This window comes from Eleutherodactylus coqui, chromosome 5 (assembly GCF_035609145.1).
Source record: "Eleutherodactylus coqui strain aEleCoq1 chromosome 5, aEleCoq1.hap1, whole genome shotgun sequence".
Classification (NCBI taxonomy): Eukaryota; Metazoa; Chordata; class Amphibia; order Anura; family Eleutherodactylidae; genus Eleutherodactylus; species Eleutherodactylus coqui.
In genome coordinates, this window is record NC_089841.1 from 195,989,258 (window position 1) to 196,112,806 (window position 123,549).

The following is a 123,549-nucleotide window of genomic DNA, read 5'->3' on the forward strand; positions in this document are numbered from 1 at the left end:
TTGCATAAACTATTAAGTAGCTACTCAGCTACTTAAGAGCAATTCAGTGTGCAAATGAAACCTTAGCTGAAAGCAGTTAATAGCCGGAGGACTCTTATCTGCTTTCAGTTCCATTGTTCTCCATGGGAAACAATGCTATCAGCACTACCCATGGAGAACTGCTGATAAGGCTAAACGCCGATTTTTAGGTTGGCCTGAGTTTAACGATCAGCTAGCAGTGCACGGAAAATGCACGATGGATGAGTGTTCAGACGCAACGATGATCTCTCAAATGATCGCTTTTTAGCGATTTTTGAGTGATCGTCGCTCAGTGTAAATGGGCCTTTATCCTTTTCATCCACTTTTAAGGAAGTTATCTAGAATATACTTATTCTAATCTCTGAACACATGTTTTTTTTTAATATAGAACATATTTGCTTTTCATTATGTAGCGTTTACACAGCTTGACTGATGATCATTGTATGTATCCGGTGTAGTGAATGCAGCCATACGTTACAAACCGCTCCCGTTTCTACAAAGGACAAAAGATATTCGACGTACAACTTTTATAACATTTTAAAGTTTTATTATTTTAGCTTTATTTTAAATTATATTATTTTTTGCATCTTTCAGGTTCAGTCAAAGGCAAAATACTGCTACAAAAATAGGAGTGGAGTGCATGCTCTGAAAAGGGGGCATAAAGCATGAGGCAACAGGGGAACAAGGCAATTAAAGGAGATAAATAGGCGATATATTAAAGCAAGGGTTCAGGCAATATGGCAGGACATACAGAAGTCAATAAAAGGCATGGAGAGTTGGGGAAGCACAGAAAAAGGATCTGAAAAAAGGAGAGATACAGGCAGGGGGCGCATATCCATGGTGGGTTGATTTTGAGGCTGTTGAAGGAATGAGTTTAGGTACAAAATTCTGCTGCAATGGAAAACAAATGCTGCAAATATACTGAATGGGATCATCACATTCCTTGAAAGCATACTCAATGGGAAGAGAAAGAAATGAAGAAAACAGTACAGAAGAAAAGAACAGAATGGATAGAAGAGTTTCAACAGTCATAGTCTTTTTTTGATAGGGATTGATGGAACTACTAATATTAAAGCTGGCTACACCATCGAAGGATTTCGTTGACCAATTTGCTCAGTGTACGCCAAATACGTGGCTGTGTGCCATGTGGGATTTCAACTTGTATGATCAAAATCTGATTTCTCTAAGAAGGATAAAAAAAATTGTCAAGTTGACGGCCACGCTGACAAGTGTGAATGGGCACTGATCATCCAGGTGACAAATTTTTTGTACTCTACCCCTAAAACTGGATCTCTGCAACTGGCTTTAAAAGTTGTGTGACCTTTTTGACAGAGACAGTTGATCTGGGTTAAAAGGTCCGATGTGTTGCCAGCAAAAGAGAGAAATGGAGAAGTTGTAACAGTACGAAACAAAGGCGAAGGATGAGAGTCAAGAGAAAGGAAGAGAGAGAAGCCCTTTTCATGTAAACATTAGGGGTAGAGAGGTAGAGAAGGAGAGACAGATAGGAGAGACTTTGTGTGAGAGTGTCATAAAAGAACACTTTTTCATCTCATGTTAGAAAATACGAGATGAGGAATGCGAGCGAAACATCAAGAAACAGCACGACAGCCACCACAAGAGGGTCAGCATCCTGCAGAAGAGGAAGATTAATATCAGAGAGCGAGAAACATGAAGAGCAAAGTGTACACAGATGGAAAAACAGCAGAAAGAGAACACAAGAACAAATCTTAGATCCGTAAGGAAATCTCACCATTTGCATACGAGGTTTTGGGGGGGGCTCATGTGTCCCCCCTGTATCCCCTGGTTCTTCCATGCATTCTATGCTGGGTGAAGGGTTATTTAGTTCTTTTTCAGGAATGGATTCAATTGTTTCTTGTTCCACTGGGTGATCAACAACATGTGCAGGCGTTCCCACCTGAGAAGGAGAATCTTCTTCCTGGATGGGGGGGCATGGAGTCCCGTCTCTGAGATGACTGCATAACAGACCTGGGGGGGTGTCAGGATGGCTGGGAGGCAAGCTTGGTTCCGGAGTTTGGTCAGACAAAGGTGTTCCGTCATTACACATTTCGGTGGAACACTGTCTAAGCCAAGGCGTATCACCTTCAACACTGTGCTCCTCCTCATCCTGTACACATTGCGAGCCTGAAAAGACATTGACATGTTCTGTATAATGAAAGCTAATCAAATATTGGCCAACTAGATATATATGAAACAGTGGCACATGAGCCAAGAGGCTCTTGTCTGGTGGTTTGGGTCTCTTGGTACCAGTGATCACCACATTTAACTACATCTGCATCCTTCACCCTCCACTAGTGCTTCAGGTATCTTCCCAATATGAAGAATATTCAACTTTCAAAAAGTATCTACAAGATGTTGTAATACTATTGCAAAGATACTTATTACAATTAGTACAAATAAAACAGAGCAGTTAGAAAATAAAGTTCAGACATATGATTGGATATCTTTAATTACCACTAATTTCTTAATGTTAATTAAAACAAAAAGCGTTTGGTACGGTGTTAGCCAGTAAAGCAAAGTGTGATTGTTCTCAGTGAGAAAAACCAAGTCATCTTGTAGATATGATACCTTTTAATGGCTAACAATGTTATAGCTTTCAGACCTTACAGGGTCCTTCCTCAGAAGATAAGGTTTGAAAGCTTGCTGTAACATCATGCATTTTTGTTAGTCATTAAAAGGTATCATGTCTACAAGATTACTTGGTTTCTCTTACTGAGAACAATCACATCTTAATGTTAATATTAATACATGTTCAATATTTGCTCAGATGAATTATTTGGACTGCAACGTTTACGCACCTTGATTTCTAAACCTGAGCAACAGCAACTGGTCCAAAGTTTCCTAGCTAGTGTGTCCAGATATTTTGTGTGCATGCAAATGTATTTCATGTATTATGTGCTCACTTGGTGTCTCCAGCAGCTCCTCCAGGTCATGAGAGAGAATTCGAGCAGTACGAGATGCTTCGAGTGCCTGTTGTGCAGCTACAGAAGCAGAATCAGCTTGAAGATGGGCATCAGCAGCACTGACATGCAAAAAGAGACATAAAGAGACCTCAGAAGGGCAGATTAAAAAAGGTTTAAAATCTCCATTCACTTTCTATGAGGCTGAGAGATAGCCAAGTATAGCACTATGCTACATATTTGATTAGTCCACAGACAGCAAATGGTGCAGGTCTGCACATGTGTGAGCACTGCCTCATTGACACAGAGGACTCGGGACCTCTGTTCCTGTGATTGTTGGAGTTTCAACAGTTGTACTCCCAGCAATCATAAATTTATGGGCCAGCTCCTTTAATTATAGATAAAGGGGTTGTCTGGGATTTTCAACATTGTAGCTAAAGGCTCATTTACACGCAAGGACACTCTTTCAAAGGATTGAAATGTTGACAGTTTTAGCGATCATTTTACACAAATTACTAATGAGCACTAATGCGCATTAGCACTTTATCAGCTTCATTTGCATGCAAATGAACCTCCAGAGCTGCTTACAGAACTCAGTAGGTGGTCTGAGCTCAGCAATCAGTTCCTTTGTTCTTGCACAAGCTGTCAGGGGCTGTCAGTATGAATACAATGTAATCAACCGCTCCCGTGGAGAACACAGCGTGTGGTCTCTGTTATCTACTCTCTGGCTGAAGGATGAATTTTAAGCTCACCTTAAATCACCCTTCAGTTGAAGAGTAAACAATGGGAACATTTACATGCAGCGATTATTACTTATATGCCATCGTTTTTACGAATTTTGAGCGATAATCGTTGCGTGTAAAGGGACCTTAAGTGTTGCCAATGGGATAAAATAAAAAATACCTAATATTCCCCCATTCAACCCTCTCTGGTGACCCTCGCTGCTCCTCTAGCAATTACATCACATACATTGTTCATGTGACAAGTACAAATGAAGTGACGCTTGCATATATAACATGTTACATAGCTTGAGGCCAGTGATTTGCTGCAGTAGTCACGTAAATAATGTACATAATGTCATCCTTACAGGAATGGTGGTGTCAGCCAGAGCAGCGACTTGGGTCTCTTGGCACCAGTGATCACCACGTTTAACTGTATGTACATCCTCCCCCCTCCACCCACTAGTACTCCAGGTATCGTCCCGATATGAAGAATATCCAACTTTTATAATGTATCCACCAGAGGTTGTAATACTATTGCTATTTCTTTTACCTTATCGCATTCCCTGCTCTTTGCCACACTTTTGACAATTACATGACAACTCCTTTAATATTCAAGATCTCATTAACTAGAAAACAATATTATGGTCATGAAGATATTATGAAGACCTATCCTTGAAAATCCTGTGGATAGGTTATCAAAAGCTGACTGCTGGGTTTGTGTTCTAAAGTATGGAGTTGCCAGAAGCAGACAGCTCTGTACATTACACAGTGGCTCAGCGTGGTATTGCATAGATAGTCTCATTGAAATGAATATGACTCAGCCTCCAGTACCACACCTGGCCACTGCACAACGTACGGAGCTGTCTGCTTCTGGCAACAAAGTTGTTCTGTTCATCAGAACACCAACCCAGTAATCAGCTGATTGGTGGACTTCCTGGACAGTTGACCCCTGCAGATCAGCTACTCATGACCTATGCAGAGGAATGTGGCCTAAGTGGGACAACCCCTGTAATACCTAATGTATGAATGGCATAGTACACAAAGAGAGTAATCCTGCTATGTTAATGGCCTGGCGCACCACAAATATTCTCTTGGCAGCTACTACCTCCGTAGGTGTGCATAGAAGCTGTAGACACAAAGCAGTGGGACCTTTATAATAAATACTATTTGTAAATTAAAGGGGTTTTCTGAGTTCCCCCTAACAATGCTGACAGTTGGGGAACACATTCTATATATAAAAAAATAAAACAAAATACTCACCTCCCATTGTGCGCTGCTCCCCCAACGCCGCTCGCCACTGCTCCAGTCTCCTATTTACAAGCGATGCAGCGGTCATGCAGGTAGTTTATCCACATGACCACTGCGGTCAATAGAAGACTAGAGAGGGATGTCATCGGTGATGTCCCGTAAACTTGCTAAAGGCAGATTAGAAGCCCACATGACAAGCTTACAGAACGTCACCAGGCTTTCAATCTGGGTGACTTCAACTGTCAGATGCTGTGGCACCAAAGTGGCGGTCCAGCGCCACAGTCAGTATATTGATTTTATAAAGTTTTGGGGAAAGTGAGCCCAAAACTATATTAAATCAATTATTCGGAAAACCTCTTTAAATTCTCTTAACTTTCTTTGACATACAAAGAAGGAGTAAAATATGGAAATATGTACTGAACTATGCAGAACCTTGTTCATCTGGACCTCTTCTGAGGGACCACCTATTGGCCTGTTTACACTGGGCAATTATCTTCATTTGTTTTAAAACCATTGTAATGATAAAGATAGTGTTTATCCTTCATCAAAATTGATTGTATATCGGTATATGTTGCATGTAACGGTAATTATATTTATAATGTATTTGCCCGTCTAGTGCATGGCACTCTTGAGGGCCTTTGTTGGCCAACCATCATGCTGCCTGCTGGGTAGAGGGATCTTGCCCATAATCACTGTTCTAAAGGAAAATGTCATCAGTTTATCAAACCACTGATTGTTTGGCGGTTATTTGATTATACTATGAAGTTAATGTGGCTAGCAGTACTTAAAGGGGTTCTTTAGGCTTATAACTTGGTTGTTTACCTAGATACAGTGGTTCATCTGTACGATCAACTGCGCTTGGTACTGCAGCTCATCCAACTAAAGTATGGACATGCCATTTTTATCTAAGTAAACAATAAAGGGGATGAGGCCTTTGTACTGCTGAGAAGGAAGCGAACAATGAATGATAATTCGTTTATCGTTCATTTCATGCAAGCATGAAAATCATCGTTGCCTCATTCACTAGTCGTTCGGTTTAAACACCGATCGTCCAGTTGTTCTCATTTACCGGTATAGCAAACCTAACAATCTTGAATAAAACAAAAACTTATATCTTTGGGTTTAAACTGACTGCCCGAGCGATCGAGGTTACATATTGTGCTCAGGTGCTACGTGTAAAAGTACCCTAAGGCCCAATAACCACGACCGGATTGGATTTGCGGAATCCGCACGTGTCAACCACGCGGAAGATACGCAATTCAAAGTGCTCATAGGAAAGCATTGTCATCCGAAACTGAATTTAAGCATGCAGATTAGAGATGAGCAAGCATACTCACTCAGGCAAAGTAGTGCCTTATTCGAGTACCTGCCCACTCGTCTCTAAAGATTCAGCTGCCGGCGCGGGAGAGCGGTGAGTTGCGGGAGTGAGTAGGCGGGAGCAGGGGGGGGGGGGGGGGAGAGAGTGAAAGAGAGATCTCCCCCCCCCCGTTCCTCCCCGCTCTCCCCCACCGCTCTCCCGCGCCGGCAGCCAAATCTTTAGAGACGAGCAGGCACATACTCGAATAAGGCACTACTCAATTGAGTAGTTTGCCTTAGCGAGTATGCTTGCTCATCTCTAATGCAGATCTGATTTGCGGACCATTTGGTGTTGAAAACAAATCTCAGCATGCTCCATTTTTGAAGGCTAAAATCAATTAGGGAGGTGGGGTTGTGGATTTTTTTCCGCATGGATGATCCGCGTACATCTGCGTGGAAAAACCATTACATCCATGATCTCCCGCAAATGGTTTCCACAGGTCTACCGCTACAGCATGCGGGATCCGATCTGCCTGTGGACATATAGAGTCTAGTTCAAGATCAACCACCCTAAATTGTCTTAAACCTATTTAGATTAAAAGTAGCGAATTCATCTTTATTTTATTTGTATTAATTCCCATTTGTCTTTAAATGTTAATTAATTTCTACAGTAATTTCTTCTCCTTCAATATGTCAAGTGCAGGATGGTTAAGTTAGTGATTTCTTCCATGGCTGTAACTGCGTTAACTGTATACTGTCGATAAAATGCAAATACAAGAAAAAGAGCAGATAATACCATAATGCTTACAAATGTAATTTATGCTTCTCTGCAATTTGCTCCTGGCTAAATGTAAACTAAAAAGGGAGAACAATATCCTCTCAGCCTCTTGGAAGCCTGCCAGCAGCACTTGGACAAGCAAGTTATCCTTGTAAGATATATAAATCATTGAAGATATGGTAATGAGGTGTGATAATATATGTTTAATAACATAGTACGTTCAAAAAGCTGGAAATAACATGGCCTGGTGAATACTCACAAAGGAATACAGTAAAAGAACATATTTGCCAAACCTACTTGCTACAACTAGTCTTAAACCTGAAATCTCTAGCCCTCCCACTATGCTACTAGGCTTCTCAAGACTAAATAATTAAGTAGTATACAGATGCTGGGGTCACGCTTTCATGACCAGTTTAAATGCCCGATCCATAAGAGGCGCACTCTAATGACTTGAATCTCTGCATCTGGTTATGCCAAGGTACAGATTGATGTCTGCTCTACATTTATTATATGTTAGCAAACAGATGTGACATTTATAGATGATAGTTTCAAAATGTAAGTACATGACTGAGGTATGTACAACTCCAAAAAACAACCGTATACTTGTGCTACGAGGACATATAAGCTCTAGTTTTTCTGTTATCAGCCCGAAGGCTGAAGCATATTACGTATTGTTCTGTTAATTACATAAGCATCTACTAAATAAAATGTAGCTATTGTGTACTAATTTTACCTTTATTAACTCCCCTTGGTATAAATGTAGTGGACTAAAAGAAGTTTTTTTTTCTCTAACAAAAGTAGATATAGTCTGCTGAGTGATGTATCTAATCTTCTCCTGTGTGATACAGTCTGATGAGCTATGTAACTAATCTTCTCCTGTGTGATACAGTCTGCTGAGCTATGTATCTCATCTTCTCCTGTGTGATACAGTCTGCTGAGCTATGTATCTCATCTTCTCCTGTGTGATACAGTCTGCGAGCTGTAGCTGATATACACTGTGTAACCAGATATCATGACCCGTGGAGGCCAGAGTACCCTTATGCTGTGGCCATACCACTTCCCAAATGTATCTAATCTTCTCCTGTGTGATACAGTCTGATGAGCTATGTAACTAATCTTCTCCTATGTGATACAGTCTGCTGAGCTATGTATCTCATCTTCTCCTGTGTGATACAGTCTGCGAGCTGTAGCTGATATACACTGTGTAACCAGATACCATGACCCGTGGAGGCCAGAGTACCCTTATGCTGTGGCCATACCACTTCCCAAATGTATCTAATCTTCTCCTGTGTGATACAGTCTGATGAGCTATGTAACTAATCTTCTCCTGTGTGATACAGTCTGCTGAGCTATGTATCTCATCTTCTCCTGTGTGATACAGTCTGCGAGCTGTAGCTGATATACACTGTGTAACCAGATACCATGACCCGTGGAGGCCAGAGTACCCTTATGCTGTGGCCATACCACTTCCCAAATAACAACAAACAGACTCTTTTGGACAAAGCAGCCAATTTATTAATATACTAAAACACAACATATTTTAAAACACATACCAGGGGGAGTCCTTGGAGCCACAAAACCTGGTGCTACACATCTTCCAACCGGGAACACTGCCGCCAACTGTACCGACAGGCTCAGGGGCATCACAAGCTGGCCTTGGGTGGCTACTACTACTGTGACTTACGGCCGGAGAGGGTACTGCCCCCCGCCACTAGCCAAGTCACACCACACCAGACACCAGCAAATTACACAAGGAGAGAGTCTTAACAGGTGAGACCGTGCCCACCCAACTCCCCCCAAACCAATTTCAACTGACTCCAAGGACCTCCCACCCGCCAACCGCTGCCATGACAATAAATACTCACTTCCATGTTACACTATTGAGCAAGAGGAAGGGACATTCTCCGTTGTTCCTTTCTTCAAAGATGGCCCTCACTCTCCTCCCCCCCCTTTTTATATCCCCACACCTCCTTCTTGCCCAGCCAATCCCGGTTTTTCACTCTAGCTGCTCCCAGACTACCTAGCCCCCCATGTCACACATTGCTTCCTCTTAAAGGGGCCCTGCACACCTTTGCTACAGCCCCATCCTAGAACGCAGCGCCTGAAATTCACCCACTAAGCCCCTCCCTCTCCCTTCTCCTCACCTTGTCTCCCTCCCACCTTTCTGTGCAAAACTTGCTAAGTGAAAGTAAAAACATGCTTCCTGGTTAGAGATGAGCGAACGTACTCGTTTCGGGTGTTTTTGCACTCGAGCACCGCTTTTTCCGAGTAACTGACTACTCAGACGAAAAGATTCGGGGGCACAGGGGGTGCACGGGGGGTTGCAGTGGCGAACAGGGGGGAGCTCTCTCTCTCCCCACTCCCCTCTGCAACCCCCGGCGCACCCCAAATCTTTTCGTCCGAGTAGTCAGTTACTCGGAAAACGCGGTGCTCGAGTGCAAAAACACCTGAAAAGAGTTTGTTCGCTCATCTCTATTCCTGGTCTTTGTTAATGTCACAGATAACAGTCAACCAATAGTGTTAACATCTAGTGAGACAGCCTACTTCGTATATAATTCTGTGTAACCCTTCTGTATGGGGTACAGAGATTTGGACGTCATAATGTCACTCTGTTCTCTGTTGACCCTAATAAAGATTCATTTCCTACGTACCCGGGTGTCTTATAGGATGTCACATTGTACATCATAATTACAAGGGTTGTGTAAGATTAGGAATTAGGTATTTTTCCCCAGAAACAATGCCATTCCTGGCGGTGAGCTGTGGTTGGTATTAAAATTAATGGAATTGAGTTGCAATACCAAAGATAGCCTATGAACAAGAGTGGCGCTGCCTCTGGAAGCCGTTTGCTAATCTCACACAACTCTTTTAAAGGAACCAAAGCTAACAATTTGGGTGGATGTCTTTCACCACTGAGGAAAATTTCTTGTAATAAACCTTCACTCCCAGTTAGATTTTATTTATGGTCTATAAGTTTCTCTCAGCACTGAAACTCTTATAGTGATTCCATACTGGGTACAAGTACGGAAATCTCCAAGGAAGATCAGCGCAATGCTTTCCTCATGGCCTATAAACTGCCACTGGCTTGTGTAAGCTGAAAGAAGAAATAGAAGAAATTGTATGAATGTCTAGATTTCCCAATGCCCTTTGGTAGAGTTTTACTGGAGATGGGATCTTATAGTGTGAACATCATACACATCTGATTGGAGTGCTAGAAATGAAAGCCCATTAATAAACCTCAGGGCAGACAACATACCCCCTGTAAACCTCAAATACACTCATTATAAAGAAAAATTCCCACTAGAAGACGTTGTCGGAATAGAATTAAACTTTCTCTGTGTGATTGTAATGTTGATACGAGGGGGTGCTGATAAGTCTTTGGCTGTCTTCTTTTTTTGTTTCTGTGGTAACAAATGTTACATCACATGAAAGCCCTATGTGTCTAATATATGTTTTCAAAATTTTGTGTTTGTAGCTTATGGCAACAGTGATCTCGGCACGCGGGAAAACAAAATGGCGGAGTCTAAGGCGATATTCACAGCAAATAAGAGCAGAGGAGTGATAAAATTTTTGCTTCTGCAAGGAAAGTCCGCGAAGGATATTCATGGTGATATGTCGCAGACATTGGGAGATCAATGTCCTTCATATTCTACAGTTAAGAACTGGGTAGCCAAATTTAAAATGGGCCACTTCAGCACCAATGATGAGGAACGTCCTGGACGACCGAGAGAGGTTGTTGTTCTGGAGATCGTTGATGCTGTGCACAACCTCATACTGGAGAATCGGCCAATTTCAGCTAAAGGAATAGCACAGCAGACATCATGGGGATTTCTCGTGAACGTGTTTGTGTCATTATCCATGAAGATTTGAACATGAAGAAGCTATCTGCAAAGTGGGTCCCCAAATGTTTGACAACAGATCAGAAAAGCATGCGAGTGAAAACTTCTCGGCCCATTTGTCAGTGTTTCCGGACTGATAAGAACTTCCTGGATCGACTGGTCACTATGGATGAGACCTGGATTTATTTGTATGTCCCTGAAACCAAGGAGCAGTCAGAAGAGTGGAGGCACAGTGGTTCTCCTCGCCCAAAGAAGTTCAGGGTGCAAAAATCAGCCACTAAGGTGATGGCGTCTGTGTTCTGGGATAAGGAGGGCATGCTGCTAGTGGACTACCTTCAAAATGGTTTCACCATCAATGCAAGGTATTACATTGAACTTTTGGACCAATTGAAGGCAGCTCTGAAGGCCAAAAGGTGCGGCAAGCTATCCACTGCTCACACTGCACAAGCGACCACGGCAAAACTGGTGGAGCTAGGCTTCCTGCTGGTTGACCACCCACCTTATTCACCAGATCTAGCTCCCTCCGACTATCATCTGTTTCCAAACTTGAAGAAACACCTCAAGGATACCAAATTTCACACCATTTCTGATGCCATGGCTGCTACGGATGACTGGTTTGAGGCACAACCGAAATCCTTCTTTTTGCAAGGCTTAGAATACCGATGTAAGAAGTGTGTTGACATCAGTGGAGAGTATGTGAAATAAATGTAAAGTTTCATCTTCCTATCTCGTTTCTAAAGCCAAAGACTTATCAGCAACCCCTCGTATAAGTGATTACGATATCAGAGCAAAAGGATAATTTATTGTGGAAAACTTACCACTTGAAGGAAGGCTCTAGTACCCTGTTGTACCACCTCTGTCTTGGATACAAATGTGATACGGGCGGGCATGGGGGTTCTAGTACACTGTTGTACTGCCTCTAGCTTTGATACATGATGTGATACAGGCGGGCACAGAGGTTCTAGTATCCTGTTGTACCACCTCTAACTTGCATACAAGATGTGATGCGACGGGCATTGAGGCTCTAGTACCCAGTTGTATCACCTCTAGCTTGGATACAAGATGTTATACAGGTGGATATAGAGGCTCTAGTACCATGTTGTATCACCCCTAGCTTAGAGACAAGATGTGATACGACGGGCATGGAGGCTGAAGTGCTCCCTTGTACAGCCTCTAGCTTGGATACAAGATGTGATACGGGCGGGCATGGAGGCTTTAGTATCCTGTTGTACTTCCTGTAGCTTGGATAGGAGATGTGATAGGGGCATGGAGGAAAAGAGGTTCCATATGGTATCCTGTGACATATTGGTCCACATTTGCTGTAACTGAGCCTCTAGATCATGCAAACTTGTAAACTGTTGAAGTTGGTGTCCCACATGGTCCCATACATGTTCGATTGGTGATAAATCTGGCGACCAGGCAGGCCATGGAAATGTTGTACTGTTGTGCAGACATTCTTGTGACACGCTTGCTGTATGAGGTGGAGCATTATCCTGCTGGAAAATGCCTGTTGGAAGCCGCCATGAGAGGAACACATGTGGCTGTAGGATGTCCTGAACATATTGCTGAGCTGTCATTGTCCCTCCTACGACTAGTAGGGATGACTGACTGTCGTATGCGATGCCCCCCCCCCCCCCCCCCCGACCATCACACCAGCAGTGGGGGACAGTGTACCATTCCACAGCAAAGGCAGGATTGAGGAGCTCACCCTGAAGTCTCCAGACATGAACATGGCCGTGTCCTTCAGCCAGGTGCCGGGAAATGGTTCTGACAGATACAGGGGCCTGTAACGATGGTACCACCTGTCTCTGGATGAATTATTATGGCTACATCTGTAATTCTGCAGGCCAACAGATCAAATTATATTCCCAGCAACCTCTTTAATTTCCAATATGTCTCTTTAGGGATCTGGACTTCTGACATAATGACCACTGACATCCTATCCTGGCTCTCCTTTAACAGGAACGCTTCCTTCTCCACCTATCTTCCATTTTTTGCTATCCGTTTTTTTTCCCCTTTACCTTGTTTTTATGACTGAGACACAGGGTGCTCCACCAGGATGTATCCTAGACTGGACTTGTTACTTTCCTTCTCTGTGATTGTTACTTATGGTTATAGTATTGCAGGACATCCATCAGTCTACATTTACTGTTAATGTAGAAACATTAGTTAGAAGCCATTTTTATAAATGTAAGTGTTCCAAATTAATTTCTAGTTTAACCCCTTCCCGACAGTGTAGGCAACATTTTCAATATTTAATTCCCACATGACTTTAAAGATATTTCCTGACGACATAGCCATATGAGGTCTTTTTCTTGGAGGGACAGTTGTACATAAATGTACCATTTAACATTCAAAAACTTTGTAAAGTTTTTGTGGAGTGGATTGGAAAAAATCCACAATTGTGCCACAGTTTTTTTGTTTTGTCTCATTTTTATGGCATTCACTGTGAGGCATAATAATAACATTTTATTCCTATTTGAATTATTTTTTAAGTTAAAAAACTTATTTTTATATTGCTTTGTGTCGCCATAACGTTTTTACTGTTCTATCGATGGAGCTGAGTGAGAACTTTTTTTTTTACGGCGCAAACTGTAGTTTTTATTGGTACGATTTTAAGGTACAAACAACTTTTTGATCGCTTTTTATTCCCTGTTTTGGGAGCTGAGGTGACCAAAACCAGCAATTTTTGCTTTATTATTTATTTTCTTTTTACACCATTCACCATGAGGGATACATAACACGATACTTCAAAAGTTTAAACTTGAACAGATGCTGCAATACCAATTCTATTTTTTTTTACTTTTTAATGTTTATTTTTTTTTGTTTAAACATTTTATACATTTTTACGCTTTTTTACCTTATTTACATTTTACGCTACTCTTTACGTTTGTTCTGTTCCCACAGGGGAACTTTATCATGCAATCACTTGATATTGCAGTGTATTGTTCAGTCAGCCGTATCCTATTACATCCGGCCTCTAATTGGGTATAATAGTTGGAATAAGATGGCAGCCTTGGGGTAAATTGGTATGACCCCAGAGGCCATAGTAACCCAACAACATCCTGTAGTCGCTTTTGACCTTCTATGAGGTTAAACTGCGATATGAGTTATCTCAGATCCTGGCCACTGGAGGTGGATATCTGTTGTATGGCTTTATATCTGGAAAAAAACCCCGCCTCGCATCTGTGGAGAAATAACACGTTCCCGAGCGCAATATTGGGCCGAGTTTCATGGCCTGATATCGCGCTAGCCCGTGTGAAATTAGCCTTCTACATAAATGGCGGAGGTTGGGAGGCCATTGAATAATGTGTAGAATTCTCTATTGACAGCAGATCAGTAATTTATCTCCAAGGAAGTCATTGTTTGGACTTTCACCTGCATCTGACCATACAGTTCTCTCCTCTCCAACATTATCATTGATCTTAAATTTTCCTTTGCTGCAAAGCACTTAGAGCATCAACAATAAATGATCTCTGCAATTTTGCCTGCACAGCCATTACCGTATTTTTCGGACTGTAAGACGCACCCCGGATTTAGACATCAGAAAACAGGAAAACATATTTCATACTGATTTATATGTCCTTGGGGGTCTAACAAAGTGGAAGGGCTACCATCATTAACTTTAGTGTTCTAGTATGGAAAAGGGGGTTAACAGTGAACAGTCAGCTCCTATTAAACCTAGTATGTCCATTCAAACAATGGAGCAAGCACATAAGTTCACATCATACACATACACCGCGCTGCTGACCGCACACTGTACATGAGCTGACACACACAGCTCTGCTGCATACATGCACATACAGCTCTGCTAAATACATGCACATACACAGCTCTGCTACATACACACATCTGGGATGGCATGTTAAACACTGATTTTATTATCACTAAATCCGCACATACACGTGTAGTATTACATGACCTTCCTGGTCACACGGTCATGACATCATCCATGGTCCTGCTGCTACTGCAAGACCTTGGATCTCTGCTATTGTCTGTCCTTGTACTTACAGAGGACTATCTGCAACCCTGGGAAGATATGCGAGTGATCTACAGCGTTATCTGCTGGATGAGACTGATCGGTCAGGGAGAGTAGCAGCGCTCTGTATGGCTGCAGAGTTCTCCTCTGTATCAGTGCACGGTCGGATCATTAACTCCTTAGTGATGGCCAATATGCCTTTTTTACTGACTTCACTAATGGGCTTTAAACTTGCACATACATCTTTTTAAGGCAGTGGCTTGGCTCACTACTGACAGCCAGGCTCCTGCTCTAACTGCCAGGAGCAGAAAAACCTCAGATTCTGGCAGTTTTAACCCCTTACATACCACGAGCAATAGCAACTGCAGTACGTAAGCAGATGACAGGAGGAAGGGGCTCCATCTGTCACCCATTGGCACCCTGCAGTGTGATTGCACGGTACCAATAGGTTCCCACACCAGCCAGAAGTCTGACAAAGGCCTCCATGTCTGCCATGTAACTCAGCCTATTAGACCCTCCCTCCCACAGAGTCTAATAGGCTGATGTCATAGGCTTAGTAAAATGCACTACATAAGTAATGCAGTGTACTACGCTAGCGATTGAAAAATCACATATTGAAGTCCCCTAAGGGACTAAAAAAAAAGTGTAAAAAAAGTTCAATAAAGTTTCAGTTAAAGAAAAAAATCCAAAACATGCCTTTTTCCCCACAAAAGAACATTTTAAATGGATAAAATACCCACAAATGTATTTAAAAAGGAACACATAATAGGTATTACTGCATTCATAATGTCCCAAAAATGTAATAAAAGTTCTGTAACACATTCTATGCAACCTAGAGGGGTGATATTACAAAATACAGTACACCCCCCAAACAAAACAAGCCCTCATACGGCTATGTCAATGAGTTATGGCTCTTGAAATGCAACATTAAAAATCGCTTGGTTCTTAAGGCAAAAAATAGGCTGGTCCCTAAGAAGTTAAGGAAGCTGTCAGGGGTCTCTGGGTCTCTCAGACACCCCTTCCTCTGGACGCTAATTCGCAAACACTTTTCAGAAAGATTTTGTCTTGCTCAAAACTGTGTTTTAAAGTCAGAAAAATAGAGTAATTATTATAGCCCAGGAGGCTTGAGAGCAAAACAGATGAAAAAGTTAAAAACATACATACAAGTATTAGCCATTCTATAAATATTTGAGATCAAGCCATATGTGACTTATGAGCCTATCACCATCCACCTTACTAGCAGAGTCTGTTTCTGACTTTCAAGGCAACATTTTCTATACATTGAAGATAATGGGGCATATTTATTATGCTTTTTGTGCCACAATTCTGACATCAAAAAGTCACAATTTTTGTGCAAGTTTTGATGTAGTTACAATTTGCCAAAATTTTGACATTTTGAGGTTTTACACCGATTTCCAACACTTTTTAAAAGGTGGGGCCTAGTGTTAAGAGGATGTCTCCTATGCATACAGTACTAATTTCCATGCAGTGAAAAACTGTCCTGTCCGATACATATCACACACCATATTGATTTTCAGATTTCTTTCTTCTCTCTTCTTCTATGTTGTTCTAGCAATTAGTAATAAGTTGTCCATGAACAAGTCAATGCTGTGGCCGGTGGGAACGGTGGGAGCCGGAACCTGTTAGTGACCTGGATGTTGCTCTAGCTCTAGCTCTTACATTGGGGTTGAGTGGTCACTCAGACTGTTCTGCCTTTGTAGAGACGAGAGAGTAGAACAGCAAGCAGACAGGTGGCTGTGCCCCATAACTTCACATTACAGCGTATGAGCCATACCATAAAGGGAAACATGGACGAAGTGAAGGTCTGCCTGTCCTCTGTTCTGCTATCCTCTCGACTCTACAAGAAGATGGTAGAACATTCTGTAAAGATGAGTGGTTTCGAAGCTGAAAGAGTTGGCTCTTTTGGATGACCTGAGCTAATTAATACCAATCCCATGATGCATCAGTACAACATCACTTGAACAGCAAGAGCCAGTACCATCCCTGCCTGCTGGGAGGACAGTGTAATTATAATTACCTGTTAAATTAACCTAAATAAGCTAAGGCAATCACTACACAGAGAGGATGAAATATGATCGCCTTTATTATAACTGTGCCAGAAGGCTCTAATCATTATCAGTAAGGCCTCATATCACCGGGCGTATGGGTAAAACGCTGCAGGTGTCCCGCAGCATTTTACCGATGTTTGTGATGCCGGCTCTGCCAGAAAAGACCACGTATAGGCGGCAAGTGTACAACGCATGGCCGCGTATCTCACGCATGTAGCAATCGATTTCTTGTGCGTATCCGTACGCAGTCCATTTACTTTTTGATTGATTTCAGTACCGATGTGGTTCACCTTTGGGGTGCAGGGTAGCCCGCCGGATTTAAATATAGCATCACTAATAGGTTGCTAGCCTGCATGGTGCACTACATATACCAGAAGGCCTGATACCCTGTAGTTACTACTCTGTGCACCTTCTTTTCCTATACTGTGGATTACCGTAGGCGCTTGCCGTCGGTCATGCGCAGTACAGATTTTAAAAAAACAACTGTATCTCCTGAGCTGGCGCTAGGCGATGACGTGGGTACCCGTAGCCTATCCGCAATGCCGATTGCAGATGAGCTGAGGGTCGGACGGCCTCCACTGACTCCAATGGAGGACATCCGCAGCAAAATAGAGCATGCTGCGATTTTTCCATTTACACAAGTTAGACCAAAAGAGAGTCATTTTGGTCTCCTTTGGGCTGGAATACCTCGGGATACCTTTTTATTGTATGGAATGGTGTAATAGACTTTGCTATGTCATAGAAAGGATCTTCTAAACATAAAGAATGGAATCTTAACGGTTAGACAGAGGGGGGCACTCTCTCCGTCAGTCCCTTGGCGGCCCTGCAACCTGATTGCTATGTTCTGCTACTGTAGTTATGTTATCAAGTTGAGTCTAATGCTGTATTTATGAGCTGGCTTTTGGGCTGTATTTATGTTATGAGCTTGGTTCTGGTACTGTATTTATGTACCAAGGTTGGTTTGTTCTTTATTTATGCTAAGAGCGTGGGCTGTATTTATGTTATGAACTTAGTTCATGTGCTGTATTTATCTACTGAGCTTGGTTTTGGTACTGTATTTATGTATTAAACTTGGTTCTGGTACAATATTTATTCATCAAGCTGTTCTGCTGTCACTAAGCTACTATCTTGCTGCTTTCTGCAGAAGTAGAATACAAGCAGACTGCTCATCAGTGAAATATATATATAATTTCTTTGTTATGATGGGACGAGGCACTAAAAAAAATTCTGCACGGGGTGCCATATAGCTCAAGGTTAGCCCTGGTGGTGATTCTGCCATGAAGGGCAAGTGACCGCTGAAGCCTGTGACTGGCTGAGCAGTTACGTGTACAATGAACAGCACATGACCACCTTAGCTTCCTTCATAATCTGGGTGGTGGGGACCGAGGCTCCTGCAAAGGGTGGGTGGAGGGGGTGTACAAACAAGGTGAACATGGTTTATTTTTCTATGTTTAGCCTTTCCGTGTCTATCTAATTTTATTCCATTTTGGAAAAAACCCTTTAAAGGCTATTGATACCTTTACTGAAAAAAAAGTACATTTTACATAGGTTATTGGTTCCGTTGGGTTTAAAAAACTTGTGCTAAGTTTCATTAGGCGATCTTCACTCCTTTATGTATTCCCAGATGCCCTGATATGTAGTTTGCAATCTGTGCTTAGTTTCTGACTTCTCTCATGTGGGCTTGCCTCTCCCACAAATACATGTTGGATATAAGGTCTATATGTGCAGGATGTTGCTGCCGTCACTAGCTCTCATGTATCTGCACCGCTTCATTTCTGTTTCTACAGCTCATGAGGGATCTCTTCTCCCTTGTGCTGACACTGGTGATAAGGAGTGTGTGATTTCCGGCTTCCTCCCTGAATCTTCTCCTCTAATCATATATTCACACCTCCTGGCTCTCCTCTGTTCCAGTGAAATAGCTCCCTTCCCTACGTCAGGTCTGTGCAATCAGGTTAGTTATGGGATGTCACAGGCTGCTGCAGCCAACCACAGACAACAGTGCTCGAATGCTGAGGTCTGTGATTGGCTGCAGAAGCCTGTGTCGTACCATACACAGACCGACTGCAACCTCTAAATAGAAAGTCATAGGGGAGACCAGATGATGAGGCAACTAAGCTACAGAGAGAGGAGAGTATACAATCTTTCATTATTTGTAGGCATGGAGAGGAGCAGGAATTTACAAAAAAAATTAACTTGGACAACGCCTTTAAAAAAAGTCTTTGTGCTGTCGCATTTAAAGACCCATGGCATTTATAGTCATCCATCAACTGAGCTGTTTCGGGGCTTATTTTCTATTGGTATCATTTTGTGGCTCATATGAACTTTTCCTTCATTTTTTTTTCTTGTAAATTGGGATACACAAAATTAGTATTTTTGACATTGTTTTTGAATTTTTTTTCACAGCATTAGCCATGCCAGTTAAATACCATGTTAACTTTTTAGACTGAATTGTTCCAAATCCGTCAATACCAGATTTTTTTTAAATAATGAGAGAAGGGAGGGTGTTGAATTAAAAAAAAATATAAAAAAAAAATATATATATATATTTTTTTAACTTTATTTAACTTTAAATTTTAGTTCCATTAAAAGGCGTGAACTTCATTAGGAAATATTTTTCTTTCATGTTTGCATTGTAGTACAGCAGACTATTAGAACCTTCCTGCAGCAGGGGCTAATAGGCCTCTATAGATGTTAGACCGGATGCCATAAATAGACCACTGGCTGCCATAGCAAGGCATCGGCACCCCGCAATCACATTAGGGGCAATGAGTGACAGATAGAGCCTTCTCCACTTGTCAACCACTTAGATGCTGCAGTCAGAATGTACCTCTGCATCCAAAATGTTAGACAGCAAGGAGATTCCGATGCAGAGCCATAAAAAAGTACATGTATTGGAATGAAGGGTGTTAGTGATCGCCATAAAAAGGCATATTGGCAGTCACTAACAGGTTAAATGGGAACATTCATTGTTTACTTCTAGTTGTAAAAAAATGTTCTGGTCATCTGATGGACACATATGGCTCATAACAAGACGCAGCTCTAATAACTGGACTGTAAGGCCGGATTCACACAAACGATAAAATCGCACAAGATTTGTGTGTTGCAAGACGCACAAATATGAGCCCAATTCTTTTGAATGGGGTCCTACATATAAGTGATGTTTTCCCACATGGCACAGCGATGCAAGAAACAAATCGCAGCATGTTCTGTCTTTCTGCATGCTCTCACATTGCAGCGCCCATTGCTTTTTAAGGGGCTGGCGGCAGCATCGCACTATGTGAAAAGTGCATGGATGCGAGGTCTCCCATGGAAAACAATAGGAGAAAGTCCATGCACCCTGCTGCGGCCGCGAGCCCATGTTCCCATGAAAAGGCCTCACATCCCTGACGATTTCACATGGATGGCGAGCGCAATATGGGGGGCGGGATTCACGGCCCCATATTGCACTCGCCTGTGTGAAGTTAGCCTGAGGGTATGTCTACATGGCAGAATTCACCTTGGAATTGTCAGTGGGAATTCTTCTTTTAAAAACGGTGTCAAAATCCTTTTTGGAATGGATGCGCGTGGATTTAGCCCTTTCAATGGGCAAAATCTGCGTGCAGAATTGTGATGTGGAAAATTGTGTTTCGGCCAGTTTCCACATCAAGAAGGGGCATGTCACTTCTTGACACAGAAACGCTCGTTTACACGTCAGAATTCCACATATAGATTTTGCCCATTTACAGGGCAAAATCTGGAAATGGTATGCAAAATTAACAACACAATCTGTGTGATTTCTGTGCCAAAATCCACACCAATGTTGCAGATTTTGATGTACCTTTCAGCACAGAAATTATCACGGATTTTCAGCTGCAGCAAATCTGCCCCAATTCCACAACATGTGAACGTACCCCATCTGTGATCAGCCTTGCACTTGTGTGTCCACCACATGACCAGGATGGGTTGTCATCCACTGGAAGCAAACAATGAAGCTTCCTATTGAGTAACTGTATCACGAGGAATTGATACAGAAAAGATATTGGAAAATTGTAATAACGTTTCATTATGCAAATAATAGCTTCAACTGGAATCGACCTATAACCTCATAATGACTGCTTGGGCTATATTTTGGCATCTAGTAGTCTAGTATTGTTATCTGCAATAGCATTTTATGAGGTTGCTGCAGAACCACGACTGCATTAATGGGCACGTGTCAGGTGTCTGGCTGTGAGAGACACCTGGTCACCCATTTGAAGAGAGAGAAGCTATTTCTAAAGCTGGCAGAACACATACTATAGTATGGTAATGCTCAAATGACCAACGGTTATTTCCCTTAGGTTATCTCACTACACAAGAAAGAATTTGGCTGTTTACGTCCAATATGTCCAATCCTGGTATGCCCCCACATTTGGCATCTGAGCCAGTTGAGAGCCCCGCAGACACACATTTTCGGCAGGATCCTCCAACGTTATTGTAACATGTATGGGTAGTGTTTGTCACATTATCACATTATGCAAAACGCTCAATGATCCCTCCGTACACAATAGTGATGGCAGTGCAGCTTCCTGTACTGGGCCGATCCTGGTGACTGATCATGTGACCTCTCAAATTCGATCCCTAAATCAGACCACCAGTAGCATGGCTGCTTTCTCCTGTCACTGAGGCTACTTTCTAGCTTTAGTTCCAAAAGAGAAGATGTAGCATAAATGACAAGATAATTATATCATATTGAAAAAACTCATGTTGATTGAGTAACAAATGACAAATTCATGTTACTGTCTCATAATTAAAGGGGTTATCCATGCAAAATTTTTGGAAAACTGCTCACTGTGATGGAAAAATATAAAAGACCTGCACTTGGTCTCCCATTCCCATGACGCTCAGTCCGCCACTGTCTCTATTTCCTGCTGCAGCAGTGATGACATCACTGCCAACAGGGACATGTGACAGCTATAGCCAACCAACGGCTCACTTTGGCTAGTGATTAACTGCAGCGGTCACATGTCCCGTTGTCAGGATAGCATTGCCACTACAGAAGGAAATAGAGAGAAGTGGGGGACCGAGTACCATTAGGACAGGCACAGTGGTGGATTGACTTCTTTTATATTTTTCGGCCACAGTGAGCAGTTTTCCAAAACAATATGTGACCAAGTAACCCCTTCAAGGCCAAAAAAGCTTCAAGCATCAAAGAAGTATTCCCATGTCAGTCAATCGGTGCCCCTCTGTATGTGGCAGTTGGGGTGGCCAATTGTAGGAAACAGCCGAGTGGGCTGTGTTATGCTGTTTCCATAGCTTGCATTCACTTCTATGGGAGTTATAGAAAGAGTGTAGAGCAGACCGTTTGGTTGTTTCCATACTCCCGACCAGCCATTACATGCAGTAGGAGCTAGGGCAGCTAAGTTCTTGAGATAAGTCTGAGTCTCCCACTGGGCCTCCCACAGGAGGCACCCACATCTATCAGTCTACTCTGGATGTGCCATAAAAGTCTGAGATGGAAACACCCCTTTAAGGGTTTAAATTAGCTGCAATCCTGCTTGCAATCACTAAAAATTGCTTCAATAACATTGTGTCAGGAAATTGCTACTTATGCAATGCCAAGTATGATTTATTTTGAAAGGAAAGGCAAGATTGGCTTTACTTTTTTACTTTTAAAAAGTTGAGCCTTGTTCATGTGTGGAATACATGGTCAATTGTGCCTTGGCAAAATGCCATTAAAGGATTGAAAAAAGTTAATTACTATAATAGAATTAAACGTTATTGTTTGGAATTACTGTTTTGTATGAGTAATCTCTTCTCGTTACACTTACCTGGCTATTGCCATCTCTTGCTTCTGTCTTGCTGTAACCTCTGCTCTTCTTGCAGCCTCTACTGCTCTCTCCACCTTCTCCCTCCCTTTTCCTCTTCGTAGTGGAAACAAGCTCTTGACTTTTCCACTGGCCAACATATTCATTTTGTACTTTCCTTCCTCGCGTGACCCATCAGGATATATGGTTCTACCATACCCATGCCGTCGATTCCGCAACCATTCTCCTTCATAGCAAAGGCCGTTGGACCTTCGGCTTACTCCATATCCACTGCGGCGGTCACCCTTCCATTCACCAGCGTAAGTCTCTGTTTCCCATGCAGCAATTGGCAACTCAGACTCTGTTTCAGCTACACTAGCACTTGATCCATCCTGACTGGCACTAGACCCCAAGGATCCTCCAGCCCCCCGTGTCTCACTTCTCAAAGAACTACGTTGGTTGTCACGGCCACCTGAAGGTGCTTTGGTGTCTGATCCACGATGAAGTCGGAAACCACTGAGTATGAGTGAACGTGTGAAAAAAAAGCCTCTTTTTTTGGGCTTACCACTTCCTCCAGGCCCAGGGCCATCTGATCCAACCCCTCGAACTTTCAAAACAAAACCCCCACGTGATCCAGAGGCTGGGCTTCCTGGCAGGAGTTCTGGATTGGCATGAGAATGGGGACCAGGGGACTGTGGCAAAGAATTAAGGGTTGGTGTTCGAGGCGAACGTAGGAGTGCAGCTTGATGATATGGGACACTCTGACGTACTCCATATCCATGACGTTTACCTGCCTGCCACTGTCCTTGATATGTACCTGCAGTGAAGGAAAGCAATGATAGGTAGACAGAATTAAACAGTGTGAATATACGTGAAAAGATCAACTTACTAGTAGACTTATCAAAATATGACCAATGTCATGGGTTCAATTTTTAAAAGGAGATAATATTTTTCTTTAGCATGTACTTTGTCATATGTTTCAGACGAGAAAATCCCATTAAAATATAAATGATTGCAGTCTTACCTCCATCTGAATATGTCTCCACACCATATCCATCCTGCTGTCCATCTGTCCACAGACCTTCATATCTTGCTCCAGAGAGGCTCTCTCTCACTCCAAGCCTTCCTTTTAATCCATGTGTCCACTCGCCTCGATACAGCCATCGCCCTTTGTGCTCTTCGCCTAGGCCATTTCTTTTGCCTTGGTCCCAGTATCCACGATATGTGTTACCACTGGGCCATGTATAAACTCCCAAAGATTCAAATCCATTACTCCAAAGGCCACTATATTCTCCTTGCCTTGTAGGGCCCTTGCATACCCCATATCCATGTGCCCGACCCTCATGCCAGTCTCCAACATAACATCCACCATCTGAAAATCCAAATGTTCCTCCGCTGAACATGCAAGAGCCGGTTTCACATCGATCTCGTCCGACCCCCAGTTTGCCTCTTAATTACCTGCTCCACATTCTATGCATAATTAGTTTCTCTGTACCCATTGGCATTCACACGTTGATAAACAAACAGCTGGGTTCAAATACACTCTCAGTCTAGTCAAAGTATCTCTTCTCTACAGAGATTCACCTTTCTCTTCCAAGGTGTTTCGATGAAAGCAAGTTTGTGTAGTTTTCAACTTCTTTTATCACCTGCACCTATACCTGTCTGCGCATCATCCAGGTAGAAGCTCTCCGTTTTGTGTGCTCTCTAATGGTCGGTGACTGTCAATCTCCGTGCATGTGGCTACTAAAATACCTGAAAAAGAGAATATGACATTTACACCAAATACTATACACAATTCGGTGAGTTAACACTCTGTTGTCAAAGTCATGAGAACAGGAAGTCACATTTTCCAAGCTGTAATAAAAAAAAGATAATAATAGTCTTTGTTTGTATAGCGCCAACTTATTCCGCACCGCTGAAGGTGGTGATTGAAACTGTTTATCTACTGATATTCTACTATTTCATACGATTGTACGCTTCACTAGATGTGTAAATTATTAATCAGGTGTAGTAAAAATGAAAAAAAAATATTATATATATATATATATATATATATATATATATACATACACACTGGCAGAACTTATCAGGCTTAGATTTTGGTAAACCTGACAAATGGAGCAACTTAGACAACATATGAATATGATTGTACAACAAGTCAGAGGGTACAGTAAAAGATATATATATATATATATATGTGTGTGTGTGTATATAAATATATATGTACCTATATATAGATATATATCTATGTATATATATAGATATATATCTATATAATGTGTTATGTTAGAGCACACAATAGAAAACCTCAAACGAGGGGCATAAATATTGTCAAAAACGTATCTGTGCACATGCCAACCTAAAAACCCTGGACTTAATGTTGCTAGGCCAATCACATGCATATGTATACAGAAGACATCTAGAAATACTATCTAAAATAGACACTAAATAGCCATTTTCAAGCGACATGTAACAACATATAGACTCGTATTGACTAAAGCTGTTGTGCAAGTGCATACACAGACAAGGAATGATCAAAAGGGGGTGCCCACTGATCATTCGTATGAAATACCCGCTGACAATGTGGTGATATGGGCACATATAGAGTACAGCATGGAGTGCAAGCACAATCATACACCTACATCCCACCTTTACATTGGAATCGGCTCACTCACACGTAGCTCTTCACTCACCTCTCAGTGCTTATAGATGCAGGTTTGAGACGGCTGGAGGGGGTGGAGGATGGAAAGGAGGAGGAGAGCTGAATGTGGAGGGGCTTCTGTCAGGGTGGAGATGTGCACAGAGGGTTAGTGGTGGCCAGGGGGGAGGTGTGCTGGAAGTTTGGAACATTTATGATATCCGGGTGCTGGTAAAGATGAGCAGTGGGCGAAGGAGAGATGCTGGGGTGGGTGGAAGAAGGATGGATGCAGGAGGGGGCAATGGGGTCAGTCGAGGCGACTGGTGATGAACCGGTGCCCATCGGCCAGGGGCAGCTTGTCTTTGTATGGTGTAATGTTACATATATGATTTGCATGTTACATATATGACACCCCTGTGCATAACAGAAATGTATGAAGAGCACTGAGGAAGGTGGGACTGCAGGTTTAGGGGGGGCTTTATTTCTGAAGCTGCATGATGTGCCATTATTTACCGATGTATATACACATGCACTGTAGTGTATACATCTCTGCTCATTCGCACACAGCCTTCTTTTTCTCCTTAGCAACATCTTGCAGCCCATGACTACGGTCTCCATGGTAGCAGGAAGGAGAGAGAGAGGCGGTCCCATGGAAACTGTTGCCATGGAAAAGAGGGCTGCAGCATCCCCTGCTATCTTGTTACATACACACTGACAGACATAAACATGGATATAGCTAAACAGGCTCATAAATTATAATCAGGCCTGCCATGTTTTCCGGGATGCACTCGTATTTTGCTATGAGTAGTTATTCACCTGTGAATGATGCCGATGGTGTAGAGACATTTTACAGAAGGCTGAGGTGTTGGGTTTTCAGACGTCTTCATTTCTTCACGTGCAGATTTTACAGGTCGGCGTTCTATTGCCTTTTGCAAGAAATAAAAAAAAAAAGAACCTTGCACTGTCATATTACCTATTAAATATACAAATATCCCGGGGACAATTGTATTCAAATTGTTTAAAGGGGATTTCCATTTTTAGATATTTATGGCGTATCCATACAACATGCCATAAACGTCTGATTGCTGCAGGTTCCTCCTCTGGGACCCAATCCTATCTCCAACATTGTCCAGCCGGAGGCTACTGCATCCGGGCGGTGAGTGAATGGCGATATAGCCACACGTGCTGTTCTTACTGTTCCCCTATAGAAGAGTCACTTGACTCCGACATGAATTTAGAGAGCCGCACATACCATGGCCACCTCTTCTTTCACTCTCTTGCCGAAGATGGTGGCCAGTTGCTGACTCACCAAGCAGGATGTGGGCTAGCCGGGTGAGGTTGAGTGGGCATAGGGTTTCACTGGAAAGGCCAGGCAACTGGCAAAGAGAGCCTTGCGTGGTGCAGAGTGTTAAGGCAGCAGAGATGCAGTCCTAAGCTCTCGCTTATGACCTGAAGGTTGTAAATTCAGTCCCCGCTGGTTCAGGTAGCCGACTCAAGGTTGGCTCAGCCTTCTATCCTTTTGAGGTTGGCAAAATGGGTACTCAGCTTGGTGGGGGGTAAAAAAATTTTTAAACGCTGTGGAATAAATTGGCGCTATACAAATAACAAGATATATTTTATTTATTCTTTGCTGGTAGCAGGAACTAAAACACGACAGCTACTACAGTAAGGCAACAATTTTTATCATAAAGAGCCGTCTAGCCCAACTTTACAGAGGTACTATGAGTGCTGAAATAACTGTGCAACAATCATATGACTTGGCTTTATCAACCAAGTTGATAAATGTGGGATTACAAGTCAATAATCTTTAGCCCAGTGTCGTGTACCTCTGTGACTTGTAGCATCATAGTAGAGGACATTTTTGTGGCAGAAGCAATCATACTGATTACTAATACTTATAACAGGAGTGGACTGGACTGGAAGCTAGAGGGGCATTTACCAGATTTTACAGGGGAGGGACTGTGGACTGCAGGGGGTACAGGAGGGCACTATTATTTTGTTGAGGCATAGGGAGTGTAATTTCTTTTTTGGAGGCATGAAGTGGGCATTATTACTTTGTGGAAATCACAAAGGAGAATTGCTACTATGTGGTGAATAACATGGTATTATTACTATGTGGGACCACAAAGGAGGGTACTCTTACTATAGGACACAAAAGGAGGCATTATGAAATAATTGTTACTGTGCAAGACACAGGGGACGTTATTACTATTGGAGGCGCTAAAATGCGTATTAGGGTAGATGACAGAATGAGGAGATTGTACAGAGAGAAATTATGTTAGAAAAAGAAATCTTCATGGTGGTCTGGATCCAGATAGAGAAAAGGCAAAGCGGACAACTCCAATCACAGAAGACGTCACTATAGTCATTGGAGGCATCTGCACTGCAATCACATTTCTTTATGTGGAACTGGTATCTATTATTTGGAGTCTGCAATAATTTAGAGTAGTAGAGCCCAGCAACTGTATCTGAGCCTTGCATATTACAAAAGTGGACTTATGCCATCTCCAATATATGTAATTAATTTTTTTCTATGGGCATTGCCTATTTTTATTCAGATACACAGTGCGGGGCATACTTTTATTCAGGGGGCACTGTAGGAGACACTTATTTTTAGGGGCACAGGGTGGAGATGTGCTGCAAAAGTTAGGATTAGGGTGCAGTAGGAGCGTGGCTTGCGCATGGATGGGTGAGCAGCTTCTTCTAGAGCAGTGTTCCCCAACTCCAGTACTGAGGGACCACCAACAGGTCATGTTTTCAGGATTCCCTCAGTGTTGCACAGGTGATGTAATTATTGTCAAAGCCTCAGACATTGCCACAGGTGTTCTTACCATAGGAAATCCTGAAAACATGACCTGTTGGTGGTCCCTGAGGACTGGAGTTGGGGACCCCTGATGTAGAGGCTCCCCACCACTACCAACCGAATCATAAGGATTAGGCACTCACCGGCAGCTGTGAAGATCCCCTGCTAACTACAATGGGGAAGAAGAAGCCTCAGGAGGGACCCGGAGCACCAGTGGGGAAGGAGAATAGCCAGATCGGCCACTATTTCGGGAGCCAAGTGGCCAGTATCCAAGATGGCGGCGGTATGTGGGCGTTCTGCATCCCGGCAGCCCCATGGTGAAGAGGAGCGCAGCGGAGCAGGCAGGAGCACAGCGGGAGACACAGGAGAGCGTCAGGAGCAGGGTAAGACACCTTGCATTTCACCAGCCAGCAGTGAAGGCAGACAGTCCCCCCTCTCCAGCGCTGCAGGGATGCAGGGGGCTAGTGAAACCCCACAAGCGGAAGCTCCCTCAGTGTCCTTAGCCAACAAAGAGAGGGAGAGGCCTCCACCCCTCCAGCCCCCCATGACTACAAGAGACTGGCAGCACCCTGTAAGAGAAAGCATCCTCAGGAGCCTCAGCCCCCAGTGTCAGGAGACAGCCTCCTACTTCCAGGGCAGCAGACCTCCATGAATCCTGTAGTCCCTCACAAAATAAAGCACTCACATCACTCTCAGCTCACAGTGCCAGGGGAATACTGCCCCCCCCTCCTGTGATGCAAGCCTACTTGGGACTTGTGGTTCCACACAGGGGAAACCATTATCAGTGTCCCCAGTGAAAAGAGAAGGTCTCCCTCCTCCAGCACTGCAGGCACATCTGGGACTTGTAGTTCTCCACAACAGTGAACGCACTCTGAGCAAAGCATTTCCCCAGCATAGAACCCAGGGTCATCCAGGATTGATAACATGCAACAGGAGTCAGACTGGGACTGGAAACAACACCTAAAAACCCTCCATACTACATCTGAAATCACCCTACTATTTCAGCAATTTGAGGAAAAACAACTGGAAACGTTATCGTCCCTTCAAACAGAGGTCCATCAAATGGGGCACAAAGTCAACGAGCTGGAGGAAACACAGGAAGAAACATACTCCATGCTGGCCGCACATGAGCAAGCGATAAAAGCCCAGGCCGCTCAAATCACAGATATAATGGCCCATCTAGAAGACCTGGAGAATAGGCATCGCAGGAACAACCTGTGCATAAGGGGTATACCCGAGGATATGGGGAACAGTCAGTTGGAAACATGGGCACAGAACTTTTCTCTTCTTTACTACAAAGACCCACAGACCAACTGCTTGATATCGGCCGCATACATAGAGCGTTGGGTCCGAGATCCACAGATCCTAAACGACCGTGAGATATAATTTGCAGAATTCACTTTTTCAAAGACAAAGAAGCAATTCTGAAGTGGGCTCGTACTTGTAAAGACTTATCACATGATGGATCCACGCTCCTGATATTACAGATTTAGCTAGAACCACGCTCCAACAATGCAAGGCCCTAAAACCTGTTTTGGACATCCTGTGAGAACGAGATATCCCTTACTGTTGGGGCTTTCCTTTTCAACTCACAGCCACGAGAAAAGGAAAAACAGCCTCTTTCCAAACCTTGAGCGATCTCCTAAAATTCTTGGGAACTCTAAATCTGCTCTCAACTTCATTACCGGATTGGCCGGTGCCACTGTCACTGTCCAGCAGACCACCAAGAGAGCAGTGGAAATCAATTCCTCCAAAGCCTCAAAGGAACGCAAGATGTCACAGAGATAACCAAAACTAGGAGGACACTAAAAGTAATCCTGACAGTACTACGTCACAACATATGCCAGCTGAGAACTTTGCGCCCTGTCAGGTGCCCTGGATGTGACCACAGCACAATGAGCTTGAAACTTGGAGACACTTTAAGGTTCCTTAGCATGCCACCGGTGCTGCTAGGAGGAGAAAAACAATGACTCCATGCAATATTTGGGGGTGGGGTTGTAGGTGGGTGAGGTACAGGGGATGGGAAAGATTTTAGGGCATGTTTTTTGTCCTGTTATGTTGTGCTCTGCTCTCCTCCTCCCTTACTCCATCCCCCCTTCCTCTTCAGATCAATGGTATAAACGGGTTAGTGGTGGGGTGTCGTCCAGGGATGATAGGGGTGCGGAGAATTCTCATATCCATAAAGGGTAGTTCAAAGCTGGCTTTAGTATACAATACTTGAGATGGGACGAAGTACTGAGAAAGAGATATATGTCATCTAATTAGCCAGAGTTTTTTCCAAATGTTTAACAAGGTTCTGGAAGAACTCCAATTGGCCGGTCGGAGTGAGCAGAGACTTATTCCTGCCGTGCGCCTCTTTGCCCCCCGAGGGATGGACGACTATTCTGGCCGTCTCCATGCTGATTGTCGACTAGTAATTTCCCAATTGACTCTGGACTGGTTTCCAGAGAACATTTCTCTGTTCACACATTTCACTTAGGGCTCTTTCACACAGGCGTATTTTTCATCAGTATTTTGTGAGCCAAAACCAGAAATGAAGAGAGAGTATAATGGAAAGATTTGCGTTTCTTACGTATTTTGGACCCACTCCTGGTTTTGGCTCACAAAATAGTGATGAAAAATATGCCCAGGTGAATAAGGCCTTACTCTTATTTTCTTTCTTTCTCTCTCCTTGGGCTCGGTGGGCAGGGTTGTCCTTGCCACACCAATTACATGATGGAGCTAACGTTCTGCACCTTTAAATGTCAGTGGCCTAAACAAACCCTCAAAGAGAGGGCAAATTCTGTCCCATCTGAACAGGAAGGACATCATGATAGCTCTTCTGCAAGAGACACATTTTTCACCAGCCAGCACCCCAAGATGCACAACACGCCATTATACCACGTGGCACCATAGTGCTCACAAGGATGAAAAAATTAGGAGGGGGAGGTCTCAATCGCGATCCATAGGTAGCTTCCTCATCATCTACTAGGACCGTCGTCAGACCCTGAAGGCAGATATATATTTATCAAAATCTCAGTTGGATACCAAGTATTGACGATTGCTAATATGTATTATCCTAATCAGTGACAGGTCCAGTCTGGACTGAGAACCCTTGATTTACTAGCCCAATTCACAGCCGGATCAAGAATAATCCTGGGTGGAGATTTCAGCTTGTGCTTTGATCCCCCTATGGACACATCTACGGGTAGGTCTGGTGTTTCCTTTGCAGCATTGAGCAGATTAAAGAGGGTTCTGGCTTCTATGAAGCTGATAGATCTCTGGAGGACCTTACACCCAGGGACCAGAGACAATAGTCACTACTCAGTAGCACCTAATAGCTACGGCAGATTGGACTATTTGTGGGTCTCACACACACTCCTAGACTCATTCCCAACAAGCTTAATAGGTAACATAGTATGGTCAGACCGTGCTCCGGTCTACGTATCTTTTAGGGTTTTTTCAGGAGCACGAGGGGGGAGAAACACATGGCGATTACATGATAATATCCTAAACAATGCACTATGCCTAAAGGGCTATTTACACTGGACGATTATCACTAAAACGTCGCTCATCGACGATCGTTTTAGCGATAATCAGTGCGTATAAAAGGCACAGGGCACTGGCATTTCTGGTTCTTTGGGCTCTTGTCCATGGGGGAGTGCTGATAGCATTGCTTTCCCCGTGGAGAACAAAGGATCTGAGAGCAGCTAATAGCCTCGGGCTATTAGCATGTACTCAGTGAAGGCTTCATTTACATACATAATTGGCATTTAAGTAGCTGAGAAGATACTTGAATACCAATTATTTTTTAAGCAAAACAATCGCTCAAAGCTGTCGCTCAAACTGTCGTTTTAGCGATCATTGAGGGATTATCTGCTCATGTAAATGGGCTTTTAGAGATATTTGCTCCACTATAGAAAACTTTGAAGACGACCACGAAATAGATAGTACTGCAGCACCGAAAAAATAGGAGGCCCTAAAATGTGTAGTGTGGGGAGTGTGCATATCTCATGGCACGAGACTTAAAAAAGAGCGTTTTTTGAATTTAGAGAAGAAACTAGAGAAAATGGGAGCCTTGGAAACCTCAAACAAAAAGACACCCTCAGACAGACTACTGGCAAATATTTGAGAGTTGTGTAGCCAGGTGCTGGCCATCTTAGGTCAGGCAACCCTTTGCCACAGGGACAGAACGAGGAGGGGATATTATGAATATGGCGATAAATGTGGTAAATGACTTGCCAGGGCTATAAATCCCAAGACTGTAGAATCACATATATCTGCCATCAACTCACCCAACAGAGGACTACTACATTTTATGAGGGAAATTCTGGACAGATTTCAGACGTGCTATCAAGGCCTATACAACATCAAAAGCGAGATAAATGACAGTTAACCTAGTGAAGATGTAACGTTGCAATCCTACCTAAATAAAAACATCCCCTCCTATCCCAACCAAAGAGGCACAGACACTAGAGACAGACTTTACAGACCAGAAGGTAGCGGCAGTAATTAAGGAGCTGAAAATAGGGAAGAGTCCAGGGCCCAATGGGTTCACCCTGCGGTTTTATAGACTATGCGGAGACCTGTTGGGCCCCATCCTAACAAAAGCGTTTAATGCCATATCGAAAAACTGCCCCTTCCTGTCACAAGCCCTACAAGCCATCATCACGGTCCTGCCCAAGCCAGAGAAGGACCTTTAGGGCTCCCACACACTTGTGTTTGCGTTTTTTCAATGCGATTGTCAATGGGACTTTCTAATGTTAAAAACGCAATGCAATGCACCAAAACGCAAGTCGCACTGCGTTGCGCTTTCAACATTAGAAAGCCCCATTGACAATCGCGTTGACAAAAACGCAAACGCAAGTGTGTGGGAGCCCTTAGAGTGCAGTAACTATCGCCTCATTTCACTTATTAACTTGGATTCCAAAACCTTTTCTAAAATGATAGCCACTTGACTGCAGCCTCTTATACCATCTTTAACCCATAAGGAGCAGGTGGAGTTCGTACCGGGCTGGGAAGCCAGAGAACTCACTTCATCATTTTTAGGGCACAGAAATCCAGCAACCCCCTTAGCTTACTAACAGTTGATGCCAAAAAAGCATTTGACAGGGTCCACTGGGGCTTCCTGGAGGCAACGTTACAGAAAATGTTAGGGCTGGCCAGGGGAGATGGACAGGGGATCCCTACTCCAGCCCTCTCCCGTGTCCCTACCTACTTGCCCCCCTGGGCTAGGCCCCAGGGTGACAACTGGGCGACGGTCCCTGTGCTGCACTAGTGACACCACTGGAGGGACGTACCTCTTGAGGAGTGACTTGTGGAAAACCCTATGGATTCTCCACGTGTCTGGCAGTGCCAGCTTGTACTCCAGAGGATTAATCACTCTGGTGATTGGGAAAGGGCCCACAAATCGGGAAGCCAGCTTCAATGAAGGCACTTTTAGCTTCAGATTCTTGGAGGTCAAGTATACCCGCTGTCCCACAGAAAAGGGTTCAGAAATAGTACGCGTACCTCTACTCCTCCTTAACCTCGCACCCCTGGACTGCTCCAAGTTGCCACGCACCTTCTATAACACCTTCCACAGGTCCTGAACCCAAGCGTCTGCAGAAGGATTTTTAGAGGAGGAGAGCAAAGACACCACGAAACTGGGATTAAAACCAAAATTACAGAAGGAAGGAGACATGCCCGACGCCGAATGTGTATAGTTATTGATGGCAAATTCAGCCAACACTAAATAATTGACCCAGAGGCTCTGACAATCACTAACGTACATTCTGAGGTACTGAACCAGTTCCTGGTTCATACGTTCCGTCTGCCCATTTGACTCCAGGTGGAACGCAGAATATGGTGGCTAACTCAGGAGCGGACGGAAGCTTCTTAAGAGCAGTAAAATGCGTCATCATGGAGAATCTGTCGACGACCACCAAAGTGACCAAGCACCCCTGGGACGCAGGCAAGTCGGTAATAAAATCCATGGACAGATGGGTCCATGGCCTCTCTGGTATGGGAAGAGGATGAAGTGGACCCTCTGGCTGTCTCCGTACACTCTTTCCTCGGGCACAACTTGTGAATTCCCTGACGTCCCAAGACATTTGTGGCGACCAATACAAATGACCACACAGCTCCAGGGTGCCTCAGACTCTTGGACGACCTGCTAAGATCGTCGAATGAACCTCCTCCAATATGAGGAGGTGCAAGGCATGGGGAACAAATAACCTCCCCTCAGGAGCGGATAGCTGAGCTGCCAGGATTACGGCAGAGGTGTCGGGCGTAAGGGCAGCTACCACCACTCCAGGGCCCAGCTAACTCTCCAGCTGAGGCTCCTCTACCTCGGTACCCCAAAATTACGTGACAAAGCTTCAGCTTTGACATTCTTGGACCTAGGCACATATGTGACTACAAAATTAAAGTGCTAAAAAAACAATGCCCATCTACCCGACGAGCGCTCAAGCGCTTGGCGGACTCTGCATAAACCAAATTCTTATGGTCCGTGAGGACCGTAATAGTATGATGGGCGACCTCTAAGAAATGTCTCCATTCATCAAAGCCCCATTTTATGGCCAATAGTTCCCTGTTGCCAATATCATAGTTGCGTTCTGCCTGATTAAACTTCCTGGAAAAGAACGCACAGGGTTGGAGACCCGGTCGGCCGGGAGATTCCTGCGAGAGGAGTGCCCCCACACCATGCTCGGAGACATCCACTTCAACGATTAATGGGTGATCTAGATCCGGGTGGGCCAAAACCAGTGCTGTGGAAAAGGCCCTCTTGAGAAGTGTAAAGGCCTTCACAGTCTCCTGCGACCAGGAATCAACCCTAGCCCCCTTCTTGGTCAGATCAATCAAGGGCTTGGCCACCACCGAAAAGTTCCTAATGAATTTCTGATAAAAGTTTGCGAACCTCAAAAAGCGTTGTAACGCCTTTAAGTTGGCAAGTTGCACCCATTCGGTGATGGCCTTGACCTTGTCCGGTGTCCATCCGGATGGTTAATGGAGAAATTACATATCCAAGTCAGGAGAAAAGCTGAAGTCAAGCACAAGAGTCAGGTCAATAAATGTGGGTGTAAGCTGAACAATACAGAACCAAACACTGGCAATCAGAGTCTGGGCCAGCCAGGTATATATATACAGAAACCCTGCCCAGCGGGGCAGGGAGAAGTCACATGATGCCCAGGGGGAATCATGAAGCCGACTCCTCCCGGCGGCGCGTACCAACCTGAGCACCGCGCAGCCGACCAGTGGACAGGCGCGCCCGCGCACAACGGGGGGGCATGCCACCAGCTGCCGTGACCAACCACCAGAGTAGGAGAACCCTGGACAGAGCCACCAGCCTGGGCCCCCACAGCATCAGGATGAGCAGCCCACAACAACTGGACACCGGCTCCCCCAGTGGTAACCCCATATCTTATAAAAGGCCTGGGAAGTGGAGAGTGGATTATGGCTCATTATAAGAAGCCAACGGCTAGGGTGAGGGTTAATGGATCTCTTTCACAACCCTTTCACATAGGAAACAGGACCAGACAGGGGTGTCCATTGTCTACCACACTCTACATACTCATCATGCAAATGCCATAAGGAGCAACCCCAACATCAAAGATTACTGGACGGGCTCCTCAACACAGCAACTAGCTTTGTTTTCCGATGACCTGCTAATTTACATGACCCACCCCAGAATTGCACTCCCCAATATTATTAAAGAATTTGAAAGGATGAGCAATTTTAAAGTCAATACACATAAAACTGAAATTCTTAATATTATGGTCCCATTAGAGGAACTGTCCCATTTAAGTAACTCCTTTCCCTTCAGATGGCGCACTGACAAAGTAAAATATCTGGGAATAGTATTATCTCCAAACCCAGATCAACTCTTTGAGCTTAAAGGGGTTGTCCCGCGATGACAAGTTAAGTTAAACACTTCTGTATGGCCATATACATGCACTTTGTAATATACATCGTGCATGAAATATGTGCCATACAGAAGTTATATACTCACCTTCCCTGCGCTGGCATCCCCGTCTCCATGGTGCCATCTAATTTCAGCGTCTAATCGCCCGATTAGACGCGCTTGCGCAGAAGGGTCTTCTCCCTTCTGGTCGGTCCAGGCACGAGCGGCGTTCTGGTTCCGCCCCCTTCTACGCGTCATCGTGTAGCTCTGCCCCGTCACGTGTGCCGATTCCAGCCAATCAGGAGGCTGGAATCGGCAATGGACTGCACAGAGCTCACGGTGCACCATGGGAGAAGACCCGCGGTGCATCGTGGGTGAAGATCCCGGCGGCCATCTTGGAGGAAAAGAAGGAAGAAGTTGCAGAGAGGGGATTCGGGTAAGTAAATTTTTTTTTTTAATTTCAACACATCCCTTTGGTTTGTCCTGCGCTGAACGGGGGACCTATGCAAAAAAAAACAAAAAACATTTCGGCGCGGGACAACCCTTTTAATTATAAACTGTCTTAAGGACCAAGCGATTTTTAATGTTGCATTTCAAGAGCCGTAACTGATTGACATAGCCATATGAGGGCTTGTTTTGTTTGGGGGTTGAGCTGTATTTTGTAATATCACCACTCTAGGTTGCATAGAATGTGTTACAGAACTTTTATTACATTTTTGGGTCATTATGAATGCAGTAATACCTATTATGTGTTGCTGTTTAAATACATTTTGGGGTATTTTATCCATTTAAAATGTTCTTTTGCGGGGGAAAAAGGCATGTCTTGGATTTTTTTCTTTAACTGAAACTTTATTGAACTTTTTTTACACTATTTTGTAGTCCCTTATGGGACTTCAATATGTGATTTTTCGATTGCTATCGTAGTACACTGCATTACTTATGTAGTGCATTTTACTAAGCCTATGACATCAGCCTATTAGACTCTGTGGGAGGGAAGGTCTAGTAAAATTTTTTTTTTAAGTTTCAACACATCCCTTGGGTTTGTCCTGTGCTGAACGGGGGGCCTATGCAAAAAAAAAAAACAAAAACGTTTCGGCGCGGGACAACCCCTTTAATTATAAACTGGCGCTCGCCAAATTAGAGAGAGAGATTTACAACTTTGGAGGTCCCTAACGATGTTATGGCTTGGTTGGATCAACGTCTTAAAAATGGATTCCCTTCCTAGACTTTTATACCTATTCCAGACTCTCCCCATTAAGCTTCCCAGGGACTTCATGCTCTGTATCAGACAGATAACGTTGAAATTTGTCTAGGCTGTGATTGAAATTTAGAACCCTAACTAGAATGAAAGAAACTGGTGGAGTTGGTCTACCCGACTTTGACCTCTACTATAAGGCAGAGATACGCAAGTGTGTCCTGGATCTCCTACATAATAGAAGTACTAAATTGTGGGTGGCTATGGAGCAGGACTCTGTCAGGGAAGGCGCTGGGTCTGTTCTGGATACCTAGGGGAGAAAATAGGAAGGGACTGAGCAAACTTCATCCACATAGGAAGGCAGCAAGCAAATAGGATCCCTCATCCAGAAGTCATGAAAAAAGTCGGGTTAAAAGTAACCTCCCCTCTTTTATTAAATAAAAACTGGTATCGTACATTAGCGACGTTTCGGCCAAGATCACTATGGCCTTTGTCAAGCTGCTTGCTATTTGCTTGCTGCCTTCCTATGTGGATGAAGTTTGCTTTGGACAGGTGGATTTGGTGTCCGGGTCCAGATTGAGGCTTGCAAGGTGAATACCTGTATTGAAAGGTACTATCAATTCCGTGGTGCTGCTGTGATCTTCATATCACAATAGGAAGGGACTGAGACTTCCACCCCTTCTGACAGTAATCCTGGATATTTGGGACGGTTTTGTGAGAAAGAGAGGTCTGGTGTCATGCCCAGGACAGCTCACACTTATGGGAAACCCCGGATTACCATTCCAACAGATGAAAGTTTCTTAGTGGCTAGGCTGGGGGTTTTAACACCACGTATCTGGGACTTAATGGAGAACAGGAATATTAAAACGTTGCCGGACATTCTGGGACCAGGGTTGTCGGTAGCCAGAGAGTGGTTCAAGTATTTGCAGATCTGTCACTATGCCTAATCCTTGGGCACAATGACAATACTAAACAAGCCTTTGACAAGGTTTGAGGAGTTGTGTGTGGCCACGGATCCGCCAAAGGTGGAGATCTTTATCATATTGCATTCTGCTAGTGGGGGAAACAAAAGACAAAGCAGTGGTGTTCAAGGCACACTGGGAAAGAGGCCCTAATCCTGAAACACAAACTGTCCATCTCCAGCAAACTTCAAGAAATGAATTATAGGTTGGTTTCTCAGTGGTATAAAACACCACCCAAACTAGCCAGCATATATCCCCAGCTATCAGACAGATGCTGAAGGTGTCTAGTGAAAGGAGGGAATTTTCTTCACTTGTGGTGAATGTTTTATTCCATCTTTTAAAATAAAATAGGCAGCGACGTTTCGACCATACAATGGTCTTTATCAAGCATACATCCCCAATAAACTTACCCCATAAATAATAAAATCAATGCCTTTATGACCAATCAAATGTTCAGGTATCACTCCTCCCCTTCATCATTATGCACACACTCATCACAAATATATAATAATGAGCTTCTTAATCCAACAAAGTGATTAGTTGATAGAAATGTAGTTCGATTAGGAATAAATTGACTCCTCACAAGACAATCTCCCAAATTTGGTGATTTACGGTAAGTTATTGATGATCTTTGGTAATATTTTCCTTAAATCATTATCAACCCTAAGAATATTCCAATATTTGTTCAACATTCGTCTCATCTCAGACCATCCTGTGTTGTATTGTGTAATAACTCTTACACTATGATTTTCTTTGGGGTGTGGTTTTGATCTCAATAAACACTGACGTCTGGTGTTTTTGGCGCGAAAATAACCTTTTCTAATAGATTTCTGATCGTACTCTCTCTCCCGAAACCTATTACTCATCTCCATGGCTCTCAGTTCAAATGTGGGTTCATCTAAAGAGATATGCCTTAGCCGGAGAAATTGACTAACCAGAATATTCCTTTTAAGTTGGTCTGGGTGGGATGAGTTGGCATGAAAAATGGAATTCACTGCCGTTGGTTTTCTGAAGATATCAGGTTTGATGAACCCCCTTTCATCCATAAAAAAGAACATCCAGAAATGTGATATTCTGTCTTCAATATCTATACGTCAATTTAATATTGAGATAGTTGTCATTAAGAGTAGTCATGAATGCATCAAGGTCACTGACTGACCCCTGCCAAATAAACAAAATGTCATCAATGTATCGACTTTCACTGACAGAGGTGTAGGGTCGTCAAAAAAAATGCCTCTCTCCCACAGCCGCAGGAACAGGTTAGCGTACGAGGGTGCACAAGGCGCCCCCATAGCTGTGCCCTGAAGCTGTAGGAAAAAGGCATCACCAAATAAAAAGAAATTGTGGGCTAGAATAAATTCCAATAATTTGAGAATGAACTCACCATAAACTTTGTCTACTCCAGACCACTCCAAAAAGAATCCCACAGCCCGTAAGCCTAGATCGTGTTTAATTGACGTATAGAAAAATTCTACATCACAAACAACGAGCAGCATGTCATCATCTAGTTGGAGATCATCCATTTTCTTCAAAATGTCAGTAGTATCTTTCAAAAAAGAGAGCAACGATTCAACTATTGGTTTTAAGGTATATTCAACTAATCTTCCTCTGGGTTCACAGATATTGTTTATACGTGAAATACCTGAATCATCCAGGAGGATTCGTAGTATCTTTATGTATTTCTGGTAAGAGATACAACACTGATATTCTTGGATTGTCCAACATCAAGCAATCAGCTTCTTTTTGTGTGACAGTGTCCTGCCGCACGGCAATACAGATGATATTTTCCAATTCCTTCCTAAATGTAGATAGGGGATTAAAGGTGAGTCGTCTGTATTTATCCCTTTCTCCTAGTTGCCTTTTAGCTTCCCTTTCATACATTGCTGAAGGCCAAATAACTACATTTCCACCTTTATCTGAGCTCTTAATAACCACATATTTCATTTTTTTTCAGCTCTTTTAGTGACCGTCTATGTGATGGACAGAGGTTATCCAATCCCATAGTTTTGGGTATTTTTTCAAAATCTTGACTCACTAGTTTAACAAAAAGATCAATATTGGGATAAGTGGAAGTATGGGGAAATTTTTTTGATTTGCTCAGTAATTGCTTAGGTAACTTACCCCGGGGATCAGGTGGTTGTTCACCCAATAAGGCCATAAGATCATTGAGGGCTTGCACCTCTAACATAGACGTGTTTGAGACAGTTGTGCCTTCTGAGAATATCTTTTTAAAACACAAGTTTCCTAGCAAAGAAGTGTAGATCTTTTATAGCTGTAAAAATGACAAAGGAAGCAACAGGTGAGAAAGAGAGACCTAGTTCTAATACATCTAATTGATCTCTTGTAAATGTATGTGAGGACAGATTGATTACCTTAAATGGTGGTTCTCTGTCCTTCCCCCAGTCCTTGGCTGACATCGATCTACTGTGATTAGATGGTCTGTTGCTGTACTTCCATCTGAAGACCCGATCTTCATGGAAATCAGACAGATCCCTTTGGTATTTTTTAGACTTCAGATTGCTGACTTGTTTTTCCCAGATTTTAACTGTCTCTGTAATTTCTACCCTCCATTTGGCAATATCGGCTGTTGGCAACATACCAACTAATTCGTCATCAAGTTCTTTTATTTGTTGCTCCTGGGATACCAAGGTTACCTCATTATGTGTAATAATTAATTTCATCAAATCTCTGGAGCATTGGGTGCAGATATGTTCCCACTTATTCGTGAAATTGAGATCATCCCTCCCAAATGAAGGAAAATTCTGTACTCTTAAACCCCTTGGTATCAAATTCTTTTGGAGATAATTTTCCAATGTCAGTTTGTTCCACTGTGCTTTTAATCGTTTATGGATCAATTGTTTCAATTCAGTTTTGCAGCCTCTCATATCTCTCTGCTCACCACCATCGCCAGAACTTTTTGGGTTGTACACTTCTGAATTACTCCTTCTTTCGGAGACATCTAGAGGGTGTGTTCTTTGGAGTCATGTGATACATCAGGTGCTCCATGTTACGTTGTTTAGGAGACTATTTAAACACGATCAGTCATTGTTCACCATACCCCCTTGAGGAAGCAGATGTGAAACGAGCATTGGGGCTCAGGATACAGGTCTTGACTAGGATGTGGTAACAGCTTTGTATTTCTATTTTGTGTCATCTAACAGTCTTAATTTATTACCTTGTTTGTCTGGCTTGTATTATATATGACTCAGTAGATCCACTATTGTATTTATTGCTATCCTATTTATACCATGAACATATTTTTATTCTATTGTTAAGTCCTATTCCTGCAATCCAGATACTCATTTTTCCCCATTATACATGTTTTTAACTACTATCTTGTCTTGTAATAAAGTTTATCCATTTTAATTATTCTAAGCTCTATGTGTGGATCCATTTTGTGTTCTCATGATAATACAGTGGAGTGCTTTTGCATTGTTTAGCAATTGTGCCTAATTCTTTGGTCAAATTATAAAAAAGTGTTGTCACCGTCCAAAAACTTATGGACCGACAATGTATGTGTGCTGTTCCTGTTACAACAGCGACTTTTCTAATCTACAAGTCTCCGCTGACAACCTGCGCCCTTGTCCCACCACTCCTTACCTCTCATCAGTTTTTAAAGAGGACCTGTCACCTCTCCTGGTTTAGCAAAAATGTACATTCCCAACCATACAATTCTGGAGCATTTTTTCTTGGAACTCTGCGTTATGCCCTTCCTCAGTTATTTCATCTGGAAATTAATGAGTAAATTGTCAGCTGGCTGTTACCAGTTGGGGGTGTCCCAGCACCTTCTCATTGGCCAGTCAGTGCTGACAGTATCCAACAATGTAGGGACACATCCTTTTTGTCAAAGAAATTGGGAACACCCAGTTGTCAATTTAGTCATAAATGTCTAAGAGAAAAAGCATAACACAAAGTTCTAACAAAAAATGCTTCAGAATTGTTATTTTATGAGGAATACAAGTACTTACTAAAACAGACATGTCAGGAGAGGTGAAAGACCCTCTATAACTTATCCCACATTATTGGTACTTTTCACTCCTATATGCAATGAACACAGTTCACATGTATGTACACAGCACTATTCTGGTTCCAACAAGTTATCCCCCAATCTTCAGCACTCTCCTTGAAATAAATGGAGTGCAGTGCACCTGCCCGATCTGCGATTCCTTCCTTCAGAGACTTGTGGGGCGCCTGTTCTTATGAATGGTGGAGATTCCAGTGGTCGGATCCCCATCGATCAGCTAGTTATTCTCTATCCCATGGATGGGGGATAACTTGTTGGAATAGGAATAACCCTTTAACTGCAGAAATGATTTGGCTCTTTTGGGTAAAGTGGGCATGCGCAAAGGACTCAGTCACCTGCCTATATAGAATGCAAACTGGAAGTTTTTTTTTTTCCCGTTAATATGTACAGGCTCCAAGATTGGGCTTAAATATATGCAAACTTTACACCCTCGAATTCAGTAAGGTTTACATATGAAGTATATGTTCTGATGGATATACCAAAAAAATGTGGTTGTTAGTAATAAGCAAACACACTTTACAGGGGTCATCCACCTTGGCCTATCCCTTTTTTATTAGGAGAATCCCCTAACAGTAAGCTGATCTAAGGTGACCTGTCTCTAGGACTCCAAGTATCAGCTTTAATCTGTGGGGAAACCAGGAAGCAAGTGTTTAGCTCTCCAGCAGCATCCCTACAGGTGGAAATGAGCATTACACAGTTTTCATCATAATCACTGAACTCTGTACAATGTACAAAAGTCCTGAATCTTCTAAAGTGGCAAATGGCCATTGTAGCTGCTCTATAAGAAACTACATTAAAGCCCCATTTACACACAACGATTATCGCTCAAAATTCATTCAAACGATGGCTTTTGAGCGATAATTGTTGCGTGTAAACGCGTTTATCTTTCACTCTTCGACTGAATGATAATTTTTAGCTGAGCATAAAATCCATCATTCAGCTGTAGAGAGATAGCAGGGACCACAAGCTGTGTTCTCCAGGGGATTAGTTGATTACATTGTATTCATTGTATTCAGCCAACAGTCCATTTGAGAACAAAAGAGCTGAATGCAGAGCTCAGACCACCTGCTCTGTTCTGCAAGCATCTTTAGGAGGCTCATTTACATGCAAATGAAGCTGATAAAGTGCTAATGGGCATTAGTGCCCATTAGTACTTTATGCAAAATGATCGCTGAAACTGTCAATCTTTCAAGTGTTTGAAAGATTGTATTTGCATGTAAATGAGTCTTTACTCAGTACCACCTAATTAAGTATTCGACTATGAGTATTCAAAAGGAGGCAGACCTTTCACCATACTCTAATTATACAAAAAAGGGGAAATACTTTACAAAATTTGGTGCAGATTTGATTTCCTGAAGTGTTTCACACATTCCCTGTCAACATCCAAAGGACAATAAGGACACGTGAGTGGTGCGACAGGAACACTACTGTCATCTTATTACTTTATTTCATGACCTCCCCGCTAAGCATGTTGTATCCTCCTTTTACAGTATGGTACAATCTTACATCCATGATACATTCACATTATTTCCTAAACAGAAATATACCATTCTGCAAATATATTCATCATTTTTCTTTGTGGCAGTATTCAGCTTGATCTACATATGACGTTTATAGATGAGATTGTGCCCCTCCTGCAACCACTAGAGTTTCCCCGGTGATATATGAAGCGTCAGGAGAGCAGAGGAAAGACACGGCTCCGGCACACTCTTCAGGTTCTCCAATTCTGAAGGAAAAAAAAGCAGGAGTGTATCACTTCTAAACATACACTGTATATACAAGACATGTTAGTGACTGTCATTTGGCTTAACCCCTTAGTGACCAAGCCTGTTTGCGCCTTAATGACCAGGCCAAATTTTGGAAATCTGACATGTGTACTTTAACATAGAATAGCTCCGTAAAGGTTTTGCATATCCAAGTGATTCTGACTTTGTTTTTTCGCCACATGTTGTACTTCATTTAGGTGGTGAAAATAGTCCGATATAATTTGTGTATATTTATTAAAAGCGCCAATATTGGAAACATTTTGAAAAAATTATCGTTTTTTCACATTTTCAATTGTAATATATCAAATATGTGCAAACATACTGTACAAACTTTTGCTAAGATATATATTTCCATTTATTTACTTTATTCTGAATGCACATTTGAAAAACTTATGTTTTTTTAACCATTTAGGAGATGTACAAATTTAACATTACTTTTCAGCATTTTGAGGAACACTTTATTTTCCTGCACCAAGCCAAGATAGCAAAGGCTCGTAAGTGTCAGAATAATAGATACCCTCACAAATGACCCTATTTTAAAAACTACACCCCTTAATGTATTCACTGAGGGGTGTCATGATTATTTTGACCCCACAGTTTTTTTTCAGGAATGAATTCAATTTAGAGGAGAAAAAGTAAAATTTCATATTTTTGCAAATATGTCATTTTAAAGACATATTTTTTCTATAGTTTACATGAAAATGAGGATTTACACCCCAAAATGGGTCCCCCTGTTTGTCCTGTGTTCAAAAATATGGCCCTAATCTTATTTCTGAGTGCACAACGGGGCCCAAAATGAAAGGAGTAGTTAGTGTCTTTCAGAACAGAAATTTTGCTTGAAGGCGTTTTAGGCCCCATAGCACACATGTAGAGTTCTTGAGCGCCCAAAACCATAGAAAACCCCCACAAATGACCCCATTTTGAAAACTAGACCCCATAACAAATTTATCTAGGGGTTTACTGTCCATTTTGACCACACAGTTTGTGAATAAATTCAAGCAAAGCAAAAGGAAAAAATTGTGATTTTCGTTTTTTTGTCAATTCTGTCATTTTAAAAACAGCTTTTTTTGTACAGCACACATATGAATGAAGACTTACACCCCGAATGGATACCCCTGTTTGTCCTGTGCTCAGAAACATACCCATTGTGGCCCTAATCTTCTGTCTGGATGCACAATGGGGCCCAAAATGTAAGGAGTAATCGGTGGCTTTCAGAACATAGATTTTGCTTGAAGACCTTTTAGGCCCCATAGCACACTTGTAGAGTTCTTGAGCGCCCAAAACAATAGAAAACCCCCACAAATGACCCCATTTTGAAAACTAGACCCCTTAACGAATTTATCTACTGGTGTACTACCTATTTTGATGCCACAGTTTTTGAGTGAATTCAAGTAAAAGCAAAAGGAAAAAAATTGTGATTTTCTTTTTTTGGCAATTCTGTCACTTTAAAAACAGCTTTTTTTGTACAGCACACATGTGAATGAAGACTTGCACCCTAAAATGGATACCCCTGTTTGTGCTGCTTTCAGAAATATACCCATTGTGGCCCTAATCTTATGTCTGGATGCACAACAGGGCCCAAAATGAAAGGAGCAGTCGGTGGCTTTTAGAACATAAATTTTGCTTGAAGGCCTTTTATGCCCTATACCACACTTGTAGAGTTCTTGAGCGACCAAAACAATAGAAAACCCCCACAAATGACCTCATTTTGAAAACTAGACCCCTTAACGCGTTCATCTAGGGGTGTACTGTGTATTTTGACCCCACGGTATTTGAATGAATCTAAGCAAAGCAGAAGGAAAAAATTACTATTTTCAATTTTTTTTGGCAATTTTTTTCAATTTAAAAACAGATTTTTTGTACAGCGTACATTGGAATGAATACGTTCACCCCAAAATGAATACCCCTGTTTGTCCTGAGTTCAGAAACATACTCATTGTGGCCCTAATCTACTTACAGGACACATGGCTAGGCCTATAATGAAAGGAACAACTTTTGGATTTCAGGGTACAACTGAATAAATTCCAGGTCCCATCGCCCACTTATAGAGCCATTGAGCTGCCAAAACGATAAGGAACCCCCCTCAAATGACTCCATTTTGAAAACTAGACCCCTTAACAAATTAATCTAGGGTTATATTGCGTATTTTTTCCCCACAGTATTTGAGTGAATCTAAGCAAAGCAGAAGGAAAAAATTACGATTTTCTATTTTTTTGGCAATTTTTTTCAATTTAAAAACCTTTTGTTTTTTTGTACAGCGTATATGGAATGAAGACATTCACCCCAAAATGGATACCCCCGTTTGTCCTGAGTTCAAAAACATATCCATTGTGGCCCTAATCTACTTACAGGGCCCATGGCAAGGCCTATAATGGAGGGAACACCCGTTGGATTGCAGGGCACAACTGAATAAATTCAAGGTCCTATTGCTCATTTGTACAGAATAAAAATTGACTCCCTAAAAATATTCCCCCCCCCCCCCCCCACCCTCCACGCCCTTTTCGGCATTCCCAAAATCTTAGATAAAAGTAATAATGTGAACTGTGTGGTATTTCCGAAGACAGGGGAAATTACGGAGGCTGGTTGGAATGGGCACATAGGGCAATAAAACCGGCATCGCCCCTCCTCTCATGCATTTTGGGGGTCATTTCTTGACCTCAGTGGCAGTTATGGGGTGTAAAAAGTGGCATTCCGTGAGTCTTCGTAAGCTTGCGGAGGTGCGGCGGTCTCGTACAGAAGGTGCTCCTGGAACTGCAGGAAGGCAAGCGTTCCCGGGGCTTCTTGTAAAATATGTATTACAGATAGCGGTCTGAATAATGCCGGGCTCACGCAGCCGTAGGCGGAATCGGCTTGCGGAGGCCCGCAGCAAATCCCAGCTGTGAGCCCGGCTGTGACCCTGCGTACGGCCACGTAATGTACTGCGCATAACTGCCTACTCACACAGGCGGTCATAAGCAGTACTTTTTTTTTGTTTGCATTTCCCGCACTGTCACTTAGCGATGACACGGGTACCCGCAGCCCGTATACAATGTAGTTGCGTATGGGCAGCGGGTATATCCACGACCATGGAGCACAATGGGCTGGTCGCCTGAGAGCGAGGAGATTTTAAGTTTCCTGGGCTCCCCGACTCCTGCGCATGTGTTTGGCATTTTGCCGGCGGTCGCATGTGCAGAATCCGGCAAGGTTCACGAAAGAGGATCGCGTCGGGGTTCAAATACGGAGGCCTCCGGTAAAAAGTTTCATCTCCTCTCACTGATCGCATCAGTGAGGGGAGATTAAACTTCAATTTAAAAAAAAAAACTTTTACGTGACCGCCATTATCCATTGTATAACGGCGAACACGTGACCAAGCACCGCTCACCGCGGCCCCCCATGAAAGCTCCAGGCTCCTGGCTAAGTTTTGTAGCCAGGAGGAGGGGGAATTTAAATTATCCTGGCAATCCACAGCTTTTGGCGACGAGCGTGTGCGCAGAAACTGGGGTAAGGTCTGTGGATAAATCCGGGGGCCTTATGTACGTACTTCATCCTCCCTCACGGATATGATCCGTGAGGGGAGATAAAACGTAAGCTTTTTAAACTTTTTTTTAAACCTTTTAAAACTTTTATTTTCTCTTTTATTTTTTTTACTTTTTTACACTTTACATGATCACTGTTATCCATTGAATAACAGTGATCATGTGCCCAGTGAAATCTCCCTGCTCCTGGCTACACAGGGCAGCCAGGAGCAGAGGGATTTTGAATTACCCGGGGCTCGAGCCCCTTTGTGCACGCACCCGATGTCAATCATCGGGTGCGCATGCGCAGATGGGGACTTCGGGTCCCGGAACACCGGGGACATCGGCGGATCTGAGGTGAGTATTTTCACCTCCTCTCATGTATCAGATCCATGAGGGGAGGTGAAACCTGTACTTTTTTAAAACGTTTTCAAACTTTTTCGTGAGCGCGGCTATCTATTGCATAGCGGCGATTATGGGGCCGGGGACTGCTCATCGCGGTCTCCGGTAACATCTCCTGGTTCCTGCCTACCTACAGGAGCCGGGAGCCAGGAGATTTTGAATTTGCCGGGGTCTCCCGGGCTTCTGTGCATGCGCGTGACATCATCCGTCTGGCGCGCATGCACAGAAGAGCAGCGGCGGGTCTGGGAGGACTCCGTCACCACAGAAGACCCCAGAGAAGGCGGGTGAGTAATTTCAGCTTCCCTGATGGGGCAGCTGAATCTTTAACTTTTTATAAACTTTTTTTCACTTTATTGCGATCGGTGCTATCCATTGCATAGCGCCGATTGCAATGCCGGGTGGGGGGGGGGGGGCGCAGTTTGGGATGACAGCTCCATGCTGTCGGCTACCTGCGGGCACCGACAGCATGGAGCTGTCACGTCCAGTGCCCACGTGGCTTTATTCTCTGCAGGACACATGTTTTTATGTTCTCAGAGAATAAAGCCCACTTGGACAGGACGTAAAAAGGCAAGGAGCTGGTCACTAAGGGGTTAAAGGGATTATCGAAGAAGTGACAAAACATTAGTGTGGCAGCGATGGGGCATTTAAGATGTGACTATTGTGTATTTGCTACTTCTACTTTTTTTTTTTTAACTCTTAGATAACTCATTTGAACATGTACAGCACACAAGTCAGACAAAAGCTACAGGCCACATCTAGCCTGCCACCTCATTTCATGTGGCCCACCGGCTATGTAGTAACTGTACGCACAGGGGAGAGGTCAGCAGTTAGTCTCAACAGCGCCCGCTACCACTACTGGGGCCACTCTGGGAGAGGTCGCTACAACTACTGGGGCCACTCTGGGAGAGGTCGCTAACACTACTGGGGCCACTCTGGGAGAGGTCGCTAACACTACTGGGGCCACTCTGGGAGAGGTCACTAACACTACTGGGGCCACTCTGGGGGAGGTTGCTACCTCTACTGGGGCCACTCTGGGGGAGGTCGCTACCACTACTGGGGCCACTCTGGGGGAGGTCGCTACCACTACTGGGGCCACTCTGGGGGAGGTCGCTACCATTACTGGGGCCACTCTGGGGGAGGTCGCTACCACTACTGGGGCCACTCTGGGGGAGGTCGCTACCACTACTGGGGCCACTCTGGGGGAGGTCGCTACCACTACTGGGGCCACTCTGGGGGAGGTCGCTACCACTACTGGGGCCACTCTGGGGGAGGTCGCTACCACTACTGGGGCCACTTTGGGTGAGGTAACTACCACTACTGGGGCCACTCTGGGGGAGGTAACTACCACTACTGGGGCCACTCTGGGGGAGGTAACTACCACTACTGGGGCCACTCTGGGGGAGGTCGCTACCGCTACTGGGGCCACTCTGGGGGAGGTCGCTACCGCTACTGGGGCCACTCTGGGGGAGGTCGCTACCGCTACTGGGGCCACTCTGGGGGAGGTCGCTACGGCTACTGGGGCCACTCTGGGGGAGGTTGCTACCGCTACTGGGGCAACTCTGGGGGAGGTCTCTACCGCTACTGGGGCCACTCTGGGGGAGGTCGCTACCGCTACTGGGGCCACTCTGGGGGAGGTCGCTACCGCTACTGGGGCCACTCTGGGGGAGGTCGCTACCGCTACTGGGGCCACTCTGGGGGAGGTCGCTAACGCTACTGGGGCCACTCTGGGGGAGGTCGCTACCGCTATTGGGGCCACTCTGGGAGAGGTCGCTACCACTACTGGGGCCACTCTGGGGGAGGTCGCTACCACTACTGGGGCCACTCTGGGGGAGGTCGCTACGGCTACTGGGACCACTCTGGGGGAGGTCGCTACCACTACTGGGCCCACCGTGAGAGAGGTCATTACCACTGCTGGGGCTACTATGGTGGGGAGGGGTCACTATTACTATTGGGGCCAAGAGAGCTAAACACTTCCTGCCTGGTTTCTCCACACCTTACAGCTGATACTTGGAGTCCTAGAGGGAAGGTCACCTACGATCAGCTTACTGTTGGGGCATTCTTCAAAAAAAGGGATAGGCTAAGGTATGTGTTTGCTTATCACTAACAATCACATTTTTTAGTATATTCATCAGAGCATATACTTCATATCCACTCGATTCATTTCAATGTGAGCACTTGGTAATCTTCAGTGCTTACATTGAAATGAATGGAGTGCAGTGCACCTGTCCAGCCTGTGCTTCATTCGAGAGTAATAGTGGACCCCCGCCATAGTGGCCCTAGTAGTAATAGATCCCCCTTCCCTAGCCATAGTGGTCCCAATAGTAATAGTGACATCTCTTTGTAATAGTCCTACATGTATTATAAGTAGTACAGCATATCAGACTGTTACCTCTGTACTTTAATCCTTACCTGCTAATGCCAAGTTGGCGTTTTACTTGGTCCAAAATTGATTCATTCTCCCAAATCTGCAGTAATTGAAAAAGAGAAGAGTCATCATGCTGAAGCTCTAACACAGCAGCTCCTATGCTGGCCATGCATATAAAATATCTGTTGATTTAACAGTTTGAACCACCGACTTCCCCATAATTTTGTAGGCTCGGATGGACCGGAAGTGACGTCAGACGCCAGTAGCAGCGCGCCGAGGCAGAGGCACGAGCGGGGGGTCTGAGGGAGACAACGGACCAGCGGAGGAGCCGATACCGGCGCCCGAAGGTGACAGGAGCCGGCAGGAGGAGTGCAGAAGCGGAGCGGAGCGGAGCAGCAGCGGGTCTCGGAGCAGCAGCAGGAGGGCAGAGTGACAGGTGGAGTGAGCGGCCGCCGGAGCAGAAGCAGGTGCAGGTGCGGGGGCAGCAATCAGAGACCGGCAGTAGCGGAGGGGACCAGAACGAAGCAACTGAGACAGGAGGGCAGAGTGTGCTGATAAGTATCTACCTCTACCTCTGTGTGTGTTTGTGAGCTGTGTGTCTTCTGTGTATCTGGTTAGTTGTGTCTTCTGTGTATCTGGTTAGTTGTGTCTTCTGTGTGTGTGTGTGTCTGGGGGTCTAAGTGTTTGTGAGAGGGGGAAAAAAAAAAAAAAAAAAAAAATTTTGTGAGCGCGTGTCAGCGGGTAAGCGTTTGCGCGAGAGCGGCAGCGAGTGAGCGGTTGCAGCAGCGTGTGAGCAGTTGAGTGGTCGCAGCAGCGGGTGAGTGGTCGCAGCAGCGGGTGCAGCGGTGAGGGGTTGCAGCAGCGGGTCAGGGGTTGCGGCAGCGGGTCAGGGGTTGCGGCAGCGGGTCAGCGGTTGCGGCAGCGGGTCAGCGGTTGCGGCAGCGGGTCAGCGGTTGCGGCAGCGGGTCAGCGGTTGCGGCAGCGGTTGAAGCAGCGGGTGAGCGGTTGCAGCAGCGGGTCAGCGGGTCAGCGGTTGAGCGGTTGCAGCAGCGCGTGAGCGGAGTGTGAACAAGTCTATCTTCACTACTTCCACAAGTAAATTGTAGATCCCCATTAGGATGAGCTCCATGCCTGGCAATGTCATCCAGTGTGCTACTTGTGCAATGTATGCGGTCCTTGATCAGCCGATCGAGGACGCATACTGTTGTGCAAGATGTGTGCACGTCGAACATTTAGAAGCCCAAATTCTGGATCTAAATGGGCAACTGGCAACACTGAGAGCCATTGACATCATGGAAAGGAGTTTGGTGCTCACTGAGCAGGCACTCGCTGGGGTAGAGGCGGGGGCGGACGGTAGTACGGAAGTGCAGGGGGAGCAGGCAGTCAGCTGGGTGACAGAAAGAAGGAGGGATAGAGGGAAGAGAACCAGGGAGGCTAGTCCTGAACTGGCACAACCCAACAAGTTTGCACGATTGGCAGATGAGGGGGATGCCATTACAGAGCCAGCACCGCTGCAGCACGACACGCCCTCTGAACGCCAGGGGGATGACTGCTCCAGTGAGACGGGGACGGGGAGCGCAGGGCAGGCTAGACAGGTTCTAGTGGTGGGGGACTCAATTATTAGGGGGACAGAGAGGGCAATCTGCCATAAAGACCGGGATCGTCGAACGGTGTGTTGTCCTCCTGGCGCTCGAGTTCGACACATCGCGGATCGGATTGACAGATTACTGGGAGGGGCTGGTGAGGATCCAGCAGTCATGGTGCACGTTGGCACCAATGAACAAGTTAGAGGTCAATGGAGGGCCCTCAAAAATGATTTCAGGGACTTAAGGTCCAAGCTCAGGGCAAGGACCTCCAGGGTAGTTTTCTCGGAAATACTACCTGTACCTAAAGCCACACTAGAAAGGCAGCAGGACCTTAGGGAGGTAAACAAGTGGCTCCGGAGTTGGTGTAAGAAGGAGGGATTTGGGTTCCTGGAGAACTGGGCTGACTTTGCGGTCGGCTACAGGCTCTACCGTAGGGACGGGCTGCATCTAAATGGGGAGGGTGCAGCTGTGCTGGGGGAAAAGATGGCTAGAAGGCTGGAGGAGTGTTTAAACTAGGGACTGGGGGGGAGGGCAAAATGAGAAATAGTGGGGTAGCCAGTGTAATTAGCGATCTGGGTCCAAGCAAAGGGAATGGGGGACGAGCAGGGGGTGGGGTTAGTACAGTTAGAACTGATAGATCAGCCATAAGTACGAATAGCAACAAAACAAATTTAAAAAACAAAAAAAATGATATAAATTGTATGATCACGAATGCACGAAGTCTGATCGGTAAAGTGGGCGAGCTTGAAGCAAGAATGACTGATGAAAGTTATGACATAGTCGGAATTACTGAAACATGGCTTGATGATAAGTGCGATTGGGCGGTGAATTTGCAGGGGTACAATCTCTTCAGAAGAGACCGAAGGAACCAGAAAGGGGGAGGGGTATGTCTGTACGTCAAATCGAACTTGAAGCCGAGGCTACGGGAGGATATAGGGGTAGGAGACGAACAGGTGGAATCTCTGTGGGTAGAAATACAGGGAGGAAAAAATAACAAAATCCTGATAGGGGTCTTCTATCGACCACCAAAAGCAACAGAAGAAACTGAAGACCTACTACTAAGGCAGATAGAAGAGGTGTCAAAACGAAACGAAGTAATTATCATGGGGGACTTTAATTACCCAGATATAACATGGGAGAACGAAACCTGCAAATCTCACAGGGGTGATAAGTTCTTGAGAGTAATTAAAGACAATTACCTGAACCAACTTGTGCAGGAACCAACAAGAGGGAGGGCCATTCTGGACCTAGTACTAACTAACAAACCGGAACGTATAAGGGGGGTGCAGGTTGAGGGGCACTTGGGGAACAGCGACCACAATATAATCAACTTCCAGCTGTCAATCAATAGGAAGCCTTATCAGGGAGAGACAAAGAAACTAAATTTTAGTAAAGCAAAATTTGATGAGCTTAGAACTACTATCGGTAACATTAATTGGGACAACATCCTCAAAAATATCAGTACGGAGGACAAATGGGAAAAGTTCAAAAGGATCCTAATCACCTCATGTGAGCAGTTCATTCCCTTTAAAAATAAAAGAAACTCAACTAAAAGGAAACCAATGTGGCTCGACAAGACTGTACGAGGGGCAATAAACGAAAAGAAGAAAGCGTTCAAACTACTAAAGCAAGAAGGCAGCGAAGAAGCGCTAAAATCATACAGGGAAAAAAACAAAATATGCAAAGATACGATCAAAACTGCCAAGGAGGAAGCAGAAAGACGGATCGCAAAAGAGAGCAGAAACAACCCGAAGCTATTTTTCAACTACATAAACAGCAAAAGGATTTGCAGGGAGAGCGCTGGCCCTTTAAAAAACAATGCAGGAGAAATCATTGATGATGACGAAGGGAAAGCAAATCTACTAAACAGCTTCTTCTCAAGTGTGTTCACCAAAGAAAAGGAAATGCCACACGAGATGCAGGGGAATAAAACGAACCCCTTACAAAATATCTCATACCTAACGCAGGAGGAGGTGCGGAAGCGTCTAAAGAAAACTAAAATTGATAAATCACCGGGCCCAGATGGATTACACCCAAGGATACTAAAGGAACTAAGTGACGAGATAGCTAGGCCGCTATACCTAATATTTCTAGACACTATCAAGACCGGAGTAGTACCATTGGACTGGCGCATTGCCAACGTGGTTCCAATTTACAAAAAAGGGAGCAAAAGTGAGCCTGGTAACTACAGGCCAGTAAGTCTCACTTCAGTAACGGGAAAAATTTTCGAGGGGATTCTGAGAGACGCCATCGATGAGTACCTCAAGGAGATTAAGGGAATAACTCCTCACCAGCATGGATTCATGAAGGGTCGCTCATGTCAGACAAATCTGATCAGTTTCTACGATGAAGTAAGCTCTAAGCTGGACCAGGGAGAATCTATTGATCTTGTATATCTGGACTTCTCTAAAGCCTTTGACACCGTGCCACATAATAGGCTAATATACAAAATGAGGCAGCTCGGACTGGGCGAAAACGTGTGTAAGTGGGTAAAAAATTGGCTCAACGATAGAAAGCAGAGGGTGGTAATAAATGGTTCGTACTCTGATTGGACCACAGTCGCTAGTGGGGTGCCACAGGGTTCAGTATTAGGCCCCACTCTGTTCAACATATTTATTAATGACCTGATAGAGGGGCTGCACAGCAAAATATCAATATTTGCAGATGACACAAAATTATACAATATAATTAATGCAACGGAGGACAATGTGCGGCTACAAACGGACTTGGATAAGATGGGGGCTTGGGCAGAAAAATGGCAAATGAAGTTCAATGTTGAAAAATGTAAGACTATGCACATGGGCAGGAGGAACGGATGTCACAAATATTCACTTAATGGGGTACCGCTGGGGAAAAGTGATATGGAAAAGGATCTAGGGGTATTAGTGGATAATAGACTAAACTGGAGTAACCAATGCCAGTCAGCTGCTGCAAAGGCAAATAAAGTCTTGGGGTGCATTAAAAGAGGTATAGGGGCGAAGGACGAGAACATTATCCTTCCATTATATAAGGCACTTGTCAGGCCTCACATGGAATACTGCGTACAATTCTGGACACCGGTGCTCAGGAAAGATGTCACAGTGCTTGAAGGGGTTCAAAGAAGGGCAACTAAACTAATACATGGAATGACGGGACTGGAATACCCACAGAGGCTATCCAAATTGGGACTATTTACTCTAGAAAAAAGAAGGTTAAGAGGCGACCAAATAACCATGTATAAGTACATGAGGGGACAACACATGGATCTCTCCCGCGATCTGTTTACACCCAGGACCACGACGGTAACAAGAGGACATCTGCTACGATTAGAGGAAAGTAGGTTTCATCACCAACATAGAAAGGGGTTCTTTACTGTAAGAGCACTTAGACTGTGGAACTCTCTACCGGAGGAAGTGGTGATGGCAAAATCGATAGAGGAGTTTAAAAGGGGACTTGATGTCTTTCTGGAGAAGAAGTATATTACAGGATATAAATATTAGGTTAAGGGTCAATCCTGGTATACAGGCAGGTAGGAACTATTAGGGGTTGATCCAGGGAACAGTCTGATTGCCATTAGGGATTCGGGAAGGAATTTTTCCCCCAAAAGGGCTAATTGGCTTCTGGCCTTGGGGTTTTTTGCCTTCCTCTGGATCAACACAGTAGGATAGACAGGCTGGACTAGATGGACAATGTCTTCATTCGGCCTTACATACTATGTTACTATGTATGTTACTATGAACTGGCCAAACAAGCATGTATACTGCACATTCAGGGATTCACTGACCCATGTATACCTATGTGTTTGGCCAGTCTTTTGGTTAGTTGACTTTAGAGGATATGAGTGCAATTACGAACTGTAGAACCAGTAAGAGGAAAAATAAAGATAGGAGTGGTATGTAGTTTCTCCCACAGCAATAGGACACACGTTTGTTAAAGGGGCACAAACTTTTCAAACGTATTTTGCTCATCATTTCTGTAATATACTTGCATTAAACATGTTGTTGCTTTACCACTGTAAATCTCATTTGAAGTGACTGCCACTAGGAGGTCTCCCTTCAAGGCCTCTATGCCATTCACTTTATGTCTTAAAGAAAAGAAGGAACATGGACACAAGAATTTTTCCATAGCAACAGGGGAGACACCATTTTCACAGGCAGCTCCCATGCACTTAGAGGCTACAGGTGACAGATCTGCAGACAATATTTATGATCTCCACAATTTCTGCCTCTTATACTTTTACAGGGTGTGTGCACACATTACACACACACACAGTGCAAGGGAAGGGCAAGGAAATCAGGACAAGGAACTACTGGCAGAATGCTAGGCTTGCTATACACCCCCTTCCTGAAAGCGGATGGCAAACAGCTGAACAGAGAAATGAGGAAGACCAATTGAAAATCATAACTTACTGAAATGAAACAGACTGCAAAGAGCAGCAAATGAGAGTGTGAGGAGACTGGGTGTATTTTAGTAAACTTGCTTTTCAATATAATCATAAAAAATTTGTGATGGGCACATCATCAGGCTGAGGTAGTAGGAAAGAGAAATTGGAATAACCCCCCCCCCCCCCCCCGTTGAATAATATCACCAATATCTTACACTGTGAAGTGTTTTTTGGCTAATCTTCTTTATTTTTCTCTAAGCAGGAAAACAAGATGGAACAAAGTTTTCCAAAGAACCGAAGCAAAACATCATATATTAATACAGCCTAATCTTTGGATTTTTCAGGCAAAATTGGTGCTCATTCACTGTCTGGAACCCAATAGATTTGTAAATATTTTTTGCTTAAAACATAGCTTTTAATAAGATTACATTAAATCTAAAATTTATACATATAGCACTATTCCAAAATAATTAACATACACACACTTAAGTATAGCCAAATTCCCTTGACCTCTCTGTACTCCTATAGGGCTGTAGATATAGATTAGTCTGGATTCACTACCAGATACCTGGTTCTTTTTAACCATACATGGTATCCATGGTTTATGACTTTTAATAATGGTCTACTAGCCCCAGTAATTCACTTTCAAATAATCGGTCAAGGGATAAAAAAAAAAAAAGAAAAAAAAAAAAAAAAAAAAAAAAAAAAAAAAAAAGAAAAATTATCCCTTGACCGATTATTTGAAAGTGAATTACTGGGGCTAGTAGACCATTATTAAAAGTCATAAACCATGGATACCATGTATGGTTAAAAAGAACCAGGTATCTGGTAGTGAATCCAGACTAATCTATATCTACAGCCCTATAGGAGTACAGAGAGGTCAAGGGAATTTGGCTATACTTAAGTGTGTGTATGTTAATTATTTTGGAATAGTGCTATATGTATAAATTTTAGATTTAATGTAATCTTATTAAAAGCTATGTTTTAAGCAAAAAATATTTACAAATCTATTGGGTTCCAGACAGTGAATTTTTCAGTGATAGTTGGGACCTACTGTCTCAGTGATTAAAATTGGTGCTCATGAATCACCGTAAAATCTTGGCATTAGTACATTCTCTAAGAGAAGCAAGGTTATGGTTGGAATTGTGATGATCACAAAATGTCCGAGCCGCTAGCCACGTCTCCATGTAGTCATAGCCAAAAGTAACCATTCTCACAATTGCATTTACAGAGTATGCAACCCATATATCATAATCATACTTACAAGTGCACTAAACCTGGTGCGGATGAGGCCTGGAGCAAGGCAGTTCACTCGGATGTTCAGAGATCTTAATTCTGGAGCAAGGACTTTGGTTAGGCCTAACAATGCGGTTTTACTGACACCATAAGGACCCAGACGCTGAGAGGGAAATAAAGGCATAAAATTGAGCAAAAGAGCAAGAAAAACCTCTAGGCTGGACACACTAGCCCCCAAAGGTTTAAATCAAAAGTATCACTATATGCCCTACTTCTAGAAATAAATATATCCTTGAGGTCGTCGTATTATATTTTGGATTTGTTTTGTGTTGAATACTGTTTTTATGATGTTGTCTCACACCCTTATTTGTATTTTAGGTCTTGTGGCTCAGATGTGTTACCGTCCATTCTGCCTCATCTACGAGCCGTAACATTTACGATACAGCAAATATTCAGTCAACCATCTATGGATTGATCCAGATGAATTCAATAGAGATTTGTTGCATAGAACTGAGTTATTGTCATTTGGTTTATTGTCATTGACGCCTATATCAATTTTGATTGATTATCTCTTTTGGTGTCAAAGTGCACATCCCCCTTTGGGTATCTTGGGTTATAATTTGCTTTGAATGATGTATATGATCCCTTTAGGTACAATATTTCTGTACATAAAAGGTAATATTACCCAATACATATCCCTATTTGTTAAAACACAATATCAATATACATTATACATAGACACCCCCTATAGATGCTATGCGATAGATATCTTTAAAACATCACTTTTAGCGTTAAAAAGGAATCTGTTGGTTAAAATTGAAATTGGTTAATGTGGATTGTAAATAGGATGATGTCTATACAATGATTTACATTTTCTTGGAGAATACTTCCATTTTTGGTAATGCTATGGATCATATAATCCTTTATTTACGATTACCGCAGTGACCGCTATGTCTGTACTGCTATTCACAGACTCACTATACAAGGGCTAATGGACAAGGATGCAGGAGCTGTACGCTCCATAGATCCAGAGAAAAGGGGCTGACTGCTGTTGCCGTACGTCATCTCTGTCTCCATAGCGATGCTTACATGTAGTAGTTGAGTTATCGCGGTGTCTATGGTAACTACCGCGCATGCGCTGTTTGGAAATCTGACACCGGTTGTATGGAATATTGCGATGTCCACTGCAAGGCCCGCTCATGCGCAGAACGAATATATGGACGCCGGAGCTTCTAATATGGTGAAGGCACATGAATGGAACACATCTGACCCGGGAAGTTTTACCTATATATCACCATGCTACCCAATTATGACTTTAGGGGGACATGGCTAGCCACTGATGAAGTAGGATGTGCTTGTCCTCTGCTCCCAACCGACCTGTCGCAAACAGAGACAATTCAGCCGCTGTGGTCCCAAGCTGTACCTGTCATGGGACAGAGGAAAACTTCTGAAGTCCAACAGCAGCATTAGAGACCCTCCGCACCTGAATTAGAGTGCTTCCTCCCCTCTCGGGTTGGATCGCAGATTCAGAGAGGAGCATCCAAGATGGCGCCGCGTCTTTCAGCGCGTGGAGCCGTGGGAGAACAGGAGGCTGCAGTACACTGCACCAAAGAGCGTTCCTCCCTGCACGTGCCCGCGGGTGCTGAGAAGGAGACAGACCAGCCTAGGAAGGTGTCCGGGAGCTTGGGCTCCCTAAAGGTAGCGGGGTGCTGCAGCGAGAGATGGCAACATGATGGAGGGGGGGAAGCCGCCATACACGAGGTGGGGAGGTGGTTCTCCTACCCCCAGCAGAAGTTACTGGAACACCAGTGGACTTAATTCCCCTGATAAGAGTCCCTCTGGGGCCAGGGGAATCCCCTGACTGTACATCTGAAGCCCTCAGCCAGAAGCTCATGGGCAGACTCACTGGCCCTCATTCACCCCATGCTACCTGGGGAAATTCAGAGGAGGAGAATTGGCATTATGAAAGCTGACAAGCAAAGGGATGCGGAGCATTTAAGCGGCTCCCACAAAGACCCCACCCCACCCTGGGGCCCTCACAGTCCCCTGACATCATTCCCGCCGGAATACTGCTCCCAGCAAAAAGGGGGATTCCACTAAGAGAGCACTAAAGCAGGCTGCAGATTTGGGGGAGATCAACACCCTAAGGTCACAGCCCATGCCACGCTTTAGCCCATCAGAGGGCCAACGGAGGCCCCTATCCCACTGATGATGAATGGGACTGGAGGGCTCACTTAAAAGCCATCCCCACGAAAACAGAGATGAATTCTCCTCTATAGAAATTAGACGCTGCTCATAAGCATGACATTGCTGTTCTTCAAAGAGATGTTAGGCATGTTGGGCAAGGGGTAGTAGATGTGGAGGAGACCCAAAACACGATCCAGAACACTTTAGAGGAGCATGCGCAATTGCTGGAAACTCAAGTTCATCAGATTGCTGAACTGACTACTCATATTGACGATATTGAAAATAGTCATAGACGAAACAATCTCCGTATAAGAGGACTTTTAGAGGTGGTGGGCAACAGTCAATTAGAGAACTGGGTTACTGATTTTTTCAATCACCTCCAGTGCAGACCCCCGGATAGTGCCCTGGAACTGGACAGAGTGCACCACGCATTAGGCCCGAAACCAACTGACCCATCCAAACCCAGGTATGTTCTAGGTCGTGTCCATTTTTATAGAGAGAAAGACCAAATCTTGCAAAAGACGCGTGTAGCTGGGAATTTAGTCTTTTGGAGACATACGGTGTCTGTATATCCAGACCTTTCTAAACGTTCTCTCCAGCTGCGACGGGCCCTGAAGCCTCTGCTAAATGTTCTGCTAGACAGAGACATTCTGTATATATGTGGTTTCCCTCTCCAATTGCAAGCTAGAAAAGGAGGAAAGACAGCAATCTTTCGAAATCTAGGTCATTTGCCTAAGTTCTTGGGGAATCTGGAGCTGCCGCAAATTGCGATTCTGGATTGGCCCAAAATTGGAGGTGTACTAATTACTCTGCCTAGAATGGAGTTGGCAGGTGGTGGAGAGAGGCGGCTGAGGAGCAAGGAGTAACGTCACGAGAGAGCGTGACAACGGCTGATCCTAGGAACTCATCATTTTCGGAGTTTATGGGTGTCATGGATAGGTGATGCTCTGAGGCTGAGACTGAGTCTCTCTACATTCAGGATTGTGTCGTCTTAATATGTTTCTTATGTTGCTTATTTATCTTCTTCCCTCACTAAGGTGGGTGGTTCTGATGGTCCTGCGGCAGACTTGAATTTTGTCTTCAGATGTGAATTTCCTCTCCTTCTTTCTCTTTGTCGCCCCCCACCCCACCCCATTTTTTTTTCTTTTTCCATCCTATTTTCTCCTTGCAAGAATTGTGACAGTGGTGAAATCGGGGGGTTGACCTCTGTTTCTTGTCTCCTCTTCGCCCATATAGGATAGGCAGCCTTGAGTTGCACTAAAAGATAATGTGCAACGGGCTAACAAGTTTCGCCTGTCAAGGTTTTTTAAATTTGAATATGTTGTTGTTCTTTTTTACCCACCCCTCTCCCTTTTTCCTTATACACTCTGTCCCTCCTCCTGCCCTATCCAACTTAGACCCTTGCTCAGAAATGTAATATGGCTTCTCTCCAATTTCTACCATGTCTATTCTGATGATTTGCACTTATAACACCCAGGAGCTCAATATCCCATCTAAAAGAGGTCAAATGATTTACCATCTGCAAAAGAAGGGGATGAAGGTGCTCCTATTCCAAGAGACGCCTTTCAGGGCTGGTGAAATACCAAAGTGTTCCACTAACTTTTTCCCCATGTGGTTTCATAGTTCGGACCCCACTCATAAGGCGGGAGGTGTGTCTATTGCTTTTAACAGATCTTTGCAGATCCAGCCCCTCGTGTGCTATGCGACCCAGAGGGACAATTCATATTCATTAAGGTTGAAGTGTTAAGTAAAGTGATTGCATTTGCTAATCTCTATTTTCTGAACCAGGGACAGACCTCCTTTGGAATCACTACTTTAAGGGAATTGGCGATGTTCGCAGACGGCTCAGCCATTGAATTGGGGAGCGACTTCAATCAGGCGATCAATCCGGAACAGGACTCTTTCTCAGGTAGGACCTCTGTCTCCTGGGTGGAAACACGCTCTCTCCTGAGAGAACTGGGGAAGTTACAATTAGTGGATTTGTGGCGTGTCCTGCATCTGGGCGTTAGGGATTATACATTCCACTCATCAGCACACAATAGCGACGGCAGATCAGATTATCTCTGGGTCTCCCATATGCTTCTAGATTTCCAGCCGTCCCGCTCGATAGGACCCTTTATTTGGTCAGATCACACTCTGGTCTATGCGGTATTTGCGGGTTTCCAAGGTGACATCCGCACAAAAGTATGGAGGTTAAATGATAATTTATTAAGGGATCCCCTTTGCATCCAAGATATAAAAGCAACCATAGCCAATTAGATCATCAAAAGGATGAAACACAGGCCCAGCTTAAATGGGAGGCCTTGAAATGTGTCCTGAGAGGAATGCTGATCTCCCATGGAGCTAGACTGAAAAAAGATCATTCAAAAGAATTGGGTAAACTGTTGTTGTCTCTTCATGATCAAGAGATGGCAAACAAGAGAACTCCGAGTAATGCTTTACGGGCAGATATCTCGTCCCTTCACCAACGGATTGTGTCAATTTTAGACCAGAGGACGTTGGCATATGGGGACAGGATCCGTAGGGAAGCTTTCGAGCCGGGAGATAAGTGCGGTCTCTCGTTGGCTCGTTCTCTTCATCCTAGAGCGCCGCAGACATTTGTACCAAAAATACACAAAGCGAGGGGGGACCAGCTTTCTCCAACTGGGATATCTTGGAGGAATTTCGCCTCTATTATGACAAGCTTTATAATATAGGAAGGGAGCCTATGATGAGTGAAGCCAGCAGAGAGGAAAAGGAACCGTACTTAAGAGAGAGTTTCTCAAGGAAGTCCCTTCCCGCCTCAGGCTCTCCAGACACATACCGTAGTTATCCTGAAGCTGGGGAAAGATCCGTACTCCTGTACAAAGTACAGACCAATCTCCTTGATTAATACAGACATAAAGATGTTCGCCAAGATCATAGCTAATTAACTCAGCAAGTTCATTCCTAATTTGATTCATAGAGAGCAGGTGGGTTTTGTCCCTGGAAGGGAAGCTAGGGACAGTACCATTAAGGCTATCTCTCTGATATACATAGCTAAAGCGGGGTATAAGCCGCTCTGCCTGCTCGCAGTTGACGCAGAAAAAGCATTCGACAGGGTCAGGTGAAGGTTTTTGGAGGGGACCCTTCAGCAATTAAGATTAGGGTGGAGGATGAGGGAGTGGGTGATGGCATTGTATAATTGCCCCTCAGCTAGAATTAGGGTGAATGGTGCCCTTTCAGATGCTATGGTGATCCGTAATGGCAACCGTCAGGGCTGTCCTCTCTCGCCTCTGCTCTACGTCCTATCAATGGAATCCCTAGCCAACGCTATTAGGAAAAACGCTTCAGTTAGGGGCTTAACAGAAGGCTCCTCTGAACATAAAATGGAGTTGTTTGTGGAAGACCCCCTCCTGTTCTTGGCGAATCTCAGAGTGGGACTGCCGGTCAAGATTAAAGAATTTATGAGATATGGGCGAGTGAGCAATTTCAAAGTCAACCTCCAAAAATACAAAATTTTAAATGTGGCTCTTCCCCAGAATGAAGCTCAAGAGCTTTCAGAATTGTTCCCCTTTAAATGGAGATCCTCATCTATTAGATACCTAGGGGTGCAACTACCCTCTGACCCCGCCCAGATCCTTGAATTAAATTTCCGGCCTTTTCTGTCCAACCTTAAAACAGGTTTGGAAAGATGGAGCCCTCTTTATGTGTCATGGACGAGCAGAGTTAACGCAGTCAAAATGGACTCTTTATCGAAATTCCTGTAGTTATGTCAGACTTTGCCCGTCCTTCTCGTCCGGCGCTATTTCTTGAGTGTCCGATCCCTGATCAGTTATTTTGTGTGGCGGGGGCGTAGGCCTCGCCTAGGCTATACGCTACTCATGCGCCCTAAGGAGGAGGGGGGACTGGGGCTTGCAATCTTTGTACTCACACTACTCCAGGGCAGGGGTTCCAAGATATGGGTAGAAATGGAACATGGGTCGGAGCCTGCGATGGTTCAGGGAGCCCCCTGGATCCAGAGGCAGTTCTTGAGGGAAATTCCTGCCCTCTCGCCACTCTTGTCGGGAGTCCTTAGAATATGGGGAATATTCGCTCCGAAGATGGGCCTGATATCTGTTCCAGGCCCATTGACTCTGCTGGTGGCCAACCCTCAGTTTTTAGCTTCTAGAGGTAGATCTACTGTTTTGTCCCTTCCTAGTACCCCGATCTCACAATTAGAGATTTGGTCACCTAATCGATGGTAAAGCCCTTGAGGGATCTTTACAGGGATTCTAGACTTCCCTTGGGTGCTTGGCTGAGCTATTTTCACGTGAGGGGTTATGTGGAATTCCTGACACCCAGAGGCTGCCACACTTTGCCACTAGTGCACTTCGAAGCTTTGTTGAGCACGGGATCTCGTTAATATACGAATTGCTGTTGGCCCGCGAGGCGCAGGACAACCTCCCCGATTATACGGGGCAATAGGAGCGGGAATTGGGAAGTGACTATGCCGAATCAGATTGGAGGAGGGCTTTCCTCTTGTGCAAGAAGAGCACTAAATTTGGTAGACTACAGGAACAGAATTTTACGATTTTATCGTGCTGGTATAGGACACCGTTGAGGTTGCATCAAATCGATGCACAGATCTTCCCTATGTGTTGGCGATGTCAAGACAGTCCAGGGACAATGCTGCATATATGGTGGGAGTGCCCAACAGTTAGAGATCTCTGGAGCAGTGTGGAGCTTCTCTATAACAATATGACCAGGTCGGCGGTGTCCATAACAGCTAAAATGGCCCTCTTATTGATGTTACCTGGGGCTATAGTCAAGATCAAATCGGAGTTACTGCGACTAGTTATATTGGCAGTAAGGATGTCTGTCCCTGGTCTGTGGCGCTCCACTTCCTCCCAATAAGGATTATCTGGACAGAGAAACTTGATACGCTTATGAGATATTAGGTGGGGGAGGGGGGGGGGAGGTTGTTGGAGGAGGTGGAGAGGAACAGATCTTACGAACTTTGGAGGCCGTTGATTGCTATGAGAGCCACAGCTTCCTTTAAAATTTGGTTGGAAACAGGTAGATTGGACTCGTAAGGGTCCTTAGACTCAATCTCTCCTTCCCAGTTTTGATTCTATTGACATGCAGTATATTCCCTTTCAATCATAATTTTACTTTGCAGTCACATTAGGTTGTTACGCTTTGACTGAAGATTATTGGCAGATTAATCTTATGCATTGCTGTTGTCTATTTGAAAATTTTTAATAAACATGATTGAACACAATTATGATTTTAATGTCATTTTATTGTATTTGTTGCACCTGTTAGTTCGGTGGGCTGTCTTGGATTGAGCGTTTGTCGTTTTAATGTAATTGGTATCTGGCCATATTCACACAGGTGACATTTTCTGATGTTGACAAAGACCCTGCGCGCTCGAAACGTAGCATTTTAATTATTTTTGGCATGGAAGAATAAAACTAGTCATTCTTTTTGCACTGATTTATGCTTCTTTCTTCTAACCTTTAGCCTGGTGGCAGCTTTTGTGGTATTTTTTGAACCTAAAGACAGTAGTGGATTCAAAGAAAAGGGGGGAAGACTAAAGGAAGGATTCTTTTATGTCTCATGTCTGGCGTTTTGAAATATAAAAAGCATCAAAAATTGCATGCGAGAATTCAGAAGCAGTAATTGTTAAAATAATATTTACTTACTGGAGTAGTGGAAAAAGCTTCTATAGATGAGACAATCAAAATACTACCACCGCTGTGAAAACAGAAAGAACACAGTCCTGCGGGTGAGCAATAGTGATGAAATGTAGAAGGCAATTATTGACGCAGTACAAAAATATAAGTCATCCATAATGCTACTTGTTGAATAGTAGAGGTTAAACCTTCACTATGAAATTTAGAGGGGTAACTTAAAGAGCCTGGATCAATGTGGGAAGGGAGGGACTTGTTATTTGTATAGCCCCTGCCGGCTGACATTGCTATTTCTATACCCCCTATCGTTAGGCCTCTGCTGGGATTAATACTAGAGATGAGCGAACATACTCGTCCGAGCTTGATACTTGTTCGAGTATTAGCGTGTTCGAGATGCTCGTTACTCGTAACGAGTACCACGCGATGTTCGAGTTACTTTCACTTTCCTCTCTGAGACGTTAGCGCGCTTTTCTGGCCAATTGAAAGACAGGGAAGGCATTACAACTTCCCCCTGCGACGTTCAAGCCCTATACCACCCCCCTGCAGTGAGTGGCTGGGGAGATCAGGTGTCACCCGAGTATAAAAATCGGCCCCTCCCGCGGCTCGCCTCAGATGCGTTGTGAGACTTAGCTGAGGGAAAGTGCTGCTGCCGGTGCTGCTGTAGGGAGAGTGTTAGGAGTTAGTGCAGGCTTCAAGAACCCAAACAGTCCTTCTTAGGGCCACATCTAACCGTGTGCAGTACTGTGGAGGCTGCTGTTAGCAGTGTTGCACTTTTTTTTTTTTTTTGCTATATCGGCCGTGCAGAGCATTGCGCCCTGCAGTAATAGTCCAGGGACAGAAGTGGTGGTTAGGCAGGGAGAGTGTTAGGAGTTAGTGTAGGCTTCAAGAACCCCAACGGTCCTTCTTAGGGCCACATCTAACCATGTGCAGTACTGTGGAGGCTGCTGTTAGCAGTGTTGCACTTTTTTTTTATTTTTGCTATATCGGCCGTGCAGAGCATTGCGCCCTGCAGTAATACTACAGGAACAGAATGGTGTAGGCAGGGCCAGAAGACATCTTATAGATTGAATATACGCAGTGGTCCTTTTGAAAAAAAGATTTGAAAAAAATCTATTTGGCCTGCCTGTCACTGTGCTCAGTGTTGTGGGTCCGTGTCTGCTGGGGGTAAAATTTCTCCAAATAAATATGCAGCCAGCTAAGTGTTACAGCAGGCGTGCGCCAAATAATTTCCTGGCTCTGAAATCACCGCTCTGTTGCACTTAATAACAGTGCAACACTGCAGTTCCGTCACACAGATCAGGGACAGAATTGTGTAGGCAGGGCCAGAAAACATCTTATAGATTGAATATACGCAGTGGTCCTTTGGAAAAAAATATTTGAAAAAAATCTATTTGGCCTGCCTGTCACTGTGCTCAGTGTTCTGGGTCCGTGTCTGCTGGGGGTAAAATTTCTCCAAATAAATACGCAGCCAGCTAAGTGTTACAGCAGGCTTGCGCCAAATTATTTCCTGGCTCTGAAATCACCGCTCTGTTGCACTTAATAACAGTGCAACACTGCAGTTCCGTCACACAGATCAGGGACAGAATTGTGTAGGCAGGGCCAGAAGACATATATAGATTGAATATACGCAGTGGTCCTTCCTTTTGCAAAAAAAGATTTGAAAAAAATCTATTTGGCCTGCCTGTCACTCTGCTCAGTGTTCTGGGTCCGTGTCTGCTGGGGGTAAAATTGCTCCAAATAAATACGCAGCCAGCTAAGTGTTAAAGCAGGCTTGCGCCAAATTATTTCCTGGCGTTCCGTAAGCGAACTGAGCCTCAAACCACAGGCCAATAAGCGGCACATTTAATTACAGTGTTGTGTTTCTGCATTCCTGGTAATACAGCATGCTGAGGGGTAGGGGTAGGCCTAGAGGACGTGGGTGCGGCCGAGGACGCGGAGGCCCTAGTCCGGGTGTGGGCACAGGCCGAGCTTCTGATGCAGGTGTATCGCAGCCGACTGCTGCGGCATTAGGAGAGAGGCACGTTTCTGGCGTCCCCAAATTCATCTCACAATTAATGGGTCCACGCGGTAGACCTTTATTAGAAAATGAGCAGTGTGAGCAGGTCCTGTCGTGGATGGCAGAAAGTGCTTCCAGCAACCTATCGTCCAGCCAGAGTTCTGCGCTGTCCACTGCTGCAACTCAGAATCCTCTGGCTGCTGCTCCTCCTTCCTCCCAGCCTCCTCACTCCATGAAAATGAGACATTCTGAGGAGCGGGCAGACTCCCAGGAACTGTTCTCGGGCCCCTGCTCAGATTGGGCAGCAGTGGTTCCTCTCTCACCAGAGGAGTTTATCGTCACTGATGCCCAACCATTGGAAAGTTCCCGGGGTCCGGGGGATGAGGATGGGGACTTCCGGCAACTGTCTCAAGACCTTTCAGTGGGTGAGGAGGCCGATGACGATGAGACACAGTTGTCTATCAGTGAGGTAGTAGTAAGGGCATTAAGTCCGAGGGAGGAGCACACCGAGGATTCTGAGGAAGAGCAGCAGGAGGACGATGAGGTGACTGACCCCACCTGGTTTGCTACGCCTACTGAGGACAGGTCTTCAGAGGGGGAGGCAAGGGCAGCAGCAGGGCAGGTTGCAAGAGGCAGTGCGGTGGCCAGGGATAGAGGCAGGGCCAGACCGAATAATCCACCAACTGTTTCCCAAAGCGCCCCCTCGCGCCATGCCACCCTGCAGAGGCCGAGGTGCCCAAAGGTCTGGCAGTTTTTCACTGAGAGTGCAGACGACCGACGAACAGTGGTGTGCAACCTTTGTCGTGCCAAGATCAGCCGGGGAGCCACCACCAGCAGCCTCACCACCACCAGCATGCGCAGGCATATGATGGCCAAGCACCCCACAAGGTGGGAAGAAGGCCGTTCACCGCCTCCGGTTTGCACCGCTGCCTCTCCCCCTGTGCCCCAACCTGCCACTGAGATCCAACCCCGCTCTGAGGACACAGGCACTACCGTCTCCTGGCCTGCACCCACACCCTCACCTCCGCTGTCCTCGGCCCCATCCAGCAATGTCTCTCAGCGCAGCGTCCAGCCGTCACTAGCGCAAGTGTTTGAGCGCAAGCGCAACTACGCCGCCACGCACCCGCACGCTCAAGCGTTAAACGTGCACATAGCCAAATTTATCAGCCTGGAGATGCTGCCGTATAGGGTTGTGGAAACGGAGTCCTTCAAAAGCATGATGGGGGCGGCGGCCCTGCGCTACTCAGTTCCCAGTCGCCACTACTTTTCCCGATGTGCCGTCCCAGCCCTGCACGACCACGTCTCCCGCAACATTGTACGCGCCCTTACCAACGCGGTTACTGCCAAGGTCCACTTAACAACGGACACGTGGACAAGCACAGGCGGGCAGGGCCACTATATCTCCCTGACGGCACATTGGGTGAATTTAGTGGAGGCTGGGACAGAGTCAGAGCCTGGGACCGCTCACGTCCTACCCACCCCCAGAATTGCGGGCCCCAGCTCGGTGGTGGTATCTGCGGCGGTGTATGCTTCCTCCACTAAACCCCACTCCTCCTCCTCCTCCTCCAACGCAACCTCTGTCTCGCAATCAAGATGTGTCAGCAGCAGCACGTCGGCAGCAGTCAGTGTCGCGCGTCGTGGCAGCACAGCGGTGGGCAAGCGTTAGCAGGCCGTGCTGAAACTACTCAACTTAGGAGATAGGAGGCACACGGCCCACGAACTGCTGCAGGGTCTGACAGAGCAGACCGACCGCTGGCTTGCGCCGCTGAGCCTCCAACCGGGCATGGTCGTGTATGACAACGGCCGTAACCTGGTGGCGGCTCTGCAGCTCGGCAGCCTCACGCACGTGCCATGCCTAGCCCACGACTTTAATTTGGTGGTTCAGCGCTTTCTGAAAAGCTACCCACGCTTGTCAGACCTGCTCGTAAAGGTGCACCGGCTCTGCGCACATTTCCGCAAGTCCCACACGGACGCTGCCACCCTGCGCACCCTGCAACATCGGTTTAATCTGCCAGTGCACCGACTGCTGTGCGACGTGCCCACACGGTGGAACTCTACGCTCCACATGTTGGCCAGGCTCTATGAGCAGCGTAGAGCTATAGTGGAATACCAACTCCAACATGGGCGGCGCAGTGGGAGTCAGCCTCCTCAATTATTTTCAGAAGAGTGGGCCTGGTTTGCAGACATCTGCCAGGTCCTTCGAAACTTTGAGGAGTCTACCCAGGTGGTGAGCGGCGATGCTGCAATCATTAGCGTCACCATTCCTCTGCTATGCCTCTTGAGAAGTTCCCTGCAATGCATAAAGGCAGACGCTTTGCGCTCGGAAACAGAGCCGGGGGAAGACAGTATGTCGCTGGATAGTCAGAGCACCTCCTGTCTATATCTCAGCGCATTGAGGAGGAGGAGGAGCATGAGGAGGATGAGGAGGAGGGGGAAGAGACAGCTTGGCCCACTGCTGAGGGTACCCATGCTGCTTGCCTGTCATCCTTTCAGCGTGTATGGCCTGAGGAGGAGGAGGAGGATCCTGAAAGTGATCTTCCTAGTGAAGACAGCCATGTGTTGCGTACAGGTACCCTGGCACACATGGCTGACTTCATGTTAGGATGCCTTTCTCGTGACCCTCGCGTTACACGCATTCTGTCCACTACGGATTACTGGGTGTACACACTGCTCGACCCACGGTATAAGGAGAACCTTTCCACTCTCATTCCCGAAGAGGAAAGGGGTTCGAGAGTGTTGCTATACCACAGGACCCTGGCGGACAAGCTGATGGTAAAATTCCCCTCCGACAGCGCTAGTGGCAGAAGGCGCAGTTCCGAGGGCCAGGTAGCAGGGGAGGTGCGGAGATCGAGCAGCATGTACAGCACAGGCAGTGCAACAGTCTTTAAGGGCCTGGACAGCTTTATGGCTCCCCAGCAAGACTGTGTCACCGCTCCCCAGTCAAGGCTGAGTCGGCGGGAGCACTGTAAAAGGATGGTGAGGGAGTACGTAGCCGATCGCACGACCGTCCTCCGTGACGGCTCTGCCACCTACAACTACTGGGTGTCGAAGCTGGACACGTGGCCTGAACTAGCGCTGTATGCCCTGGAGGTGCTTGCTTGTCCTGCGGCTTGCGTCTTGTCGGAGAGGGTGTTTAGTGCGGCTGGGGGAATCATCACAGATAAGCGTACCCGCCTGTCAACCGACAGTGCCGACAGGCTAACACTCATCAAGATGAACAAAGCCTGGATTTCCCCAGACTTCTCTTCTCCACCAGCGGACAGCAGCGATACGTAAGCAATACGTAGGCTGCACCCGCGGATGGAAGCATCGTTCTCTCTCACCATCCAAAACGGGGACATTTCTGCTTCATCAATCTGTGTATAATATTCCTCCTCCTCCTCCTGCTCCTCCTCCTGAAACCTCACGTAATCACGCAGAACGGGCAATTTTTCTTAGGGCCACAAGGCTCACTCATATAATTTTTCTACAAAATTTTTATACGTTTCAATGCTCTGAAAAGCGTTGGAACTTTAACTTGAACCAATTTTTCGTTAAACTGGGCTGCCTCCAGGCCTAGTTACCACTTAAGCCACATTAACCAAAGCGATTAATGGGTTTCACCTGCCCTCTTGGTTGGCCGTAGCCAATTTTTCTGATGTACATTAGTACTGTTGATACAGCAATTTTTGTGGGCCCTCGCCTACAGTGTAATCAAAGGAATTTTTAGCCCACCTGCATTATAGCTGACGCTACATCCGTAGTGTTGGGCAATGCAATGGGATATTTTTATGTACCGCCGGTTGGTTCCAGGGAGCCACCCATGCTGTGGGTGCACAGGGAGTTGTAGCTACATGTGTCCACTTCTAAAGAACCCCAGTCTGACTGGGGCACGCAGTGTGGGCCGAAGCCCACCAGCATTAAACATGACATTACTACCTCAGCTGTGTTGGGAAATGCAATGGGATATTTTTATGTACTGCCGGTGGCTTCCTGGCACCCACCCATGCTGTGGGTCCACAGGGAGTTGTAACTACATGTGTCCACTTCTAAAGAACCCCAGTCTGACTGGGGCATGCAGTGTGGGCCGAAGCCAACCTGCATTAAACATGACATTACTACCTCAGCTGTGTTGGGCAATGCAATGGGATATTTTTATGTACCGCCGGTGGGTTCCAGGGAGCCACCCATGCTGTGGGTGCACAGGGAGTTGTAACTACATGTGTCCACTTCTAAAGAACCCCAGTCTGACTGGGGCATGCAGTGTGGGCCGAAGCCCATCTGTATTAAACATGACATTACTACCTCAGCTGTGTTGGGCAATGCAATGGGATATATTTATGTACCGCCGGTGGCTTCCTGGCACCCACCCATGCTGTGGGTCCACAGGGAGTTGTAACTACATGTGTCCACTTCTAAAGAACCCCAGTCTGACTGGGGCATGCAGTGTGGGCCGAAGCCCACCTGCATTAAACATGACATTACTACCTCAGCTGTGTTGGGCAATGCAATGGGATATTTTTATGTACTGCCGGTGGCTTCCTGGCACCCACCCATGCTGTGGGTCCACAGGGAGTTGTAACTACATGTGTCCACTTCTAAAGAACCCCAGTCTGACTGCGGCTTGCAGTGTGGGCCGAAGCCCACCTGCATTAAGCACGACATTACTACCTCAGCTGTGATGGGCAATGCAATGGGATATTTTTATGTACCGCCGGTGGCTTCCTGGCACCCACCCATGCTGTGAGTCCACAGGGAGTTGTAAATGCATCTGTTTCCACTTCTAAAGATCCCCAGTCTGACTGGGGCATGCAGACACCTTGACAGAATGAATAGTGTGTGGCACATAGGTTCCCTATTGCTATGCCCACGTGTGCAGCTCCAGATGGAGGTGGCACAGGATTGGATTTCTCAGTGCTTCTGTACAGCATTGTGGGCTATCGCCCCGCCCCTTTTAAAGAGGGTCGCTGCCTAGCCGTGCCAACCCTCTGCAGTGTGTGCCTGCTTTTCCTGTGGCAGACGCACTTAGAAATAGACATGAGGGTGGCGTGGCATGAGGGCAGCTGAAGGCTGGGCTGGGACAGTTTGGTGTGCGCTGTGGACACTGGGTCGTGGGGGGGGGGGGGGATTGGGCAGCATGTAACCCAGGAGAAGTGGCAGCGGAGTGTCATGCAGGCAGTGATTGTGCTTTGTTGGAGGTAGTGTGGTGCTTAGCTAAGGTATGCATTGCTAATGAGGGCTTTTTAGATGTTAAAGTTGTTGGGGGGGGGGGCCCACTCTTGCTGCTATTGTGGCTTAATAGTGGGACCTGGGAACTTCATATGCAGCCCAACATGTAGCCCCTCGCCTGCCCTATCCGTTTCTGTGTCGTTCCCATCACTTTCTTGAATTGCCCCAATTTTTACAAATGAAAACCTTAGTGAGCATCGGCGATATACAAAAATGCTCGAGTCGCCCATTGACTTCAATGGGATTCGTTACTCGAAACGAACCGTGGAGCATCGCGAAAAATTCGTCTCGAGTAACGAGCACCTGAGCATTTTGGTGCTCGCTCATCTCTAATTAATACCGATTTTGTAAATATCAAACTGAAGATATACAGTGAAATATATGTTATACACGTCTATAGATTGTGAACTGTACACATAGTTTGTAGTTTCTTATTCACTTCAGTAATATTAAGTCGTAGTACAACAAATATAGATTGTGCTAAACAGATCACACTAGTAAAGAAAAGCCCACTTCATACCCCCAATCCTCACCCTCTTTCCTGCATTTTGGGCACCACAAGCTTCACCAACAGGAATGTTGCTTTAACATTAACGTCCAGAATCTGAGAAAAGAATAGTGAGCAGAGTGACTATGTAAGTGATATATCACTAAAGACCAGTGCAACTACTGTTAACGGAAGGGACCTGCTACGTACACGGGCTCTCTTAGACTTCTATCCCAGAGACCCTACTGGGCAAACATTACTGGAAACGAAAGACTCATACACAGTATGCCTTTGGAATAATGTTTCTCCTGGGAGTAGCCAGGCCTTGCCTGCCACCCGGCTCCCAAGGCTAGTCGGGCCTCGCTTGCCGCCCAGTGATGATCATGCTGACAGTAGGCCATACGCCTTCTCTCTCCTCTCAGGCATTAGTTTCAAGGCAAGCTTTTCCCTGGGATTGACAGATCTCCCCAGCCTGGGTCACCTTACTTATCCCCCTAGGTTAGGTCCACCCACCTTTTTTTTACCTTTACCATCTCCAGCTCCTTGACACTCCCCTTCACATTCCTCCCCTTGCCCAACACAAAGGTCGGTGATCCTATTTACTCTTTCTACCTTCACCGCAACCCTCTCTTTCCATTCCCCATGTGCTCGCAAGTGCCACCCCTTATGGCTCCTCATGCCTACTTAACCATCCCTCATCATTCTTAAGATTTATCGGATTATTGCTTTATTTGCTGTATTCGTGTTATTACACTGGATAGGAAGGGGAGTCTAGCTGCCGTATTTAGGATAAATGAATGTGATCAAAGTAAACTTTGATTGTGGGGACTGTGGACAGGTGTCAGCTGTTACCCCCAGCACGCACGGAGTATGGAGCAGGCTTGGGTCATGAGCCCGCACCATACCTACCTCAGTGTCCAATGACAGGAGACTGTGGACTCTACTATAATGTAGGAAGGCAAGACAGCTCAAATTTTTTATATTCTATAATTTTTATGGTAGATGACCGCTATATAAAGATCTGTCTGTGACCCTTAGCTGTAGAATGATTTTCCCATTCCAATATGGATTCACATTGAAACACCACAGGGTCATGTATCTAACTTCCATACAGGGAAACTGATTGGGAAAGGGCCGGTGTCTAATAAAGTGGCCATTCAATATATACAGAATATTTAATAAAAATTTATCTTTGGCATTTGCCAACTCATAATTTCAGACATTCTCTGGTTTGGAATGACCTTGGTAGTATGCTGACCTTACGTATATGAATTCATTGCATGCTCTTCTTCTAGATTGAAAGATTAACCTTTCGATATCAAGTCTGTTTGTGCCTAAAGGTCTATTTACACAGGACGACTGCCAGGTAAACGATCCCCGACACTCGTCCATGTGTGTCCATGCTGTCACAAGGGAGCTTTTAGAGCTATCTCTAAAGTGACCAGCAGGGGTGCAGGGCAGTGCAGGAGATTTCTCTCCTCTTGCCCCCCATGCCCCTCTCTATTGAGATAACTCAGCGGCCGTTCACTACTGAACGGCTGCTATTTTCAGTGAATGATGAGCGATAAGCTCATCGGCCATCGTTTATGCTGCTGTGTTATCTCAATGGAGAGGGGCAGGGGAATGAGAGGAGAGAAATCTCCTGCACTGCCGGGCCCCCTGCTGGCTGCTCCGTGAGCGAGCTAGCACCAGTAGCTCCCGTGTGACAGCACGGGAGCGAGGACACACAGGGACGAGTGTTGGGCATCGTTTGGCCGACAGTCGTCCCGTGTAAAAGGACCTTTAGGTTCAATGCACACGGGCGTATTTGCACTGCAGGATCCGGAGTGGCCCTTCACCTCCAAATCCTGCAGCAAATACTGCCCCTAGACAGGCTATGCAAACTGCTTTTCCCATGCCCATGAGTGGAAATCAACTGCGATTTTTCACTCGCGGGTGGAAAATCGCAGCACTTCCTATTCTAGTGCAGACCTTACATGGATTGCTTCTATTGCAGTCAATGAAAGATGTCCGCCCCGTTGAGATTCCAAAATGTCAATTTCAAAATCACTGCGGACCTGCGTCATTCTCTGCACTGCCCTCATATCCGCAGCACAGAGAAGAAGACATCACACAGGTACGGGGGTGATCACTGCCGGGGCACAGCGATTAATTCAGCTTTGAGATCTCGCAGTCTAGACCTCGCTGTGTGAATTCGGCCTTAATGACCAGGCCAAACTTTGGAAATCTGGCATGTGTCACTTTAACAGAAAATAACTCTGTGATGGTTTCGCATATCCAAGTAATTCTAACATTGTATGTACGTCACATATTGTATTTTATTTAGGTGGTAAAAGTAGACCTATACGATTTGCGAGTATTTATTAAAAACTCCAAAATTTAGCAACATTTTGTAAAATGTTCTTTCTTCATTTTTTCAGCTGCAGCACCTCAAATATGTACATACATACTGTACTAGTTATGTATCAGACATATATTTCCACTTGTTTATTTTGGAAGCACATAGAAAAATTTGGCACATTCCTGAGCAATTTAGGAGACTCACTAATTTAACACCAATTTTTAGAATTCTGACGTATATGGCTTTTCATTTTCATTTATACTTAATTTAGATTTTTTTAAATTTATTTACATGGTATTATAATTAAATGAAATTCATTGATGGAATAAATCAAAAAATTTAACACACGTAGCAGAGTTGGCGTAGATTTTCCAATTCAAATTCCACATTACATTACTGGTGCCGAGTTTGATGTGGATCCATAACAGACTTCACCCCCTGCATTTGAAAGGGTGAAATTAGCTGCGGATCCTTGTCAAAATCTACACAAATAGTGGGATTTTGATGCAGATTTTGGTGCATGGCTGCCCTAAAATCCACAGCGCAATATATGCTACAGATTTTGGTGTGGATTTGCACCAGAATGAAAGTATCCTTATAAATGTAATTTAGTTCTGGATAAATTATTAAAAACCAGTACTATTCTACACAATCATCTGTACTAATTAAATAGAACAGATGATTGTAGTGGTAGGGGTGAATTAGGGGTTAATGCCTGGCGATTTACACACTAGCAATCCTTATCCATCCTCTGATCTCCAACTGACAGGAGGGAAAGCTACCGATATAACTACAATAAAGTTTGGCACTAAATTAAACTTTCCCGCTCAGCGTTGTGATTGGTTGTCACTAGAGATGAGCGAGCACCCAAATGTTTGGGTGCTCGTTACTCGAGTCGAACTTTCCGTGATGCTCGAGGGTTCGTTTCGAGTAATGAACCCCATTGAAGTCAATGGGCGACTCGAGCATTTTTGTATATCGCCGATGCTCGCTAAGGTTTTCATTTGTGAAAACCTGGGAAATTCAAGAAAGTGATGGGAACGACACAGAAACGGATAGGGCAGGCGAGGGGCTACATGTTGGGCTGCATCTCAAGTTCATAGGTCCCATTATTAAGCCACAATAGTGGCAAGAGTGAGACCCCCCCCTCCCCCGCACTGTCAGCATAAAGATCGTTCTCCTCTGCCACAGCTGTAACAGCTGTGGCAGAGAAGAACGATGTTACCCCATTGAATTTACTGGAGCCGGCAATACAGCCGGCTCCATTAAAAGCAATGGGCTGCCGGCGATCGCGGGATGAATTGTCGGGAAGGGCTTAAATATATAAGCCCTTTCCTGCAATTCATCCAGAAATGTGAAAAAATAAAAAAAAAATATACTCACCTTGTCCCGGCAGAACGATGTTAGCCCATTGAATTCAATGGAACCGGCAATACAGCCGGCTCCATTGAAAGCAATGGGCTGCCGGCGATCGCGGGATGAATTGTCGGGAAGGGGTTAAATATATAAGCCCTTCCTGCAATTCATCCAGAAATGTATAAAAATAAAAAATATATATATACTCACCTGGTCCCGGCAGATGGAGTTCAGCGCGGTAAGCGGCAGTCCTCCTGAACTGCTCTGAACAGCTGTGAGTAGTATTCAGCAGCGGGGATTTAAAATGCCCGCCTGCTGAATGAGCTGCCTCTAATTGGTCACAGCCTGACCAATCAGAGGCAGATTCCACTCACACACCCATTCATGAATTTATGAATGGAGGAGTGACTGCTGCCTCTCATCTGATTGGTCCCGCTGAGCCAATCAGAGGCAGCAGTCACACATCCATTCATAAATTCATGAATGGGTGTGTGAGTGGAATCTGCCTCTGATTGGTCAGGCTGTGACCAATTAGAGGCAGCTCATTCAGCAGGCGGGGATTTTAAATCCCCGGCTGCTGAATACTACTCACAGCTGTTCAGAGCAGTTCAGGAGGACTGCCGCTGGCCGCGCTGAACTCCGTCTGCCAGGACCAGGTGAGTATATATATATTTTTTTTTACACATTTCTGGATGAATTGCAGGGAAGGGCTTATATATTTAACCCCTTCCCGACAATTCATCCCGCGATCGCCGCCAGCCCATTGCTTTTAATGGAGCCGGCTGTATTGCCGGCTCCATTGAATTCAATGGGCTAACATCGTTTTGCCAGGACAAGGTGAGTATATATATATATTTTTTTTACACATTTCTGGATGAATTGCAGGGAAGGGCTTATATATTTAACCCCTTCCCGACAATTCATCCCGCGCTTGCCGGCAGGCCATTGCTTGCAATGGAGCCGGCTGTATTGCCGGCTCCATTGAATTCAATGGTCAGTGCTTGTTTAATCGAGACGAGTACCGCGTGGTGCTCGTCTCGAGTAACGAGCATCTCGAGCACCCTAATACTCGAACGAGCATCAAGCTCGGACGAGTATGCTCGCTCATCTCTAGTTGTCACTGATGACGTCATCCTGACCTGAATCATTCAAGACCCGATCATAGCACCCAAACAGGATGTTTGTAACAGCCTGTTCGGGTATTTTATCTGCTGTTAAGGGGCTGCGATCGCCTGTAGACAGCAGAACATAAACTTACGTTGCTGCTGCACAGAGTCCAAACAGCAGCATTATCAATTTATAGTGGTGGTGGAGGGGTGGGGGATGGGGGGTGGGGGGGTTCATGAAGGGGTTAAACATGAGCAATGCTTTAATTTTTTTCAAGCATTATCAAAGTTAATTGGCAATCTTGAATATGTATCTCAGAACTAGAAGAGCTTTTGTAAAATCTCCCAAAAGTAGTAGCATGTGCCAACTAAAATAAATGAAAACGCCTGCCATTTTTCTAAAGTAGCACCACCCTAGTGACTATGTCTGGTATTGCAGCTCAGCCTAAGGGCTTTTACCCACTAGCGTCTTTTTAGCGCTGCAATATCGCAGTGGTTTTTTTACTGCAATTGTCAATGGGACTTTTTAATAGTAAAATCGCAAGCTTGTGCTTCTGCGATTTTTGTGCTTTACGATTTTAACATTAGAAAGTCCCATTGACATTTGCAGTAAAAAAAAAACGCAGCGATATCGCAGCGTTAAAAAAACACTAGTGGATAAAAGCCCTAATTCAAGTACTTTTTCAAGTATTTATCCCCTAAGGAAACATCAAGTTTGTAGAAGTGCCATGATTCTATCACAACAAAATGTCACCGTGTAGCCAGAGCCTAAAGGCCCATTTACACGCATCGATTATCGCTCAAAATTCGTTCAATAGATGGCATATGAGCGATAATCGTTGCGTGTAAACGCGCTATCGTTTACTCCTCGGCTGAATGAGAATTTTAGGACAAGCTTAAAATCCATCGTTCAGCCGGAGAGAGATAACAGGGACCGTACACTGTGTTCTGCACGGGAATCAGAGATTACATTGTATTCTGCCGACAGCCCATGCAAGAACAAAGGGGCTGTGTGCAGAGCTCAGACCACATGCTGTGCTTTGCAAACAGCTCCCGGAGGCCCTTTTACATGCAAATGAAGCTAATAAAGCGCTTATGAACATTAGTGTCCATTAACACTTTATGCAAAATGTCAGTCATTCAATCGTTTGAAAGATTGTCCTTGCGTGTAAATGGGCCTTAAGTACTGGATAACTTATTGGGACTCTGGTCAGCACTGCAACAACTGTGGGGTATTTTTCCATTCCACAGAATAGGAAAAGTATCCAGCAATTTCCAAGGACTTTGCACTGACCTCCAGACAATGACTGTATATAACACTGACCAGCGAGGAATACATTGTGTATACTGATGAGGCATTACAAGCAGTGATGGCATTGTAATACATGAAGTGCTTTTTTAACCAGTCTTACCTTTTCCCACACCTCCTCTGTAGAGTCCAATACGTTCCCCACAAAGGGGTTAACAGCAGCATTAGAAACAAGGATATCAACTCCCCCAAATTTCTGTATAGCCTGGAAAATGGATGCATGAAAAGAGTTTACTGTGTAATAAACATGAGCTGGAGGTTACATCTGATAGCAAATATATTAATACTCTATTAATGGGTTAAAGGTGTTGTCTCATGAGAGACAACCGATTTCAAAAGATGGTGGAATGATCAGCTAATCACCACAGGCCATGCTCCAGGCGCTCGAGACAAAACTCATTTACCAGGGCAGGTGGATGTCCGGCAGGCATTTACTGCAGAGTAATGTGTCCATTCTAGAGATGAGCGAGCACCAAAATGCTCGGGTGCTCGTTACTCGGGACGAAATTTTCGCGATGCTCGGGTGTTCGTTTCGAATAACGAACCCCATTGAAGTCAATGGGCGACCCGAGCATTTTTGTATTTCGCCGATGCTCGCTAAGGTTTCCATGTGTGAAAATCTGGGCAATTCAAGAAAGTGATGGGAACGACACAGCAACGGATAGGGCAGGCGAGGGGCTACATGTTGGGCTGCATCTCAAGTTCACAGGTCCCACTATTAAGCCATAATACCGGCAAGAGTGCCCCCCCCCCTCCCAACAACTTTTACTTCTGAAAAGCCCTCATTAGCATGGCATACCTTAGCTAAGCACCACACTACCTCCAACAAAGCACAATCACTGCCTGCATGACACTCTGCTGCCACTTCTCCTGGGTTACATGCTGCCCAACCCCCCTCCCCCCTGCACGACGCAGTGTCCACAGCGCACACCAAACTGTCCCTGCGCAGCCTTCAGCTGCCCTCATGCCACACCACCCTCATGTCTATTTATAAGTGCGTCTGCCATGAGGAGGAACTGCAGGCACACACTGCAGAGGGTTGGCACGGCTAGGCAGCGACCCTCTTTAAAAGTGGTGGGGCGATAGCCCACAATGCTGTACAGAAGCAATGAGAAATATAATCCTGTGCCACCGCCATCAGGAGCTGCACACGTGGGCATAGCAATGGGGAACCTATGTGCCACACACTATTCATTCTGTCAAGGTGTCTGCATGCCCCAGTCAGACTGGTAATATGTACCTTAACAGTAACCACGTTGGTGGTAATGTGGTGGTGACTGCGGACCTAGTAGCGCGGTTGTATTTTGTTGGTTTTCGGAATGTGGCCAGGATTAAGTTGGCCGTGGCGGGGGATGTTTTTGAGGCACTACGTGTCCTCTCCACGTGTCCGTGGTTATATGCACCTTAACAGTAACCGCGTTGGTGGTAATGTGGTGGTGACTGTGGACCTAGTAGCGCGGTTTTATTTTGTTGGTTTTCGGAATGTGGCCAGGATTAAGTGGGCCGTGGCGGGGGGATGTTGGGGGGGCTCTCTTGTTGTGTCGGTAAAGGTGAAATTCTTGGACTGCCACCAGACGAACCAATGCAAAGGCATTTGCCAAGAATGTTTTCATTGTTGGAGGAGGAGGGGGATGTTTTTGAGGCACTACGTGTCCTCTCCACGTGTCCGTGGTTATATGCACCTTAACAGTAACCGCGTTGGTGGTAATGTGGTGGTGACTGCGGACCTAGTAGCGCGGTTTTATTTTGTTGGTTTTCGGAATGTGGCCAGGATTAAGTGGGCTGTGGCGGGGGATGTTTTTGAGGCACTACGTGTCCTCTCCACGTGTCCGTGGTTATATGCACCTTAACAGTAACCGCTTTGGTGGTAATGTGGTGGTGACTGCGGACCTAGTAGCGCGGGTTTATTTTGTTGGTTTTCGGAATGTGGCCAGGATTAAGTGGGCCGTGGCGGGGGATGTTTTTGAGGCACTACGTGTCCTCTCCACGTGTCCGTGGTTATATGCACCTTAACAGTAACCGCGTTGGTGGGAAATGGCCTCGCCGCCATCATGTCTTTGGGAAGCCTCTGTTTCCACACCCCAGAGACATACCATTAGCAGCGGTATAGGCAGAGCCCATAATTCGTAACATTTCAGCCGTTGCATTAGGACAGGCCCCACTAACATATCACCAGCAGCATTATAGGGGGAGCACAGTATTAGTTCCATTTCAGTAATAGTAGCACTCAAGACAGGCCCCAGTAACAATTCCGAAGCAGCAGTATAGTGGGAGCGCAGTCTTCGTTCCATTTCAGTAATAGTAGCACTCAAGACAGGCACCAGTAACAATTCCGAAGCAGCAGTATAGTGGGAGCGCAGTCTTCGTTCCATTTCAGTAATAGTAGCACTCAAGACAGGCCCCAGTAACAATTCCGAAGCAGCAGTATAGGAGGAGCATAGTCTAAGTTCCATTTAAGTAATAGTAGCAGCCTACACAGGCCCCAGGAACAATTCCGAAGCAGCAGTATAGTGGGAGCGCAGTCTTAGTTCCATTTCAGTAGCTGCAGTATAGCCAAAGCCCAAGTTACATTTATGTAGCTAAAGTGTAGGCCAACCCCACACACCTTTCTGTACCATGAGTGTAGGTGAAGAACATAGAAATTGCTTTGATTACACTGTAGGTGAGGGCCCAAAAAAATTGGTGTACCAACAGTACTAATGTACCTCAGTAAAAATTGGCCATGCCCAACCAAGATGGCAGGTGAAACCCATTAATCGCTTTGGTTAATGTGGCTTAAGTGGTAACTAGGCCTGGAGGCAGCCCAGTTTAACGAAAAATTGTTTCAAGTTAAAGTTCCAACGCTTTTAAGAGCATTGAAACGTATAAAAAATTTTTAGAAAAATTATATGAGTGAGCCTTGTGGCCCTAAGAAAAATTGCCCGTTCAGCGTGATTACGTGAGGTTTCAGGAGGAGGAGCAGGAGGAGGAGGAGGAATATTATACACAGATTGATGAAGCAGAAATGTCCCCGTTTTGGATGGTGAGAGAGAACGATGCTTCCATCCGCGGGTGCAGCCTACGTATTGCTTAGGTATCGCTGCTGTCCGCTGGTGGAGAAGAGAAGTCTGGGGAAATCCAGGCTTTGTTCATCTTGATGAGTGTTAGCCTGTCGGCACTGTCGGTTGACAGGCGGGTACGCTTATCTGTGATGATTCCCCCAGCCGCACTAAACACCCTCTCCGACAAGACGCTAGCCGCAGGACAAGCAAGCACCTCCAGGGCATACAGCGCGAGTTCAGCCCACGTGTCCAGCTTCGACACCCAGTAGTTGTAGGTGGCAGAGGCGTCACGGAGGATGGTCGTGCGATCGGCTACGTACTCCTTCACCATCCTTTTACAGTGCTCCCGCCGACTCAGCCATGACTGGGGAGCGGTGACACAGTCTTGGTGGGGAGCCATAAAGCTGTCCAGGCCCTTAAAGACTGTTGCACTGCCTGGGCTGTACATGCTGCTCGATCTCCGCACCTCCCCTGCTACCTGGCCCTCGGAACTGCGCCTTCTGCCACTAGCGCTGTCGGATGGGAATTTTACCATCAGCTTGTCCGCCAGGGTCCTGTGGTATAGCAACACTCTCGAACCCCTTTCCTCTTCGGGAATGAGAGCGGGAAGGTTCTCCTTATAGCGTGGGTCGAGCAGTGTGTACACCCAGTAATCCGTAGTGGCCAGAATGCGTGTAACGCGAGGGTCACGAGAAAGGCATCCTAACATGAAGTCAGCCATGTGTGCCAGGGTACCTGTACGCAACACTTGGCTGTCTTCACTAGGAAGATCACTTTCAGGATCCTCCTCCTCCTCAGGCCATACACGCTGAAAGGATGACAGGCAAGCAGCTGGGGCACCGTCACAAGTGGGCCAAGCTGTCTCTTCCCCCTCCTCCTCATCCTCCTCATGCTCCTCCTCCTCCTCCTGAATGCGCTGAGATATAGACAGGAGGGTGCTCTGACTATCCAGCGACATACTGTCTTCCCCCGCCTCCGTTTCCGAGCGCAAAGCATCTGCCTTTATGCTTTGCAGGAAACTTCTCAAGATGCATAGCAGAGGAATGGTGACGCTAATGATTGCAGCATCGCCGTTCACCACCTGGGTAGACTGCTCAAAGTTTCCAAGGACCTGGCAGATGTCTGCCAACCAGGCCCACTCTTCAGAAAATAATTGAGGAGGCTGACTCCCACTGCGCCGCCCATGTTGGAGTTGGTATTCCACTATAGCTCTACGCTGCTCATAGAGCCTGGCCAACATGTGGAGCGTAGAGTTCCACCGTGTGGGCACGTCGCACAGCAGTCGGTGCACTGGCAGATTAAAGCGATGTTGCAGGGTGCGCAGGGTGGGAGCGTCCGTGTGGGACTTGCGGAAATGTGCGCAGAGTCGGCGCACCTTTACGAGCAGGTCTGACAAGCGTGGGTAGCTTTTCAGAAAGCGCTGAACCACCAAATTAAAGACGTGGGCCAGGCATGGCACGTGCGTGAGGCTGCCAAGCTGCAGAGCCGCCACCAGGTTACGGCCGTTGTCACACACGACCATGCCCGGTTGGAGGCTCAGCGGCGCAAGCCAGCGGTCGGTCTGCTCTGTCAGACCCTGCAGCAGTTCGTGGGCCGTGTGCCTCTTATCTCCTAAGCTGAGTAGTTTCAGCACGGCCTACTGACGCTTGCACACCGACTGCTGGCGACGTGCTGCTGCTGCTGACACATCTTGATTGCGAGACAGAGGTTGCGGAGGAGGAGGAGGAGGGTGCTTTAGTGGAGGAAACATACACCGCCGCAGATACCAGCACCGAGCTGGGGCCCGCAATTCTGGGGGTGGGTAGGACGTGAGCGGTCCCAGGCTCTGACTCTGTCCCAGCCTCCACTAAATTCACCCAATGTGCCGTCAGGGAGATGTAGTGGCCCTGGCCGCCTGTGCTTGTCCACGTGTCCATTGTTAAGTGGACCTTGGCAGTAACCGCGTTGGTGAGGGCGCGTACAATGTTGCGGGAGACGTGGTCGTGTAGGGCTGGGACGGCACATCGGGAAAATTAGTGGCGACTGGCAACTGAGTAGCGCGGGGCCGCCGCCTCCATCATACTTTTGAAGGACTCCGTTTCCACAACCCTATACGGCAGCATCTCAAGGCTGATAAATTTGGCTATGTGGACGGTTAATGCTTGAGCGTGCGGGTGCGTGGCGGCGTACTTGCGCTTGCGCTCAAACACTTGCGCTCACGACGGCTGGATGGTGCGGTACGAGACATTGGTGGATGGGGCCGAGGACAGCGGAGGTGAGGGTGTGGGTGCAGGCCAGGAGACGGTAGTGCCTGTGTCCTCAGAGCGGGGTTGGATCTCAGTGGCAGGTTGGGGCACAGGGGGAGAGGCAGCGGTGCAAACCGGAGGCGGTGAACGGCCTTCGTCCCACCTTGTGGGGTGCTTGGCCATCATATGTCTGCGCATGCTGGTGGTGGTGGTGAGGCTGTTGGTGGTGGCTCCCCGGCTGATCTTGGCGCGACAAAGGTTGCACACCACTGTTCGTCGGTCGTCAGGCGTCTCTGTGAAAAACTGCCAGACCTTAGAGCACCTCGGCCTCTGCAGGGTGGCATGGCGCGAGGGTGTGCTTTGGGAAACAGTTGGTGGATTATTCGGTCACCTCATCGTCCTGCTGCTCTTCCTCCGAATCCTCTGTGCGCTCCTCCCTCGGACTTACTGCCCTTACTACTACCTCACTGCAAGACAACTGTGTCTCATCGTCCTCCTCACCCACTGAAAGGTCTTGAGACAGTTGCCGGAAGTCCCCAGCCTCATCCCCCGGACCCCGGGAACTTTCGAATGGTTGGGCATCAGTGACGATAAACTCCTCTGCTTGGAGAGGAACCACTGCTGCCCAATCTGAGCAGGGGCCCGAGAACAGTTCCTTGGAGTCTGTGTAAGATGGTGAAACAGTCCTCCTGCTGTGAATGTCCCTGTTTCTGTTGTAACTGTCATTTTTGCTTTTGACCACAAGAGGTCACTGTGCTCTGGACTGGGACAGAGAAAAAAGAAGTACATCATGACCAGAGAGAGGAGCAGAGTGAAAGGAGAAGAGGTGCGTGCGAGCGAGCTGAGATGGGCTGGTGAGGACTGCAGCTAGCGAGAGAGACACTGCGATCCACCGGGAAAAGGACCCCAACGAGGACCAGAGCTACCGTGAGGGGAGCTGCATTAGAGACTGTTCCAGAGTTTGTCAGACTACCATCTTAACGAAGAAGGTGGTCATTACAGACCGGGCTCAGAAGTAGCGGCGTCAGTGAGTTCATATGGTTCTTGGATGAAATCCTATTCCTGCGTTCCGGACAAAGTCTAAAGGTACCCACCAGACCCGGGTCAGCCAGAGAACTAAGGCCTCTGGTGTAACCTTGCACGCACCGCCAAACTAATTGAGACTAATAACAAGGCCTGTAGTTAGCTAGTTTAGTTAGGCATACTGATGGCCGCCGGCCGCACTGCTGGGGACTGAGCTGTCCGACATAGTCCTAACACACAGAGAACTCTATACTCGTAGAGCTGTCTAAGGATATCTACAAGTTGCACGTTATGCAACTGTACTTTGCCTTGACTGGTGAGCTATATATTGTTATATCTGTTGAGTGGTGTTGTGTAAGGGGAGAATACGGGTGTGTTGATAAGATTGTAAGCTCTTGTGCTGTGCCGCCGGTGCCTCCCTAGCATCCACACTGATTGTTCCTGCTTCCAGGGTGATAGAAGGTAATAGCGGCTGGTTAGAGACGGCCTGCGGCTAGGCAAAAGCTTGGAGGATATTGAGGGCGCACATTATAGAGCACAGCGCTGCATGGCACAAGAGTCTCAGCTTCCCCGCTGAGCGTATGTAACTTTCTGGGGGAGTTCGGGTTGATTAAGGGTTCTGCCAAATTAAGTAAAATCTCATTGCTACGGATTGGTTTTGAGTCGCGTCTTTTGTTCAGGACTTCGCTGTATTCTGGAAACCCCACCCCGGTCGGCGGCTTACACTTGGCGTAGTCGGCAGGATACAGCGATCGTCATGGACGGAGACGTGGCGGGAAACATTCCCCTAGCGCCAGCGGCCCAGGGTGCCCCTGCGCAACAAGAATTCCTAGCCCCAGTACCTGTCACGCCAGCCCAAGTAGGGTACTTATCGGCTGGAGCACTAATGCAGCACTTGCCAAAGTTTAACGGTAAAAATATGGGGTTGCAGGACTGGACCGAAAGGGTACAAAGTATAGTTAAATTGAGTAATTTGATACCTGCGCTGCGTGCAGAGATAGCATTGGGGGCCCTGGAAGGCGACGCTAGATGGACCGTGATGGTACGGCCCGAGTCAGAAAGAGACACTTTGGAGAAAATATTCTCCCTGCTGGAGGGGGCACAGGGAGGGCGAACCAGGGTAGCGCAGTTGCGCAGCAGCTTCTTCAACCGGTCCCAGCGAGAGGGTGAAACGTTAATACAATACTCTAACGCCCTACAGGAAGTGTTGAATGAAGTGCAACGACGGGATTCAGGGGCCATGGGAGCTTTCAAGGAAGTGGACCGGCTACTACGAGACCAATTTATTCTAGGACTATCCAATAGATTTTTACAGGATAAACTGCAAGAGATGACCCGGGCAGATGCTGACCTGACATTTTATAATGTTTACCGGGCTGCTGTAGAGAGAGAAGAAGAGCCCATGGCTGTGAGTGTGAAGGCAGTGAGTAGCACCCAAGTGACAGGGGCCCGGGGAGGTCTTGAAGACTCCGAGTCCTTGAAGGATGTGGTCCAGGCCCTACGAGCAGAAATGAGAGAACTTCGCCTGGAAGTGTCCCAGATGAAGGCGGACTCATCCAGGGCCCCGGGATTGACCCCATCGTCCTGCCCACCTCCACAGAGAGTGTTCCGGGGGCGAGGATCCATTAATCCAGACCCATCCGGGGTGCGGGGATCAAGGGGACCTCTTTGTTGGAGCTGCCGACGGTATGGCCATATCGCTCGAGAGTGCCACCAACAGACGGAACCTGAGCTGGCTTTAAACTTCCGACTGCCGCAGTAACAGGGCATCCTGCGGCAGTTCCCTCAGAGCTAAGCCCACTACGCAATGAACGCGATCTCTATGCTAGTAGTCCCATTATGGAAGCTGAGCTGGAGGGCCAAAAGGTACACTGCCTAGTGGATACCGGATCGGAATGCACCCTAATGCCGTTGGAGTTTTTCGAGAGACACTTCGGGCATATGATGGAACCGGAAGATGGAAGTGTCATCCGGTTGACAGCTGCCAATAATGGTGCAATGGATGTACAAGGGATCGTCTGGATGCGATTCCGGCTGTTTGGGCAGGACATTGGCAAAAAGGGGATCGTGCTGGTAGATCATCCGTCCCGAAAGGGACTCGATGTAACGCTGGGCATGAACGTGCTGACAGACCTCGATCATCACCTCTATGCCAAGGAAGGGCCTAAATACTGGCAGCGGACCACCACGCACCGGCCAACTCAAAAGGTCCTACAGCAGATGGTGAGGAGCTGCAGTTTACAGAAGAGCCTCATGTCAGGGTGTCCTATTGGGCATGTGAGAGTATCGCTGAGAGCTCCAGTGAAGATTCCACCACGACAGGAGAAAATTTTGATGCTTCCAGTGGGAGCTGGGCGGCCACTGAATGGACTGGAGGTCCTGATCGAGCCTGCTCCACGGGGAGAAATGCAGAACCGCCCGCTGGTAGCCCGAGCACTCGTCACCATGAAAGATGGGTGCGTGCCTATACGCTGCCTCAATGTCTGGGACAGTGAGTCGATCGTTCCTGGGAATACCCTGCTGGCTGAAGTTCATGTGCCCGAGGGCGGTGTCATTCACCGGAGGAGCTTCACACTACAGCCAGATGGGGGGTTGGCTTGGACCTTTGCTGTGAAGGTCCAGCAAGAACAGGCCCCAACAGCTGAGTGGAACGGTCGAGTGATCATGTCTCTGATGGGAGTGGACCCCCGCTCTCTGACCCCGGGGCAACAAAAGCTTCTGGAAGACACGCTATGGGAGTACCAGGAAGCGTTCTCAAGGCATGATGAAGACTTCGGGTGTGCCACCGCTATCGAGCATGAAATCCCTACCCGCGACGCTGCGCCAGTTCGAGAACGGTACAGGCAAATCCCACCCAAGATGTATCAAGAGGTGAAAAATATGGTGGCCAGCATGCTGGAAAACCGGGTGATACAGGAAAGTAAAAGCCCGTGGGCTGCTCCTGTGGTCCTGGTGCGAAAGAAAGACGGAAGTCTTCGGTTCTGTGTAGATTATCGGAAATTGAATGCCCGAACCATCCGGGATGCTTATCCTCTTCCACGGATCGAAGAGTCACTATCCTCCTTGGGTCGAGCTAAGTACTTTTCCACGCTCGACCTGGCTAGTGGATATTGGCAAGTGCCAGTAGCTGAAAAAGACAAGGCAAAGACAGCCTTTATCTTGCCCATGGGACTATATGAGTTCAATAGGATGCCGTTCGGACTGACCAACGCTCCAGGGACGTTTCAGTGGTTGATGGAGCACTGTCTGGGTGACCTAAACTTTGAATCAGTATTGATATATCTGGATGACATTGTGGTGTTTGGGACTTCATTCGAAGATCATCTTAAAAAACTGCGGCAGGTCCTGGGACGACTACAAGATCATGGTCTGAAAATCAAGCCCAAAAAGTGTCAACTGCTTCAACAGCGCATAGAGTTCCTGGGACATGTGGTCACTCCAGAAGGGGTACAACCGGCCCCTAGCAAGGTGGAGGCCGTGCAAAAGTGGCCCCAGCCAAGAACCCTACGGGAAGTACAAGCGTTTCTAGGCCTGGCCGGTTATTACAGGAGATTTATACCCAAGTTCTCTCATCTGGCCGGTCCACTAAACGAGCTGCTGAGAAGCACAACTGGAGGGCCCAGGAACCGCCCCATTGAGTGGGGGCCACGACAGCAAGAAGCCTTCGAGGCATTGAAAAGAACTCTGACCAGCGCCCCAATCCTGGCCTATGCACAGTTTGATAGCCCGTTCTTGCTGTACACGGATGGAAGTTTACATGGTCTTGGAGCTGTGTTATCTCAAGTTCAAGATGGGCGTGAGAGGGTCATTGCCTATGGCAGTAGGTCGTTAAGGGAGTCGGAGCGCAACCCTGACAACTATAGCTCCTTTAGGTTGGAGCTTTTGGCGCTGGTCTGGGCCATGACTGAGAAGTTTGCAGAGTATCTGACGGGTGCAGAAGTGACTGTGATGACGGACAATAACCCGCTAGCGCACTTGGAGAACGCTAAGCTAGGCGCCCTTGAGCAGCGATGGATGGCCCGCCTTTCCAAGTATCAATACCGCATCCAGTTCCGGTCAGGGAGGGAGAACGGCAACGCCGATGCCCTCTCCCGAGTTCCGGTGGGGTCGCCGACCAAGAGGGGAGAAGAGGATTTAGAAGACACGGAAATTCCACACCTTGGCAGAGTACCACCATTCCAGAATCTGACACATTCAAGTGGGGTGGCTTCAGGGATGCCGATGGTGTTGGGGAAGACGTTGGGAGATTGGGAAAGAGTCCAAAGTAGCTGCTCGGACCTATGGAAAGTGAGAGAGTGGGTCCGAACTAAGGTTTGGCCTCGCCCGGACGAGCGGGCCAGTCTGACGCAGGAAGGTCAGAAGTTGCTGAGACAATGGGATAAGCTGAGTATTAACCAGGGGCTCCTGTGCCGGACCATATACGTACAGTCAGAGCTGCAGCACCGGCAACAGGTTGTCATCCCTATGTCACTGGGACCAGCTGCCGCTCAGGAAGCCCATGAGAGGGGGGCTCATTTCGGGAGCACGAAGACGTACCAATGGTTCCAGCGCTTCGTATATTGCCCGGATTTGGGAGAAATGGTGACCGAGGCATGTCTGAAATGTCGGTCCTGCGGGCTGAGTAAAAGCCCCGAGCAACGGGCCCCTGTACAAACTATCCGGACTTCCGCCCCCCTGGAAATCTTATTGATTGATTATGTACAGATCGGGTACTCTACCTCAGGACACCCCTACTGTTTGGTCATGACGGACCACTTTACAAAATATGCAGTGGCCGCGCCCACCAGAGATCAGACGGCTGAATCGGCTGCTGAGGCAGTCTGTAAACACTTTATACAAGTGTTTGGGTGTCCGCGGAGAATTCATTCAGATCAGGGGGCATGTTTCCAGGGTGCTTTGATGAGGGAGCTGTATCAGCTCTATGGTATCGAACGTTCCCGCACGACTCCGTACCATTCACAAGGGAATGGGGCGTGTGAGCGGTTCAACCGCACCTTGATACAGATGCTGCGGACTCTAGAGGAAAGTCAAAAAGCCCAGTGGCCAGAGTACTTACCTGAGCTGATGTGGGCCTACAACAATAGGGTTCACAATACCACTGGTTACTCTCCACACATGCTTATGTTTGGGAGAGCAGGCCAGGAGATCGAGGATCTCCACATGCCGGATCCGAGGCAGCCTCCGCCGAGGAGCACCACCGCCTGGGTGCAAGACCATCGTCGCCGACTGAGAGCAATACATAAGGTTGTGGGTGAGCGCCTGAGACAAGTGGTGCACCCCAACCCGGGGCCAGTGCAGATGGACGAGTATGCTCCAGGTGATCGTGTGATAGTCAGAGCCAAGAGGCCAACCGGAAAATTGGATGGGCGGTGGGAGGCGGTTCCATACATAGTGAAGCAGAAGGTAGATCCTGATATCCCCGTGTATGAGGTTGAGCCCGAGGGGACTGGGGGACCCTCAAGGAACCTCCACCGTAACATGTTGAGACACTGTCACTTTCAGCAACCTGCGGATGATAAGGAGATGCTTATCCCTACCCCTAGTATTGGGGAACCCCTGGTAGATGATGAATGGTGGGTAGTTCCTGTCCCGGCCATGTCGGAGTCCCCGGTCGTGACAAGCTCGCCACCCAGGGAGAGAGATGCCCAGCCAGCAGAACCACATCCATCGAGTGTGCCAACTGTCCCTGGTCCTATGACTCTGCGCAGGACGGCCAGGTCCACCGCTGGTGTACCCCCACAGCGCTACGCGCAGGATGAGTTTGAGTGGGGGAGGTTGCCAGGGACGGCAACATCTAGTGGGGTGGCATGTAAGATGGTGAAACAGTCCTCCTGCTGTGAATGTCCCTGTTTCTGTTGTAACTGTCATTTTTGCTTTTGACCACAAGAGGTCACTGTGCTCTGGACTGGGACAGAGAAAAAAGAAGTACATCATGACCAGAGAGAGGAGCAGAGTGAAAGGAGAAGAGGTGCGTGCGAGCGAGCTGAGATGGGCTGGTGAGGACTGCAGCTAGCGAGAGAGACACTGCGATCCACCGGGAAAAGGACCCCAACGAGGACCGGAGCTACCGTGAGGGGAGCTGCATTAGAGACTGTTCCAGAGTTTGTCAGACTACCATCTTAACGAAGAAGGTGGTCATTACAGACCGGGCTCAGAAGTAGCGGCATCAGTGAGTTCATATGGTTCTTGGATGAAATCCTATTCCTGCGTTCCGGACAAAGTCTAAAGGTACCCACCAGACCCGGGTCAGCCAGAGAACTAAGGCCTCTGGTGTAACCGTGCACGCACCGCCAAACTAATTGAGACTAATAACAAGGCCTGTAGTTAGCTAGTTTAGTTAGGCATACTGATGGCCGCCGGCCGCACTGCTGGGGACTGAGCTGTCCGACATAGTCCTAACACACAGAGAACTCTATACTCGTAGAGCTGTCTAAGGATATCTACAAGTTGCACGTTACGCAACTGTACTTTGCCTTGACTGGTGAGCTATATATTGTTATATCTGTTGAGTGGTGTTGTGTAAGGGGAGAATACGGGTGTGTTGATAAGATTGTAAGCTCTTGTGCTGTGCCGCCGGTGCCTCCCTAGCATCCACACTGATTGTTCCTGCTTCCAGGGTGATAGAAGGTAATAGCGGCTGGTTAGAGACGGCCTGCGGCTAGGCAAAAGCTTGGAGGATATTGAGGGCGCACATTATAGAGCACAGCGCTGCATGGCACAAGAGTCTCAGCTTCCCTGCTGAGCGTATGTAACTTTCTGGGGGAGTTCGGGTTGATTAAGGGTTCTGCCAAATTAAGTAAAATCTCATTGCTACGGATTGGTTTTGAGTCGCGTCTTTTGTTCAGGACTTCGCTGTATTCTGGAAAGCCCACCCCGGTCGGCGGCTTACATCTGCCCGCTCCTGAGCATGTGTCATTGTAGTGGAGTGAGGAGGCTGGGAGGAAGGAGGAGTAGCAGCCAGAGGATTTGGATTTGCAGCACTGGACGGCGCAGAACTGTGGGTGGATGATAGCTTGCTCGAAGCACTTTCTGCCATCCACGACAGGACCTGCTCACACTGCTCATTTTCTAATAAAGGTCTCCCGCGTGGACCCAATAATTGGGCGATGAATGTGGGGACGCCAGAAACGTGCCTCTCTCCTAATTGCGCAGCAGTCGGCTGCGATACACCTTGATCAGGAGCTCGCCCTGTGCCCACACCCTCACTTGGGCCTACGCGTCCTCGGCCACGTCCACGTCCACATCCTCTAGGCTTACCCCTACCCCTCAGCATGCTGTATTACCAGTGATTTCCCAGGCAGGAAATAAATTGGCGCAAGCCTGCAGGACAAATACAATTTTTCCCTTTTTGGGAAATGGAGGGCCCACTGACTATATTCAATCAGATAAGATATGTGTTGCACACAAATGCAGTTATATGAAGTGCAGCAGAGCAGTTACTTTTCCCAGGCAGGAAATAAATTGGCGCAAGACTGCAGGACAAATACAATTTTTCCCTTTTTTGGAAACGGAGGGCCCACTGACTATATTCAATCAGATAAGATATGTGTTGCACAGAAATGCAGTTATATGAAGTGCAGCAGAGCGGAGACTTTTCACAGGCAGCAAATAAATTGGCGCAAGCCTGCAGGACAAATACAATTTTTCCCTTTTTGGGAAACGGAGGGCCCACTGACTATATTCAATCAGATAAGATATGTGTTGCACAGAAATGCAGTTATATGAAGTGCAGCAGAGCAGTTACTTTTCCCAGGCAGGAAATAAATTGGCGCAAGACTGCAGGACAAATACAATTTTTCCCATTTTGGGAAACGGAGGGCCCACTGACTATATTCAATCAGATAAGATATGTGTTGCACAGAAATGCAGTTATATGAAGTGCAGCAGAGCAGTTGCTTTTCACAGGCAGCAAATAAATTGGCGCAAGCCTGCAGGACAAATACAATTTTTCCCTTTTTTGGAAACGGAGGGCCCACTGACTATATTCAATCAGATAAGATATGTGTTGCACAGAAATGCAGTTATATGAAGTGCAACAGAGCGGAGACTTTTCACAGGCAGCAAATAAATTGGCGCAAGCCTGCAGGACAAATACAATTTTTCCCTTTTTGGGAAACGGAGGGCCCACTGACTATATTCAATCAGATAAGATATGTGTTGCACAGAAATGCAGTTATATGAAGTGCAGCAGAGCGGAGACTTTTCACAGGCAGCAAATAAATTGGCGCAAGCCTGCAGGACAAATACAATTTTTCCCTTTTTGGGAAACGGAGGGCCCACTGACTATATTCAATCAGATAAGATATGTGTTGCACACAAATGCAGTTATACGAAGTGCAGCAGAGCAGTTACTTTTCCCAGGCAGGAAATAAATTGGCGCAAGACTGCAGGACAAATACAATTTTTCCCTTTTTTGGAAACGGAGGGCCCACTGACTATATTCAATCAGATAAGATATGTGTTGCACAGAAATGCAGTTATATGAAGTGCAGCAGAGCAGTTACTTTTCCCAGGCAGGAAATAAATTGGCGCAAGACTGCAGGACAAATACAATTTTTCCCTTTTTTGGAAACGGAGGGCCCACTGACTATATTCAATCAGATAAGATATGTGTTGCACAGAAATGCAGTTATATGAAGTGCAGCAGAGCAGTTACTTTTCCCAGGCAGGAAATAAATTGGCGCAAGACTGCAGGACAAATACAATTTTTCCCTTTTTTGGAAACGGAGGGCCCACTGACTATATTCAATCAGATAAGATATGTGTTGCACAGAAATGCAGTTATATGAAGTGCAGCAGAGCAGTTACTTTTCACAGGCAGCAAATAAATTGGCGCAAGACTGCAGGACAAATACAATTTTTCCCTTTTTTGGAAACGGAGGGCCCACTGACTATATTCAATCAGATAAGATATGTGTTGCACAGAAATGCAGTTATATGAAGTGCAGCAGAGCGGAGACTTTTCACAGGCAGCAAATAAATTGGCGCAAGCCTGCAAGACAAATACAATTTTTCCCTTTTTGGGAAACGGAGGGCCCACTGACTATATTCAATCAGATAAGATATGTGTTGCACAGAAATGCAGTTATATGAAGTGCAGCACAGCGGTTACTTTTCCCAGGCAGGAAATAAATTGGCGCAAGACTGCAGGACAAATACAATTTTTCCCTTTTTTGGAAACGGAGGGCCCACTGACTATATTCAATCAATAATATATGTCTTCTGGCCCTGCCTACACAATTCTCTCCCTGTAGTATTACTGCAAGGCGCAATGCTCTGCAGACAGCCGATTTTGAAAAGAAAAAAATATGCAACACTGCTAACAGCAGCCTGCACAGTACTGCACACGGATAGATGTGGCCCTAAGAAGGACCGTTGGGGTTCTTGAAGCCTACACTCACTCCTAACACTCTCCCTACCTAACCACCACTTCTGTCCCTGTAGTATTACTGCAAGGCGCAATGCTCTGCAGACTGCCGATTTTGAAAAAAAAAAAATTGTGCAACACTGCTAACAGCACCCTCCACAGTACTGCACACGGATAGATGTGGCCCTGAGAAGGACCGTTGGGGTTCTTGAAGCCTAACACTCACTCCTAACACTCTCCCTACAGCAGCACCAGCAGCAGCACTTTCCCTCAGCTAACTCACAAGGCATCTGAGGCGAGCCGCGGGAGGGGCCGACTTTTATACTCGGGTGACATCTGATCTCCCCAGCCACTCACAGCAGGGGGGTGGTATAGGGCTTGAACGTCACAGGGGGAAGTTGTAATGCCTTCCCTGTCTTTCAATTGGCCAGAAAAGCGCGCTAACGTCTCAGAGAGGAAACTGAACACCGCGTGGTGCTCGTTAAGAGTAACGAGCATCCCGAACACCCTAATATTCGCACGAATATCAAGCTCGGACGAGTACGTTCGCTCATCTCTAGTCCATTCATATGAATAGCCATCAATGTACTAGATGGCTCATACCACTTGAACAACAAGGCTTCATACAGAACAGCTTTCCATTGTGGCTCATAGAGGGGGTCTCAAGTGGGAGACAACTCTTCCCCATGACATCCATGGGCCCTAATGGGGTAGACGGACAGGGCTTGTCTTCATGAGACATTGCCTTTTATTTGTTGCCAGAAGACAAAAAGTGGATGGCAAAATAAACTGTAGCAATCAGTGCCAGGCAGCTGCCGTCAAGTCGAATAGGATCATAGGTGTGTGTCAAAAAGGGCACAGATGCACATGATTAGAATATAAATGACTTTTCAGACCACACAAACACTGGGGCAGATTATATAATACCGTCTAATAGACATCGCAAACTTAGTCTTAAAATCTGTCAGATTTATCACAATGAAAAATAGTTTAGCACGGTGTTAGCCAATGGAGCAAAGTGTGATTGTCCTCAGTAAGAGAAAGCAAGCCATCTTGTAGATACCTTTTAATGGTTAAAAAAAAGACATGATATTCTAGTGAGCTTTTGAACCTACTCGGGGTTCTTCCCCAGGCCTAATGGAACAGATCTACAGACGTATTTATATAAAACACATACACATGATCATATGCAAGGGAACAAACACAGTATGATTAATTTGCACTTGAAATGAATTCCAGAACAGGATGAGGGGACACAGACATGATGTAATTAATAGCACTTAAATTAATACCAGAAAGGGATGAACATAAGGTCCCCTGTGCACGGCAGTGATTTCGCCGGCGAATCATGCCGTCTGAAAGCTTTCAATGGCATTGCTTTGGAAAGCACCAGCCCCATCTCTCGATTTCGCCGGCGAATCATGCCGTCTGAAAGCTTTCAATGGCATTGCTTTGGAAAGCACCAGCCCCATCTCTACGAGCAGAGAATCATAGCGATTCTCCGCTCGCAGCCAGCAATCAGGCTGACCGCTGAGATCCATCTGCGTCTCCTGCTCCCGGGCAGCGGCTCCCGTGGTAGTGCTCCGCTGCGGGATACCGCAACGCCCATGGACAGGGGGCCTACACATGGTGAAAATCCGGCTGCGGGTAACGAAGTGAACGCTTTCCATAGCGCTGCTTAGCGATTCTCCGCTAGCTGGATTCCAATCGTGGTATGCCACGATTCTCCGCTGTGAGCCCATCTGTCAGATAGGCTCACAGCAGAGACCTGACAGCTCTCCCCTCTCATCCCCAACGGCAGAATATTGCTGGCGATATTCCGTCACAGCCGTGGATGGGGGGCCTTAGGGTTTCTCATATCTGATCATTTCCACTGTTGCAAGAAAAAGCCCTGCAAGATTATTAACGCATTGATTGCTGGATGATAAATATCTTTAGACTGTCTATTCTAACTCTATACTACCTATTAGTTGGATTGGTTTTCCCGACAGATTTTGCACCAAAATACTGGCTCGCAAAATGTTGCAATAAACCCCACCCTTTTCTCAAAAAGTTGCAGCCCCCTTTTGGAGTTTGCAAAAAATTATCCTTTCACACTTAAAGGGGTTATGCAGACAGCGCCTGCCAAGATATACAAGGGTGGGAGCGAAAGTGCTGCTCCGACCCCTGAGTAGAAGCCGCCACTTGTAATTGGTGGCGAAAGTCTCATTGAAATCAATGGGAGCCCAGCCTGCAATTTCAAGTCCATTTCCCATCAATTAAGAGCGCCAGCCACTACACGGGTCGGGGCAGTGGCTTTCACTCCGATCCCAATGTCTGACGGCGGGCGCTGCCTAGATAACGCCTTCAAGCTTTATGCACAATGCCGAGCACAATGAAGGTCTCTCCATCAGCATGAACAAGGTTTTCCTACAGCAAGAGTGATGGAACTATGCAGCACTCTTCTCCAGGAGAGAATTCATTACATTTATTTCAAAGGGATGTGAACAGAAAAGTAATTATTTTTTACCCTTTAATCAGGACAGTTAGCAACTACCCCATAGATGCCTTATCGCCTCACCCCTGAGGAACACTGCAGAATAGCTTGAACTAGATGGACGTATGACTTTTTTTCATCCTATGTACAAATAACTTTTGCTATGTAAATGGGGAAATTTTCAAAGTCTTATGGGGAAAATCCCTCAAAAAAATGGCCGCCCCCATCTGAGTTCTTTCAGAAGGAATGCATTATGCACTTACGGTGTTCACTAGTTTTACTCGGTCTTCATTCTTCCCCACGTGACAGACTGTCCCTTCTACATCCAGACCTTCCATTTTCAGTTCTTGAACAGTCTTGTCCACATTTTGTTGCTTTCGGCTACTGACAAGAACCTTAGCACCATCCTGAGCAAGTCGTCGTGCAATAGCCAAGCCGATTCTGTAAAGGCGTTTGACATTACAAAGCTTTATACAAAACAGTCCAAATTAGTCTCATAGCATGCAACTAAGGGGGATTCAACATGACCAACATCTGTTACTCCAAATAGCTCCCCATACATAGAAGATCATTGGCCAACTTTTATCTGTCGTATATATCCAGCTTTCTGGCCAGAAAGGCTACAAACTAATCCGTATAATGGAATAATGCTAGCAAATCTGCTTGCAGCCTACAGCCTGCCTACATTGGATTTGATGCGTCATCGATCCCCATGTATAACCAATACATCATCACACAGGCGTACGCAGTTTTGGTCTATGGAAAATGCACCGTTTTCACAGTGTATGTATGTGCATTTTTTATGCTCATATACATTGCATCCGTATTCACTGCATTTTTCATGCACGGAAAGAAAACCTCAAGAAGGCAATACAAACCAAAATATAACAAGCAGGGGGAAGGGGGGGGGGGGGTTATTTTTTTTTACACATGTAAAATTTGCACTTAAGAAAAGACATAACTGAATACAGCAATATACTTCAATAATCAGATAGTAAAAAATACAGAATGAGTGGGGACAGAAGATACACCCGTATGAACAGGCCCTTATAGCTTTTTAACGATATGCAAATTCACAGCAATTCTAATACCCACACATCAAACTGTCACTTCTGTGTGAAACCACATAACCGCAAACCGGAACATTGTTGGAATGTCATTTTTTAGGTCAATACGGGGCCATATTTTACTAGGCAGCATTGCTACAGTAAAGATTTTCAGCTTCGTTGTTAACAAAAAAAAAAAAAAAAGGCCTAAACAGGGAAGACAACGTCCCGAGCCGGCGAGTCAGAAGTGTGCTTAGGGCACTCATCACTTTCTACCCCATTCGTCTTGACAGATTGTGCATAGTGCATCTGTAAGTAGGAGGAGACAATATCCAGAAGAACATGACACTTCCATCTGGAGGCAGCCTGACAGTCAGGTGATGAGACGCAACGCTCCTGCTCCAGGACAGCAGGCAGTACAGCGGGCACGTTCAATGCCACCTCCATTAACTCTTTAGGGGCATTGTGTGAATGCTCCTATTCTAAATGTAGATGACAAATGAACAACTAGATATTTCAAGGTGCTTTTACATGAAACGCTTAGCATTCGGATTCCTGCGATCCAGCGACAATCTTAACGATCATCGCACAGTGTAAATGCGTGCACCGACTGAACGACGAGCGAGACCTCGTTCAGCTTCTGAATGCAAAAAACTGAACAATGTATCATTCCGTGTAAACAGGCAGTCGTTCACTTATGAAAAACTGCTTGCTTAATGTGAATGGAGGCGGAACGATCCCCGGCCTGCTCCGTCTCCGTTCACTAGTGACGACTGTTCCTGTGTAAAAATACCCTTAAACTGAATAATAAGTGTCGTGCCAAACAGATAAATTACCCATCTGTGGACGCCGTCACCAGAGCCACTTTGCCTTCCAGTTTCCTGGGAGTCTGCAGTCCCCTTACACTCTGCATTGTGTAAGATCCTCCGTTGGTGGGTGAGAAGGACAGCAAACGCCGGAGTGACAAGCGAAACATGGGAGAGAATAGTGGACTACGCACCTACAGGAGAAGAAGAAGAGGAGTGTGAATAATAACCCAAGCAAAAAGCATCATATAGCGGCTGCAATACAGGTATTTGCATCAAAGTGTGATTGTTCTCAGTAAGAGAAACCAAGTAATCTTGTAGATATGATACCTTTTAATGTCTAACAAAAATACATGATGTTATTGCAAGCTTTCAAACCTACTTGGGAACAAGTCTAGTACAAATTTATATTAAAACATACACATGATCACATGGGATGGTACAGACATGGTGAACTTAATTTGCACTAGATTAATAACAAGGACAGTATAAGAGGGCGCATACATAGTGATTAATAGCACTTAGATAAATATCAGGGAGGGGGGGATGAGCAAAACAGTAAATAACACTGATAAACAGATCAGTAAATCTTTCTGACTTGAGTATGTCTTGACCATTTTATTATGCAAGAAACAAAAATGAAATTGAAAACTTTGATGTTAGATGTAGCCCATGTAAGTTAAATATATGTAGCATTATCCAAATGCACAAGGTTTGATGAGTGACAGTCGGGATAGGTCTTCTCACTACAAGATAAATATCTGGCCCCGAAGGAAAATCTCTGCCCCGGAGAGAAAAATGTCCAGCATGATCCTCTAGTAGAAAGAAACAAAATTCTTTTGTCCCCTCTACATATAAAATTTGTTCCATTATGCCTGAAGAAGAGCTCCAAGAAGGTCTGAAAGCTTGCAATAACATTGTGTATTTTTGTTAGCCATTAAAAGGTATCATATCTATAAGATTACTTGGTTTGTCTCACGGAGAACAATCACATTTTACTCTACTAGCTAAACTCTTCTCGTTTTGCATCAGCAGGCTCACAGTAAAGCTGAGATTCGTAACTATACGAGAAAAATAAACTTACCTGAAACGTGGCGACAAATGCTGATGGGTTCTGGTTTGTTCTAATACAGTACTTGGCTGGTAATGCACATGCTTAGGCAAAGTCAGGAATGGATACAATGGAAAGAGGACAAATATACAGCTTTCCTTTAGAATCCAACCAAGTGTCAACAAAAAAATATGACTGCCTTTTTGCCTGCCAGTCTTCAAACACCTGATCAGGTCACGGTGTGATCATATGAGCCATTACCAGGCGGTTTTATTATGAACTACAAAATCTCAGCAGAGAAAACTGAAAAAAGCCTGTTTATTTAATTGCATGTGATATAACTGCTGAATAAAAAGGTGCTTTTACACGGAACACTTATTCAGATTTCCGCGACCTATTGAGAATCTGAAATATTGTTCAGTGTAGATGCATGCACCGACTGAACAACGAACAAGATGTTGTTCCCCATTCAGTTTCTGCATGCAAAAAACTGAACGTTGGATTGTTCCATGCAAACAGGCAGTCGTTCACTTGTGGACCACTGCCTGTTACTGGGAATGGAGGCAGGCAGGAATGATCCCCGGCCCGCTCCACCTCTATTCACTAGCAATTATTGTTCCTGTGTAAAAGCATCGGACCAATAATTGTTGGGATGATCTGTTAGGTATCTGCACCAGACAGAACATCCCGTGCAAGAGCGGGCTCACGCGAACGGGTTGGATTCCGCATGCAAGAGGACAGCAAATGATTCAGGCTGTGAGCCCGGACGGTAACAGGGAAAAGAACGGAACCATTCACTTGTATACATCCACCATATTAGACCTAAACACCAATGTTGTACCATTATAAACAATACTGTGCTTAGGAATTCAAATATATATATCATACATTAGGGTATGTCATACACATGCATGCGTTATTTTTGATTTAGTGTGTCACTTTTCTTATGTATTGACAAATTCAGAGTTGATTGGGTGTAAAAAATCAATTTTGGAAAGCAATTTTTGCTACTGGAGGGAACACACAATTCACTTAAAATTCAGCGTCTTTCCTAGAAGTCCACCGTTTTCGTCGTAACATTTGCTCAGTGATTATTCCTGTGCCTGTGTACAGGCCATCTACGTGAAGATAAGAAACACCTCATATGTGATACCAAAATGGTGTTTCGTGCCAAAGAGCATGCTATGAAATAATCAAGAGCAGAGGAGAATTCTAATGTTGCAAAAATAAGGGGTTTTACCTACCCGATAATCGGGTTTCCAGGAATCTCCACGACAGCACCACCTGAGATAGCCTCCTCCTGATTGGACAGGAACACACCGAGAGGTTAAAAAGCTCCCCCTCTCCCACCTTCCTCAGTGGTTTCTAACGAATTGCTGGGGCAGGAGCTTAACCTAAATCTTTACCTAACTGGTATTTTAACCTATATTTTTACTAAGCGAAATTATATTTCGTAAATTTTTCCTAGTTTTTTGGGGGGGGATGGGAATGTACGGGTGCTGTTGTGGAGACTCCTGGAAACCCGATTATCTGGTAGGTATAATCACCTATTTTCCCATTCGTCTCCACGACAGCACCACCTGAGACGTACCAACTAAAAATTTTCTAGGGTGGGATTGCCGCCGAGCGGACCTTGTGGCTAAAGGCCATGTCCTCGTCCTGCTGCACTTTTACCCTATAATGCTTAACGAAAGTGTGCGGCTTTCTCCAAACTGCGGCCTTGCATATCTGTTCAACAGACGCTGAACTATGCTCGACCCATGAAGACGCTACTGCCCTTGTGGAGTGGGCTTTAAGAGCTGAGGGGACTTCTTTCCGCAGGGCCGTATAGGATTCCGTAATGGCCAGGCGGATCCCCCTGGCTATGGAGCTTTTTGCCGCCTTTTTCCCTTTGTTTGGGCCAAAGAACTGGACGAACAGGTTGTAGTCTCCTCTCCAGTGACTTGTAGTGTCAATATTACTCAGGACCGCTCTCCTGATGTCCAGGCAGGTTAGGATTTTTTCTCCCTCGTCTTTAGGTTTATTGAAGAATTAGGGGATTACTACATTCTGAGCTCTATGGAAGGGTGGCACTACCTTTGGCATAAAGGCTGGATCTGTTTTAAACACTAACTTTGTGTCAGTGATTTTAAGGAACGGGTGGCAGATAGATAGGGCCTGTAGTTCACTAACCCGTCTTGCTGAGGGGTAATGGCTACCAGGAAGACTGTTTTAATCGTGAGCATCTTTATTGACAGTGCCTCGATCGATTCGAAGGGTTCTGCTGACATAGCCTTCAGGACCCAATTTAGATTCCAGTCCGGAAATATATTTGTGGGCCCAGGTCGTAACCTGTCTGCTGCTGTCAGGAATCTGCTAATCCACCTGCTCTCTGATAACTTGGTGTCAAATAGAGCACTAAGGGCTGCGACCTGAACTCTTAGGATGCCTTGGGAGAGGCCCATATCCAGGCCCCCGTGCAAGAACTCCAAGATTAAGGGGATGTCCGGAACGGAGCCTGGGGAATCTCTCCCCTGTCTCCATGAGGTAAACCTCTTCCAGACCTTTTGATAGATAAGGTTGGTTGTTTTCTTCCTACTTGACATTAGGGTCCCAATTACTTTCTCAGAGAACCTTCTCCCTCTCAGTGTGGATTCCTCAAGATCCAGGCTGTTAGGTGGAATTTGTCTATATCTGGGTAGCTCAGGGGTCCCTGCATCAGTAGATCTGCCCGGGCCGGGAAGATGACTGGGTCCTGGATGTTTAGAGTTTTTAGAAGACCGAACCAGCTTTTCTTTGGCCAGAAGGGGGCCACCAGGATTAGTGTGCATATCTGTGATCTGAAATATTGCAACACTCTTGGAATCAATGGTATTGGAGAAAAGGTATACACAAGCTTTTTTCCCCAATCCTGGCTCAGGGTGTCTACCGCTGTTGGCTGGTCCCCTGGTCTGAGGGAGAAGAAGTTCTTCACCTTGGCGTTCTCCCTGGTTGCAAATACATCCAGTTGTGGGGGTCCCCACCTGTTCGTCAGGATTCTGAACACCTCCTGAGATAGAGACCACTCTCCTGGGTCTATATGTCTTCTGCTGAAGAAATCTGCCCTCTGGTTCACCACCGCCTTTAGATGTGTTGCCGAAATTGAGAGGACTCGGCCCTTTTTTTCTGGGAGATGCTCTGTAGGGCTGGTGACCTTGTGCCCCCCTGGCACTGAATGTGGGCAACCACTGTGGTGTTGTCTGACAGGATCTTTATGTGCTGATTTCCTACCGAATCCCCCAGCTGTTGGAAGTCCCCCACCCCCAGGGACTTGCGTCAGTCGTGACGTGTGTGGCTAGGTTCTGTATCCAGCGGACTCCCCTTCGCAGGTTCGCTGGGGATGTCCACCAACGCAGCAATATTTTTACTGAGTTTTGGATGTGCATCCTTGCTCCTAATGAGGACTGTCTTCTGTCCCAGGCAGAAAGGACTGCGATCTGCAAGGCTCTGGTATGCGCTTGGGCCCACACTACCCCCGGGATGCACAATGTCAGGCTTCCTGACATGGCCTCCTGGACTGTACATGACCGCCTCCACAGAAAGGTCTTCACCAGCTGGCAGATCTTCTGTATCTTTATCTCTGGAAGAAAGGAGCATTGAGCCTCCGAGTTGAGCGTTATGCCCAGGAATACCTTTTCTCTGCTGGGATCTAAGCTGGATTTCTCCCAGTTTAATATCCATCCTAGGAATTGGAGCAGATCGAGCACCATTGCCAGATGTTCTGCCAGGAGCTCTCAGGACTCTGCTACAATCAGGATGTCGTCCAGATAAGGTATTATCAGGACTGATCTTTTCCTTAGGTAGGCTGCTACCTCTGCCATGATTTTTGTAAATATTCGGGGCGCTGAGGAAATCCCGAAGGGAAGGCATCTGAACTGAAGATGACTTGTTCTTCTGCCCGTATTTAGCGCGAACCTCAGGTATTTCTGAGAATCCCTGTGGATCGGCACATGAAAGTACGTGTCTTTTAGACCTATAGACGCCATATAGGCTGCCCCTGGTATCAGCTTCACTGTTGAGGAGATTAACTCCAACTTGAATTTGGGGTATTTGATGAAGGCGTTCAGGAGCTTCAAGTTTATTATCATGAGTGGTTTCCCATATGGTTTCCTTATCAGGAAGAGTCTGGAGTAGTGGCCCCAGCTCACTTCGTTCTGAGGTACAAAGGATACTGCGTTTGAATATAGTAGGTCCTGAACGCTCTGCTGTAGTAGGCGTAATTGTTGTGCTGATCCCCTTGTGGTAACGTATTTTCTTCTGGGGAGGGACACCAGTTCTATTTGGTATCCCTGCTGTAGGACTTCTGGGATCCATGTGCCTTCGCAAATCGTGGCCCATCGATCCGCAAAGTTCCCCAGCCTTGCCCCAACTGGGATGGCGTCAGGGTCTCTGCTTTGTTGAATCCCCCTGGTGGGGGTTGAAGAGGAAATTTCTCCCTCTATCCCCCTTGGGGTAACTCCAGCGCCCTGTTTTGCCCTTGCCCCTGATAAGGTTCGGGCTGTTGCGCTGGGGCCCGAAAAAAGGTCTCCCCCCTCTGTTGCTTCTCCTCTGGGAACCCCTTCTTCCTGTCGGATGCCTTCTCGAGAATTTTGTCGAGGTCTGGGCCAAAGAGAAATTGGCTGTGGAATGGAAGTGAGCACAACTTGCTCTTTGAGGCTAAATCGCCTGACCAGAACTGTAGCCATAAGACTCTTCTGGCTGAATTGGACAGGGCTGGCGCCTTTGCTTAGAGCTTTACTGTCTCACCGATGCGTCCGCCAAAAAGTTTGCGGCCATCTTTAGGATAGGGAGAGAGTTTATAACCTGCTCCCTTGGAGTTTTGTTCGTTATATGGAGCTCCAGCTGCTCCAACCACACCCCTAAGGTCCTGGCCACGCATGTGGCTGCGACCCCCGGTCTGAGTGTACTAGCTGCTGCCTCCCATGATCTTTTCAGGAGGCCCTCAGCCTTCTGATCCATTGGATCTTTTAATTGCGTGGTGTCCTCAAAGGGCAGAGTTGTTCTTTTAGCCACCTTGGCCACCGGGACATCCACTTTGGGTACTTCTTCCCAGCTTGTGCACACGTCTTCTTCGAACGGGTACCATCTCTTAACCCCCCCTAGAGGGGAAAGATACCGCATCGGGCTTTTTCCATTCCTTCTGAATCAGCTTGGAAATGTTGCTATGGACTGGGAAGGTATGTCTGCGTCTTTCCCCTAGTCCCCCAAAAATTTCGTCCTGTATAGTACGCGGCTCTCTGGCTTCCTTCATCTTGAGTGTAACCCTGACTGACTTAATGAGCTCTGCTAAGTCTCCTTGATGAAATAGATATTTCTTATAGTCTTCATCATCTGAGGACTCTTCGGGCACTGGTTCTTCCTGCTCCTCGATTGAGCTCTCGGAGTCTGAAAATTCTTCCGGGCTATATGCCCTTTTTTGCCGCTTAACCCTGGATGCCCCCGCTGGCGACACTATTTGCGATGTCAGAGCTGACCGAACTTCCTCCTGACATCCTCGAGGAATCCCCCTGATTCCTCTTTAACTAGCCTGGCTATGCATGCCGTACATAGAGGTCTCTCATACGTAGCCAGCAGTCTCAATCCGCACTTTGCACATTTTTGGGTTTCATTTTGGGAGGGGCGTCTTTTTTATCCCCCTGGCAGACAAGCAGAGTTTTTTGCGGATAACGATGCAATATTCCAAACATTATACATTGGACTTTTTGCATAAAAATTTTTGCCGAACTGGCTACTTACGGCCCTCGCTGTGGCTGAAGACTCAGCGGTGTCCAGTGCTGGAGCACTCATCTGTAAACCAGTGCTGCAGACACCCTGGAGCAATATAAGCCAGCCTCATAGCAATGGCTTACCTGTTCGAGTTTTGTCTTCTCTCAGGTTCCTTTTAATTTTCAAATTTGACGCCTCCGCGCCAAGCTCCCCCCTCCTTGCGTTCGGCGACGCCTACACGATGATGTAATCCAGTTAGTCACGTGACACAGCACCCCGCCCCGTCCGACATGCATCAAAGGGAGCACTGCCCCCGGCCCTATGCACGGTGGACAAGAAGAGCTGAGGCCCCCACTTTGTACCTCCCCCCATGGGCCGCCGCAGGAGGAACCTGGCCCAGGGGATCCATCCAGAAGGGAGGACAGGCAGACCCACTGCCCTCTGATCCTGCTGTATTTTCTTCATGCTGGCGTCTCCACTAGCACCTCTCGGGGATCCTGCCTCCTAGCAGGACAGGAAGACACTGAGGAAGGTGGGAGAGGGGGAAGCTTTTTAACCTCTCGGTGTGTTCCTGTCCAACCAGGAGGAGGCTATCTCAGGTGGTGCTGTCGTGGAGATGACTGGGGACTGTAACACTTTTGTTAATAGGAAGGATAACACTTTAATCTTATGCATGATGAGTCCACAGGAACCTTCAGGACACGCACCATCAAGATAAGTCATATGACCGTTACAAAAGAGCCTAAAGGTCACTATCTTACTCACTATACACCAGAGCCCAAAACAAGAATAGCAAAACTGGACAAACAGTGTGCAACTGGATTATTCGACTGGGTAAAGGACAGAGGTATAGATCTTAGCCTCAAACTAATTGGCAATGCTACTACTACTGATATGTCTGGCTGGAAAGGTGGCATGCTTCACTGTGCTGAAGAACTCCTCAAACGAAGACTTTTTAGATCTTTCTGCTGACTTCACATCAATGAGCAGCCATTCCATCGTATTGTGGCAAAGCTTGATGGACCAACCTCTTCAGATAAAGGCTGGTGTGTTACAGTTGGTAGACTCTATTCCAAAGTTGAGACTCTGAATAGAAAGACTGAGCCACTTCCATTTCTGGAACCTCTTGTTGATATCAGCGAGAATATTGCTAGCCAAATGAGCACTGACAGCCTAGTAGCATGGAAGTATCTTAATGCAATAGTGAAAGGCAAGCTCGATCCTGAAGAAGCAGCTCTTAAATGTGGTTAACTGTCACACAGTAGGTGGCTTTCTTGTGGCATGTGGGGCATGCTGCTCTATATGAGCAAGCATAATCTTGGACCTGAGGATACGAAATTCTTGTAGCTGCTTGCAACCTGGGTAACACAAGTTTACCTTCCCATGTTCTATGAGATTAAGGTGAAACATGAGATCAAGTTTGGACCTTGGCATCTATAAAGTTATTTCAACTTTTGGGGAAGCAAGATGCGAGGGTCAAGGATGCCTCAAAGCTCTACCTAAAAAGTGGATCCTGGTGGGCTCATCCTGAGAATGTACTCGTCGCTCTTCTCTGTTCTGATGATACAAGACAGAGAGTGTTTGTAGTTAATACAATAATAGCAGAATGACAATAAGAACTGGAAGTGAACAAGGTTCCACTGCAGTGCGGTCTTTTGTAGTTCCCGAAACGGTAAACCTCGATGCTTGCGACCTCAAAGCACTCATTGATTGGGAGGCAGAGACCATCACTGTTTTCACAGCAAACAGGTTTTTGGCCCAACTTGATACATTGAAAGTTGTCCCCTCCGGAGCTTCCCCTATATTCACTGCACACTCAAAGTTGTGAGAGAGCAGTCCAATGGGTTACAGAGGGCAGCTGAATCAGTGTGTGGTTGGGCCAAGAGAGATGGCTTTAGACCAACACCCTTGCGTAATCGGAGAGTGAAGCTTTCTTTGAAAACAAAGAAAGACTTTCTAAGAGCGTTCCAAGCTTAAATAATAAGTACCGTATTTTTCGCTCTATAAGACGCACTTTTTTCCCCTCCAAAGTTGGGTGAAAAAGTCAGTGCGTCTTATAGAGTGAACGTGCCGAGATCAGACCCGGCCGGAGCTGAAGAGGATCGCAAATCCTTCTCACTGTGCGGCCGGCCGTTTGCATACAAAGCCGGCACAGCAGTAGAGCAGAGCGGCCGCACAACAACTGATTGCTGGGGGCAGGGGAGGAGCAGGGAGCAGAGCGCCCGTTCAACAGCTGATTACTTGGGGTGGGGGAGGAGCAGGGAGCAGAGCGGCCCGCATAACAGCTGATTGCTGGGGTGGGGGAGGAGCAGGGAGCAGAGCACCCGTACAACAGCTGATTACTGGGGGCGGTGGAGGAGCAGGGAGCAGAGCGGCCCGGGCCGTACAACAGCTGATTGCTGGGGGGGGGGGGTTAGGAGCAGAGCGGCCCGTACAACAGCTGATTGCTGGGGGGGGGGGGTTAGGAGCAGAGTGGCCTGTACAACAGCTGATTGCTGGGGGGGGGGGGGTTAGGAGCAGAGTGGCCCGTACAACAGCTGATTGCTGGGGGCGGGGGAGGAGCAGGAAGCTATTGTACAGACAGGCAGCTCCTGCTATATTGCTGACAGTGTGATAAAGATAGCAGGTCCGCTGCACACCAGCTCCCATACAACAGTTGATTAGTGAGAGGGAGCTGCTGCTCCCCCCTGCCTCAGCAGTCAGCTGTATGTACAGACACTCTCACATCTGCCAGCTACATAGGAGAGGGAGGGAGAGGGGCAGAGGGAGAAAGAGCTGCCTGCATTGTGTATATATTTGTGCCTAGTTATGCATAACCATAATGATACATGCCATGCAGGGTTCCTGGAAAGTTTGGTGACAACTAATGGAATCATTACATTGTCACTCAGCTCTTCCAGGATCCTGAATGCCAACTGCAGAGTTATGCAAGCATGCATACCACATGCATTGCCATAACTATTTAACGTGGGATTCAGGGCTCCTGGAAAGCTGGATGACAACTAATGAGATTACCATTACATTTATACTCAGCTTTCCTGGGTCCTGAATGACAGGTTGACCTAGTGGTATATACTTCATTCCGAGGCAGTACTACTGCTGTTTATTTCTCCTGTAATACCTCCCTCACTGCCTGGTCTGGGGAGTTCAAAATATTTTTCTCCTATTTTCCTCCTCTAAAACCCAGGTGCGTCTAATCATCAGGTGCGTCTTATAAAGCGAAAAATACGGTAATAACTAGCGGTATATCACTGACTGCCTGGAGTTTTGCTTTGGTGCACTAAAACAAAATGTGGATAGACTTCTTTGCAGTTCCGTCATTATTCGTATGCACCATGTTTTATCCCCTGTTTGTTCTTATGTTCAAGTTATTGAAACTTACTGGTGTTTTATCACAAGCAGTGACTAAAGTAGGTTTTATTTTGCTTCCATCTTGCAGTTTAATTATTAAATAAAGGTAATTCATTGATAATAAATGTCTCTATACTGTCAATAAAAGGCAATTGTAATATGATTATTATGAACATTATCACGTCATTTTAATTACCATTTCCCGGTAGGTAAACCTCAATACTTTACAAAATAATACCAGAAATGAATTCTCCATATCCAAATACATTAGGTTCCAAATGTGCAAGCCAATGTATAAACATTACTGATTTTCACTGACACGACACACCCTATAATACATACACAGTTTGTAGAAAAAATAAAGAAAAATCAAGCACCTAGAAGAAGTTTTTGTTTTGCTGCAAAACTCGACCTGCAGTTCCATCTCTGCAGCATGTATATAGCTTCATTCAAAAGAATGAGGTTCATATTCGTGTGAGATTTTTGCATCTTGTAAAGCACAAATCTCGCACAATATTCTCAGCCGTGTGAACATGACCTTATAGGGGTTGTCCCACACCGAAACATAATTTTTTTTTTTTTTGCACAGACCCCCACATAGTACACAGTAAAAGCGCATTTATTTGGTTTTTTTTGTTTTTTTTAAGTCTCTTAACTTGGTCCCTGTTCTGCAGCTATGAAGAATCTTCTTTCCAAGATGGCGCCGCTGGTCTTCTTCCACGGTGCACCGCGGGTCTTCTCTCATGGTGCACCGTGGATGTTCTTCTCCAGTCTGCGCTCCACTGCTGATTCCAGCCACCTCATTGGCTGATCGGCACCACATGACGGAGGCGGAGTTACGTGATGACGCGAAGAAGAGGGAGGAGCCAGGACGCAGCTCGTGAGCCCGGACCATCAAGAAGAGGAGTCTTCAGTGTGCAAGCGCGGCTGTTCGTGCGACCAGAGGAGAAGTTTGGTCGGCGCCATGGAAACGGGGACGCCAGTCGTGGAGGGGGTAAGTTTATAACTTCTGTATGGCCAATATTTAATGCACGATGTATATTACAAAGCACATTAATATGGCCATACAGAAGTGTATACCCCCACTTGCTTTCGTGGGACAACCCCTTTAATAGAGTTTGAGAGGGGCGCATTATTGGAATATGAGAGGGTGAGTGGTCGTAAGACGAATTGCCCCCCACCTGGGCCGTTCTGATCAAACTGTTAGGAGGTGTTGGGACCAGTGGATGCATGAGGGTACACAAGGTGACCGGGCTCAGGATACCCTCGACAGACCAACAGGAGAGAGCATTGTCTGACTGTCCAACAAGCATAAGCAGCTCCGACTGTTGTGTTGTCTGCCATCGAGAGACAGGTGGCACCATCATTACACCACTGTGGCTGTCAGAACAATTTCCAGGCATTTGGCTGAAGGACATTTGGTCTCACTGCCCCCATTACATGTACTGCTTTTGACACCCTCAGTCACCTCCATTTGCAGCGGTGTCATGAACGAGCAAACTATAATGTTACGGAGTGAAGCCGGGTTGTCTTCAGCAATGTATCTAGGTTTGGTTCGGGCCCTGATGGGCGTGTTCATGTTTGGAAACTGGGTGGTGAGCGCCTCAATCCTGCCTTTTCTGTCTAGCAGCATACTGCCCTCTGCTGGTGTGATGGTCTGGGGGGGGGGAGCATTGCATACAACGGTCGACCACCCCTAGCAGTGGTACGAGGGACAATGACAGCTCAGCGATATGTTCAGGAGATCCTGCAGCCACATGTGTTTCTCTCATAGCGGCTTCCAAGAGGCAGCCAGCAGGATAATGCTCAGCCGCACACACAAGGGGGTCACATGAATGTCCCCACAACATTGTCGCACTTGTGTGGACTGCCCGGTCACCACGTTTATTGCCAATAGGACATGTCTGGGACACTAACTTCCACAGCCTACGAGTTTGATCTATGATCTAGAGCAGCGTTTCCCAAAATGTGCTCCGTGGAGAGCTTCTCAGGGGCTCCGGCCGAGGGTCTAGGTCCCCACTCTACTCACTGATGTAGCAGTGTTTGAACAGGCTCTCGTGGTCTGTCCAATGAGATCAAGGACGTACTGGTAGGACATCTAGTACCTCGCAGTCTAGATGAGGCCATGTTTCTGGCTATTAAAGTTGGGAGACGGATCAGGAACTGTCTACGGATCCCGACCTCCTACCTACAGGTATGGAAGAGCCCATGCAGCTGGGGTCTCTAGCTGGCATGGTTAGGAGGAGAAGGACGGTACAGTTTAATGGCCGATGCTTTGTCTGTAATCGTACAGGTCATATGGCTCAGTTTTGCCCACGTCGTAATGCTCAGTGGGAAAAACTAGATGGCCTGGAGGTTAGAGGGAAGGTTCCTCTAGGCTATCAGATTGCTTGGGTATCCTCTTCCAGGCTGGTACTTCCCACTGAAATTCGTTGTGGCAGTGTTGACAGTCCCATACGAGCCTTTTTGGATTGTGGAGCTAGTATTAATTTAATACATCAGGAGACGGTCAAACATTTAGGCTTAGAGATGAGTGCTTTGGATTCTCCCATCCCGGTGTCCGCCATTGATGCTGCTCCACTATCTCAGAGAAATCTGAGTTTTTGTCTACCTAATCTCCATTTAAGGATTGGGCTGTTCCACACGGAATGTATAACACTATATGTCATGGAATCCCTCCCTACGCAGGTAGTTCTGGGATTGCCCTGGCTGCGCCTACACAACCCAGTAGTGGACTGGGAAAAGGGGGACATTGTTAAATGGAGCCCTGGTTGTCTGTCCGGTTGCATTTCTGCTGATATAGCCTCCATTCAGGCAGAGGAGTTGCCTGAATTTATCGCTGACTTCTCTGATGTGTTTTCTCAAGAGGGGGCAGACAAATTACCACCACACAGAAAGGGGGATTGTGCCATTGAACTTCTCCCTGACTGCAAGTTCCCCAAGAGTCGCATGTTCAACATAGCGGCCCCTGAGAGACAGGCGCTCAAAGATTATATCCAGGACGGCTTGAGAAGGAATCCTATACAACCATCTAATTCCCCACTAGCAGCTGGTTTCTTTTTTGTAAAGAAAAAAGATGGCGGGTTACGTCCCTGTGTTGACTTTAGGGAATTGAACAAAATCACGAAACGCAATCCATACCCTCTCCCCCTTATCCCAGATCTGTTTTTGCAGTTGAATGGCTCCAACTGGTTTTCCAAACTAGACTTGCGCGGGGCATATAATTTAATCCAGATTAAGGAGGGGGACAAGTGGAAGACTGCATTTAATACCCCAGAGGGGCATTTTGAGAGTCTGGTGATGCCTTTTGGACTCACTAATGCCCTGCGGTATTCCAGTCCTTGATCAATTAGGTTCTCTCTCAATTTGTGGGCAGATTTGTATTAGTATACTTGGATGATATTTTGATCTTCTCTCCGGATTTTGAGTCCCATGTTTCTCATGTTCGCCAGCTCCTCCAAGCTCTGCGTGAGTATTGTTTATTTGCCAAAAGAGAAAAGTGTGTGTTTGTTGTACAAGAGATCACATTTTTGGGGCATATAATTACCCACGAAGGGTTCATGATGGATCCTGAGAAGGTCCGAGCAGTACAGGATTGGGTCCTACCAGAAAATGTGAAAGCCTTACAAAGGTTCTTGGGGTTCGCCAACTATTACCGTAGATTCATTAGGAATTTTTCAGTGATAGTTAGACCTCTCACTGATATGACTAATAAGGGGTGTTTTCCTACTAAATGGTCGACAGAAGCTATGCAGTCATTTCAGAGATTGAAGAGGTGTTTTGCTACTGTTCCGGTTCTGGTGCAGCCAGATTCTTTCAGGCCCTTTATTGTTGAGGTCGATGCTTGAGAGGTGGGGGTTGGAGCAGTTCTATCTCAGGGAACGGAGACATTGCAAGATCTCCACCCGTGTGCATTCTTCTCCCGTAAATTTTCGTCTTTGGAGCGAAATTATGACATTGGGAACAAGGAATTGCTGGGCATTCGAGGAGTGGCGCTATTTTCTAGAGGGGGCGCGACACAAAGTAACGGTTTTCACGGATCACAAAAACCTCATATATCTGGAATCTGCCAAGAGACTTAATTCCAGACAGGCACGCTGGTCGCTTTTCTTTTCCCGTTTTAATTTTTTAGTTACATATGGTCCAGGCCGGAAGCATGTGAAGGCTGATGCTCTTTCCAGAAGTTTTCTTCCAGTAGTTTCTGAGGAACCTCCTGCCCCTATCCTGTCTGAAGGGGTGGTGGTATCAGCAGTGTCATTAGAGTTAGAGGAGCAAGTCCGTAAAGCACAAAATTTGGCCCCGTCAAAGCTTCCGGCTGGGAATCTTTTTGTTCCTGTTCATCTAAGGTTACAGGTGCTGGCCGAGATTCACAGTTCGGTGTTGGCCGGGCATACGGGGATTAATAATATCCGTAAGTTACTCTTGAGAACCTATTGGTGGCCGTCATTACGACGGGATACGTTCAGTTTTGTTTCGTCATGTGAGGTGTGTGCGAGAACCAAGTCATCCCGCAGTCGGCCAGCCGGTATGTTATTGCCGCTACCTATTCCTAAGAGACCATGGACGCATTTGTCCATGGACTTCATTACGGATTTACCACCTTCCGATGGCAACACGGTTGTGTGGGTGGTAGTGGACCAGTTTAGTAAAATGTGCCATTTTGTGGCATTCCCCGGTTTACCTAATGCCAAGACATTGGTGAGTTTGTTCATTTGCCATATCGTTAGACTACACGGTTTGCCAGAGAATATAGTCTCCGATCGCGGCGTACAATTTGTGTCTAGCTTTTGGCGAATAGTCTGCTCTCGTTTGGGTGTCCAGCTTTCATTTTCCTCGGCATACCATCCTGAGACCAATGGGCAAACTGAGAGGTGTAATCAGAACCTAGAGCAGTATTTACGTTGTTATGCCTGGGAAAATCAGGAGGACTGGTCGAAGTTCTTACTACTAGACGAGTTTGCTCTAAACAATAGACCACTGGAGGCTACGGGGACGTCACCGTTCTTTTGTAACTACGGATTTCACCCATGTTTTGGCCCCCTTTCCAAGAAGGTTTCAGAGGTACCAGGAGAAAATGAGTTTTGTTCCGACATTGAGTCCGTGTGGGCGGAGGTCCAGAAAAATTTACAGCGATCCGTTCGGCACGGCAAGCGAGTTGCAGACAGTCACCGCTCTGAGGGGGTGGGATTCTGTGTTGGAGACTTGGTGTGGCTGTCTACCAGAAATATAAAACTCAAACAACCATTCGCTAAACTGGGCCTGCGATTTATCGGCCCGTTTAAAATAATTGAGAAGATTGACGCGGTGGCCTTCCGGTTAGAAATTCCCAGCACAATGAAAATTAACAATGTGTTCCATAAATCTCTGCTCAAAACATTCATCGATTCTGGAAATGACTCACCACCCCCGACTCCTGTGCTAGTGGATGGGGAGGAGCAGTTTGTAATCAGTCACATTCTGGACTCCCGTCTAGTCAGGAATTCCCTGCAGTACCTGGTGCACTGGCGCGGTTATGGCCCAGAAGAGAGGTCATGGATTCCTGCAGCAGATGTTTATGCAGATCGCCTGGTAAAAAATTTTCATAGATCAAACCCTGGTCGTCCTGGTCCTAAGGGTCTTGGGGCCCCTTCTAGAAGGGCAGGTACTGTTGCAGCCATTCTGAGGCCTGCACCTGGCTTGCAGGCCAAATCAGGTTTTGGGTGTGCCCTTGCTTCTCCTGGAGCTGAGGGGTGTGATAGTTGCAGGAGTAACATCAGTCAGCACCTGGTACTGAGTAGCTTGGCTCCTACTTAAACAGTGCGAGCATGATCTCCTGTGCTGGTCAATCCTTCAGTTACCTTTGGACAGTGACGGAGGAACACACCTTGGCTGAAGCTACTAGCTAAGTTCTTTTATGCTTTGTTTGGTTTTCTGTTTTGCCTTTCTGTTGTCCTAGGGCTCCCTATAGGGACTTGTCAGTGGCCCAGGCATGCGTGCGGGCTCGCACTTGTCAGAGCGGTCGGTCCGTCGAGTAGGCAGGGCCCCCTCCTGGGTTAGGTGACGATAGGGAGAGAATTCCTCTTAGTTTTATGTTTCCTTTTGCACAGTTGTGCCTTTTGTTTGTGTTTTTGAGGTTGCATTTCCAGAGGACGCAACACACATTAAGACAACAATTATCGCTCAAAATATGACTTTTGAGCGATAATCATTGTGTCTTAATGGGCTTTTATAGAGACCCTTGGAAAAAGCAATGTAAATGAGTTATAATCCTTCATAACATCACCTATTTAAAGGATAGCAACACTATGAGTCAATACCCAACCTTTTAACAGGCCTTGCAACATACTTAAAGGTCTGTTAAAAAGTTGGATACTAACTCAAAGGGTAGCTACCATTCTAGTAGGAGGTGCTGTGGAGGATTGTTCCATCACTTATTTGCACACCTCAGTACTACAGAGAGTTCTTTTACCTAGAATTAGGTTCGTTTTTTCAATTACATTTGTGCCTGGGAATATGGAGGGGCCTTGTAAAAATGGCTGCAGCTCTAAAAAGGTTAATAAAATATTTGTGCTAAACTCCTTGAATTACAGTTGAAAGTCCACACCGCACATATTGGTGGCTTTATTTCAAATCCATTGTGGTGGTATACAGAGGCCAAATTATGAACATGTTGTCACCGTCCAAATACTTCTGGACTGACAATGTATGTGTGCTGCTCCTGTAACAGCAATGACTCTCCTCATCTACAAGTCCCAGCTCACAACCTGCCCCCTTGTCCCACCGCTCCTGACCTCTCATCAGTTTTTTAAAGAGGACCTGTCACCTCTCCTGTTTTACCAGAAACGTACATTCCCAATCATACAATTCTAGAGCATCTTTCCTTGAACTCTGCGTTATGCCGTTCCTTGGTTATTCCTTCTGGAAATCAATGAGTAAATTGTCAGCTGGCTGTTACCAGTTGGGCGTGTCCCAGCACCCTCTCATTGGACAGTCACTGCTAACAGTATCCCACAATGTAGGGACACACCCTTTTTGTCAAAGGAAATGGGAACACCCAGTTGTCAATTTAGTCATAAATGTCTAAGAGGAAAAGCATAACACAAAGTTCTAAGAAAAGATGCTTCAGAATTGTTATTTTATGGGGAATACAAGTATTTACTAAAACAGACATGTCAGGAGAGGTGAAAGACCCTCTATAACTTATCCCACATTATTGGTACTTTTCACTCCTACATGCAATGTAGCACAGTTCAGATGTATGTACACAGCACTTAAAGGGCTATTCTGGTTCCAACAAGTTATCCCCCAATCTACTGGATAGTGTATAACTAGCTGAACGATGAGGGTCCGCAATGCTGGGATTCCCACTTATCATGAGAATGGGAGCCCAGTCCGTTTCCTAATGAAGCACAGGCTGGGCTGGTGCACTGTACTCCAATCATTTCAATGTGAGCACTGAAGATTCTCAAGTGCTCACATTGAAATGAATGGAGTGCAGTGCACCTGCCTAACCTGCGCTTCCTTCATTTAGAGACTTGCAGGGCACCTATTCTTGTGAACAATGAGGGCTCCAGTGGTCGGATCTCCATTGATCTGCTAGTTATTCCCTATCCCATGGATGGGGGATAAAGGGCTATTCCTATTCCGAAAAGTTAACTGCAGAAATGATTTGGCCCTTTTGGGTAAAGTGCTTGAGACACATTTGCATGCACACAGGACTCAGTCACCTGCCTATATAGAATGCAAACTGGAAGTTGTTTTTTTTTGTTTAATATGTACAGGCTCCAAGATTGGGCTTAAATATATGTAAACTTTACACCTTAGAATTCAGTAAGGTTTACATATGAAGTATATGTTCTGATGAATATACTAAAAAATGTGATTGTTAGTAATAACAAACACACTTTACAGGGGTCATCCACCTTGGCCTATCCCGTTTTATTAGAAGAATCCCCTAACAGTAAGCTGATCTAAGGTGACCTGTCTCTAGGACTCCAAGTATCAGTTGTAATCTGTGGGGAAACCAAGCAGCAAGTGTTTAGCTCTCCTGCAGCATCCCTACAGGTGGAAATGAGCATTACACACTTTTCATTGTAATCAATGAAATCTGTACAATGCACAAAAGTGATAAATCTATAGTGACAAATGGCCTTTGTAGCTGCTCTATAAGAAACTACATTAAAGCCTCATTTACACACGATTATCGCTCAAAATTCGTTCAAACTATGGCTTTTGAGCAATAATCGTTGCTGGTAAACGCTTCTGTCTTTCACTCTTCGGGTGAACGATGATTTTTAGGTGAGCATAAAATCCATCATTCAGCTGGAGAATGATAGCAGGGACTGAATGCTGTGTTCTCCATGGGAGCAGATGATTACATTGTATTTAGCTGACAGCACATTTGAAAACAGAAGAGCTGTATGCAGAGCTCAGACCACCTGCTGTGTACTGCAAGCAGCTCCAGGAGGCTCATTTTCATGCAAATGAAGCTGATAAAGTGCTAATGGACATTAGTGCCCATTAGTACTTTATGCAAAATGATCGCTGAAACTGTCAATCATTTGAAAGATTGTCTTTGCGTGTAAATGAACCTTTACTTAGTACACCCTAATTAAATATTTGACAATGAGTCTTCAAAGGCAGATCTTTCACCATACTCTAATTATACAAAAAAATGGGAAATACTTTACAAAATTTGGTGCAGTTTTGATTTTCTGAAGTGTTTTGCACATTCCCTGTCAACACCCAAAGGACAATAAGGACACATGTGTGGTGTGACAGGAACACTACTGTCATCCCTTTACTTTATTTCATGACCTCCCCCTTAAGCATGTTGTATCCTCCTTTCACCTACTACAGTATGGTACAATCTTACATCCATGATACAGTCATATTATTTCCTAAACAGAAATATACCATTCTGAAAATATATTCAACATTAGAGATGAGCGAACACCAAAATGTTCGGGTGTTCGTTATTCGTAACGAACTTCCCGTGATGCTCGAGGGTTCGTTTCGAACAACGAACCCCATTGAAGTCAATGGGCGACCAGAACATTTTTGTATTTCGCCGATGCTCGCTAAGGTTTTCATGTGTGAAAATCTGGGCAATTCAGGAAAGTGATGGGAATGACACAGTGACGGATAGGGCAGGCGAGGGGCTACATGTTGGGCTGCATCTCAAGTTCCCAGGTCCCACTATTAAGCCACAATACCGGCAAGAGTGGGCCCCCCCCCTCCCAACAACTTTTACTTCTGAAAAGCCCTCATTAGCATGGCATACCTTTGCTAAGCACCACACTACCTCCAACAAAGCACAATCACTGCCTGCATGACACTCCACTGACACTTCTCCTGGGTTACATGCTGCCCAACCGCCCCCCCCCTCCCCCCCACAGCGCACACCAAAGTGTCCCTGCGCAGCCTTCAGCTGCCCTCATGCCACACCACGCTCATGTCTATTTAGAATTGCGTCTGCCATGACGAGGGACCGCAGGCACACACTGCAGAGGTTGGCACGGCTAGGCAGCGACCCTCTTTAAAAGTGGTGGAGCGATAGCCCACAATGCTGTACAGAAGCAATGAGAAATAGAATCCTGTGCCACCGCCATCAGGAGCTGCACACGTGGGCATAGCAATGGGGAACCTATGTGCCACACACTATTCATTCTGTCAAGGTGTCTGCATGCCCCAGTCAGACCGGGCTTTTTAATTCATAGACACAGGCAGGTACAACTCCCTATTGTGAAGTCCCTGTCGACCCACAGCATGGGTGGCTCCCTGGAACCCACCGGCGGTACACAGAAATATCCCATTGCATTGCCCAACACAGCTGAGGTAGTAATGTCGTGCTTAATGCAGGTGGGCTTCGGCCCACACTGCATGCCCCAGTCTGACTGGGGTTCTTTATAAGTGTACAGATGTAGTAAAAACTCCGTGTGCACCTACAGCATGGGTGGGTGCCAGGAAGCCACCGGCGGTACCTAGAAATATCCCATTGCATTGCCCAACACAGCTGAGGTAGTAATGTTGTGCTTAACCCTTTCCAATCCAATTTGTATATGGTTTTCCTAGGGGGCTTACTCTTTTTCTGCTGTTATACAACGGCGCTATATGCTGGCTAAAGCCAGTACTGCATGAGCTGACACGTAGGATAGGCTCCGACAGCAGAGAGGCTGGCAATATACAGTAAGAGAACCCCGACGGACGTCTACCAACAACGGAGCTGTACAGCCTTAAACCCTAATGTCTTCACAGGTCACACAGTGGACTGGAAAGGGTTAATGCAGGTGGGTTTCGGCCCACACTGCATGCCCCAGTCAGACTGGGGTTCTTTACAAGTGGACACATGTAGGTTTAACTCCCTGTGGACCCACTGCCTGGGTGGGTGCCAGGAAGCCACCGGCGGTACATAGAAATATCCCATTGCATTGCCCAACACAGCTGAGGTAGTAATGTCGTGCGTAATACAGGTGGGCTTCGGCCCACACTGCATGCCCCAGTCAGACGGGTTCTTTAGAAGTGTACAGATGTATTAAAAACTCAGTGTGCACCTACAGCATGGGTGGCTCCCTGGAACCCACCGGCGGTACACAAAAATATCCCATTGCATTGCCCAACACAGCTGAGGTAGTAATGTCGTGCGTAATACAGGTGGGCTTCGGCCCACACTGCATGCCCCAGTCAGACTGGGGTTCTTTACAAGTGGACACATGTAGGTTTAACTCCCTGTGGACCCACTGCCTGGGTGGGTGCCAGGAAGCCACCGGCGGTACATAGAAATATCCCATTGCATTGCCCAACACAGCTGAGGTAACGTCAGCTGTAATGCAGGTGGGCTAAAAATTAATTTGATTACACTGTAGGCGAGGGCCCACAAAAATTGCTGTATCAACAGTACTAATGTACATCCCAAAAATTGGCCATGGCCAGCCAAGAGGGCAGGTGAAACCCATTAATCGCTTTGGTTAATGTGGCTTAAGTGGTAACTAGGCCTGGAGGCAGCCCAGTGTAACGAAAAATTGGTTCAAGTTAAAGTTCCAATGCTTTTAAGCGCATTGAAACTTATAAAAATTGTTCTGAAAAATTATTTGAGTGAGCCTTGTGGCCCTAAGAAAAATTGCCCGTTCAACGTGATTACGTGAGGTTTCAGGAGGAGGAGCAGGAGGAGGAGGAGGAGGAATATTAGACACAGATTGATGAAGCAGAAATGTCCCCGTTTTGGATGGTGAGAGAGAACGTAGCTTCCATCCGCGGGTGCAGCCTACGTATTGCTTACGTATCGCTGCTGTCCGCTGGTGGAGAACAGAAGTCTGGGGAAATCCAGCCTTTGTTCATCTTGATGAGTGTTAGCCTGTCGGCACTGTCGGTTGACAAGCGGCTACGCTTATCTGTGATGATTCCCCCAGCCGCACTAAACACCCTCTCCGACAACACGCTAGCCGCAGGACAAGCAAGCACCTCAAGGGCATACAGGGCTAGTTCAGGCCACGTGTCCAGCTTCGACACCCAGTAGTTGTAGGGGGCAGAGGCGTCACCAAGGATGGTCGTGCGATCCGCTACGTACTCCCTCACCATCCTTTTGCAGTGCTCCCGCCGACTCAGCCGTGACTGGGGAGCGGTGACACAGTCTTGGTGGGGAGCCATAAAGCTGGCCAGGCCCTTAAAGACTGTTGCACTGCCTGGGATGTACATGCTGCTCGATCTACGCACATCCCCTGCAACATGGCCCTCGGAACTGCGCCTTCTGCCACTAGCGCTGTCGGCTGGGAATTTTACCATCAGCTTGTCCGCAAGGGTCCTGTGGTATAGCAACACTCTCGAACCCCTTTCCTCTTCGGGAATCAGAGTGGGCAGGTTCTCCTTATACCGTGGATCGAGCAGTGTGTACACCCAGTAATCCGTAGTGGCCAGAATGCGTGCAACGCGAGGGTCACGAGAAAGGCATCCTAACATGAAGTCAGCCATGTGTGCCAGGGTACCTGTACGCAACACATGGCTGTCTTCACTAGGAAGATCACTTTCAGGATCCTCCTCCTCCTCCTCCTCCTCCTCCTCAGGCCATACACGCTGAAAGGATGACAGGCAATCAGCCGGTGTACCGTCAGCAGCGGCCCAAGCTGTCTCTTCCCCCTCCTCCTCATCCTCCTCATGCTCCTCCTCCTCCTCCTGTACGCGCTGAGAAATAGACAGGAGGGTGCCCTGACTATCCAGCGGCATACTGTCTTCCCCCGCCCCCGTTTCCGAGCGCAAAGCAGCTGCCTTTATGGTTTGCAGGGAATTTCTCAAGATGCATAGCAGAGGAATGGTGACGCTAATGATTGTAGCATCGCCGCTCACCACCTGGGTAGACTCCTCAAAATTACCAAGGACATGGCAGATGTCTGCCAACCAGGCCCACTCTTCTGAAAGGAATTGAGGAGGCTGACTCCCACTGCGCCGCCCATGTTGGAGTTGGTATTCGACTATAGCTCTACGCTGTTCATAGAGCCTGGCCAACATGTGGAGCGTAGAGTTCCACCGTGTGGGCACGTCGCACAGCAGTCGGTGCACTGGCAGCTTAAAGTGATGTTGCAGGGTGCGCAGGGTGGCAGCGTCCGTGTGGGACTTGCGGAAATGTGCGCAGAGCCGGCGCGCCTTTACGAGCAGGTCTGACAAGCGTGGGTAGCTTTTCAGAAAGCGCTGAACCACCAAATTAAAGACGTGGGCCAGGCATGGCACGTGCGTGAGGCTGCCGAGCTGCAGAGCCGCCACCAGGTTACGGCCGTTGTCACACACGACCATGCCCGGTTGGAGGCTCAGCGGCGCAAGCCAGCGGTCGGTCTGCTGTGTCAGACCCTGCAGCAGTTCGTGGGCCGTGTGCCTCTTATCGCCTAAGCTGAGTAGTTTCAGCACGGCCTGCTGACGCTTGCCCACCGCTGTGCTGCCACACCGCGCGACACCGACTGCTGGCGACATGCTGCTGCTAACACATCTTGATTGTGAGACAGAGGAGGAGGAGGAGGAGGAGGAGGGTGCTTTAGTGGAGGAAGCATACACCTCCGCAGATACCAGCACCGAGCTGGGGCCCGCAATTCTGGGGGTGGGTAGGACGTGAGCGGTCCCAGGCTCTGACTCTGTCCCAGCCTCCACTAAATTCACCCAATGTGCCGTCAGGGAGATGTAGTGGCCCTGCCCGCCTGTGCTTGTCCACGTGTCCGTAGTTAAGTGGACCGTGGCAGTAACCGCGTTGGTGAGGGCGCGCACAATGTTGCGGGAGACGTGGTCGTGCAGGGCTGGGACGGCACATCGGGAAAAGTAGTGGCGACTGGGAACTGAGTAGCGCGGGGCCGCCGCCTCCATGATACTTTTGAAGGACTCCGTTTCCACAACCCTATACGGCAGCATCTCAAGGCTGATGAATTTTGCGATGCGGACGGTTAACGTTTGAGCGTGCGGGTGCGTGGCGGCGTACTTGCGCTTGCGCTCGAACACTTGCGCAAGCGACGGCTGAACGGTGCGCTGAACTACACTGCTGGATGGGGCCGAGGACAGCGGAGATGAGGGTGTGGGTGCAGGCCATGAGGCGGTAGTGCCTGTGTCCTGAGAGGGGGGTTGCATCTCAGTGGCAGGTTGGGGCACAGGGGGAGAGGCAGGGGTGCAAACCGGAGGCGGTGAACGGCCTTTGTCCCACCTTGCGGGGTGCTTGGCCATCATATGTCTGCGCATGGTGGTGGTGGTGAGGCTGTTGGTGTTGGCTCCCCGGCTGAGCTTTGCGCGACAAAGGTTGCACACCACTGTTCGTCGGTCGTCAGGCGTCTCTGTGAAAAACTGCCAGACCTTAGAGCACCTCGGCCTCCGCAGGGTGGCATGGCGCGAGGGGGCGCTTTGGGAAACACTTGGTGGATTATTCGGTCTGGCCCTGCCTCTACCCCTGGCCCTGGACACCGCACTGCCTCTTGCAACCTGCCCTGCTGATGCCCTTGACTCCCCCTCTGAAGACCTGTCCTCCTGAGTAAGCGTTGCACACCAGGTGGGGTCAGTCACCTCATCGTCCTGCTGCTCTTCCTCCGAATCCTCTGTGCGCTGCTCCCTGGGACTTACTGCCCTTACTACTACCTCACTGCAAGACAACTGTGTCTGATCGTCATCGTCCTCCTGACCCACAGAAAGTTGTTGAGACAGTTGGCGGAAGTCCCCAGCCTCTTCCCCCGGACCCCGGGAACTTTCGAATGGTTGGGCATCAGTGACGATAAACTCCTCTGGTGGGAGAGGAACCGCTGCTGCCCAATCTAAGCAGGGGCCCGAGAACAGTTCCTGGGAGTGCTCCCGCTCCTGAGCAGGTGTTATTGTAGTGGAGTGAGGAGGCTGGGAGGAAGGAGGAGCAGCAGACAGAGGATTCGGATTGGCAGCAGTGGACGGCGCAGAACTGCGGGTAGACGATAGGTTGCTCGAAGCACTTTCTGCCATCCAGGACAGGACCTGCTCACACTGCTCATTTTCTAATAACCGTCTCCCGCGTGGACCCATTAATTGGG

The 123,549-nt window shown here is 46.4% G+C and overlaps 2 protein-coding genes across 5 annotated transcripts; both read right to left on the bottom strand.

The window, feature by feature from the left end:
- Positions 1-581: 581 nt before the first annotated feature.
- JPH4 (junctophilin 4) lies at positions 582-26,127 on the bottom strand. Of its 4 annotated transcripts, XM_066603979.1 has the most exons (6): positions 25,276-25,336; positions 23,651-24,378; positions 22,651-23,443; positions 2,940-3,058; positions 1,769-2,160; positions 582-1,648 (listed from the first exon to the last, which is right to left on the bottom strand). In XM_066603979.1, exons 2-6 carry the CDS (start codon positions 24,027-24,029, stop codon positions 1,568-1,570), a joined length of 1,764 nt encoding a protein of 587 aa, XP_066460076.1. In that variant the 5' UTR covers positions 24,030-24,378; positions 25,276-25,336; the 3' UTR covers positions 582-1,567. The 4 variants fall into 4 exon arrangements, with proteins under 4 accessions (XP_066460076.1, XP_066460075.1, XP_066460073.1 ...); XM_066603978.1 differs by lacking the exon at positions 25,276-25,336 and adding an exon at positions 26,081-26,127 and having other exon boundaries at positions 582-2,160; XM_066603976.1 differs by having other exon boundaries at positions 582-2,160.
- A 17,390-nt stretch (positions 26,128-43,517) lies between these two features.
- LOC136628238 (dehydrogenase/reductase SDR family member 4-like) lies at positions 43,518-100,126 on the bottom strand. Its single transcript, XM_066603980.1, has 9 exons — positions 100,013-100,126; positions 98,959-99,122; positions 97,340-97,517; positions 79,048-79,149; positions 72,879-72,949; positions 65,154-65,205; positions 57,350-57,484; positions 50,181-50,236; positions 43,518-43,835 (listed from the first exon to the last, which is right to left on the bottom strand). The coding sequence occupies exons 2-9, from the start codon at positions 99,096-99,098 to the stop codon at positions 43,721-43,723; spliced, it is 849 nt and encodes a 282-aa protein (XP_066460077.1). The 5' UTR covers positions 99,099-99,122; positions 100,013-100,126; the 3' UTR covers positions 43,518-43,720.
- Between the last annotated feature and the right edge of the window lie 23,423 nt (positions 100,127-123,549).

What these genes read in the sequence shown, in the direction of transcription:
- JPH4 (XM_066603978.1), bottom strand. Translation starts at nt 24,029, where the DNA reads ATGTTCAGCGGAGGAACATTTGGATTTTCAGATGGTGGATGTTATGTT. An exon ending in GGAGACATATTCAGATGGAG is followed by an intron (nt 23,444 to 23,650) that starts GTAAGACTGCAA and finishes CCTTCACTGCAG; the next exon opens with GTACATATCAAGGACAGTGG. An exon ending in GGAGCTGCTGGAGACACCAA is followed by an intron (nt 2,161 to 2,939) that starts GTGAGCACATAA and finishes ATGTCTTTTCAG; the next exon opens with GCTCGCAATGTGTACAGGAT.
- LOC136628238 (XM_066603980.1), bottom strand. Translation starts at nt 99,098, where the DNA reads ATGTTTCGCTTGTCACTCCGGCGTTTGCTGTCCTTCTCACCCACCAAC. An exon ending in AAGCTTTTTCCACTACTCCA is followed by an intron (nt 57,485 to 65,153) that starts GTAAGTAAATAT and finishes TTTCCCTCTCAG; the next exon opens with CGTCTGGGTCCTTATGGTGT. An exon ending in CGCCAACTTGGCATTAGCAG is followed by an intron (nt 43,836 to 50,180) that starts GTAAGGATTAAA and finishes TTTTTCCTTCAG; the next exon opens with AATTGGAGAACCTGAAGAGT.